Genomic DNA, 144,179 nt, shown 5'->3' with positions numbered 1-144,179 from the left:
GGAACTGCATGCGACGTCCAAAGACGTATGTGCCGAACTTGCCGCAGTGCGCCGTGTGCTCACTGAGCTCTCACAAACCCTTAGGGACATGCATGGACGTGAGCAGGCAGAGACATCATCCGTTGCAAGTTCCGTCCAGGGCAGCCCCCAACGTAGATCTGGGAGGAACCTGCGCTCCACAGGCAGGGGTGCCCCTGATACCCGGAGAGGGGGCTTGCAATAGCGACTGCCCACTGACAATGAGCATCTTTGGACACTGGTGTTCGGGGGGGAGGTAGGAGGGTGGAGGGGGTGTGTTGGGCTCACTTGGGTGGCGGGTCGATAGGGTGTTTAACATGATATCACATATGCCATAAACAATGCACGATCATCCAATGAGATGTGTGGACATTGATCTTTGTGTACGAGGCCATTATAGGCGTACAGTCCATATTGTGCATGTTCCAGACACACACAGTGCCACGAGTCCCGTGTCCATGTATCAGCCACCAGGCGTGAGTGCTAGAAGCATGCATCTATGAGATGCTGACGAATGTCACGGCCCTCCTGTTCCTCGCGGACTCCTTGAGGTGCTGCCACATCCCCACCCTCATCATGACCATCTTCAGGTGCTTGCAGTTCTGCGTCAGGGGGCATGGGCACATTTCTACGTACGCACATGTTGTGGAGCATGACACATGCCATGACCATCTTTGCAACCTTCACATGGCGGTACAGGAGTGCCCCGCCAGACCTGCTGAGGCAGCGGAAACGAGTCTTCAGTAGGCCGAATGCCTGTTCTATGACTACACGGGTACGTGAGTGGGCATGGTTGTAGTCCTCCTCATGCTGGTCCCGTGGGTTCCGGACTGGTGTGAGGAGCCATCTCTTCACCTGTATGTGGACAATAAAGGAATTTTGAGGAATGCCATTGCTACGTACGCACCTCCACCCCTTCCTGCCAGGTCATTGCCGCATCACATACCCCACATCATCATGCATGAAATGAGACTCACCGAGTAGCCAGGATCTGTTCCCTGCATGTCGCTCCATGTAGCGTGGTATTGTAGAGTTCCTCAAGACCATAGAATCATGGGTTGATCCAGGGAATCGGGCACAACAATGTGTAATGATCCTGTTGGAGTCACACACCATTTGTACATTAAGAGAATGAAATTGTTTTCGGTTGCGGTACTGGGCCTCCATGGCATGTGGGACGACCAATTCCACATGGGTGCAGTCGATGGCACCAATGCAACCCGGTATGCCGGCAAGTGCATGGAATCCCACTTTTGTGTTGGTAATTTCCTGCTCCGAGCGTGGTAGAGAGATGTAGTCGTCTGCGGGCTGCAGGAGGGCATCGAGCACTTGCAATAGTGTCCGTGAGAACAGTGGCTGTGAAATGCCATGCAACTGTCCGACTGTGTGCTGGTAGGTGCCTGTGGCCAGGAAGTGGAGTACAGACACCACCTTCAGTAGGGGTGGGATGGCGGTTGGGCTATCTATCATGCTGACAAGGTCAGCCTGTGTCATGTCCACAATGGCGGTTATGGTGTCCCGGTCCAAATGGTAGAGGGTGTGGATCTGCTCATCAGTGAGGTTGAACGGATGTGCTCGGAGGCGTGGGATTGCGGGCTGCCTGTGTGGTGGTAGTGGCTGTGCTGGCGGCCCTTGCTGGCCCTGCCTTGCCCTCCTCCTCCTCCTGCGTCTCCTCCGTGCGGCCGGTTGTAGTTGGTGTTCGTCTTCTTCTTGAAGTTGGAGTACTTGCAGTGCTATCAGGTCCCCCAGGGCCAACATAGCTAGTCCTGCCGGTAGCATTTCGGAGTGGGTGTGGTTGTGGGAGGAGACTGGGTGTGCAATTTATGTGTTTTCAGGCTGTATGGCCTCCACCTGTGGTGATTCATTCCACCTGTGCAAGCTGCTCTCCCCTTTGGGCGAGCACGTCCCGCACACAACGCTGCAATTCGACGAATGGCATCTTGCTATTACAATCATGTATTTGTACCCGATGTCAGTGTAACATTGGTTGATATGTTCATTCGGCTATGGTCCCATTGTTTCACATACTATCTTTGCAGTCGCGAACAGACTTGTGAAGGGTCAGTGGAACGTAGTACTCGAGTAACGGTGGACCCTCATGCAACACTGTACCGAGGTTCACCGACGGGCGGGGCGTCCCATTTGTGAGTGAAGGCAGTTGCCATTTTCACACACAGCCGCACTAGATGGATTAATTTGTGATTTCAAGCGGCCACAGATGCCTTTTCGACGTGATGTTGCAAATGAGGAATTCGAAGGGCGGCGCTTTCGGTTTTCAGCTAGCGGCGAGGAGATGCCCACAGGTCTGACTGCAAATATAACGTTCTATTGTTCAATGTCCTTGGGACAGGGGCCATGGCGAGGATGCAATGATTGATATGAATAGTTTGGGATGCGCAATAGCGAAGTGGGCGATAAGGCCGGACGTTCCCAAATACATGTTACTTCACAACACTGGAATTACGGGCTGGGGCACAGTGGATTTTGCAGGCTGCATAACGCACAGACTCAATGGAAATTTCACATGTTATGTGAGTATGGAAACAGGCGTTTTCATTACGGGATGAGGGAATGATGTATGGATGCATGGACAGATGATTTGATACAGAGTTTGCCATGTACAGGGCTTCTTGGAATCTATCCGCCTCCCCTGCGCTATGTGGTGCAGGGCTGCCATAGTGGGACCATCGTCTACCTGGCCTTGTTGAGCCCTCCCTGTCTCGACGCGCCTTCAGACACTTGTGTCTATGCACGTTACCAATCCCATCTGATGGATTCTGTTTTAACAGACGCATGCACAGGTACACTCGTTTGTGATAGTGTTTTCACCTCGATATAGATAGTTATGATTCGCAAGTGGTTTTTGGGTGGTGATGATCCTTTGGAGTGGGCTAGCATGCATATGGCTGTGGATTTGGTGTGATCATTGAAGTGAGTAATTCAAATGTAGTTCTGATGGCCATACTATTCTTTTTCATTTCATTTGGGTGACAGGTATCTCCTCCTCTTTTGCCACTGCCATCTGTATGCCACTCCTGCAGATGGATTTTACTCCCGACACCTGCTGCTTCGTGTTAATCAGTGGAGCAGCATTACGATCTTATGGGACGATCGCCAATGGGCCACATGCCCTTACGCAGTACTAGTGGCTAGGAGCAACATTTCGGCCTTTCAGCTGGACTAGTGCCTCCCTATTGGGACGGCCCTGCGGTTCTAGGCGCTTCCATGTTGCCTTTTCGTACGAGAATGTAGCCCCTGTGTACCAAGAAGGAACAGGGCGTCACACAAGAAGTAGCTGGTCATTTATTGCGGATGCAGCCCACAATGGTGAAATGTATTTTGGAGTTCATGGCCTAATGGCTGTATGGGCTTGGTGAATTTGTTGTGCATTAAATTTCTATTCTGATATGAACCGTGTAGCGTTCTTCTTTGCAAGTGATGTGGCATATTCCTATTTGGGGAGCGATGTATTGTGAGGAGATCTGCATTGGGTTCCAGCTTCGGAGTATAGTTGCGTGGTACTGTGCTGGGCGCGTTTGCCTACGAAGCCCAGTGAGGTCAGGGATAAGGGCTGCCAATATGACTGTTTTGATGATGTCATGCTCAGGGGCGGGGGATTAGCTTTTGTGTGACAGATGCCGGTCAGCCAGTTGGATTGGTGGAATGATGTGATTATCGGAATATGGCTGGTCACAGGTGCCTGTGTTTGCGTGCGTTTCTTGGTGGGAGACTGAGGTCATGTCCATTTGTATAGCTTCTGTATTCGTGCCATCTGTGCCCTGCAGCTCCCATTGGCCCCTCTTGAGATTCATTTGTTCGTTGGCAGGCATGGATGACTAGTACATTTCACTGGTTGCATTGTGTGACTTCATTGCACCTACGGGGAGTTGTACAATGTGGCCAGGGAGCGGTGTACAGGCACTCAGTAGGGCCGTTTACGGTTGGTTCGCGATGCCGTACTTCTCACCATGGCGGAATGGTACTTTCCGCCGTGCTTGATGGCGTTAGGTGCATGTCCGCTAGGGTCAGAATTCGCGTACCGTTGCGCCATGGTGGTAATTACGGTTTGGCATGGCGCGCGCGCGCGTACTTGGTGCAGTTAGCGTTGGCGTTCACTACGGTGTCGCTAATGGCATCGTACTTTGCGGTGACGGGTCATGATCGCACCGAGCGCTATTCGATGGCGGTATTGCATTTCCGCCATCGTTTTTCGATTTCCGCCAGGGTCGTAATGAGGCCCAATGTCCATTAAGAACACCTTCCATTCTGGTTCATTAGCAGGTGTTTCTGGTCTGAACAGATAGGTTGCTGGTATCCTCCATATTTTCCCTTCTATCCCTGGCATCCATGCAATTGCCATGTCTGTTCCATACTGGAATAGTTCGCCATCTATTGGCTCCGCCCTAATCGCTGTCTGTCCGCAGTAGGCTTGCATAATTTGTCGTGCTGTGAGCATGTTAATCCCTGGATTAGAGCAAATTATGCCGTCCTCAGTAAAGGAGATCGTCATATTCAGTCTGTTCATTATGTCTCTCCCCAATATATTTACTGGTGAGGCACTATAATATAAAAGTGGAACTGACAGATCATAATCTCCAATAGATAAGGGAATGTTATCAGTAAAGGGAACCAACCCTCTAGCCCCAGAAAATCCTTGGGTGTTCATGGCTTCGCCTGACATCTTAAATTTACCTTCCCTTATGCAAGACCGGGTTGCCCCGGTGTCAACAAGGAATGACAATTTTTTGTCACCTATCGTTACCTCTATGCGTGGCTCCTCCGCACTATTAGGTGTTACTGACAGGATGGGACACACCAAGGCCGTCTGTGGGCTGTCCTATTGAGGGTACAATGACTGGCCATTTCCTGTGTAAGGGTTGTGTCCCAAGACCGTCACCCTACCCAGTTGTGTTTGTTGTGCTTGGGGTTGCTGCATCATCGCTACCTGTTGTTGTGGCAGCGAACACGTCTGTGGCTGTTGTTGTGTCAGTTGTGGTTGTTGTTCACTTCCCTGTTGCAACGTCTGCTGTTGCTGTATGCCCTGCTGTTCCTGTGAGGGCCTTTGCTGTCCCTGTTCACTCCATGATGGTATACCAGGTCTAACTCTACACGTGCGGGACATGTGTCCTAATAGTCCACAACTCCAACACACCGGCGGTTCCCTACTTTGCCATGGAAAGCTCCCTGTGTTGTCCTGGTATACTGGTTGCCCTGTGGGGTAGGGGTTTCTAAATCCTCCCACCTGTTGTTGAGTGTTATATCCGTATCCTCTCCCTCTCATAAATCCTCCTCTCCCCCTGTTATAATTATAATAACCAGCTCCTGCCATCGTGTGTCCACCTCCCATGCTGGTCATGTATGGTTGTATTTGCGGCGCCTGTTGTGTTACAGTCTGTGAAGGTGGTATTTGTGCACAATCTTGTGCAGCCACTACTTGTGTGGGGCTTTGGGTCATTGTTGTGGGCGTAGTTATTAGTGCCCCTTCCATCGTATACTTGGTAAGTTTTTTCTGTACTAGTTTAGCCTCTTCTGTTTTCCTGTCCTCTTCCTTTTGTTTCATTTTACCTTGCCATGTTCTGCAATGATGCACTATAGTAAGTTGTATTTCTGGCCATGGTTTTGCTTCCATTCCCACTACTTTCTTTAGTTGTTTCTGAACTCCTTCCGGGAGCCCTTGTACTAGTATATGATAAAATATTGCTGGTGTTTTATCCCATTGTTCCCTCGTTTCCATACGCCACTTCTCTTGGATCTCCTGAATATAATCAACAGGATCTTCATTTTCACGCATCTTACGAGAGGTAATTGCACCTATGTCTGATGTGTCTGGGTACTGTACCCTCAGTGCCTGCCATAGTGCGTGTCTGCAGTTTGCGAATGGTGCCCCATCGTGCGATGTGTTTGTTATTGTTACCCCGTGGAATCCCGCTCTCTTCCAAATGTCATCCGCTCTATCCCCTAATATTGATATTAACAGGCCCTTTACGTCTCCTACTGCTAGTTTCTGTCCTGCGGTGTGTTTTTCCTTTTCATATATCCACTTACCCGCGCCTCCACTCAATGATGGGAGCCTGCATTTTATATTTTCTTTATCGGTATGCTTCCAGGGGACGTACTGTGGTCTAACCCCTCCTTCTCTAAAAGTGGCATCAAGTTGTGTCTTGTTTCACCCATTGTGTTCCATAATACCGAGTCCTCACACCCCTCCTCCTCCTCCCTTTCTTTCTTTTACATCTTCAATTTCGTCCGTATTTCCCCTGCTCGCAACTTTTTCTTCTACATTTTTTCCTGCGTTTAATGTGGGCATGTTTATTCTACTTTCTTGCCTGCGACTAGGGAGGTTTCTAAGCCGATATGCATAGGGTGTCAATTCTTCTGTAAATGGCGCGAGTTTTATTTTGCGTAACGAGCGTGAGGTGGTTGAGCATGTAGGGTGCAATGGGGGAGTGTGTGATGGTGGTGGGGATGGTGCTCCTTCATGTGTTTGTCTTTCCCCTATTCTTCGCTCTCCCTCCTCACTTCTTCCCAGTTCATCCATTCTCCTACTTATCCATGGTGAGTCTACGTTGGTTCGGGTGATGTATAGTTTATCTAGACTTTCCCTTCCACTGCTACTTCCTTCTTTCTCCACTCCTCCTTCTCCCCCACTGCAAAAGTCAGTCATAAACGGTAACCCCCACTCGGTCTTTTTCCCCTTGATCGTTACTGTTTCTAAATCTATTAGATCCAATTCTCTTGTTTCTCCTTTATCAACCACTCCCCTTTGTGCTGATGTTGTGGCTACTTCTGTGTTTCTATATACATTCCCCCATTCTCCACTCTCCCTACTCCTATCTACTCTTTCTCCTTCATCTCTGTCCTCCATCTCCCTACTATTTTCCTCCCTTTTCCTTTTTAACTCCTCCATTACTTCACTTCTCATCTTTTCTAATATTCTTTCATCCTCCTTTTTCCGTTCCCATTTCATCCTTTCTCTTTCTACTATACTCTCTATCACTCTCCCTTCTTCGTATTTCTTACTAGTTTCTGATAGTACTCTCCTCTTCCACATTGCCATTTTTTTTCTTTTTCTTCCTCTTCCATTTTCTTTTCTCGCAGTACTACTCTTGATACCCTTTCTGCTGCTGCTTTTACCCTTTCAGCTTCTCTCTTTTGCTCCTCCGTTCGTTCCCGTATTTTCTCCAATTCGTCCTTACCTTCTTTTCTTTTCCTCGCTCTCTCTTTCTCCTCCCTTTCAAGCTGCTTAATGAATTAATTCTGCTCATCCCTTAATTTTGCTAGTCGTTCCTCCAAAATCTCTTCCTGTTGTCGCAACAGCTCTTCTCCCCTCATTTCACTATCCCTAGCATTATCCTCATCTGTTTTCTTTACTACCTCCTTCTCTTCTCCTGTTAATGAACCCCGTAGTTTTAATAATATCTGTGCAGCCACCCACTCATCGTTTCCTATTTCCACAGTCTGGTTTTCTCCAGTTCCCCCTTCCCCCGCTGGCATCTTCCTATGAGCCACATATGGTGGCGGGCTGTATGCTGGGTTCGAGTATCCCTCAGCCGCCCTTAACTGTCCTCTTTCTATTTCTCCTAGTTCTCTTAAAGGGTACAACCCCCCTACCTCTGTTTTTTCCCCCTTTGCTATGGGTATCTCGTTGCTCTGTTCCTTTTTTATCTCATCTGTTTTATTATTCTCTTCTCCTCCCTTTCTTCGGTTCCCCGTGTTCTTTGGGTCCTCACTCCCCTTTTTCCCATCCTTTCCTTCCTCCTTAATCTCTTTTTCTTCCGGTATTTCCCCCATGGTGAACATTCCATTTGATCCTGGTCTGGACCCCTGGAACATCCTCCATAAGTTAAACACCTCCACATGGTTTGCCAACTTCTTCCCTTTATATGTATTGTGCAGATGGTTTAATAATGAATGTTGGACATATCGATCGAAGCTACCATTAGGCGGCCACGGTGTTAACATCTTGTTGTCCGTCCCCTGGGTCCATTCTATGCTATATTTAATCAGTTTCTCCCTATGGGGTAGCAGTGTTGCGCAGATGTGTTGTAGTGGGGTAATGAGTGTGTTTCCCCACCCTCCCGATCCTGCCCCGTATGACATAGTAGCGCTCCACTTGTTACCCTTCCCCTATCTGGTAGCAGTTTATCTCACTAGCAGATTACAACATACAGCCTTATATCGCTTACCTGGCCCCGTAAGTTTGGGGACTTACGATAGTCCGCTAAGAAAAATTACAGAAAATACGGTATGTTACATTTATATATTTCCTTCTGTCACCCTTACGGCCCCCTGCGGCCGAGGCGCACGTAGCCCCCTGCGGCTGCGTACCCCTTATGACGTTCTTATACAGTCGTCCTATTTCCACGTGCTCCTCCCCCTTCTACACTGGCCGTGGCCGGCGTTCTCCGTGCACGGCCACGTTCCCCCTGTTCACCTTTCCCCGATCGACTTATTGCCGTTTATCCCCGTTTCCACTTCCTTACCACAATTCTCTCCCCCACCAACCTCAAGATGGAATATGCCTTGTGCTCGGTATATCCTATGAAAACCCTACTGGTGACGTCACCGATTTCTTCGAGCTACTGATAAGTTCTTCATATATTCTTTAGATTCAAAATACACTTCCAATCTACCCCCGTTAACCCTACAGCTGTCTTCCTGTCACTCCTGGAACAAGGTAATCAAATCAATCATATAATCGGACTGCGCACGCTGCGTCGCCTCGCGTGTGATACGCCCCTCGACAGGAGGGCTTAACCAGCCAATTATCTTCCGTATTAGGCAACTACCTAGCTACCGCCTACAGGGAAACGTCATCTACCTATCGAGTTTCTTGCTCGAACAATAGGGATCCTCATCTACTCATTGATCAATAAATGCCAAATCGTAGGAAACCACACACACACACACCCTTACACGTAGTCGCGACCTAGGCCAATCAGTGTCTACGAGCGGCCGCACGTGATGTTTTCGTGCTCCGCCCCCTCACTTCGCGTAACGTAGCCGACTGCCCTCGCACTTGTTCGGCTACCATTCATTCCATTTCCAACACTAAATTCTCAAACCTTCGCCGCACACCTGTTTAACACCTCCCGCCTCCCTTATTTAACTCCTCCCCCCTCCCTCACAATTTCACATTTCTTGTTGTGCGTGGCATGCTCACCAAGTTCTCTTGATGCGGGGCCGCTCGACTGTGTGCACCCCTCCAAGCGGCTCACCACCTCCCCTCGTCTGGACCACGTCTGGACACTCGCCAACCGCGGGCGGGATACTTCTCAACCGGCTCCCGAGGGCCAATATCCGGATTGCGCTGTCCGGTCTTCTCGCAGCTCCGCGATGGTCCTGTAGTCCTCAGAAGGGGGCAACGGCAAAGGGGGCCGCGCCGCCGGGCCTCCTCGCAACCGGAGTCCCTGGAAAAATTAAAACATAAAAATGCAGATCTTAAACAGATCTCAGCAGTGCCTCCAACTTGTCGGGGGGAAATTCTGCCGGGGTCGGCCGGGCCGTCCGCAGACCTCCGGGCAGGGAGGCCCCAACCCCTCCCGTATATCCCAAACGAGATAGAGTATGCGACACACACAAGAAGCAAGGTGACTCTGCTGTTTATTAAACAAAAACGGCAGGGATGGGTCAAGGAGCGTACGCGTCCGTCCTGACACACACACAATCGTGGGCTCGCAGGCCCTTTTTACTTTAGTGTGACGCGCTACTCGCGTCATCCCAAAAGTTTAGCAAAAAACCTATCTCCACTCTGGATTGGTTGCTCGAGTGGTAGGGTTAGTATAGCATACGTATAGAGAACAATATTAGTGGGTAAGGTGAGTCAGGTGGTATATCTGGGTTGTCCCTACAATTAGATACATGAGAATTGTTACATGAAGACTACTAATGATTGGTCAATGTTAATGGCGTCAGTGATAAGAGCCCCATGTTCTGATTGGTGCGTTCGCGAGCCTCCCAGTCTGGGACCATCGCTGTTCCCAGCTCGCGGTGCACCTGTCATTGGCAACAATGTTTCACTATGAGTACGTGTAGACAATGTGAAGACTTATTCATGAGCTGGAAGGCCGACTACTCCCACTGTCGCAGATGCCCATTGAGCTTTTCAAGTGTATCTGCCTGTGTCTCGTACTGAGGGATCCAGACGCCTTCTTTCTCCTGGGCTTGGCATCCTGTCAGGTTCGGCTTGGTCACGTGAGGTGGGACCGTGTTTGAGGCAGACTTTTCACCATTAATATTGTTTTTCCACTGTGCGCTTGGTTTAATTTTGCAGGTGTGCCTTTAACGTCGGTGTGCGGCATGCGGGGTTGCAACATCGTGCCCTTGATGGTCTGCTTTCGGAATGTGGGTTTGCAACATTACGACCTTGGCTGTCTGCTTCTCGCCGGGCTCATTTTGCAGGATCAGCAACTCGACTCTTGTTCTTTTCACGTTCATGGGAGCTCTTGCTTGCGGCCTACTTAGGCCTGGTGTATAGGTAGAACCATTTGGTGCACAGGCGCTTTAGGTTATAGTAACATATTGTCTTATGACCAGTATCATGTCTTCGTTATATTTCTCATTATGGCATCTGGGTCTAGGAAAAGCATAAGCAAGCTCTTTAGGTGAGTTCATGATGCGTCTTGCGTTTCTGCATTTTAAAAGCCTATATGAAAAATAATAAAGATGCACGTCCGTGAGTATGTCTGTCGCCTACGTCATAGCACTGAGTATATTCTTCGTGTAGGTTGGTGCGGGAGTGTCCAGCGTGTATATTTGCACAGGTGCGCTGAGCGTTGACTAGGTCGTCATGGCATCTCTAACGACGTGTTGGCTTTAATCTAGTTGATCCGTGCCGCAGGTGTCAGCACGGGCAGGTCGTGCTGTCGGGCAGGCAGATGGACACATCCGTATGTTCCTGTACCAGGGTATTTGGTCGTCTGGTAGATGGGCAAACTCTTCTCGTGGCGGGTGCCTGGGCCGTGATCCTTTAGGCCAGGCGCGAGAGGGCAGGGACGGGAGTCTGTTTTTCCATTCTCCCACTTCACTTCACTAGCAGCTTCTGCTGATAATTTGCAGTAGTCTTATTTGTTTTGGTGTTCTACTGGGAGGAACAGTAGACAGTGTAAAGTTACACCTCCTATGTTGTAGTCAACTAAGTCAACTATACGTGTTAGGGGTGTTACAACAGCTGAAAGGTTGTTGGTTGTTAAGTCTTGTAGAAATGTGCTGATTATTTTAATTAAGAACATTTTGCCGGAACCAGCTTCACCTCTTACATATAGGAGCATAGGTTTATAATTTTTACAGCTACAAGTTTTTGCTTCATGCTTGAAACCATGTTCAATTTCTTCTAGATAAATGGTGAGCTATTCATCATTTAGTTGTGATTTGGGCACTGACAAGTCTTCTTCAGATTGTTTAGAATGATACATGGTATTTTCTACATACGTCATGACTATTTCTGCTTCATTCACCAAGTGGTTCTTGGCTTTATGCAAGAGAAGGTGGACTGCCTTCAGGAGTGTCTTTATCTAGTAGAGATTGAGGGGGTAATTCATGTATTATTTGCACCAAAAAAAAACAGGATTTGTGCGCCATTTTGCCCACAAATCCCCATTTGTTAAACAGGGATTTGCGGGCAGAATGGCGCACAAATCACGTTTTTGTTCCACGCAAATAATCCATAAATTTCCCCCCTGAATTTCTTCCGCTTGTTGGTGTTCATTGTCCAACATTTGTTTGTATTGTTTAACATTGACATTTGTTGTACTGCTTTTATTTGCGATAAATGTAGCTTCAAATTAGTCTATTTTTTTCTTTGTTTTCTACGGAGTTGGTTTTAAGTAGGCATTCTGTTCTGTGTATTAGGAAAAAAGAAAGTTTGTGTTTGAAAGTTGTGGAATTTATATGCATGTATTATGCATGGGTCAGTGGATAGAGCAGTGTGTGATTGTGTAGAAGGATGATAGATGTGTTTTGGAAGGTTCTAAGAGGAAGAGGCTGTGTAGGTATGATGGGTGTGGATAAATATGAGATTGAAATCAGGTGGTGGTGTATAAAATAAGAATGAGGACTTACTTTAGTGGAGGATTGTTTTAGAATTGTCATTTGGAATAAATGTGGCACCAGTTCATTTCAAGGAGGATAGGATGAAGAATGACATCTTCAAAGTTTATGATGTTATTCTTTTGCAAAAACATGGCTGACAGGATATATGCAATTAGACGGCTTTCCCTCACTTAAGAAATTGGTAATAAAATTGGCGGTAGGAAGGCCATCTAGGGGGCTCGTGTGAATGATCTTCAAATTATATTAAAACATCCATCTAACAATTGTCTTCCAAATGATTGGGGATCCTATCTGTTTGGGAGAGTTTTCCAGCCCATTTAATCTGTAGCACCTTGTGGTAATCAATTTATAATGGAGCCCAGTGCATTCCAATCTGGCAGTCTTCTTGGAGGATTTGTCAGATTTGACAAACCATCCAAGGATAATATATTGCTAGCTGGTGACCTAAATGCTGATTGCTTGAGGGTGGTACAAAGAGAGGCCCATAGGGGTATCTCAGTGAGGAATGGACGTTTGTGGTCAAACTTCTCTGTGGAATGGAACCTCTTTATTGCAAATGGAGCAATAAGAGGGGACATTCCAGCAGCAAAAACCTGGAGAAGTGATGTTATGTCTTCGACTATAGACTACACTATAATGTCACAATATCTATTTACAGAGTGTAGAGAGTTTAGAGTCGGCGACAAGGGCAACAGTGATCATATTCCCCTGTCAACATTATTTGATCATCAGAAGTTAGGCCATCAAAATCGCACCTACTGCATGCCACTCTTAGTGAATCAGGGTAGAAATTGTGTAGTGAGGTTAAAGAGAGGTGTTCATTTAAATTATACATTAGAAGCATTAACGGAAAGAATATGTGATCCGTCCCTTGAATTATTGTCTCAACCAGGATCTTTTGTTCAGCTTTTAATGGAAACAGATACACCTTTTAACTAACAAGGGCCTATTTTCAAAACATCGTCATCGATATATGATCAGGAAACTGCTGATCGTAAAAATAAGTATATTGCAAAGAGAGGGTTTCCCTGTAGATGTGCTTGCAAAAGAAATTAAATCTTTACGCAATAAACATTGAAATTGGTCGAGAACTCATAGATTTGAGACGATGAATTTGGATGGTTTTAACATGTTAAAAGCAGCTACTAATCCCAACTCCCAATATTTTTGGAGTTTAATAAATACTCCAACATATTCAATTCCAATTTTGCAAACAACTTGTCTTCGCGATTCCTTTTATTCCTTTGAGGAACTGAATCCTTGTAGTTGTGGAATTGGTCGCAATCCAAAGTGGGAGTTGGAGATAGATGAAAAGAAAATAGAAGATCTCATTGGCCTTACAAATGATACTTTACGTAATGCTCAGACTTTGTGGACTTCCATTCTCTTGTCTCTATTCAACAACATTATAAAAACTCATAAATGTCCCCCATCTTGGAGTATGGTCATAATAATTAGGGCTGTACCGAATAGCATATTTAGTATTCGGCCGGATACCGAATAGTTTGTCAACTATTCGGCCGGAGCCGAATAGTGAGCCGAATAGTTTTTTTTTTTAGGCCCCCCTATGCAATACAATCTCGGGCCACCGGCTTTGGCCCGGTGGCCCGACAAACACAACATTATTGCGGTGAGGCCGCGGGGGTTCCCTGTGGCCCCGCGGCCTCACCGTGGTGAGGGAGCATGGGGGACACATTAGAAATGGAGGCCGCCGGGGTCGGCAAAGTGCCCCGGCGGCCTCATAACTCTGGGGGGGCCGCGGCCCCCCTATGCAATACAATCTCGGGCCACCGGCTTTGGCCCGGTGGCCCGACAAACACAACATTATTGCGGTGAGGCCGCGGGGGTTCCCTGTGGCCCCGCGGCCTCACCGTGGTGAGGGAGCATGGGGGACACATTAGAAATGGAGGCCGCCGGGGTTGGCAAAGTGCCCCGGCGGCCTCATAACTCTGGGGGGGCCGCGGCCCCCCTATGCAATACAATCTCGGGCCACCGGCTTTGGCCCGGTGGCCCGACAAACACAACATTATTGCGGTGAGGCCGCGGGGGTTCCCTGTGGCCCCGCGGCCTCACCGTGGTGAGGGAGCATGGGGGACACATTAGAAATGGAGGCCGCCGGGGTCGGCAAAGTGCCCCGGCGGCCTCATAACTCTGGGGGGGCCGCGGCCCCCCTATGTAATACAATCTCGGGCCACCGGCTTTGGCCCGGTGGCCCGACAAACACAACATTATTGCGGTGAGGCCGCGGGGGTTCCCTGTGGCCCCGCGGCCTCACCGTGGTGAGGGAGCATGGGGGACACATTAGAAATGGAGGCCGCCGGGGTCGGCAAAGTGCCCCGGCGGCCTCATAACTCTGGGGGGGCCGCGGCCCCCCTAAGCAATACAATCTCGGGCCACCGGCTTTGGCCCGGTGGCCCGACAAACACAACATTATTGCGGTGAGGCCGCGGGGGTTCCCTGTGGCCCCGCGGCCTCACCGTGGTGAGGGAGCATGGGGGACACATTAGAAATGGAGGCCGCCGGGGTCGGCAAAGTGCCCCGGCGGCCTCATAACTCTGGGGGGGCCGCGGCCCCCCTATGCAATACAATCTCGGGCCACCGGCTTTGGCCCGGTGGCCCGACAAACACAACATTATTGCGGTGAGGCCGCGGGGGTTCCCTGAGGCCCCGCGGCCTCACCGTGGTGAGGGGGATGGGGGGGCACATTGGAAATCGAGGCCGCCGGGGTCGGCAAAGTGCCCCGGCGGCCTCATGAGTCTGGGGGGGCCGCTCATGTAGGAGCGGCCCCCCAATGCAAAATAAACGTCGGGCCACCGGCTTTGCACCGGTGGCCCGACCAGCATACATGCAATTACTGCGGTGAGACCGCGGGGGTGCAGGGCACCCCCGCGGCCTCACCGTGATGAGGGGGTATGGGGGAGGTCACTTACCTGGTGATTTCTCTGGGTCCGGGCATCTGCTGGAATCCGTCTGTTGGCATAGGAAGCGAGGGAAGGGAAGAACTGTTCCCTTCCCTCGCTCCCTATTTCAACACGTTAGGCTGGTTCCTCTGTGGTCAGACTGCAGAAGCCAATAGGCAAACAGCTTGTTTGGCTTCTGCAGCCTGAACACTGTCAAACATTCTATGATTGGCTGTCCTCTCCCAAACAGGGAGAGGGCAGCTAATCATAGAAAGTGGACTTCGGCTTCGAGTCCCTAAACAGAAACTATTCTGCCGAAGCCGGAGAGCTGTATTTCAGCCGAACTTCGGCAGAATAGGGACTCGAAGCCGAAGTTCGGTACAGCCCTAATAATAATCCCTATTTTTAAGAATGGAGACCAATCAAATCCCTCACATTATGGCCCCATAGCCTTAATGGATGTTGATAGTAAAATATTTACAAGGTTTGTCCTGAAAGACCTTGAAGATTGGGCAGATCAATCAGATATCATATCTAAGTTTCAAAGAGGTTTTTGCAAGGGCCTATCAACGTCCTTGAACAGTAGTGTGCTTAATATGTTTAGTACCAAACAAACAAAACAGCAAGGTCCATACATGGTTTTAACAGATCTACCTTAGGCCTTCGATACAATTAACTGGGGTAAATTGTGGTGCTAACTGAAAGATTGGGGTATACCACATGGTTTGTTGGCCATTCTCATCCACCTCCATGAGTCAACATCCATACAAGTTTGTTTGGACCTGGAGTGAAACTTAACACCATAAATCACAAACAAATAAAGGCTTAAGACAGGGTTGTAAAACCGTTAAGGATCACATTGACACCCTTGTGCCAGCCCTTGCTGATTTCTGCAACCTCTCCTTTCCCTCTGGCTCTTTCCCCACCCCTCTTAAACACTCCCTTGTGCATCCTCTCCTCAGGAAATCCACTGCTGCTCCGTCATGTCCGCCAAACTACCACCCAATTTCCATTAATGCCTTTTTGGGCAAGCTCCTGGAAAAGCTGGCCATCTCTCAGCTTAATCTCCATTCTGACTCTGTTTCTCCCTCCATGACCACCAATCTGGCTTTAGAGCTGCCAGAAGTATGGAAATTTCTCTCCTGAACATCCGTGAAAACCTGCTCTCCAACCTCGATTCTAACATTCCCTCTGTCCTCATCCTACTTGACCTCTCCTCTGCGTTTGACACGGTCAACCATATCACCCTGCTCAATCATCTTCGTGACAACCTCGGTATCACTGATCAGGCTCTGGCCTGGTTGACCTCTTTTCTCTCTGATCGACCCTCCCAGGTACAACTTGGGTCCTTCCTATCTTCTATCTCCCTCTCCACATGTGGTGTTCCCCAGGGGTCTATCCTCTCACCCTGGCTTTTTAACCAATACCTGGCAACTCTCGCTTACTGCATCTCAATGTTCTGCTCAACTTTCCAGTGCTATGCTGACGACACCCAACTCATTTTCAAGCTTTCTTCAGCCTCCTCTCCTTCCCTCATCTCCGATTGTCTAATCGCCATTCAAAATTGGTGTGCCGCCAATGATCTATGTCTAAATGCCAACAAGACTGAGATCCTCCTTATTGGTACACCATCTCCATCCTTCCTCTCACTCTCTGGCCGGCCTCCCTTGGCCCTCCTCCCACCCCCACTTGTGCGGCTAAGAACCTTGGGGTTATCTTTGACTCTACACTTTCCTTCTCCGCACACATCTCTGATGTCTCCAAAAAAATCGAACTTTTTACTCCACCTCCTTAGAGGTACTCTACCTTTCCTCTCCTTCCTTCAAAAGCTCACTGTCTCCCAAGCTCTGGTTCCTTCAAGACTGGATTACTGTAACAGCCTCTTCCTAAATCTACATGCCTCCACTCTCTGCCCTCTACAACTAATCCAGAACAGGACTGTGATACTTGTCCTTGGCCTCAAGCCCTGGGATCTCTCCAGCCTTGAAATCCCTTCATTGGCTCCCAGTGGATGCAAGGATTAAATTTAAAACCCTCTGCATTGTCCACAAGGCTTTCTGGGGCCTGTGTCCAAAATACCTTCAACTATCCCTCCGTAAATACCTCCCCTCTCGAGCCCTTCGCTCCTCTACTTCAAACACCCTCAGGGTTAGTCGTTTTTCAAAAAATCGAGCTGGGGGTAGATCCCTGTCTTCGGCTTCTGCCTCCCTTTGGAACATCCTCCCAGCCACCTTGAAACTTGAGGAAAAACATCTTCGGTTCCGGAAACTTCTCAAGACCTTCCTCTTCGCCTCTGCCTTTGCCCCCCTTCTCTCCTGTTGATCTGTTTCTTTTCATGGCATTGTGCACCTGGCCACCCTCTGTTCTTTCGGGCCCAGGTATCTACTGACCCTGCCACCCTCCTGCACTGCCACCAGGCCACCATCTGCACTAGGCTTTCTGTATCTGTACCCACACAGTACCCCTCCCATGTTTCTTCTGCACTTATCAGATATACCTTTCTGACTAACTTTCACCTGCCACTTGCTGGCCACACTACCATGGTTCAAAGCCCTTATTTATTATTTATTCGATTTAATATTTATTTATGTTTTTCTCTCCTCTGCTTCGCACTTTCCACTCCCCCCCACCCTGCACTTTTCCCCCATGTTGCTTTCCCTTGCGCTTTCTTAAATCTCACTGGGCCTACTAAGATCGCTGTTTTTTTATTTATTTTTTTATCTCCCTTGTTCACCTCCCTTTCTGCCTGGTCGCGCTCTGAAACACTTGTGTATGAGCGCGATATAAATAAAATATCATTTCATTTCATTGTATGATAGCACTGTGTCTATTCAACCTGTTTCTAGCAGATCTCTGGAATAACTTGATTGCACATTATCTAGTCGCCCTTGCAATCGACAACCTAAACATTTCTGGTTTCGCCTATGCAGATGATGTTGTTCTAATAGACTGAACTACGATAGGTTTGCAACGATTGATCACAGCTTTTGCAAATTATGCTAAGGAGAACGATCTCGTGATCAACCGCAACAAAACCGCTGTAATGACATTCAAACTGGCAGCAAAGTTTGGATTTGGATCTAGAAATTTTAAGTGGAGCCTTGATGACTCCAGTTGTAAAGGAAATATAATATCTGGAGTTTATGATTCGATCAAATCCATCCATGATAGCGTTAGAGGGGCATCTTAGTGTAAAAGACAGACAACTGACAATCCAAATGAAAAAAATCTTAGATCAATACTGCAAATATATTCTCTGTCCTCTGCTTAAATTCTATAGTGGAAAAACAGTTTCTGTGCTAATGTACGATATTGCAATTGAAACTTTGGCTTTGAAGATCAACTGCACACGTTTAGAGGGCGGAATGTGGAAACACTTTTAAACCTGCCGCTTTCTTTACCAATGTCCAGGATGAGAAACAAATTCGGACTCCAATCACTATATTCTCATGCAGCATGGAAACGGATTTCATTACTCAGATCGATCGTGGTTCCGCAAAAAAATTCTTTGTACGTAGATATAAAGAATTTGATGAGAAATAACACCAATGCTTTTCTAAATGAACTAAGGCAGGAAGTATCAGCACATTTACTCAATTGTTGTTTGTCTGAGAAGAATTTGGTTGAAAACCCATTGATGGTAAAGAAACTGGTAGCTCTGAATGACTGGATTGAAACTATGGGTTTGTGTGTAAATATGACTTTGAACAAGACCCTCATACCTTTTTATCTCAGAAGGTTTCCAAATCAATGTTGGCGGACCCACTTCCTGATATTTCGAATGAACCTTGTTGTCACTTGAAAATTACTCAGAAGAAGAATTAAGGGGTTCCAAATGGATGCTGTTTGTAATGTATGTGATCTCAAGGGGAAACAAAATGTGAAATATCTGCAGATAGAAGGTCCAGGTACTTGTAAACAGAGGATTGACCAATTGTCATGCTTTGTTCATAATCAACAAAGGATTTCTTGAATCAGCTTTGGGATGGAAAGGATACATTTCTGGCACTGGAGGTTCTGAAGTTCTAGAGGAAATTGAAATACTGAGTGGCTACAGTTTTCTTTGTTACTATCTCCTCATTCATGGTATTGGTTTCTATATATTAATGAGATGTCAATATGTATTGTAGGAACTGTTTTCAAGGTCTGATAAGAGTAAATAATTTGGTCAGATTTTATTAAGTTGAGAAGTTCTCTCATGTTATGTTTTAACTGTTTGGAAATTCTGTTTTTATGAATTTAATAAGAATGTTATGAACATTGTATTTATTTTCTTTTTTTTCTTCCTTTTCTTTTCCTTCTAATCTTGTTATTGTTTTCTTGCTTTGTTTTGTTAAAAGTCAAATTTTGACTAATGCACAAAATAATATATTTATGTGATGGGAAAGGATAATAAACTATTGATAGTAGAATTTATTGTGCACGACTATTAAGGGAGTGGTGGTGTGATTGAATACGTAAGAACATTATGATGTTTTGGGGAAAACCGAGGTTGTTAAAATGGTGTGATTTAGTGCATAGGTATGAGAGTTGTGTGGGAGTAATTGAAAAGGGGTGAGGAAGTGTGTGTATGTGTGCTAATGTGTGCTAGTGATTTGCAATGCAATGAGTTTGAAAGTTGTTGGGTTGGAATTGGGACCTCATGTTGATAGGGGTAAGTAAGAGTAAGGACATTAAATTGTGGTATGAGTTGATGAGAGATGGATGCGTAGTTAGGCAGTAAGGAATTGGTGGTGTAAATAAAGAGCAATGCTTGGATAGGAATAGAAAGAGTGTAAAGGCTGAAATAGAATGAGCAAGAGTAAATACAATATTGTTGAGCAGAAAAGAATACTCTAGGCTAACATATAGGGAAAGTGCATTGTTACAATAAGAGAGATATACATGCTATATTAATGTATTTACTTTGTAGGATGTGAAGAGTGTTCTTTCTTTGAGAGCTGCCTTTGTCAATCTTATTTTTTCCTGTAATTGTAAACAAAAGTTAGTGGATATATGTGGTAATGGTCAAGTACTTTCAGTAAGAGAGGTTGTTATTTATTAAGGTAGTAGGAATTGCTGTTGTGGCTGGTGTAGTAAAGTCTGTTAACTATGTTGTTAGAACAATTGGACTATGACTAGTGATATGTGGGACTTTATAAGGAACAGGCCAGACATGACTGTGTAAAGAAGCTGCATATCGAGTTTATTTGTGCAGCACAGGACAGTTTCTTGTAGGGCTAACATGTAATTGTCTTAGGTGTGCAGCAAAGTTTGGCTTTGTGGGCAAATGGATGAAACATGTTTTTGCAGTAGGGAAATGTTTGTGCTAGTGTTTTTAGCAAAAGACGTGCTGTGATTGTGGTAAAATGTATTTGTAATGTGTTGCAGTGTTTTTAAACAATAGGGAAACTGTGGTGTAGTGGTAATGTAATGGCAGTTTGTATTTGGAGCAGTGTTCGGTGTGTCATAGTAGTGGTTGGAAAAGAACAGTACTTTATAAGTAACGAGAACTGTTGTATATAGATATTTTGGTAGTGTACACATATGTTTGATCAGGTGGAAAATGGTGGCATTATAAGGGATCTAATTCAAAACTTTGGAAAGTATGACATTTATATTGAAGAAAAAAATAAAATGCTGTGCATTTAAAATGTTACTTTTTAAGAGCATTTTATGCAGTTCAAGGTCAATTAGCATAAAGTGCAAATGCCATATCATGTAAACATATGGGGCCTGATTACGACCCAGGCGCTAAGTGGTTAATGGCGCTGTAAAAGGCTGTGGTGCCGCTAACCACTTAGCGCCTTGCTACGAGGTCCCTTTGAGGGACCCGACCTGAACAGCTTGTCTGGACCAGCCGTTAAATTAGGGACCTGCAAAGGGACCTCGCAGGCAATTACGGTACCGCAATTTGCGGTACGTAATTGCCGCCTTCCCCATTCCCATTGAGCCCTATGGGGGCAAAAATTGGAATGGGGAAGGGCCATGGGGAAATGGTGAAATACCGCCCCGCCAACCTTGGAATGGGGCGGTATTTCCCCATTTCACCACGGCGGACTCGTTACAACACCGGCACCAACCATGGTGTTAATAGCGCCATAGTTTAGCGCCAGTGTTGTAATGAGGGCCATGGTGTTGGAGACCAGGCTCTCTTAAAGTGCAAATGCAATATGAAAAGCAGATGTAAATGAAACTACGTGGGAAATAGCAGGGAATTGAGCAAATATGTTGATAGATACCTGCTTGAAGAAGCTCGAGTTAAGAGTGGAACGCATCACAATTTTTTAAACCCTGATGGGTGAGTGTGTTTTCTCCTGGTACGCTAAGATTGGCTCTTAGCCATATCTGTTTTACCATGTTATGATGCAATTAACTTAATAAAGACACTTATTTTTTCAAGTACTGTCTTTGAGTGCTGGAGCACCTTTGTGTTTCCCTGTGAGATGTGTGAGGCTATTGCCTTCTGTGTTGGGGGAGACTGTTTTTATGCATATATATATATATATAATTATTATTATTATTATTATTACACAGCCACGGTAGTGGCTGTGCAGCTATAGTTAAGTTGCTGTTTCCATAGGGAGAGCACTTTTTGGGCGGCCTATAACTCCGCTCCCCCTGGACGAATCCTCACCAAACTTTGCAAATAAAGTATATGGGCTACTCTGAATGTTTTCTGCAAAGTTTGGTGATGTTTGGTCCAGCTGGGGAAAAGTTATAGGGGGGGTCCCAAAATGTCTTTTTTTCCCATAGACTGAATGGGGGAAAAACTTTGCACATGGCTACAGGCCAAACCGCTGGACGTATTTTCACCAAATTTGCGGCAGGGGCTTGGTCACGAAAGCGTGCTTTTATAAATTGTGTGACAATCCATCCAGTAGTTTCCTTACAAACGATCAAAAAGTATGTATCTAAAAATTAGTGATATCTATGTCCGCTCCGCGGTCACATTTCCCTGTTCGCTCCATGGAGAAGATTTCAATTGGCTATTCCATGGCGTGCTGCCCGCGACCATGTTGCGATTTCACCGATTGGTTGTTCCACTGCGTGAAGTGCGTCATAATCTTTCGATACAGCTGCCATGTTTACTTCTTTTTCTGTTGTACGCGGACATCGCCGTTAACATACATAAACGAAGAAGACACCAATGCACTTGTTACACTTATGGAACACTGTTTCGAAAGGTGAGCGTTAATGAGATGTGGCAGTAGAAAGTCAAACATTGGTGTATTCTTGTTACCAGTGTCATACAGTACAGTGGGACTTGCTACTCATTGTACGACATGAACTCACTGGGTCCATGTTACAATACATAAACAATATTACTGCGGTCAGACTGGCGGGAATCTGAGGAAGCCACCTGCACTGTTCCGTACACACAGCACTTCTGCACGTGTACGTGAGTAGCGGTTCTCATGAATAGCTGCTGATATGTTGTTACAAAATGACAATGTATTTGCATTCGGAGTGAAGGTCACTTGATTTTTTCTTTCAAAACAAGCCCAGTACAGCCACATATTTGTCGGCACCCATAAGGGTCACTTGTTTTTTGACCTTGAGCTACAACAGGGAAAAAGCAGAAAGAATGCAGGGAGTAACAGTTTGGAAAACATATCGTTTGATAAGGTTATGCTTCAAAAACGGCCACATATTTGTCGGCACCCATAAGGGTCACTTGTTTTTTGACCTTGAGCTACCGGGATAAAGCAGAAAGAGTGCAGGGAGTAACAGTTTGAAAAACATATAGTTTGATAAGGTTATGCTTCAAAAATGATTGTAAGGAACATGAAATATCAGTTCCCAAAGAGGCACTCTTCCAAATACCCTACTGTCTGACTGTTCCGAACGCTATGGAGTCGGTCCACATTATGTAAGTTTATTTTTGACGCCTGTATACCGAACTGGTATTACATTTTTAATTTCGAAAAAAAAAAATGTATTATTGCTAATGAATTACAAGGTTTCTGTGGCGTTTTTTTTTTCCATTATGGAGATTGCACATTGTCGAAGTTTGTAGGGTGCCACTACATTTCCCCAAATTAAATTAATATTTAGTAAAAATGGTATGTGTTACAACTTTAGTTTGTGCAGAGGTTGCGTATTGATACATGTTTTATTTCCCCTTTCCCGCTCTGCTACTTCCAATGAAAATTTGAATTATTAATAATGACGTACCACCTTTCTGTACCGTTGAAATTTTTTTCCCCTTCATTGGGATTGCATATTGTCTCTGTCTGTAGGGTCACACTACATTTCCTCCTATTAAATTAATTTTTACTGAAAATGTTATGTATTAAAACTTTGGTTTGTCCAAAGGTTGCCTCTTGACACATGCTTTATTTCCCCTTTCCCCTCAGCTACTTCCTTCCCTATTGTGATTGTCACAGATTGCAGCTGCTGAGTGATGACTTTTTTAACCGTCAAATGCAACTGTTCATCACCGGTTATCTGTGCATTATAATTCAGTGGGATGACTGTGTCGGACCTCTATGTCCTTACGCTGCTGTCGCCATAAGGAGTAACATTCCATCCTTTCTGGTGGTGTAGATCACAGTGATTGACGTCATCTTGCAAATCAATGTGCGAGGAAAATGACTACTGTGCCGACAACGCGTACTTTCTGTGTGGGAAAACAACAACGTGACCATCACCATTAACATTTTCATTGTCGGCCAAAGAGACAAACTTACTATTTCTATGGAAATTTGAATAGGGCGATAATTTCGCACAGTTTATTGTGTAGTAAAACGACTTTACTGATTCTTAAATGTTAGTATTTATTTTTACAAATTTACTCTCCTATTTCAAAATGTGGTGTGCTATGTTGCAGGTCGTAATGTGTTCTTTTGTAGGTGATGCATCACGGCACGTAAGTCCTTATGGATGCATTTGTTTACGCTGCCAAGGAACGTTATGAAAAAAAGGTATTGCATACCACTTGCTTTGGCTACGGGAGGGTCAGCCTCATCTCATATGCTTTAGTGCTGTCAGGCCAATTTCTGTCACCCAGATGCCCCATTAACCAGCATTAGGTCAGAATGATTAGTATATTTCTAAAAGAGGAAAAATTAGGTAAGGTGCACTGAAAGTGTTTGCTGTATAGAAATGTTTGTAAAATAATACATTTTTTACACCCTCCCAATACACATATCTTCACACCTTTCAACCTGTGCCACTTACGAAATCATGTGCCAGAGGTGAGTGGTAATGGTGTTGCTTACAGTATTTCTGACGTGATTGCGCTTGACATCACAGAGTTTGTTGGGATTTTGTGCAGACGTAAGAAGACTACTCGTTTGCGTTTTGTACGCATATTTTTACTAAAAGAAATTACTGTATGTACAACACATGTATGTACAGCTCATTGACAATGACCGAAAAGGTTTGTGTCGTGCATGTGGTAGTGTTTTGATGTTTGACAAGTGTCGTCATGTACATAACAAATCAACGGTACAGCTTCCGTCTCTGAGGGGTAGGCTCTAAGTATGGTTAGTGGCCACAATGTCGGGGATGTGGGTACTGGCCATTACTGGAAGGGACAAAACATTGCATTGAAGTCGCCATCTCCACCAGGGACTAGCTTTCTGGTAAAAGTCTTGCTCATAACAACATATTTCACGAGGAAGAAAAATGTGGTCCTGCCATTACCGTCATACGGTTTCATTTTTCCTTTCTGCAGGCTGTAATGGAAAGCAAAGAAGGGTTTCTATCCAACACCTGTCTTCCCTTTCTATGATGGCCATGGGGGTTAATGATCCAGAGATGTCGGTATGCACTCTTGATTGTATTGTGCTGCAAACTTGCTTTGTGGAGTTCTGCGCTGGAAATTTTGCAGTTACAAGTTCCTAAAAGAATATACAATGTACTTCCGCACTATCAACCAGGCACACGTTATTATGAAGTGTGTATAAGTTTTCGAACACGCCCCCATGCTGTGCACCAGCATATGATAATGTGGAATTCTTCGGAAGGTGGGCAATTAATTCAAATGTTCCTTTACAGTATGCTTATGTGTTACTATTAGAACCCTGTTAAATGCATTAGAAAAATGTTGTTAAAGTAATGTTATGATTCAATTACACTATTAAAAACCTATGGAATTGTGTGAAAAAAACTTTGTTAAAGGGACGTTATGGTTACGTTGCACTACTAAAAACCTACACTACCACCCAGAACATGAAAGATGCCATCACAAATGCCATTGATGACATCACTGACAACAACACATGTTTTGTCCCTTTGTTTTTCTTCACTGCCAATATATATATATATATATATATATATATATATATATATATATATATATATATATATATATATATGTATGTATATATATATATATATATATATGTATATTCAGTGAAAAAACTTTGTTACTGGGACTTTATAGTTCACAGTAAAACCGAAAAACACTTGACAATCCCTAAATATGGGACGCTAAACAACCATAACTCGCGCCACCTACGTGCATTGCTAAGACTAACACCCAGAACATCAAAGATGACATCAGAAATGCACAGGTTTTTGGTACGACAACTTAACCACAACGTTTTTTGTAGTGATATATATATATATGTATATATATATATATATATATATATATATATTACATGGACGCGCTAGCGTCCATGTAGTTATGGTTAAGTCGGTGTTTCCATAGGAAGAGCACTTTTTGGGTGGCTTATAACTTCGCTCCCTCTGGACGAATCCTCACCAAACTTGGCAAAAAAAAGTATATTGCCCAGTCTGAATTTTTTTGCAAAGATTGGAGAGGTTTGGTCCAGGGTGGGCAAAGTTATAAGGGGGGTCCCAAAACTTTTGTTTTTTCCTATAGACATAATGGGAAAAAACTTTGCGCACGGCTACAGCCCGAACTGCTGGACGGATTTACACCAAATTTGCGGCAGGAGCGGCAGCTTGGTCCCAAAAGCATGCTTTTGCAAATTTGGTGTAAATCCGTCCAGTAGTTTTTTAAAAAAGTGAACAAAATGTAAGGCAAAAATATTAGTGATATCTGTGTTCGCTTCGCGGACGGACTTCCCTGTTCGCTCCGCGGACAGCACCCCGATTGGCCCATGGGCTTGCGTCATGTCTGCGGACATGCAACGTGTTCCCTGATTGGATGGCGTGGGGCGTGGAGCGCGTCAGATTTTCTTTGGTGCCCGCCATCTTGTATTCGCCGTCGACCGTGGACAGCGCGGTTAAACTTGGATTCAAAATTGTATTTAGTGGAGTGTGTTGGTGTGTAAGAATGTTTGGGGAGGGTGGGGGAGTATGAAATAGGTTCAATGTTTTTTTTTGTTATGTGCTATACGCTTTTGTTGTGTTCGATTTGTCTGCGGAGAACACGGCTGTTCTGACATTTTGTAAATAAACTAAATGGTGGGGTGTTCAGAGGACAGAGTATGTGTCCTTTTTGTTCGCAAGGAAGGTAAAATTGAGCTAAAAACACTTGCGGTGTATTTAAATGTTCGTAAATACACAAACTGGGGGTGTCCTGAGGACGCTGTCCATATTGTAATCTGTCAAGTTGAATGTGTTCTAAGAACACTCACCGCGAGTGGGGTTTTTCGGTTTTACTTTGAACCATAACGTCCCTTTAACAAAGATTTTTCACTGAATTTCATAGGTTTTTAGAAGCACAACTTAACCATAATATCCCTGACTTCATATACATGTAACATAGAACATTCCGAAGCCCCATGTAGAGTTTTTGATGTCCGCGGACTACCGCCATGTCCGCGGACATATCGAGAATCTGAGCGTGGTGAATGTAAATTTAAATAGTGTGCCCCATTTCTCCTTTGAAGTTGGCTCTGAAAAGAGCCGTTTTTTTGTTTTTTTTACAGATACTTGACAGACACCTGTTATTTTGTATTTTTTTATTGTTTTTTTTTTCTTACTTTACTCCTAAAATCTTCACATAACCTTCTCCAAAGCAACCCTTACATTCCAAAATAGAAAGGCATTTCCCGTAAAAGATAAAGAGATGCCATCTTCTTTAAAATTAACAGTATTACTGGCATCAATATTCTCATTATTACAGAAGAACATACCAGCTATAAGCATGAAGGCACACATGCCTCGGTTGATGACACACCTAGCAATGTTCTACTGAGGACAAAAAACTGAACTATTGTCCCATATTGCCCTAGGCAGTAATCCAGAAAAAATTACTTTCGCATTTGGAAGGATCTTCATTACGGCTTGAACCAAGCGTTCCAAATCAGCCAACAAAGTAGGGGCACTGACGTTGCCCAAATGGAAAGCACCATAGTGCAAAACTACCACATGCGGACTGTTTATCGTGGCCATATCCTCACAAACTTGTACAATTCCCTGTACATTGCAATTAGGCACAGTGCTCCACACCACCTCCACTCCTTTCACATCAAAGTTCTTTTCAACATGCCTGCATCGAGCGTACTGTTGTAAACCATGCACAAACATATCTCCAAGCACCAAAACCCTGACTTTCTCTACTTCTGCCATCTTCACCACACACAGTCTCTTTCAACACAAATCAACAACCTCGACATCTGATTGGCTAATCCGTACAGTCTTCTTTCCATGTTGGATTTGCTGGAAAACCCTGGATGTAGCACGCCCTGTCCGCGTAACTCTTCGACACCCCTTCTACCATTTCCACTTTACTCTCTGTGCCATTCCCTCATTGCATACAGCTAAGCAGTCACACAATACGAAGAACGTCCTCAGAACACCCCTATTTTGTTTATTTTCGAACATTTCAGGACAATTATCATTTCATTATTCAACATATTAACATTACAAATATTATACTTTCATCTTGTACGCTGCACACAATGCTATGTTTCTCCATTAGTAGCTCAGTATACTAGATAGAACCCCATAATACAATGCTATTTATATCAATGCATCGTTCAAAGCACTAATTACGGTATGATATTTATTGCAATGATCCTTGACACTTTTTTCGCAATATTATAATAAAAATCCCTAGTACACAAATTTCATGAAAAGTAAATGCACATGTGATGTCATCAGTGATGTCATCAATGACATTTGTGATGTCATCTTTGATTTCCTGGGTGTTAGTGTTAGCAGTGCACGGTGGCGCGAGTTATGGTTGCTTGGCTTACCATAACTGGTGAATTTCAGGGGTTTTTCGGTTTTACTTGGAACCATAACGTCCCTTTAACAAAGTGTTTTCACTGAATATATATATATATAGAGAGAGAGAGAGAGAGAGAGAGAGAGAGAGAGAGAGAGAGAGAGAGAGAGAGAGAGAGAGAGAGGTGTTTTAAACTATTACTTTATAAAATATATGCATGCCTGTACTATGTTTTGTTAAATGTAGATATTGTTGAATCTGGAAATAGAAATATGTTTCACAGTCGTTTTTGATAAAGGTGGCTGTAAATGACAGGGGATATGCACTCTGAGAGATCAAAAGTACATCTGAAGTGTTGAACTGAGATGACAGGGTTACATGTAGAGTTTTTGGATGTGATTGGTAGATGGATGTGTGACTGTTCGAAAGTAGCCAATAAGGGAGTGTTACAAACATAAAAGTAACAGGGGTAGAAGGGCTACCCTGTGTGATGGTGTCCACGTGCCATCCAGGTCTTTTAGGGATGCGTGGCATGGAAAGCGGACTGCGAAGACCACGGAGAATTGCCAAGTTCCACGGATTATGGTCCTTATATATGCTAGAAAAACGTATTTGGGACAGAACATTTTTTGGTCCTTTTTCTCTAGTTTACAATTGTCCATTATTTCCAATTAGCATAGTACAAAATGCTGATGGAAATGTTGGAGAATCTTATTGAGTCTAACAACATTTATGAAAAATGTAAAGTATATGGAGTCTAAAAGATTATTTCTTGTAGTTCTATTATTTAGCTGTGAAAGATTGCTCCAAAAGGAACCTTTTTTTGGTATTTTTTGATTTTGTATTTTTGAGGGATGTTTTATCTTTTTTCCAGGAGAAGCAAGGAGGTAAGTTGGGGGAGGGAAGGGATGGAAGGGGCACAAGCCACAGATACGGAGGGGCAGTTGGACAGGAGAAGATGTTGAGCATGCCTTAAATCTAACGTAGGGTGCAGTGTCTCTCATGCTCCTTGACCACAGCCTTGTAAGCACTTAGAAACTGTTTCCTCCCTGCAGTGTGGTGTTTCACAGTATATAGAGAGTACTGTTGTCCTGGGAAGATAGGGAACAACAGCCTGTTGTATGGCCTGCGAGGCAACCAGTGGGATCTTCTGCCCTACAGGAGTAGCCTGTCTTGTGGCAGGAGCAGTTGAGGGAGATGGGCTAGAAGAAGACAGCTTACTATTTCCTGAGAAAGGAACAGCCTTTCTCAAAGCACCCAGTTGGTTTGAGCAAGCGTGGCGGCGCATGGATGTGATACTAGAAGAATACTGCCTGTGTTGTCCGTGACTGAGTATGATTCCAGACTCAATGCATTCAACATGGGCATCCCAAGCTTTGGTTCCTCTCGTACTGTTTTTAAGAGCTGCTGCACCAATGATTCTCTCTAAGTGCTGTAGGTAGGCACTTCCTCTATCTCATCTTCCTGGTCCTCTTGATCCTCCTTTGCATTATCTCACCTGTTCCCCTGTGCAGGCCCTCGAGGTGGTGGTGGTGGTGTTTGGTGGTGCTTTTGGCCCCTCGGGAGGAGGGATGGCTATGACTGATGCCATTTTTGAAGTTTAATACTAGGTGTGCCAATAATCTTCCAAGTAGGTTCTCTCTCCTTGACTGCCAGATTGAGAATGACTAAAAGTAATGGGTGGGTGTCGTTAAAGGAACCACCCATGGCCTTCCCTACTGTCTGCAGAGTATTGAGTCAAAAATAGGCCCTGGAAAGTTGTAAAAAGTTGAGAGATCAACTAAGAATGGATCTAGGAGATGTGGAAGGATAAACTTTCAACTTCCTAGATCGGTTGAAAATGCATTTTCAAAATGTCCGTGAAGCATGGACCCATTCACAGACATGTCATCACAACTGCATTTTTGATGTCAGCTTTGATGTCTTGGGTGTTAATCTTAGCAGTGGACAGTGGTGGTGTGAGTTATGGTTGCTTAGCTTACCATAACTGGTGAATTTCTGGGGTTTTTTGTTTTTAACTCAACCATAACGTCCATTTAACAGAAATTTTCACTGAATTTCATAGGTTTTTATTAGTGCATTTTAACCATAATGCCCCTTTAAAAAAGTTTTGTTCACTGAATATATAGTGCACAGCAGGAGTGAAAGAGTCTGAATTGATCTTCATATCATGGACTAAACAGTCCCGAAGCACGCAATCCCTAACTTCAATGAGCCACCACGGAGATATGAAGCAATAAGAAACAATAACGCACCCTTACAGCACAGACTTTTCCCCAAGTACTAATAATAGTACACTGTATCATGTAGAGTAGCTCCCATGTCATTTAGATTTCCCATTAGTCTGTTGGCCCACAGAGCACCACAAATTCCCTGAGCAGGCCAACCCCATTCCTGAGGGCTTAAATGCAAGGGATTCATAGCATCCAGCTATAGTGGGTGGGGCGGATTCACACTTCACTCCAAGTAACTGCAAGCAGACATATAGAGTACATGATGCACAGGCCAACATCCCACGTCCTTTCCTTCGTGCTCAATGGGATGGATTTTGGTAGTATGCCTGGTGAGTGGGTGGGACAGGTTCATGCCAGCACTTTGTGGAACCCCAGGAAGCCAGAGAGAATACAAGGCACAGAACTCCTCATCAGCCCATGCTCTTTGCATAGATCTCTCAGTGAGCTTCACAGGATTAATTTTTGGAGCATCCAGGGTGGATGAGCAGGACGAATTCCCACCAGCATGCCACGAAACTCTAGGCAGACAAAACAAATACAAGATTCACAGCCCCTCAATAGCCCATGCCCTTCTATTGCACTAACTTTGTAAGCTGGCTTTACAATGTTCAATATATGGTAGTTATTTTGTAGTCATTTTGTGAATGCTAGACTTGTCTTGCTAAGTAAATCTGCTTCCAAAAACTCAAAAATATTTTTAATTATTTCCTATTAAACTCTTTTGAAATGTCTCAAAGAGAAAGTGGAAAGCAGAAACCTGGATCATTTTCATAAAATCATAGAGCTGTGTGGGCTCTAAACATTTATTTTTCCTTCTGCCACCCACCTGTCATCTCTCCATCTGGCTGTTAAGAGTTATAGGAAGTTTTCTTGGCTAAGTACAAGCTGTCTGCTGTTGCTACAAACTGTACCTATTGTGTACGTTGCTTGGAAATATATCTGTGTTGCACATCAGCACTGGCAGCACTCTCAGCCCACTTTCCATGTCTCACTGTCATTGTAAGAAGTCACATGCCATTTTCTGGGGCAAAGTCCCAGCAAAGTTCTTGGCTACGCCCAAGCTGTCTTTGGCTGTTGCTTGTGACCAGAAATCTGTAGGATTTTTAAAGTTTCAAAACTAGTAATTAGCATAATGATGACATCACAGGAAATGATGTTACACCAATTTGAACCAATAAAATGGCAGGGCATCACATCACAGGAAATTATGTCATGTGCAGTTTTACCTTAAGGCATCACTGGAAATGACCTCAAGTGACAAATGGCCTTGACGAGATCACAGGAAAGTTCAACATAAAGGTTGGGTACCCTCTTGTGTAGAGCGGAAAACAGTCAGAGGCACCTGTGAGGTGCATACATTAAAAGGAGACAAATAAATACACCAGGGGGTTAATAGGCAGTGATTATCATGAGATGGGCAGCAAGTATAGAGCTGAAACAGGAAAAACCCACTGAAAATCTATACATCCTTTTATGTCAGCAAGTGCCTGTTGTGGAGGAACCAGTGTAAAAAGCTGAGGGGATAACACTTCTGCATACTGCAACGCAAGTGACGGCCGCAAGTGCTTCAGCAAAAGCAGTTTATAAGGCAAGCCCCAGTAAAAAAGTTATATAGAGAGACATATAAACTGTGTTATAACTGCTCACTGGCAACATGGGGCAGTTGCTGGGGGCCTCCCTGAGGCTCATGTCCCCTTTCAACTTAAAAGGTTGAAAGGTCCTGATGCTGTCCCTAAGCCCCTGACACATCAAATATTTACAAAATAATCTCATTTGCATGCCTCAGAGAATAGATGTTTTCAGCTGCGTGTATATAACACAGACACTGGGAAGTTCACTATTCTGTAGTGAGAGACAGAGCATCAGCTCGTAGCTCTGATCAAACACTGTAAATCCTCCCATGGCATGATGAACTCAGGCAAGCAGCTCTGAGAGGCACGGAGCATGTGTGTGGTGTCATGCTGTGATGCTCTGACAGTTGGCTGGATCTTACAGAGCCGAGGCCCTGGACAGAGTGTCTGTTTTTTGTCATCTGTGGCCAGGCAGCACACATCCATCAAAGGAATGGGCCATTTAACATGCCCACCTTCATGAATCTCGGATGCTGCTATCCTTGCTCACACTGGACAGGGCTGGCTGGTCCTCACGCAGCCGGGCCTGGAAATCGGTAGGTTTTGACAACAAAATCTGTAGGTGGTAGGACTGTGTAAAAAGCAGTAGCCTACCGTCCAAATCGGTAGGATTGCCATGCATGCAACCTTCTATTGCCATTGGCTTGTGAATTTCTGAGCTCTATCGTATTTGTCCGTTTTACTCCCTTCACACTTTCTGCCACCGAGGCTGTGCCTTCTAGCCATCATAATGGCTCTGACTCCTTAACTGCCTTATGACTCTCTACTATTATTGGACTTGTTCCTGTATGTTTGCCCTTCAGATGCTTTCCGCCTTGTTTCACTGGGCTTTGTACATTAAATAGTAATTTTTCCTGTTTGGTCTACCAGTTCTCATCCCACTTTTGTGAGCTGGAATGAGCTAGATCTAGACATAAATGCCACAAAATCAAACATACTAATTTTCAAACCAAAAATGAAATATCTTGGACATTTTAAGTGGTATTTGAACACTTCTCAGTTAGAACGGATATCCCAATGGAAATATCTTGGAATAAGTATAATCAGAATCTTACATCAGCAGGTGTGCATAAATAATTGCAAATTAAATGTCTATCCTTTGCCACTGAGATGGAGTGTTGGCAGAGTGTGGCAGACCTTGCATCGGAGAGGAAGTCTGTCTCCACGCTCCTGTGCTTTTGAGTATTTTTTCCAGCTTCATTGCTGAAGACGGACTCTTCCATAATACCAACACTCCTGATGCGGAACGTCCGTGGAGCCGCATGAAGCAATCTGGTGTCAGTACTGATGTTGGTGTCGGGGCTGGGGAGATGCAACCTCCACGTAGCCCAGAGCAGCCGGACTCGCACACCACGTTAAGCATGGATGCCTCCGTATTAAGCTTACACAATTCAGAGGTAAACAATCCAACTACCATGAAATCCCTGCCGGATGATCATGGCGTCACCCTTCAAGACAACGCACAAGGTATGTGCAGCTCCAACCCCTCTAAACCCCGCACAGCCACCCGCTTACCTTGCCGATTGCGCCGGCTCCTTGTGCTTGCAGAAGAACTTGTGCATGTGCGCTGCAACTTGAGAGTCAGGCAGAGGGATGTAAGATGCGGCCTGCTGCAGCAGAAGGAAGGGGCGAGGGGTGTTGAGGGATTGGTGGAGTGCAAAGCGGGGAGGTGCTCTGTGCTCCGTATGAGGAAGCAAACTTCAAACTCCCAAAGCCTGCCTTCATAAAATTAAACGAACATGAAAAAAGACCACGCTTATACAAACAGTGCCGACTCACCCATATATGTTGATGCTCTGGGCGACTTAATGGACAATCCACCCACACAGCAGCCGGATCAAGTCTTCATAAATACCATAAACACTTTCAATAGTTCAATAGCAGAAAACTCAACAAGGGTGCTCATCCACGAGAATCAGAAAGTGGCAGTGATACAAGCTCAGGACTCGAAATTTCTCTTCCCTATAAACATGAAAAATCAATCTTCAAATACACAGCCGCCGCTAATGGTAACGTCTAGAGCAACACTATGGTAAGCCAAAAAAGAACACATGGCTCGAGACCAAAGCACCGCCCCAAATCATTATCAGAAGCAAAATCAATAAGGTGGCACTTTAAGCCAAAAGAGACAACCATGCAACGATCCAATAATGCAAAAGTTAATCAAGTAGGCCTGATAATTGCACCAGGCGAACAGCAAGCGTGGCAGGAAATATCTGACAATGACTTACTGTTGGCCTCAGGTTGATGCGATTCAGTGGTCGCCCCAAATGGGGCTGGGACCCCGCGAGAAATCAAAGGAAACATCTTCTCCCATGACAAAGACAACCAGAGTATAAAAACACAAGCATCGACAAAAGACCCTACGGAAGTGATTGAGAAAATAAATCCAGACCAAAGACAACTGCAAGACCGAGTTCCAGATTCAAACTACAAACTTAACGAACGTGAAGCGGAATCTCCAGCCAGGATTCAATTGCCGACCAGAACTTCCACTCCTCAATCAAGAAGAATGAAACGTGCTATCGCAGAAGTGTAAACTAACAAGTCCACACTCCAAAAGGCTTTGGAGAAAAAAAAGGGAAATCTGCAACATGTGATGAAGCCCATTGGACAGAATTGGAGTTTAATAAGATTAGGCAACCTGCTAATAAAAGGCAAATCTACTTGAGACCACAATCTAGAGAAGAAAATAGGAATTATGGAGCAGAATCCTGTGACACATCCTCAACTCAAGACTCAGAAAGCATGGATGAAGAGGATTCTATAATCCAGGCACACCAAAGATACAAACTGCCAAACAAGAAACATGAGACAAGGATATTGTCAGAAGAAAATGTCAGGTCACAAACGGAGCAATGTGCAAATCTGCAAGCCGCAGTAGGCTCAATGTTAACAATAACATTAGCTCCCTTCCTCAAGCTTTACGAAGTGCTCCACGAGAATTACAAAGATCAGAACACTCTGTTGACCTTAATGCAATCAAAACTAATTAACATTGAAGTCTACATTGAAGCAACAAGAGAAAGGAGAGCCAGGGAGAAAGAATCTGAAAATATTATCTTTTAGACAATGATTGACCTGATGGAGGATGCTCGAGATAACAAAAGAGCTTTATTGAGTTGCTTCAGCAACAAGGTCAATCTTCTAAAAACTCAAACTCCATACTACAAAGGACAAATGTGTAACCACAGATTTCAGTTATCATCTCCAGAAGCTGCTTACTGAAAGCGCAAGTAGGGAAGAAGCCCCATGCTACAACCAGTAAAAACTTCAAACACAATGGACATACCAGTGCTGAGTACACCCACCCAGCAGCAATTTGGACCAAATGCTGCTCAACAAGTTGACCAATCCAACATGTTTCAAGACGTCTGTGCTGTACTATCGACAGGGTAAACAGATTGGAAGCAAAATCTAAAGCAAAACAAGGAACTTTTCTCAATATTTGAACCAGAGGGGCAAAATGAGCCCACTGGCAAGGACCTGGTGAGATGGAAAGTTCCAGACTCTCTAAGCAAAAAATCAAAAAACCTACCTAAAGCAAGGTTGATGACAAACGGTGGCACTCAGAATTTTATCCGTAATCTCAAATCAATTGGAGAACATGTTCCGATGAAATTGCAAACTAAACATACAGTAAAAAAATGCTGCAACGGACACAATGCCAAGGCAATACGAAGGTGAAAAGCAGTTAATAAAAAGAACAAATCAAGTCAAGGATGATCTAAGAGACTCGACTGATAGAGACCAAGAAACTTTGCCGTTACTATCTGTCTATGAAGATGATAGTTACATCGAAATAGAAAGTCAGAAAACAAAAGATGACATCCAAATGCATCTGGAAACAGAAGCTGACCTCGAAACGCCAGCCATAAAGGATCGCCATTTTGAAACCTTGCAAGATAAACGAGAGCTGCTACAAGCGAAAAACAAAAAAACAAACACACAGCGTGAAGTGCTTGATTCAATGATCGACCATTCCAAATAAGACTGAATAAGCCATCTGAAATGACCGGAAAAGCAGAAACCTTCTCTCGGAAGAGAAAACCAAAAGGAACGGAAAGAAGCACGCTCAGCACAAGTGGTAGATGAAGGTTTAAACACTACGCATAAGCTCTTGCTAGAGCATGTTATAAAGGCCAAAGACGGACTGATTATGAACTGGTCAAATCTCATGTGGTTACTGCATATACTGCATAGTGTCCCGCAACTATGAGTTGTAGAACCAAATAACATGAAATGAGTCGCCTTCGCAAAAGAATTGGAAGAAGATTATATCTGTTTACATCTTGCAACTAAATCAGTCGTGAACTTATTAAAATCAGCCACATATGAACTTAGAATTCTAGACTTTGACTTTAAATCTAGTCCTTGTACCTAAGTAGAGCACTCCAAAAAATTCTATATGGAGAAAAAAGATCACCTGCACACAAGATCTCCAATACAGGAAGAACTAGAGGACAATGTCAATGCCAAACCGATTAGATATTCCCCAACCATTCTGCAGGGACCAAATGCCCTACGCATCGTGATAAAAGGCAGATCTGATGATAACTTAACAACAAAAGGGCCAAATACATCCCTTGTGGAAATGAGAATTGGTAAAGAAAAATGATGGGATTTACTTGCGGCGACTCTAGTGCTCCCAGGACAAAACTAGATTTAATGCCTGATTGTGTCAAAACTTTTTCAGATTATCTCTTGGAAGTCTTGTTGTTTTTAACATCTTTTTGAAAACATAAATCAAGAACTGCTGACATCAGATGTCATCTGCATTCAGGAATGCTGGTTGCAGGAGAACCCAATCCTAGATGGCTTCACCTGCTTCCTGAATAAAGCCTACAAGGGTTCAACAGGGAGACCATCAGCAGGTCTACTTACTATCATAAAAAACAGCTCCTGTGGAAAAGTGGTGCGAGTTATGTCTCCATTGCCCCTCATTGAAATAGTGATAACACAAAACGATCAACAAACGTTTCTGGAAAAAATGACCCGAGTGATAATTAATCTTTACGGAATGGTAAAGCTAAAGATGGAGAAACTTTTGTGGACTCAGTCATAAATGATATTGATGACTTAAGGGCAGAATTTGGAAGCAAACTTCTTTTTGTGAGCACTGACTTGAACATGGATTGCTGTAAGATATCAAAACTTAGTAGGGCAATCACATTATAGTTGCCAAAAAGAAACTCGAACGAAGAAATGGCTAAGTGAGATGCGAATAAGAGACCTAAATATGGCAAACGGCAATGTAAACAGTGATCGACAAGGAGCCATAACTTGGTCATCTTACAAAGCAAGTGCAACATTTCTTTGTTGACGCTGCAACTTTCAAAAAAATAACATCATTAAGGATCTTGCCATCGACAAAGAGCAACAAAGAGCGATCACAGGCCATTCATTCTAACTTGCACTGAAACGATTTGGCAAGATCATGACAGTAAAAATAAAAAACCTGGCCACATAAGGTCAATGTAAACAATGGCCTAAACAGATTGTGACTATCTTTAAAAACTGCTCCACAATTGTCAAGAGCCAAAAATAAATTGCAGGAAGAGACGAATAAGTGTGTCGAATACGAATCTTGACTAACTGCTTTCAGAGAAACAAAGACAGAGAAACAGAAAACTGAAGTAATAAGGTTACATCAATTTAACCTTGAACTTGCAAGACGGAACAAACAACTGGCAAAAGACTAAGGTCCCTAATTAAAGAACCGGCACTCTTCAGAGCAAAGAAAAGAAATGTTTTAAAGACAACACATCGGAATTGGGTTAAGTCGCACAGAACCCAATTGTACCAAAAAGACTCGGAGCAAATGTTAATGGCAATAGGCAACAAAAATGCCAATTTCTTTTGGACCTTAATAAATAAATACAAAATACAAGTTCACAGGGAGCAGACTTGATCAACCCTATTGAAGAATCCCAATGGGTGCAGCACTTTGGAAAAATCTACAGCCAAAGTCACATTATCACAACCTTCTCAACAAAATCCTTGAGTGACAAGCCATGGTCTATAGACTTCAACAAAAACGAAGCATGACCCTAATTAATAAGTCAAGCACATCTCGTGCCCCGGGACCAGATGGCCTGACCAACTCAATCCTTAAGCAAACCCCGGAATTATGGGCCGACATGTGCTATGACTTATTTACCAAAATCAACCTGGGTAGGCAAATACCGGATTCCTGGAAAAAAGGGGTTGTGATACACATTTTTAAGAAGGGCGATAGGTCAAGATCAGAAAACTACCACCCTATATTATTACTGGACGACCTAGGAAAACTGAAGGCCGGTATCTTACTAAAAAGACTGAAAGAATGGATAACATCAAGTGGAAGCTTCAACCTTAGGCTGGCTGGTTTTGTGGAGAGAGTAGATTGTGGATTAAACTTGCTACTACACAATATACTAAAAATGAAAACTTTAAATGAAAACTAAAAGCTCTTCCTGACGTCCATTGACATGGCTCCTACCTTCGATAGAGTCGATTGACAAATCCTGTGGGAAAAATTGTGGCAAAGCGTTGCCCGCAAGATCTATTGGCAGCCATTACAGCTCCACATACAGGCACCACCTTACAAGTGCGATTAGACCAAAAGGGCACCTTAAGCCAGGACATAATCACAATAAGAGGCTTAAAATTGTTATACGCAAATGACCGTATTCTTTTGGACACAACCGCGATTGGCCTCCAGTGAAAGTTTGATGCACTTCAAAAGTACATAGAAGAAAACAAACAAAAAACAAACAATGGAAAATCAGAAATTCTAATAATCAAATAAAACCAAGTGAATGTAAAAAAAAACATTCAAATGGTGTCTTGAAAACAAACCAATTTGAATAACAAAGAGTACAAAATATCCAGGGAACATAATTAGCGCGGATTGGGGAGATAAACCTTGGATCGAACACCTGCAACTCAAAATGGACCAACTGATAGCCCAGGCCTAAATCCTTAAGAAAAGATACAGCAAATGTTTGATCCAACCGCTTGTAGATTTCCACAATCTAAAGGTAGTGCCGACAATAACTTATGCAGGTGACACCGGCTTGAGGATCCCATGGGAAACATGGGACAAATTTGACAGAAGATTCTTAAGGAGAACCCTAAGAATGCCAAATTCAGTCCCTATAGGTGTGCTTCGCCATGAATTGGTATTACATTAATTACATGCACATGTTATCTGGAAAGCATTAGCTACCTACAGGAAAGTAGAGCTGACTGTCCTCCTCAATACGAAATCATGAAGGCAGAAAACAAGAAATCCCCCTTCTGGCCGTTAACGATGTGGAGAAAGAAATGCACTGAGATCTTGGAAAATCTGAGTGTGAACGCAGATACACTACGTATCCACCCCACTCGTTTAAACCATTGCTTATGTCTATGAACTGGTCACAATCAGAAGCCGCCCACTCTACCTCCACGACACACTCCAAATTAACCAATATTCCAAGAAGCTTGCCAAAATATCTAAGGAAGAGTGCAAACCCAAAATATAGGGACTTGATCCTACGATTCAGACTTAACATCCTGAGAAACAAATAAAACCTAATGAAATATGGTCTGGCCAGGGATAATATATGCCGTCTATGCAATCAAGAAGAAGAAGCTTTACAGCATTAAACAATGTTCTGTAAGGAACTAAAAATTGGAAGAATAAACCTGTTACACAAGACTCTAACTCGATTGTGCGGCCTGAACTCCGATTTATGGTGGGAAGCGTTATATGAAGACCCAAATCAAAAGACAATTAGAGCATTGGGGATCTTTCTGGAGTTGATTAAAGAAAGTAACAGGCACAGTGGACTGATAGTAATGGGAAAAATGAACAAAAGAAGGAAGTATACCCTACCATAGCCAAGGTCTGAAATCTTTAGAGGGATATACCAAGTGGAAAACGCTCCTCTTATTTAATAAGGTACTACTACCTCCTGTGGGTTCCCTTTTATTACAAGTACAGGAGTTTATAATCAATTAGCCATGTTGTGTTTTAAACATCTGGGCTGAGGCATTGCATACTATATTGAACGGCATGGACAGCTCTCCTTGTGAACTGAGAGAGTACCCACATCAAGTAAAAACAAATTCTTCCAGCTAGATTGGATTTCATCCACAGATCATTGCCTTGGCTAAACGTTTTGTAACTTCACTCATGTTCCAGAGAAAGGCATGGGTTTTCTAAATACATATTTGAGACGTTCGCAAACAATGGAGATCTGACATTCTACCCCTTAGGATTAACCCTTTTCCTACTTGCAAGATTTCCTGCATTGGTTGAACTATAGCTGATCTCCTAATGCTTTCAGATATTGTAAATCGGAGTCTGCGATCGATACGCTGGAAAACATACTATTGTTTTGTACAGGGCTTCTTCAAAAACACACTGTCCTTTTATAGATTTTAAAAATTATTCCACCATGGAAATGCTATCGACATTTGTAATTATCTTATGAGCGGAAAAAACAGATTTCTATAAGTATAGCAACTTTGAATTTTGTGTTTGATATTTTAGAAATTAATTAATTTTTATTAAATGTAAGCTGAGTCGAATTCTATTTATTTTACTGCTATAATTGTCTTGGGAATGCATGGTGCAAAATGAATAAGTTTTATATTTTAATGTTAGCATCAAATTATTAATTTTTTGCAATTGGTATTTGATCAGTTTATGAAAGGTTTATTATAAAGCCAAATACACTAGCAATACAAAGAAATGTACACTAGTCCTGTGCCACCGCAAAGACAGATTGTATGACCAATGCCCACCAATCATGCCCAAGGTATTATAATAGAAGCATCTGGGCCTGCAGCTCCTGTATCAGGCACACAATATTTTTACAGATCTATTATACAGTAGATTTACACTCTTTGCCACTTCTATCTAATCTCACATTTAGTCTTTGTCTAACTCTGCCCCCTTTGTTTTTTTCTCTTCTCCATACAAAACAGCTATGGTAGAGGGCATATAGAAGAGGTCATCGGATCTTGATTCTCTGTCTTCACTCAATATCATTTATGACACTGTTTTATTCCTGGCTAGGCAACCATATCAAGCTGATCTTTATGTTGCCCTCTCATCTCATCCTTATTGTCTATGTCAGTTTCTTAATGAACTCATGTATCTTCCTTCTGCGTAAATTCCTCTATTTGTTCCTCTCTCTGTATGCCTCAATTTGAAATCAGTAAGGTGTCTCGTCTTTACTTTTCCTTTTCCTTTACACCATTGGAATCTAAATATGTGTTTTTCCTTCCAGTCATTGCTTCCATATCTACCTTTACTTTTGTATCTGACTCTGCCACAGCTAGTTATAGCTACTCTGTTTCTTGGTTCAGACATTGTTTCATGCGTTTCCTGCAGAATATCAGATTCTTCAAGGTTCTGTTTTTGGCTTTTTGCCCTTTTCTCTTCGCACTATTCCTCTATCCGTTGTCACCTTGCCTTATACATTCTCCTATCACTTTTATGCTGATAATTCCCCAAACCTCTTTTCATTCTCTTCTTTTTCTGAGTCTCTTCATTCTACTCTTTGGTTTGCTCCGAGACGTCAATTGGACCATGCTTAAACTGAGGTGTTTGTTTCCCCTGCACCCTTAACCTCTTCTTCTGCTACAGCATAATTCTCTCCTCTTCATTCTGGCTATAATTCCTCTGTTTTTCGTATTTTTCATTGTGACTCTATTTCTACTTCTCCTGCCTCTATTTACTGTCTTCCCTTTAATCCCTGTCTATTATACCACTTACTATGTATTTTTTTTTGAGTCTCCATGGTCTGCTCCTCCTCATCTCTTGTCTCATTTCTTTTTATAGAGCTGTTTGCTTTCTTCAGTATCACCACATTACTGCACGGGCAAAAATACTGAAGCCCAAAATACCGAATTTGAAATGCTGATTTCTCTGCAAACATATGTAGGGGGTTGTTTAGGGTGATAATACATATGGGGAGGTGTGAGGGAGGATGCAGAGGGTCTTCCCCAGCATACACATGCAGCGATGTGGTTGTAAAGAAAAACAACTGCAGATTGGGATTCAACATTTTTTGTTCAAAGTGAGCACATAGATCCCGTTCTTCTATCCCAATCTCAGTTTCTTCTTGAAGTCACCAAACCTCCTTGTGCCAAGTCTCATTCTTGTTCTTTGTCTCTTTTTGGCACAGAAACACTGAAATCAACTACCACTTTCTATAAGGTATTTTTCTTTTTTCTTCCAATATTTCACTTTTCAGTGCAAAAATAAAATCTCAAAACTTGGTCTGAGATACCAGTGTGCATTAGAGTTTGTTTATTATTTACTACTCTAGTAAATGAGACAAAGAAACGTGTAGAGTATCACTGTACGGAAAAATGGCATGCCGAAAACAACATCAGTGGTTAATTATATGGTTTTAGAAAATGAAAATCCTCAATCACTGAAATTAGACATTTGATTATTTACATTTGAACATTATACTTCCTAACATAATATCCTGTAATCTTGAGCATGCATTTGCCTTATTTCATCTTCTATTTGAACTTCTCTGCCTTTACATGACACAGTCACTTTGATTCAGGTGGTTCACAACACTATATGCTAGCATAACATGGTAACCACCAACCTGTATGATGTCACTGCCATGCCTAAAGTGAGATTTCGCCTCATGTTCATGTTTGAAGTTATTTTAGTTCTGTCACCAGGGGTAGCCTCATTCTGAGCTCGGCTTCATTTCACAGCTGCATAGCTCTATGAACAATGTCAATTCTGTGCCAACCAAACATAGGTTCTAGTGTCTCTACCTCTCTATACAGCAATAATCATGTTGGTGGTGCAGGGCATGCTGCGGTCATAGCATTAACATGTGATAAAAACAGAAAAAAGGTATCCCCAGACATTTTAAACTAAAAACATTTTCTTAGTTAAGATGCCTTTAGATTGTTATATTTATGATTGTGTACATACTTAATTTTGTTCAGTGATTTGACAAAAGGACTATACAAGTCAAATAAAATATCACATTAAAAAGAATATTATTTTATAGTACTAACTTTGTAAACTTGCTTTTTTTAAAGGCTTCTAATGTTAATTTGTAATAATCACTTCCAGTATATTTTCTAGTCATGCTAAGAATGTTACACTTGTTTTAAAAAGTAAAGTTAATTTTTAAAAGGTAGAATAACATTGTAAATGATTACCAGTAATAAGGGATCCCGAATACTTTTGATAAAATCAAGGCTCAATTTGGGAACAAAAGAAAGATTGAAAAAGGCTCTATGTTTCAATCACTAAGTACGTAATGCACACCCGGCTTAGTGGCATGGTCATTTCATTCTTTCCAAGGAAACGTCCAAAAAGACAGAATCCATTCGTACAAATGGTACAAAAGACCGAAAAAGGCATGTACCATTCATCCGAATGGGAAAATATCGAACATTAGGAGTGGGGGTTGCGGGGAGACGCCCGCTAACACATGTTCACCATTTTTGAATTTGGGGGCTGCGGGGGTGTCGCCCTTATAGGGGACACCCCCTATGTAAATTAAAAAAAAGGTTTTTTAAAAAAAGTAAAAAGGTCCCTGCAGCGCCGGTTACCATGCATGTAAGTGAAGGGAACCGGCATCGCAGAGGGATGTTGGGGACAGCGGCACACAAGGAGGGGTGCCGCTGACAGGTAAGTAGGGGGCTGGGGGCAAGGGCAAAGTCTGAAATGTTCAGGGGAGAGAAGACCGAAAGTTATTTTTGGGAAATAAATGTTGGCCTTTTCTCCCTCGAACATTTCAGCTATGGTCTTGCAACCCCAATCCCTTTCCAACACTTACCATATCATTAAAGAGTTTTTTTTTATAGCTTAAGAAGGTGTAAGTAGAGACTTGGCAGAGACCAACTTTGAGCCACTTCTTGAGGAAGTCCCTGTTACTTTATTAACAGGTATTTACAGGCTTTGAGGACTACTGAGATACATACATTAGACCACCCACTGGCCATCCTCGTCGTTTCCAGCTCAGGTACCCAACTGACACATTCAGAACACTTACACATCAAGGACTCATCAACATTCTATTACTAATCATAGATGCTCAGCAGAACAAGACAACATTCAACGAGCCACTACAAGCCTGTTACCTTGAACTACATATTTCCATTTGGATTTGTTTAGGATTTGGATGTGAGGATGAAATGGCTGCGACATCTGTCACTCCATTGAGTTCCAAAGGCTGTCCTTCTCCTTGTTTCCAGAGAAATATGATTAATTTCCTTAACTGAATTCTGCAAGAGGTAGAGCTGAGAGGGGAAGCAGAATCTGCACAGACATTCTGAGATATGTATCTATCTATATAACGTCAGTGAAAAAAATTGTTAAAGAGACATTAAGGTTAAGTAGGGCTAATAGAAAACTATGGAATTCAATAAAAAAAGAAAAGTTTTGTTAAAGGGATGTTATGGTTACAAATAAAAATGAAAACCTACAGACATTCCACAGATATGGTAAGCTAAGCAACCATAACTCCCACTACCAGCGTGCACTGCTAACACCCAGAACATCAAAGATGGCATCACAAATGTCAGTGATCACATCTCTGATGACATCACTTATTACCCTTTCAATGTTCATACTTTCACTGTCAGTAAACAAATCTGCCTAGCCTACATTTGTCAGTGAGCAAAAACAAGTGGCCCAAATATGTGATGTCATCAGTGATGTGATCAATGACATTTGGGATGTCGTCTTTGATGTTCTGGGTGTTAGTGTTAGCAGTGCACGCTGGTGGCGCGAATTGTGGTTACTTAGCTTACCATAAGTGGGAAATTTCTGAGGTTTTTTGGCTTTACTTGTAACCATAATGTCCCTTTAACAAAGATTTTTTATTGAATTTCAAAGGTTTTTATTGGTGCAACTTCACCATAAAGTCCCTTTAATAATGTATTTTTTCACTGAATTTCATAGATTTGTATTAGTGCAACTTAACCATAACACCCATTTAACAACGTGTTGTACTGAATTTCATGGGTTTTTACCAGTACACTCTAATTTGCTACAACCTCCAAATATTATGCTTACCCCCATTATAGCAGCTTTTTTCCAGCTGATGTAGAAAGTTGAAGTTAGGACTGAAGCATTTTCCATCTCCTAGCAACATTTTTAACACTATTATAAACTTTTTTCCAACTTTTTCCACTGTTTTTATGTTCGCCGAAGTTTGTGAATGTCTGATGTCATCATGGACAGTGCCATGTGACCACGCACGTGTGCGGCATAATGATGTGTTTGTGATCTTGTCGGCGCTTTGTGGGCCGGTCTGTGCTTCGCGAACAGTTCGAAACTGCATTTTTTAGCTGGTCGACGAAGTTTCGAGCTAAAAATGTCCCTTTCACAGATGTTACACCTGTTCTTACTCATTATCTATTTGCAATCTAGAACAGAGCATATACTTGCAAGAATATTAGCACAACTGCTATTTATCTTCAAAAATGGCATTGGCTATTATCATCTCTGCTCCCAAGGAGCCACCACCACCAGCAGCTGCTGGGACTAGACAATGGAAAAAGCACAATAATAAACAAAACAATAAAAAGTACCAGAAAGATGAAGTAGAGGAAATGCCTACCTCCTGCACCCAGGGAGAATCATGGGTGTGGCAGTTCATTATCACCATTGGGGGCGTACCAAAGGCTTAGGCTGCCAAGGTGAAATGCACTGAGTGCAACGTTGTACTCAGTCGCAGACAACCTGGGCAGTCCTCCTATGGGACCACCCCTGTGTTCCACCACACCAAATCCAACCACAGGAATGCTCTCAGAAAGGCTGTTCCTTTTTCAGGAAGTATTATGCTGTCTCCCTCTACCTTATCTTCCTTACCCAATACTGCCACCACAAGGGCTTCTTCTGTGGGGCACACAATTCCACTTGCTACCTTGCAAGCCATAAAAGAGGCTGTTGATCCACATCTTTCCAAGACAGCAGTAATCTGTATAGACTGCAACACACCACCCTGCAAAGGGGAGCGGTTTCAAAGTGCTTTCAAAGCTGTAATCAAGGAGAATGAGAAACACTGTCCCGTACCATAGATTTAACACAGGCCCAACATCTTCCCCTGTTCACCTGCCCCTCCAAATCTGTGGTTGATGTCCCTTCCCTTATTTTCCTATCCCACCTTACTTAATTACCTCATGAGCAAAAAAAAATGGAAAATCAAATTGAAAATCAAAAAACACAAAAAAGGTTCCTTTGAGAACCACCTTTCAACATTGAAAAATAAAAGTAAAAAAAATAAGCTTAAGGACTCCAGGTACTTTACATTTTTACGTAAGGTAGTTAGACTCAATAAGATTCTCCAACATTTCCATTAGATTTACAATGCTAATGGAAATAATGGACAATTATATACTAGAGAAAAATAAAAAGCACAGAAACTATATTCTGTCCCAAACACTTTTCTCTATGATACAACAAGGACCATAATAGCCTTGTCAATTATACAAAGGATCTTGAATTTCATCCTTGCAATAGGCAGACGTCAATGTACACATTTTAGGGCTGCCCTATTCTACATTAGCCGAAAGGAGAATAAACAACAAAGCGGTAGGTTAAGGAAGAGGCTGTTACAGTAGTCCAGCCTACACAGGACACAGGCTGTACAGACCTCTAGCTTCTGGGGGAAGGTGAGAAATAGTGCAAGGGCTTTAAGGAGGCCAAGCTAAAAGCATGGGCTTTCTTAACAAGCTCGAAAATGCAAGGAGTAAAACAGAGAGAGTATGTAAAAATGACCCCAAGGTTTTTGGCCTCACAGGATGGTGAGAGTAGAGGGTCCAAAGATTTAGGGCAGAGGATAGGAGAAAAACAGGGCACAGGCGTTGCAATAAGAAAGATCTCTGTTTTACTGGCATTGAGGCAGTATCATAGGATAAAATCCTGGGGTACAGGGCAGGAACACAGTGAAGTGGTGGAGTACAAATAGACGGGGTGCATATGGTAGGGGCCATTCGAAAAACAGATCAGACAGTTCAGTGCCCGTTCCATAATGCGAAAGGTATCATGTTAACCATTGAATGAGGATACAATGGTTGTTAGTTTGAAATAGGACACCTCGAGGAGCACTATCCTCAAGTGTACTACAATCATAAATACCATATGCACTTTAATTGCATATTTTCACCCTATTACAAATACTGTATACTCCCACTTTAGTACCTATAATTACAATACATATATTACAATACTATGTATTACAGTGGCCAGATTTTTGGGGGCCTTGCCCCATAGAACGTGGCCACTGGCCACAACCACCACAATTGAATTAAACCATATAACAAGTATGTACAGTATACCATCAAATAACTAAACTAGCCCTGAACCCCCTGCAATTGAAATGATATCCAATGACACTAAAATTGACCTTGGACTCAGCGACAACTGCAAACCCTTTGTTCACCTATAAAAACAGCCCCATATCATTCTTATTTCACCCACACCCTTCCGAGCCCCTCTTTCGACCATCAAATTACCCCAAATGTGTTTTCCAGACTTTTCCCTAACTGCGCTATCCGCGGACCCTGGCCGCTGTCCCTGATCCTGGTGACCTTTTAAAGAAATATGATGCTCCTCACACTTTTGAGTATCCAATCATGCCAGCCCCTGATTGGTCCAGGGGGTGTCTGCGGACCCACATCAGGAAGTGAAACCACAGACCGGACCGGATATCACACATTTTTCTTTTCCTACTTTTTGACTGTTTTCTAAAAACTACTGGACGGATTTACACCAAATTTACAAAAGCACGCTTTCAGGACCAAGTTGCTGCTCTTGGGGCACATTTGGTGAAAATCTGTCCAGCGGTTTGGGCTGTAGGCGTGAGCACATTTTTTTCCATTGCATCTATAAGGATTTCCACACATTTTGGGAACCTTCTTATAACTTTGACCCCCCACCCACTGACCAAACCACACCAATTGTTGCAAAATCATTCCGAGGGGTCCATATACTAAGGTTTAGTAAGGATTCATCTAGGGGGGTGAAGTTATAAGCCGCCCAAAAAGTGCTTCTTATATGAGTTGAGCAACTTAACCATAACTACAGGGCCGCTACTGCAGGCCCTGTAATTCAAGGAAAAAGATTTAGTTGCAGTGATGTTAAGTTGAGAACTTAACGGGAAAAAATTCAGCTAAAGCCACCTTAACTTCGCGCCCCTGTTGCGCAGCCTATGACCACAATGATACATTACAGATCACATCACTGATGACATCACTAATGACATGTTGTATGAAAACACTGACAAAATTGCAAATCACATCACTGATGCCATCACCGGTGACACCAATAATTAGATTGTATATAACTGATTACATCAATAACGGAATTGGAGATAACATAATTTATAAGTTAACTCATGAACACTTTGTTTACCTTAATAACAATTTAGGCCGTGATCTTGGCCATGACAAAGGCTGGGGTCACTAGCCAGCACCAATGGCCATGGCTAGTCATCTCTGAGTGCAAAACTTTAAAGGTCTGACAGAAGCAGAGGTTTTATAAAAAGACAGATGCCATGTGTTTTCTTGGTGTGTTATGAGATATTGAAAATGAAAAAAACACATGGCGCCAGACTGTGGACTGTCTCCCATACATGCAGTAACTGGGACCAACTCTGCTTGGCTTCATAGTGAGGAAGAGGCCGGCCCCCTCAGACCATGTTGCTCTAAGTGGTCTTGTAACTTTGCTTCACTTGTTAGGCACCATGGCCTGATGGGGCTGGCCTTTTCCTCACTTTGAATCAATGCAGGTTCGGTCCTAGTTACTGAATGTATGGGAGACCTGGGTCATCAGCGATCTTTTACCCTGGATGTCACTGTAGCTGTAAACATATCTCCTTTTTTTAATTATGTATGAAAGATTGGAGGCTGTGAATACTCCTAATGTTTTAGTCAATGCCCTGTGCAATTTAATTATTTGCTGAGTATCACACACTTTGGTTAAGCAGCGTGCTACAAGCCCCTTGTATTATGGCCGGTCTCTTGGTGACTTTCGTGATACATCGCACAACCCCAACTAACTGCCTTTAAATCTTCCAATATATATACTGGCAAAGTATAAAAGGTGCTCACCTTTTTAACCCAGCAATCTGTTGTGAAATAGTCCCTGGAACACTAAATCCCAACATGAAACTAGTGCTTGTGGTCTTGTGAGTAAGCGTCTGCACTGTAAACATGACAACCAGAGAAAAGTCCTGGTAGCCAAATACTTAAGCAAACTTGCCTACCTCAAAAAAACAAGGGTTTGCGTCTGCCCTCTGAATACAAGTTACACTGTCCACCCACATGTGTCTTTTACTTGTGCCCTGAAAAGCAGACTCAACTAACGGGAAATAACTGCACTACTGTCCAGGATTGCAAACTCTCTTGCTACATCATGGGCAAATACTTATGAATTACTTTCCCTTTCATCATTTCTCCTCCTCAGCCCCATTTCTGGCTTTGAACAATGCTCTTCTTTAAACAGATAACTTGAAAATTACATATACTATAGTGTCTCTCAAATATATAAATCCTGATAAAACTATGTTGGGGAAAAGTGTACAATTGTGGCGCTACCCCCTCCCCCCCAGCTTGACTGTGAAATTACAAATACCAGAAAACATTTCAGCAAAAGGCAAAACAATTGTCTCTGAGTGCAAATCTTTCAAGAACTAACAGCAGCATGGTTTAATAAAAAAATATGTGGATGCCGTGTTTTATGAGATATTTAAAACCAAGAAAACACCCAGCATATGTGACTCTGGACTGTCTCCCATTCATGCAGTAACTGGAACTGACAGTGCTTAGTTTCAAAGCAAGGAAGGATCCAGCCCCCCTAGGCCAAGCTTCTCTAAGTGGTCTTGTAAGGTGGGCTTATTTATTAGGCAACATGGTCTTAGAGGACTGACTCTTTTCTTGCTTTTAAGGTAATCAGGGTTCATCCCAGTTACTGCAGGGATGGAAAACCCAATGTTGCTGTAAAAACATCTATTTTATTTTTTTGTTATGAATGACTGGGATGATCTGTGAGTGCAAAACGTTCAAGGACTGACAGTAGCATGGTTTTAAAAAAAAACATTTGGATACCCCTTTGGTCACCCATCCATGCAGTAACCGGGACTGACCCTGCTTAGCTTCAAAGCGGGATCGACCCTTCTTAGCTTCAAAGCAAGTAAAGGACCAGCCCAGTTCTCTAAGTGGCTCACTTATCGGGCAACATTGCCTCATGAGTCTGGCCCCTTCCTCACTTTGAAGCAAAGCAAGGTCTGTCCTGGTAACTACATGGATGGGAGACTTGGATGGCAATTTTATTACTGCCCATTTTGTTACTAGCCTTGGGCAGTGACTTTTCACCCCCAACATCACTATAGCAGTCAAAATGACTTTAAAAAAGAAACTGTAACCGCAGTCACAGAACTACTCTTACTCGCAGCTATACATAGTCCTTCGTAGCCACGAATATAGCAGTGAATATTGGAAGAACGGTTGAAAAAATATATGCTTTCCTGCCCCCCAGGCCCTCACCAAGTGCCCCCCTCATCTGTGCAAACTCCCCCACTTCCCAGATGGCCTCCTCATCTCCCCTGTCCCCCACAACACACACTGGGCCTCATTACGAGTTTGGAGGTAGCCATGCCCTTAACAAGGGCATGGCTACCCCCAAATTGTGGTCCGGCTCTGGGTCCGCAAAAGGGGATTTACTGGGCCATTCTGACCTTGCAGGGCCCGGTAATTCCCTTTCGCGGGACCCAGAGCTGGTACGTCCCCATTCCGATTTGAGCCCCTATAGGGCTCAATGGGAATGGGGTGGATGGTAGCAGCGGTACCGTTCATAATGGTACCATTGCTACCATCCTGGTATGCTTGCGGGTGCCGCTCTGCACGCCTGGTCTGACCAGGCTTGCAGAGCGGCCCCCGCGAGCAAACTTGTAATGTTGTGGCATGGCTGTAACGAGGCCCACTGTTTCTGTGACGCAGTTTGCTGTCAGATGTTGGCTATTTGAGGCTATAGCCAAAGCCAGAGAAAGTTTTGTGTTGCAAACTCAGTCCTGAGATCCCTCCATCCCCCAAATTTGAGTTGGTGTCCTCTAGCCACCCCGCCCCCTCTAACCTGATGGCATTTGCATGTGTTTAGACATGCAAATGACTTTTTTCCTGTGTTTCATTTTCCCATATTCTCGTCTATAGCGGCGCTTATCTTTTGCATAGTGAGAGAAAAACAAGATGGCGACTGTTTCATTTCTAAAAACACCCAGTTTTGGGTAAATCCCCGAGATATAGCTATCTATATTTGAGAAAGGGGCATCCCTTGCTCTGACAAATATTTAAATAACTACGCACAGAATAACCTCAATGAAGGCTTGGATCTCGAGTCAATGGTTTGTGCCCAAGTTGTTTCAAGCCTGGTCCAAATCTGTCAAGCGGTTTGGGCTGTGTGCTTTGGCAAAAATGTATCCTGTTTGTCTCTCGGAAAATGAATGGGAAATAGGCCACACTTTTGGACAAAAAAATATTTTTGTCTTCTTAATAACTTTTTAAACGTTGAAGTCTGTGGGGGGGCACGAGTCCTCAATCACTTTTGAAATATCAGTCAAATATGTTACTCAAATGAAAGTTATTAACAATAGAATTTGAGTGGTTACTATGGGAGCCCGACTCACCTTAACTATAGGGCGGCAACCTCTCCCCTATAATATATATACTATACTATAATATATATAGGAGACATGTCTCTGTATTTATCAACTAATTAATGTCACTTGACAAAACAAAATTAAATGAAGGTGTCTGAAACGCTTCTCATTGCTTGTATTAGGTGTTTTTTTAGCCATCGGGATTCTACTGAGAGCTGCCGGTCACACATTGTGTTCGCTGTGATAGCAGTCACTGTGAGGCCACAACTCAACTCTAATATGAGCAGTGATGTAATTCTTATTACCCGTCTAGATCTGTTATAAAAATGTTATGTGCAGGCTTTTTATACAGATTTTGCAGCCATTCATATATTAGAAGGAACATGACATCACTGTGACATATTACATCCATTATTTGATACAGAACGATGTGCTGTGATCATTCTGTGCACTGCTGAAGTTTAGCACAGGATAGCTGTCAACTATGTGCATGCTGTTAATTATTCTAAAGCACAAACAGCTTGAAAAACATTGTATTATATGGCTTGCAATGTTTTTGTGAAATATTAAATGAGATGATAATTTGGTCATGTATTATTTAAGGTATGATATATATACCATACTCTACATGAAAAGAATAGTTCACGTCACCTTGCATTTCATTGACCTTATACTGTAGCTTGGTCTTCAGCCTCATTCCTCTTTTTTATTTATACTTTATACTTTTGCATACAGTCATTAACAGGGTAAAACTACAATATCATCCTGTTTATAAAATAGATAATCTCGTCCAAAATGATCAATCCATATATGATGTGATATGATAGTTTATTTATATAGCGCCTATACACAATGTGTTTCAAAGCGCTTCAAGGCAAGGAAGGGAACAAGGGAAACTACAACGACATTCTTACAGGCCATGAACAGTAAGGATGTGAAATTAACTATCGTACTCGGCCTGACGACATTTCAGATAGTGCAAGAGCTAAGACATAGATAACGAAGGGAGGGGGAGAGTGGGAAGGAAATGGAAACAGACAGGCGACTACCGTACTAGGCCTGACGACATTTCTGGTAGAGCTGGAGGAAAACAAAAGGTGAGGGAGAGGGGTGCAGAAAGGGAGGGGAGGAACAAAACAAGTGACTATCGTACTAGGCCTGACAACGTTTCGGATAGTGCTGGAGGGACGGGGGGCAACAGTAAGGGGATACGGGAGCGACAGATGAGGTTGCTATCATAGTAGGTCCCGGGACAATTCTGATAGAGTAAATGCATAGAAGAAAGTAAGGGGAGGAGGAGAGGAGATGGGAAAAGGGAGAGGGGAGGGGAGGAGAGAACAGAGAGTAAGCAGTCAAAAAGAGTGGAGAAGCAAGATAGGAGAGCGAATACAATTGCAGAAGTCAGTAGTAACACATAATGTTGCAAGCCAGGATACAAGATGAAGATGGAACAGCATGATTCAGGGCCAGCATGAGTACAAGATGCAAAGGAAGTCCAGCATGAGAGTTGAGAAAGGGTGACGCACCGTGAATCGATGAAGTCCATAAAAGTAAAATCCAGCATTGGCCACAAGACGTTGATGGTGAAACCAGAATGTATCAGGACAGACTCCTGTGTGCAGGAAGGGGGCGGGGGTGTACAAGGGAACAACACAGGGGGACCAGAGAGGGTGAGGATGGCCTGTTGGGACAGAGGGTGTAAACACATGTTGTTGCATGCTTGCCTGCTCTCTGATATAGAAAACCTATCCATCCTCATTCCTCTTTTTGATCACAGAACTTCTCAGTGACATGGATTATCATTATAATATACAATAGGGGGTACTTTAACCCTTGTATAAGATTACACCGGGCAACTCCAAGCAATTCTTTTTTAAAGTTTGTATTGAACAAATCACAGAATCCATTTAATTTTACAGACACGACATAATTCACATCACTCTAACTGCACAACCCTGGACAACAGCTGTATGCTGATGGAATTTGTTTATATATATTGTTAATCCTGTCTTGTGCACCACTTCTGTAGTGGCACCCAGACCTCCACGAGACCCCAGAGGGGGAATAGGGTTGGTTAGGAAACAGGACGAACAAAACTGAAAACCTTGTGGAGTACCACATACTGGTCAAACCTCCTTTAAAAAATAAAGGCGGATACAGTATTTCCAACAATTACAGGGGTAGGTTGCAAGGAACAAGAGGACATGAAAATGAGGTTTTCAGTTAAGTGAGACTGCTGCAAAGGAGTCCTGTGCAAAGTATGGAATCCATGTGTGACGAAAGATGGAGAATGGGGAAATGCGGGATCACATTCCTTCATGAGGTGGGATTTGAGTTATAAGGTAGGATGTGTGGGTCTGATTATGAGATTGGCCCTCATTACGACCCTGGCGTTGGACCATGGTGCTAATAGCACCATGGTCCATGCCGGTAACTTACCGACTCTGCCATAGCGGAATGGGGAATTACCGCCCCATTCCGAGGTTGGCGGGGCGGTAATTCCCCAATCCGCCATGGCCCTTCCCATAGGGCTCAATGGGAATGGGGAAGGCGCTAAGTACGGTGCCGCAAATTGCGGCACCGTACTTAGCACCAACGTCCCTTTGCGGGTTGGTTTTTAACGCCTGCAAAAAGCAGGCGTTAAAGTCTCCAACCCGCAAAGGGACCTCGTAATCAGGCGTTAAGGGTTTAACGGCGCCGCCACCTTTTACGTGGACGATAACCCCTTAACGCCTGGGTTGTAATGAGGGCCATTGTCAGTAAATCGGTGGTAAATGTGTCGATTTTCTGTGAAACTTAGTTACCATTGCTGCCACTTAGTCCTAGGGAATTACCGTGGGATTACGAGCGGTGGTAGGGGGGTGTAAATCCCCATTTTGATTTCCCTTTGTGGAGACCGAAGTACTCCATGGGAATTTTCAGGAGATATACTGTGAGCGGTAGAACTGCACAATAAAGCTGCCCATTTTGGAAGGTAAAGTGGAGTATTTACCTCTAGCATTTTGCTTGAAGTGAATCTTTCACATTACCTCCAAACTCAGATTTTAGCGGTGCAATAAAAGTGACAGTCATTTCTTGCTGGTCCCAATTTGTTGACCCCTGGGTAAAGTTTGAATATTTTATTATCTTTTGTTTTCATAAAGGTTTTGACATTTACAGGACCTCAAATCATTGGCAATTCAACGAGTTCATATTATACACAAACTAATGCACCCAGGCCTAGCTGGGAGTCATTTAACATTTGATATTTGAAGTGAGATGAAAATAAGCGACCACTCCGGCCTTTGTAAACTGAGACAGTTGCAATCATGCAAGCGACAGTACTAGCATCCCTAGCAGTCAGATAAACGTGCTCCATTCTGTTAGCACATATTGACAATTGGATATTTCGCTTAAGTACCCTGGACATTATAATTACATAACTGGAGTGACGGCGCTGCAGCTTGTCCTCCTAGGAAGCATTCTTTGCTTTGACATCTGCATCTGACAGGCCCAGTGGGCCTCCCATTGCCAAACATTGGCGCTCATGCTTAATAATTAATAATGAGCATTTCTCGGCTTTCCCGCGAAACCCCCTTTCGCACAAGCTGAATCACTGCCGCACCACATCAGATAGAGGGGCCCTCGAAGGTGTTCTCATCCATCATTCCCTGTTTTTAACTGGTAGGTATTGATTACCCGGCCTGGAGAGCTCTGCCGATCAATAGCTCTTTTCAAGGGAATATTGTGTGAGGCTAAAAGAAATTAGTTTATTGTGTAATGGGGAGAAACAAGGTGTCAGTCAGGCCATCAGCCTTTACTTCTGAGGGGGCGAGGGAACTGGGTGCCAAGATTGAAAAGTTGAAGACAGCAGAAACGGCTCACCCAGTGATTAACTAGAAGGCCCTTTTTTGCGAACAGTGCAGACTGGAATGGAAGGCAGCCGGGAAGCATTTTCCTGAGCTCTGCCTCGCCAATTCAGGCACAGGCGCAGATGGAATCATGTTCTGAAACGTTGGTAGGATTCGGCAACCTTGTATGATTACCCAGTACCCATCACTTTTAGGAGCATCCTCTCGAAGTGGGTATGGGGAACAGCATGCCATGGCGTAAAACAACCTGGCAGCTCATTATGACTGCTGCAGTCAGAGCTTCGTTACCCTCCGATAAATTATATTTGTCACATACATATTGTCGAAAAAGACGAGGAGGGCCGAATGAAGATATTCAAATGAGCATCTTTGCTTCCCACATTTGCACACCATTAATGCATCTAGGAGCAGCGTGTGCAGATCGGTGATTACAGGCCGTTCTGTTTATTTGTCCTCCGTTTGGCCGCAGTGCTGTGAGCCGCTGCTGATCCCTATCCATTGCAAGTCCCTCGATCTGGGCATGGGAGGCCACGGGAGAGCTTCTTGCAACATGTATACCATGCGGCACGGCTGGAATAGTTTTAGCACGCTAGCGGCCATACATTCACAATCTGGGGGACATCTCAGGATGTTGCAGCCATTACTGGTAATTACCACATGTGGTATGCCTAGAAAGTAATACAACACATCTCATAATAATCCTAGGTCTAGAGTGGTGTGTGTAGCTATGAAGAGTGATGGTAGAGACCATGGATGTATGTATTTCTCTTTTCATTAAACATTTCTAATGACCTTTGCAACTGACAATAACATTTATTTATTCACATTTGTTGAGAGCACACAGCAGCCCACAGGCATCGTGGCGCTGGTTACAGAACATATTTCTAAGTTACAGATCACTTTTCTTATTTACAGTACATTTTACTTTACATTTGACTTATTCACAGTTGCGTTGACGTATTCCCAATCCTCAGTCTGCACCACCAAATTACCCAGATCACGAGAAGCATGCAGCAACACGGTTCAGCTAGAACAATTGTGTTGAAATTAAATCTACTCACTCGTGACCAGGGATGTCAATTCACCAAAATGCAAGGGGTAGCGGAAGTGACATCACAGGAAGTGACATTACATGACCTTTGGCAATGATCATATCACATTAAGGGATGTCTTGTAATATTTAACCCTGGTGACCTCACAGAAATTGGCATCACTGATTTAAAGGGCTATTTTAGTTGCCAACAATATATGGTATCTGGGAAGCTACCTTAATAAGACAGGGGGGCATCAAGATAACCTTTGGATGAGCAAAGCAGCATCAGTATTATTTACTTTGCAAAAATACAAAAAATAGTAGCAGGCTCCCCCCTCTCTAGAAAGAACATGGCAGGGGCAGTGCAGCACCCGAAATGCCAAGCAAACCTCCTTTGGACCAGAGTACCAACAGCAATCCCCAACACGTGTTTCAACATTGTTGGGCGTCATTAGTGAGGTGGAGCTGTGCCTCTCTGAGCACAGTGAGAAAGGAGTCCTGGGTTCCCCCACGTAATTTAGGGTGACCACCCCCAAGCTCCTTGCAAAAAAACAAAAAAGGCAGCAAACACCCTTCTCTAGAAAGAGCATGGTATGATAACCTGATCTATGCTTTTTTCCCACTTTAAGAGGCTGCAGCCATTGCTTTTTTCTTACGGTACTTGAGTACCCAGTCAAGCAATAGTGCGAGAAACGAGTTTCTAAAAAGAGACCCATTTACACACTATGTAGAAAATTGGACTTTCAATATTAAGAAGCCCTGTAAGAATGCCACAATACATTTTGTGCTGGATTATAAATTAGTGTAAATTGTTGACTGTTATCACATAATACACATTTAATGTAACTGTGGATGACAACATGCGAATTACATGCACATTTGTCAGATATGTCAAAGTTCCATTCAATGCCTGTCAGGGACGTCATTTCACCAAAATGACAGGGGTAGCGGAAGTGACATCACATGACCCTTGACCTCTGATGACATCACAGGAAGTGATGTCATTTGACTGCACCCCAAAGTGACCTCATGGGAAGCAATGCAACACAGCATTTCACCCCTTGACAAAACAGGAAGTGGCATCACATAGCATTGTTCCTAAGTACACTATGAAAAATATGGTTACGATATCACTGTAATGTGGTATACATTTCATACAAGAATGTATCACCAAATGTACTGTTAATGTTAGTGTGAATAGGCCCATATTACCAAATTACTGTGAATGCAAGCGATAATGATGTGTTATTATATAGCACTTACACTTAAGCGCTTTATATAGAACAAATATACATACAATATCACTCATCCTGGGTTGGTACTCATTTATCAACTTCAGAAGGATGAAAAGCTGAATTGACCTTTCCGGGATTTGAACCTGCAACCTGCAGATCACTCTCACATTGCAGCAGTGAGCGCTCAACCCACTGAGCTATCTTACCAGCTATACTGTCTTACCATATATAGTTAAATGAGCAATTACATGTATGAACGTTCTCAAAGTCAGAAAGCAAATTACACTCTGTAGTTGACACCATTAAACTGGCAAATGAGATTAAACCGCAGGCCATTTCATCTGTAGGTCTGGTACAAAGTGTGAAACAAAGCCACATGCCACTGGCCAAAGCCCAGGAGCTTAAAAAAAAGTTGTTTTCTTTTTTTTTTCTAGGAGTAGCAAGGGAGACCACAGGGATAGCAAGGGAGAGCTCAGGGTCACAAACCCCAAATGACGTCCCTGATGCCTGTCCATTTTTTAGACGGTATTTGAGAATGACTAGACCTACATGACATTCAGAGGCCACATAACTGCCATTAGTCATATGTGCTCAGACAATGATATGTTAATTATTTAATTATGAACATTTACAATGTGCCAGATTACCATCAAAGGTATCTCAATGTGCCTAGCCTTTAGCGAACTTCAGGGCATTTTGTTTCCCAACCTTGTGATCACCAGACTTTAGCCTGCTGGAGGGAAAATTAAAACGAGGGAAGAAAGATTTGAGCAAAAGCATAGCCAGAGATAATGGAAGGATAGATAAACGGAAGGAAGTTTGAAATGTGCGGATTTGTGAATTTGAAGGAAGTAAATAATTAAATTTGGCTGTATTTTATGAATGCATAAGGGGCTCAAGCGGTGCTCGGATGTTCCTAAGAATAATGATCGGCATGATTAACCTTTTGACCACTTACATAGACTCATTTGAAGGTCTAGAGAAGTAGGCTGCCAACGACAGAACAGTCCAAAATGAATGTGTGTCTTATGTAAAATCAGTTGGAGAAAAGGTAAAATAGAATTTAGAGAAGGAGGAGAATTCCAGGAAGTGACCCCGCTTTTTAGAAGTATGGGATATGCATATGCACCAAACAACCGGCTATGTGTGAGCGTTAATGACAGTGACCATGTTGTCTAGTTCAGGAGATTAGGGGGTAATCTAGTCCAATAAGCTTCTGAATATAACAATGTAGTTGTGGTGACTGCAAACAAACTCCCTTATCCTTGTTTGGCAACTGCTCCTAGCCAGCTTCTGTGGTTCCTTGATGGAGTTGGGGTGGGAACCAGCCAAGACATTTCCAGTAATCTTTAAAATAACCTTACAAGTTGAACAATGGAAGACTACAACATTTTATTTCTGAATAGGCTTTTATTACCATGAACAATTGAGCACTAAACGTTGAAAACTATTAAGTGAGTGATTATAGAAAGCTGAGCTCTTGGGAAGACAGACGTTTTTATATCAATGTCAAGATTGTCATGGTGGCTGCCAGTGCTATGCTCGCAGCGCATCGGAATACACTGCTAGTCTGTGGCTCCAAGCCACAGGGTTCACAGACTGGAACATCAGAAACATGCCCTAGCAATATGGAGAGGCTTTCTTGCCACTACATTACTCATGGCACAGTCATCCCAGAAAAAAAAAAGTTAAGGTCCCTGTGGCGCTGGTTCCCGATCATGGAAGTGAAAGGGAACAGGTGTTTCAGGGACACTGCGAGTCACCGGCCACAAGGTAAGTGAGGGGGTGTGGTGGGGTTGTGGTGGGGGTGTGGGTGGGTGTGGTGTCCAAGTTGGAATTGTTCAGGGAAGAAAAGACCAAAGGTTATTTCGGAAAAATAATCTTCAGTCTTTTCTCCCTCGAACATTTGGATCTCGGTCTTTCAACCCCTTGGCTCTGCAGGTGTCTTTGACTACAACTCCCATCAGCTCTAGTCTAACAAGGCCAACAGTGAGGTTTCATGATAGTTGTAATTCAAAACATCTGGAAAAGAACATGGTGCAGTCCTCACTTGTATTAGTTTGATATTGTATGTGCTTTCCATACCGTGTGTACATCAGGTACAAGGCTTGCATCCCTGGTCTTGAATACATTTTAAGATTCATGAGCTGGGAATATCAAACTTCAAAGTTTTGTACACTGAATTTCTATATTGATCAAGGGAAAGGGAGTAGCAGCATATCATGTCTCACATACTGTAAACATAGCTACAATAATGTCCTGTGACCTAACTGTGTGCAACAACTGCCAACAGACTTCTCAAGTCAAGTAAAGTGTTGTCAAATCAAGTCTTGTTTTGAGTCTCCAAAAAGTTTATTCTTGATCCTATTCATAAGAAAATTGACTGAAAGTTATGGGTACATGCCAGCTGCATGTTCATACTTGGACTATGCCTGTCTTTCATTAAACAAGAAAGAAACAGTGCAATGCAAACAATTGCCTCTTCTCCATCACTTGAGACAGAACAGAATTGATTCAGTATGAAAAGACAACCACTGTCTATACTTGCCCTGCCAAAAACAAAGAAAAATAAGGGGTACTGAAGAGGCATTCTCAGCTTTGACACCCCTCATCTGCTAGCACCTCCCTTTTAGTTTTTCCTCACTATGGTGGATGTCACAGTTTTCAAACACATTCTAACTTCGGCCAGCCACAATTCCAGTTGAACAACAATGCTCACAATATTGGGACAATCCTAACCATGAAACTAAAGAACGTTTGCAAGATGTGTGACTTCCACCGTAATCACCCATAGCAAGTTGATAAGGAGCATGGACACCCAACCACCCCAGAAAACTGCCCACCAAACCTACTAAGTTAGCACAGAGAAACAATGTACTGTGTATTGAAATGGGTTTACACTAGTGAATGAATGAATCCTCTTCATTTGAATAGTTAAAAACATCTATGACAAAATATAAGATGTACTAAAAGCACATTAAGAAGAATTACCAAAGACAAATAAATATAAAACACTATGTGCAATCTTAAATATGAGACATCATACATTCTATTTAGTAGCATAAGAGCCAGAGTGAATGGGAAGGAAGCTTCCACATAGGACAGACCTTTCATTTTTTTACTATATTATTTCTCATTTGTAAAGTGACTGAATCTAAGTTGGCGTGCATAATATGCAGCGAAGACAGGTAGCATTAAAAAATATGCAATTGCCACAACCTGTAACATCTCAGAAGAAATATTGGATTATATATGGGTACTTCTCACTGTTCTACTAACGAGGGTCTTGTCTCATTAGGGGAAGAGAATGAAACAACCGCACAATAAAGTGGGAGGCAGGTTACTCCTCCCTGTATACGCTTTTGTTTATTCCAGGTCCAACCTCAAGTGTCAGTGATTCAGTGATTGAATCATCTGCACATGACCAAGATGTCTGTTAAAACAGTGTAATAGTTTACTTATTTTTTTATATAAAAATGTGTGCTGTTTCACTATCAAATTATGCACATCTGAAAGCAAGCTGTGATGTTCACACGTGGGGTTAGAGCAGTAAGAAAGTGTCAAAAAACGTATTAAATACCACAAAATATGTCAATAACATTAAATAAAAAAATCGACGCAGGTTCCAGTTTTCATCTACCAGATTCTGTGTGTCCTATTTCAGTAATCTCTCTAATGATTAATAATTCATTATATAGTACATACATCTGGCACACTGTGAAAGGAGAGAGTCATCCTTATAGAAACAGACTAGTACACAACCACTATCACGTCAGGTTACAGTTCAACACACTGTGTTACGGCCCCATATTGAAGATCCGTCTATGCTAGTACTTATAGTTCTTATAAAGTGTCAGGGGGACCTTCATCAGGACAATAGATTTCTTTAGGTGTGGGTCTAGATATGACAACCCCAATTTCCTTATGTAGAAAATTGAAAAACAAACAGGAACATATACATGAATAGAGTTTAAAACTCTGGGCTACTTGAGGTCACTTCAAATAGTCATAAGGTGGAGGTTGTAACCTATGAGTGACCTTTGTCTTGTTGAGACACATATAGGGCTATTTATTCTTTAATCTTCTTTTCTTTGAGATCAAACAAGAGAGCTGAGGTCTTCCACCCCTTAAATAAATGATAACAACCTACCAGTATGTTGCTAAATGTATTGTGACGAGACTTCTAATAGGACACTCTTATCATGGTGGTAGAATTGATTCCTTACTAACCTTTTTGTGGGTATCTAAGAAGAATCACAGATTTCTTGTTGAGGCACATGTAGGCCTGATATTTTCTTTAATCTTCTTTAATTTCAGATCAATCAAGAGGACTGAGGTCTCGCATCCCTTAAATCTAGGGTATTGTGCACATTAATAATTTAAATATCATTTTTCTCTGACACATCTGTTGCTATTAGTTGGGCTGCAAGCAGATTAGAGTCACCTGGAACAGTTATTAATTAAATACATTTCAATAAATAATCAATTACCTACACATTAATTGCCCCATCAACCCCCCCCCCCTTAGGCCGACCTTGTGGTCCTTTCATAGCTGGTTGCAGGAAAATATTTACCCCAACCATATTTCTTTTTCCAACATTTTCAAATGAATTCCAAAGAGTACATCTATCTGTCAAACCAACCTATCATTACATCACTTTCACTTTCCCCATCTTAACTTCTAGAACAACCCACACACTCATTCAATCACCAACACTATTAGCCTCATTACACGGATGGCGGTAAGGATTTACCGGTACCGGTAAAATACTGGTACCGGTAAATCCTTATCGCCTTACTACGAGGTCCCTTTGCGGGTTGGGGGATTTGACGCCTACTTTTAAAAACCAACCCGCAAAGGGACCCAGGGAGCTAATTACGGTACCGCAATTTGCGGTACCATAATTAGCGCCTTCCCCGTTCCCATTGAGCCCTATGGGCCAAAAATGGGAATGGGGAAGGGCAATGGTGGAAGGGGGAATTACCGCCCCGCCAACCTTGGAATGGGGCGGTAATTCCCCTTTCCGCTAAGGCGGTGCCGGTATTTTACCAGCATGAACCATGGCGCTAATAGTGCCATGGTTCTCCGCCATCCATGTAATGAGGCCCTATATTATCCAAATACGAAATATCAATCATAGTCACTGATTATACATTCAACTAATTTGGTTTCTATACATCACCAAAGGTTCAACCCTATTGACAGTCTGCTGCATAAACTGCGTATGCTCTTATCATTTGCAAAATACTATGGATATACCAACAAAATAAAACATGGAAAGTGGATGCGTGTACCATGCTCCAAATAATTCTCACACACCTATAGAATGTAACGCAAAACAAAATCAGGAAAATGGTATGTAATTATTTATAAACTGGTTACACAAAGATAATATGCCAAAATAATTCTCACACAATTCAAACAATGCATGTTACCAATTGGGTTCTGCTTTGCAGGAGTACAAGGATGAGTAGGGCTGAAAGGGCTCACACCACAATACAAACCCCACCACAATCATAAAGGTAAAATAGGGACAGTTAAGAGATATGCCTCATGTGCATTTTGTTGTAACGTGGGCTGAGGGAAGGCTATGCTGTTAAGAGGGGTGTGCAGGTGAACCAGTAGTGACTCTAACAGAAACACAGTTCAAAATGAAGGGAATGTCCAGTATATGTTCTCTGGAAATATTCATGCTTTAATTAAACACACCATTTGCAATAGAATACATAAAAAATGAATAGAAAATACTGTACAAAAACTCAGCCCTGTGGAAGACAGAGAGGAAGCAAAAGACTGGCAAAAGTAGCACTCAGATTGTGAGTACCCAGGTGATAGGCAAGTACCAAGCATGGAAGGTCTTAGGTGAAAGAAGGTGCTGTGGTGACCTAACCAGTCTTTAGGGTCCCAGTGGACCGAGGAGGCAGTTTGGGGTTAACAGTACCTGCTTTCAGGTCTTGGTGTGTTGACAGATGCCTAACCTGGTGTAGAACGTAGATGCAAGTAGATAAGGTTACTTTGCAATGGGGTCAGGCCGAGTCAGACTTTTACCCACGGGAAGGGGTTGCTACGTTACACTCCAGCAGTTCGAGCCTGCGGGCGACGGTCGTCAAAGGTGGTGATCTTTCTTGGGTGTGTCAATGTGCAGGTCAGTGAGGCGACTGTTTGAGGGCTCACTGGTCCGAGCTGTGATGGTAACCCCTGGTCAAAGTCGGTGTGTGACTTGTCAGTGATTCAGGTCAGGTCCTGGCATCAAGCAGTAGCGTACGGCATAGAAAGTGACTGACATGTCTAGGGCACAATGCAGCATTGAGGTGGTTGAAGTGTAGGGAATCATTCTGATGGGAGGAGGAGTGCAAGAGTCAGCACTGAAAGGTTCCCTCTCATTCCTAGTGTAGTGAACACGGAGCAACCAATTTGGTGCAGCTGAACATGGATCTTCAGCTAGTCTGGTCCTATGGCTGCTTTGAAACCTACTCAGAAGGACTCAAGGACAGGAGGGTTTCATTCAGGGTATGCTTTCCCAGCCTTAGGAGATTCTGGTGCAGAGTTTCAGGTCGTTGTCCAAAGCAAAGTTTCACCCCTCAATGTGCTTAAAAATAACCTCTCATGCAGCGGTTTCCGGACTGGCTGGGCCAAGCTGTGGTTGTAAACCCTGGTTAGAGTCGACGAGTGACCCTCCAGAGATTCGGTTCGGTCTCCGGTGTTGAGCAGTCACTTAGGGCCTAACAACTGACATGCTTTGCTAGGACACGATGTAGTGTTGAGCTGGCTTAGATACAGTGCAATAGGTCAGCTGGTTGGAGGAACGCAGACAACAGCACCTTCCCAATGGTTCAGGATGCAGGGAACACAGAGCGACTGGTTCAGTGTGTGGGAGCAGGGAGCTTTAGCTTCTCTGGTCCTCAAGTTGCTGAGAGCCATTTGCAAAGGACTCAAGGAGTGGATAATCACGTTCAGGGTCTGCTCTTCTGGCACAGAAAATCTGTTGCAGAATGGCTGGTCCTGGTCCACAGCAATGGCCACTCTCAATGTCCCCTGGGAGTGGTTAGGGGACATATTTTCTTCTCTCTTGGTCGGCTGCTTCTTCATCTCCAGCGGAGGGCTTTGAGCATTGCAACTGTCCCAAATGAAGTCCTGGTGAGAATGTTCACAACATCTCTTTGGTGTTAAAGGATCCTCAAGGAACTGAGGGAATTCTTCTGAAGGGATGTGAGACTCCTACTTTGGTGATTGGTCTGAAGCTATCCTGCTTTAGAGGAACAACCCATGCTCCTTCCTTGGAGTGGACATTGCCCAGTTGGTCTTGCACCCAAACTGCTTTTCTCTAGAGGAAGCAGGGGAGACAAGAAAGGGAAAGGGAGACAGTGAGAAACAAGATGGTGCAAGGCTTTTTCTCTTGCCTATCCTACTCCCTCACCCTTCCATCACACTGATAACAAAGACATTTGGATATGCAGCACCCTGGTGTGAGGTAACTCCTCCTGAATGGGTGTGCTCCTTTGATACCTGAGCCCAGGACACCTCACTGCTATGCAGCAATCTCTGGGGGAGCAGGCTACCAGCCCTCTCAAAGAGAATCAAAGAGACGCTAGGTCATCTGGGCTTCTCTCCTGCCGTGTAGCAGTATCAACCATTCTCACCTAAATACACATCTCCTTCCATAGCAGAGCAGATTCACAGGAGCTGACACATGTGAAATGCCAATTGGGATGTGATGGCCATGATCATAAGTATCACCATGCACTATGCCTTAGCTCAGGCAGAGCGTATTCTTAGCGATTACCCTGCAAACAGCATTGGGTATTCATGATTACCATAGTTTGGGTACAGGAGGTATATCTTAAATGTTGCTTCTGTACTGCAGTGAATCTGCTGTCGTTGCAACGGTTGAGTGGACATCTTGTAGCCTTTGAACCTGCTCTGCACCACATGCAGTGTGGGTGCTGTGGATCAGGCTGCCTATGCAGCAGGGAACAAGTGCTCTATACTTTTGGCATTGAGTTGCGACAAAGGGGATCTGATTAGCAGATTGCCCCTTTGGAAAAGGAATCAACCGCATCATTTTATGCACTAATAAAAATCAAAAAAGCCTGGACTTTGCACCCTTGCCAGTTGGCAATTCCTCTCAGGGGGCATATCTTAACTGCTGCGCCTTTGCCACAGGGACTTGGCTGTTGCTCTTGCTGTGAAGTGAGAATCTTGTAACCTTTTAACCTGCACTATGCCACGGGTAGAGCAGGCACCGTGGATCAGGCTACTGATGTAGTAGGGCACAAGAACACTATGCTTTTGGCATGGGGTTGAAGGAAAAGGGGAATCTGGTTAGAGGATTTCCATTTTGGAGATGGAATTACCCTCATCTTGTTATATATTAATACAAATAAAAAAAGTGAGGGCTTTGCATCCTTGCCAGATGGCAATGGCTCACAATAGGACACCCTTAAACAATGAGAAATCAGTAGTGTGTTGTTTTAAAAGTTAAGATTCCAATCTATAAAGAATTTGAATTCTTTACTTTTTGGAAATGCCGACTTTGACGTTTAACCTATTATTAAACATGAAACCAACATTAACTCTGCACATAACAAAAACCGAAACTAACAATAAATCCAACATTGCTGTAACCTTAACTTGCCCTCACAAATGACAAGTAAAAAAGAAACCGCAGCACATAACTACATGAAATGTATTCTAAAATCCACAAAATTAACAAGTTTAATAAATATATAAAAACTATATGTCTGCTAAGATATGACTTCAGAATGTACACTCACATTCATACCTTATATTAAATACCCTCAACAAATAATTAAAAGCACAATGTATAGTTAATTACCTCAACATAGACACCTACAAATGCTAATATCACCATCTCCCAAGAATATAGTCTTAAAGGACTAACATCTGCACACCATAATTCACACTTAAAGGAATAGTGCGCTCAAACATTTTATTGTCCCGAGCATTCGGGCATATGGTTTTAAGCAAACTGTGATTGATCGTAAAAACATTTCCAACTAGAAGGGCGTGGCCATCTTGTGCTAATCATATCCGTGGATCGATTGCACTAAGTTCAAGTGCCCCTGTGGCACTAAATCATATCACCCGCCCTGAAGCTGACATCACTAGACGTGTATGGCCCATTTCACAACGCAAATGCACGTCTCGTGTGAAAGTTATCTGTGCGCCAGCTAATGATGTGTCTCCATGGAAATGGCATGATGCCTCTTTCCTCAATAAGTATAAACAGAACGCTTCTCATCAGACAACATCAGAGTTGTTTTGTCAATCGTTTCACTGTCTATTTTTTATATAGCCTGTGACTCGTTTCTGCTGTGTTCAGATACTTATACTAGCATTACTATTGATTTCAATTTTGTTGTATAATGGCAACAATACAGCCCTACCAATATGAGCTGGAGTATTCCAAGGCAGAATTAGTTGATAGAGAAAGATGCAGAAACGATGGGGCATTGGACGACAGTTGGGAAGATGAATCACTGGATCCTGACCCAGAGCCTAGTCGCATGGAAGACGTTTCCTCCTAGTGTACCTGCAATTGTTGTGAGGTCATGCCAACCGAGGAGGAGAACTGCTGGATGCTTGGCCTAAATATCGGAAGAAGACACGCCAACACTATGCGTTACCGAGCTGCATGACTTCAGGGTAGCCTGCCTCCCAAGGTCCATGCTGAGCATTATGATGGTGCTTATGCACGAACTTCGCACAACATTTTGCCCTCGCAATCCAAGTAATGAGTAAGTGTACTAAAGATGGGATGTCATTTTGACCACTGAGGCCACTAACATTTCATGTTTGTCTCCTATATTGTCGTAACTTTGATCTGTCACTGCCAAATTAGTGTAGTCTGCCAATTGAATACTTTTCTCGTGATTTAGGGGAAATCAGAGTGTTCATCTTATGTGTCTTTCACGTTCAACTAAGAAACCATATTTCTCTGTGCCCCAAACATTATGGAATGCATGTGTGTTAACTTTTGTAATGTTTCTACACTTCAAAGCCCAAGTTGATTGATCCATGATGTAACATCTGTACAGGCAACTATGCCACAGGATACAGGGTGCATTTTCAAGTAAGGTTTGTACACTTATCAGGTGCATTTAATTACAGTGTGTGTGTTTCTCTTCCACAGGTGGTACAGGCTGGTGGTCTACCGTTCATTTACATGGTAGCTTCATGGGAGGCTTGGATTCCATGTTCGACGAGTAATACTGTCTTTGTCATTGGAGCAATTTGCGCCAAATTCCCTAGTGACAGTGGACAGTACAGGGGATTTTCCCACACTGTGCTGAAACCCGAAGTAAAAAATGTGTAGTATAGTTGTGCCATCAACATCAGCAACAAAATAAAAAACAAAGGAGCTTTTATGAATAGTTGTTTCAATTTTTCTGTGAATCAAGGACACGCTCACTTGTGTATGAGGGAAGTGAAATAATGGTTGGTGCCCTATTACGCTCACCTCCTCTGCAACAATCCATCCCCCCTCCATTATAAACGGCCAAGGTGCCGAACACTTCAAAGGTATCTTCCACACAGGGGCTATTGTTCACATGGCCTCCCCGGACCCAGTGTCTCCAGGCTCCCCTGAAGCAGACCGTGCCCCTTCAATACATATAAGTGTGTCTCCCTTCAGCAGTGTTCCGGCCCTCGTCTGCATGGCTCATGCCCATTCATCACCCCTCCAGTATCAATGGCAGTTTGCACCTGTGTCCGTGTGCTCCCATGGGGGCTTGCAGGGTGGGAATGGCCAAGATGCCAACACCATGTACACTTCAAAGGTATCTTCTGCACAGGGGCCATTGTTCACATGGCCTCCCCAGACCCAGTGTCTCCAGGCTCCCCTGAAGCAGCCCGCACCCATCTCATCCACATAGGAGTGTCTCCCTTCAGCAGTGTTCCAGCCCTTTTCTGCACACCTCTTGCTCATCCATCCCCCCTCCACTAACAATGGCAGTTTGTACCTGTGGCCATGCACCCCCAAGGGGGCTGGCAGGGTGGGAACGGACAAGGTGCCAAACACCATGTATAGTTCAAAGGTATCTTCTGCACAGGGGACATTGTTCACATGGCCTCCCCAGACCCAGTGTCTCCAGGCTCCCCTGAAGCAGACTGCACCCCTGCAATCCACATAAGTGTATCTCCCTTCAGCAGTGTTCCGGCCCTTTTCTGCCTGCCTCTTGCCCATCCATCCCCCCTCCACTATCAATGCCAGTTCGCACCTGTGGCTGTCGGGTCCCAAGGAGGATGGCAGGGTGTGAACGCCGATGGTGTCAAACACCATGTACACTTCAAAGGTATCTTCCAGACAGAGGCCATTGTTCACATGGCCTCCCCAGACACAGTGTCTCCAGGCTCCCCTCTCTCGCAGACCATGCCCGTGCAATCCACAGAAGTGTGTCTCCCTTCAGAAGAGTTCTGGCCCTCGTCTGCACGCCTCATGCCCATCGATCCCGCCTCCAATATCCATGGCAGTTCACACCTGTGGCGATGCGCTGCCAAGGGGGCTGGCAGGGTGGGAATGGCAAAGGTGCTGAACACCATGCACACTTCAAAGGTATCTTCCACACAGAGACCATTGTTCACATGGCCTCCTCAGACCCAGTGTCTCCAAGCTTCCCTGAAGCAGACCGTGCCCCATAAGTGTGTCTCCCTTCAGCAGTTTTCTGGCCCTTTCTGCATACCTCTTTCCCATCCACCCCCCCCACCATCAATGGCTGTTCGCACCTGTAACCGTGCGCTCCCAAGGTGGCTGGCAGGGTGGGAACGGACAAGGTGCCAAACACCATCTACACTTCAAAGGTATCTCCCGCACAGGGGCCATTGTTCACATGGCCTCCACAGACCCAGTGTCTCCAGGCTCCCCTGAAGCAGACCGCGCCCCTGCAATCCACATAAGTGTTTCTCCATTGAGCAGTGTTCCAGCCCTTTTGTGCACGTCTCTCGCCCATCCATCCCCCCTCCACTATCAATGGCAGTTTGCACCTGTGGCCGTGCGCTTTCAAGAGGGCTGGCAGGGTGGGAATGACCAAGATGACAAACAACATGTACACTTCAAAGTTATCTTCCACACAGGTGCCAATGTTCACAATGCCTCCCGGACCCAGTGTCTCCAGGCTCCCCTCTCTCTCACACCATGCCCCTGCAATCCACATAAGTGTGTCTCCCTTCAGCAGTTTTCTGGCCCTTTTCTGCATACCTCTTTCCCATCCATCCCCCCACCATCAATGGCGGTTCGCACCTGTGGCTGTGCACTCCCAAGCGGGCTGGCAGGGTGGGAACAGACAAGGTGCCAGACACCATGTACACTTCAAAGGTATCTTCCACACAGGGGCCATTGTTCACATGGCCTCCCCAGACCCAGTGTCTCCAGGATCCCCTGAAGCAGACCGCACCCCTGCAATGCACATAAGTGTGTCTCCCTTCAGCAGTGTTCCACCCTTTGCTGCGTGCCTCTTGCCCATCCAACCCCCTTCACAATCAATGGCAATTCACACTTGTGGCTGTGCGCTCCCAAGGGGGCTGGCAGGGTGGGAATGGACAAGTTGCCAAACAGCTTGTATACTCCAAAGGTATCTTCTGCAAAGGAGCCTTTGTTCACATGGCCTCCCCAGACCCAGTGTCTCCAGACTACCCTGAAGCAGACCCTGCCAGAAACATGTCACACATTCATATACACAGCCACTTTTCTAATCCTTTATAAACCCCTTGATAGTTAACCGGAGAACATATCTGAGCACTGGAAGTCGACTTTTGGTCGTGCTACCTGTTCTCCTGCTACTAGATCTCCTGCTTGCTCAATCTAATTGTTTGTAGGTCAAGGTAAGGGCAGGTCACCTATTAACTTCACTATATTCATCTCTTTCTGATCTCAACATTTATAACTATTTCAACCGTATATACCCAGTAGTGTAATGTTCATTCATCTCAATGACTTTACCATTGTCTAATGTTTCAAGTGTTCTGATCTCGATCTATACCACATTTCACCATTGTCCATTGTAATAGGATTGCATCTTTCTCTGACCCTGTCTATAAGCATGTTTCCTTTTGATGCATGAAATTACATTCAATGGACGTGTAACACATTATGATTTGTGCATTCCAATCAATTCTGTATGAAAGTTATCCCTGTGTATATTCATCTACGCTACACAGGTTTTGCTTCTTTGACCAAAACAAACATTGCATAGAAAACTGCGATATAATTGCATCAATCTCATGCATACCGTACAATTATTTATACTTTTTTTATACCGATCTTATAGATTTTTCAAGAATGCCTGCTTGTATGGTTTTGGGTTGCTGTTCTAGGCACTATGTCAAAAGTCAGGGCACAATCCTGCATATATTCCCGAAGGATATTGGTTTAATAATGAGATGGGTTTGATTTTGTGTTTTTGCGGTGGATGAGATTGAAAGTAGAGCCCAGGCTGTCTTGGGTGACTTGAGGGCCAATCGATTCCACATCTGTAGCCTGCACTTTACCTAGGATACGTACGAAAAATCGAAGTACACAAAAAAGCGTTGATAGAGAATGCTTCGTAAATTGCTTCCAAATGCAATTCCAACTCTGTTGATACACACGCTGCCTCAGGTGAGCCCCGGATGATGAATTAGCTGTAGGCGGTGGGGTACTGAACAGGTAACTTTATGAACAGATTGCTGCTTTCAGTGTAAATGTTTCTTACTAAAGGTTGCATATTTACCAGATTGTATTACATTTTAACTATACCACATTTTACTATATATCTGTCCCTGGTTTATGGAGCCTCAAATGAAGTAATTATGACCATGGAAAATGATGCTATAGTGCCCTTTACAAGAAGCATAATGTTTTCATAATCGGTTGCTTGACATGTCAATTGTTTTAGGAAAGCATACTGATGGGAGCTCAGACCCTCGCAATAGAAGAAACCACTGACACGTCCAGTATACCAATGGTGAGCCCGACAGACTTGCAGAAGTTTACATTCTCAATATTTGGAACTTCCCATATCTGATGCAAATCTAATTTTCCCTTTTACCACTTCATGACAATGCACTGAAAATGAAGGAGCAAGATTCTGCATCCAATTATTTTCAGGAGTCAACAACAACTTCAAGAGCCTATCAGGTAATTTTAATTCACTTTTCAATTACGATAATATATTATGCTTGGAATTTCAAATAATATGAAATTGTTTATGTATCCTGTTGGTTAATAACACTAGGTGTAATTTATGGGTTTCTCTTTATATGTCCCATTGTCTGCATCCCATTGTCTCTGTTCTGTTTAGCTGTTTTCATCCGTATTAAAACAAGTACGGTGTTACAGGGGGATGCTGGTACTTCGACTACAATAACATCATCCTTTGCAGCTGGTCCAGAGTATGAGGTATGTGTAATTATAGTTTCCTTGAATAAAGGAAAGTAAATCCTACATAGGACACTGTTAAACAGTGAGATTCATATAAATGTGCAGTGTTTCAAACTTTTCTGATTTCAGTTCTTACTGTACACTGTTGGCGAGGGTATTTGTGTAAGCGCTGTGTACGATGAAAGATTTTAATTTCCAATACGATTGACTTTGTTTTTTTTAAATGAATATTCTATTAAAGGAATATACACAAGGTGTGGGATTAGAAGCGGAGGCACATGGATCAGAGGTGGTGGATCAGCTTGCTGGTGTGGTCGTTACGGAGAAGACCACGGTTTCACAGAAAATCAAGAAAACAAGGGTAACTAACAAACAATTTTGTTTTCTAGAAGTGTTTTGGGCTGATGTTTTCTTCATAACATGTTTTTGTATTTAGAGTGCTATCTGTTGTATGTGTGCTATACATTGAACATGTTTCTAATGCACATCTCCTAGAGGCGCAGAAGGAAAAGAAGTCTAAAAGCACAGACAACAAATGAAACCAAAGATGTTGCTTGCCAAACAAATTTCACAATGGATCAACTTATTTGAGGTGCAGCATGGTCCAGTCAATAAGCAGAGTAATGATGCTTATGCACAATGGCTTGAAACTGAATTCAATGTGATCGGAGAAGCCAGCAAAGTGTTCTTGGACCATTGCTACAATGTGAGAACTTGACAAGCTGAAACTGAATATAATGAAGATGCATTGGAATTCCTTGCAGAACACTTGACGCAATCTACACCCGCAAAAAAAAGGTCCACCGAATAAACAGAATTTGACGGTTTCTCCAATTTGTGTGAAAATAACACAAGCTGAACTAACAGAGACTGAAGTTTCAATGCAATTGACCGGTGAACTTGCCAAAGATCTTGACTTCAGTTTGGCTAGTTTGGGCGATTTTTCCACCACAGTTGAGTCACAAACCACATTCATCCAGGAAGATTGGCTGATAAAGGAGCAAATATACATTGGGCCTCATTACAAGTGAGGCGGAACGGGTTAACGGGACCCGCTAAAGGAGGCGAACCCGTTAAACCCGTTCCGCCTCATTACAAGCTCTCCTCGCGGGACCCGGTAAGTAACGCCTGGTCAAACCGCTTACCGGGTCCCGCGAGGGGAAGAGAGAGCAAACAACGGGCTGCTCGTAATCGGCCCATTGTTTGCTCCCTCCCCCATTCCCATTCAGCCCTATGGGGGCTGAAATGGGAATGGGCAAGGTCCGGGCCTGGGTTCCTGGAGGGAGGAATTACCGGGCCCTCTGAACTCGGAATGGCCCGGTAATTACATATTCTGGGAACCCGTACCCGATTTTGGCAGCAGCCAAACCGCCAATAGCGGCATGTCTGCCACCAAAATCGTAATGAGGCCCATTGTATTCGACAGTTGCCTGGAAGACATTATAATGATGCTGAAATGTGTCCATATATTCAGGGGGAAAATATGCAGGCAGCCATTGGTGCATGTGTCTCGTGTATTACAAGGCACTAACCTGAAAATCCAAGCTAGCTTTGTCCACCTCCATCATACATTTTCATGGTCTGCACAACCGATGCTGGGCAAAGTGCCAGCTGGAAATCTACTATGTTCAGCAGCTTTACTTTTCAGTGGGTCGACTTTCAGTAAAATGTCCAGTTTCTGTCAATTTGTGGGAGTTCGGTTCCTTGCTTAAACCCAGCACTACAAATATCAAAGAGAATTCTTATTCCCTGCCATTAGTCAAGCCTGGAAAATTTAACAGATGTCAATTGAAAGCACATTCTCTGGAAATGGTTCAGGCTAGCTGGCGATGGACATAGTGACAGCCCTGGATTTTCAGCAAAGTACTGCACATACCACATTCAAGACATGAAAACTAAATAAATTGTGAGTTCGGAGATCATGCAGGTGTCCCAATGTGAATCCTCAGTGACCATGGAGAAACATGGTTTCATAAAATCCCTCGAACATCTTCAATTGAGGGGAATGCAAATAGACCTCATAGCCACTGACAGGCATGTTTCCATAGCCAAAGCCATGCGAGAGCATTTTCCAAACATTTGTCATCAATTTGATGTATTGTATGTTGCTAAATCAGTGAATAAAATAATCACAGCTGCTGGTTAAAAAAATCCGAAAATATTTTACAGTGGTCTCAGTCTTTCAGCAACCATCTTTGGTGGAGCTCCAAAACATGTGATGGGTCTGTGGAAATTCTACTTCAAAAATGACGCTCATTGATGCACCACTGTTCCGAAAACCAACATTTTCACAAATGTGCACACGTACCATTATCAGAGGAGCAGGAACCCAAGAAGAAGTGGTTGGTGCCATGTTCACCTCCACACAAAGCTCTTGAGAAGATCTTGTATGTAAAATCTCTTTCAAGAGACCTAAAGAGACTCACAAAATTCTGTCACACCAGAGATTTGGAGGAGTCCACAATATGTGCCTAAAGTACAGGCCGAAAAGGTTGCATTTTGGCATAGATAGGAAGCAAGCCAGAACAGTATTAGCCATCTTAGTGCACAATGAGAACCTTTCAAGAGAACAATCGAGAACATCCAGAAACTTTAGGATGCTCCGTTACAGCTTGGCCTTTGCAAAACGGAGCAAAAAGTGGGTGTCAAAGCCAATATGGCAGGAAATGGAATTCGATTTTGTGAAAGATCTCACTTTGACTCTGTTGGCCCTGCATACTCATGGAATGAATCCTGATTATGTTCCTAGGACACATACAATGCCACAAAACATTGCAAAAGAGCCCTGTTCACCTATGGTTGAACTTGTTGAACAGTTGACTTCCCGGTATAAATGATTTGCAGTGGTGTTCTTAATGTGCTCACTATAACTTTTGGGATATGTTCCCCAATGTTTAAACATTGTACACCCACAATGGAATGCAATTAAACTTGAATGTCAATGCTACAAAAAGTATTAAGACGTGTTTAATAATGCAGATTTAATCCAGTTTATGATTCATTAATTTATATCTTTTGCCTTCCCTTCATTTATATCACTGGTCCTTCAACGATAACATACATTTCTGCTGTTGCTAGGTACCTGTAAATCCCTCTACCACACTCAAACCACATCCGCATATACAGTGCCTGGCTCTGGCGTTGATGGCCTAAATGTTCTTTTCAAATGTACCCTCTTTGTCAACCTTTTGCCCAGCTCTTTTCCCCTTTCCCCCTCTAAAGGACTTGCGTGATCTGCCCTGCTTGGGTCATCAGGATATAGGTAGATGTGTGTTACTTTTTGGGAGAATATATAACTACATGAATAAGGGCTGTGATGTGGATCCTTGACTGATCAGGGCACGGGAGGCCTAGATGGATATCAGCATGAAAGGAACTGCGGGGTCTGAGTTGGTGGGCTCAGGCCAGGCAGGGTGGAGGTTGTTAGTGCACAGGGAGTTCAGTGGAGATGAATGGGCACTTGGATTTATGACTTGTCAGGGTCTCCCGTTCAGAACATTCCTCTGCGAGAACAGGGCACATGCAGACGTGACAATGGGGAGGAGATGGTGTGGGCTGGCTGAGTGAGCCACTGTTGATAGGAGAGCTGCATTTGTACAGAGAGAAGGATTTTCGGGCCTAGTAGAAAGATGTCATTCGGGCTATTTCGTTCAGGCTATTTCAAAATGGTTTCTTAATGCTGGGCTTGAAACTATAATGTATGTGCTATTTGAGATGGGGTGTGGTGTTATGTAAGTTTAACTATTCAGTTGAAAGACAAGTTTATAGATGAACGAGTAAAGGTTTCATTTTCTGACCGGTATTGCTTGCTTACATTGTTATGGGTTGTTTGTTGGAGCATAATGTGATGATTATTCATCGACGACCCGCAAACACGACATATATGCAGGCTAGATATATCTAAACCACGTCGTCCCATGGCATATCAGTGTGTGCTATCAAAGTTGTATTATTGGATGAGCTGGCTGCAGAGCATTTTCCAAGGGGACTTGGTTCGCTTGTCGAAATTTGATGTTGCCAGTTCCGTTACATTTTTAAAAAAGGTACCAGGCGCCCCTCGCTAGAAAGAGCATGGCATGATAACCTGTTATGTTTTTTTTCGCACTTTGAGTGTCCGCAGCTGTGTGTTTCCATTGTTTGTGGTTTGTGTTCGTTATTAGGTTTCACCCAGTGCAGAATTACAGGGTAAATGGATACATTTGAATAATGAACAGCTACTAAAATATGTTTTTATTATGTTTTCTAAACAGCTACATGTTGCCGTTCTGCGAATGGCATTGCTTCCAGGTCCCGACAGACGGTTTCTTCAGCCAGCAGTGGCAGATACGCCAAAACGGATGGATTTCGATTATGCTGATGTGGGACGATCGCCCAGGACCGATATGCCCTTTGGTGGTACCAACAACAAGGAGCAACATGTCATCATTTACGTTGGTCTAGCAAGAAGCTGATGCCGAAGCCTTGCGATTCAAGCCGCGTCGAATGCTCATCTTCTCCCGAAAGAAAGACAGTGTGCCTCATGATAACGTTTTGATACTATAACACAAGGACTTTCAATAATTGCTGGTAAATTGAAATCACTGGATGTTTTTCAAGCGTTTTTTGTTAAATAAAAGCACATTGTAAATTGTAGAATATTGATGTTTCCTTTAAAAATAGTGTTTTCTATTCTGATTTGGGATGCACTGTGCTGTGAGAGGATGCGTGTGTTGATATTCTGGGTTCTGCATCAACTGACATTAAGACATAGGTGATGACTGGGCACATTTGGCTATGCTGCTCACTAACGTCATGAAAATAGGTGGAGAATATCGCTAGCAATAGTGATGTCAGCTTCAGGGGCGGGTGATATGATTTAGTGCTGGAGGGGCTCGATCCACGGATAAGATTAGCACAAGATGGCCACGCCATTCTCATTGCTTTTGCATGTGTAAAAGTGCAGAAAACTAAGGTAAGGTGCATAGGAAATGTTTTTATGATCGATCACAGTTTGCTTAAAACCACATACCGGTACGCTCGGGACAATACAATTTTTGAGTGCACTATTCCTTTAACAAGAACTAACATGAACATGTCGGTAAAAAGAAGCCCACATACATCAGAATACACAATTACACAATGAAATACTACCATGAACGGTGATGACCAACCCAGTCCATACGTCAAATTCCCTCTTCTCAATGTTCAGAAATTTCTCAGGACATGTTTGTTTATCGACTTTTAAAACATTGTCATCCTTTATTTTGCTATTTTACTTTTAGAAATACATAATAGGGCCATTTAATCTGTTTGCACTTTCTATATTGTGATGAAGTTGCGCTTTCTAAAATCAAATGGAAACCACTATGTATTATGTTTCATCTGCTCTTACGGATATCTCTTGACATTGTATATTGAATGATTTTATGAATACTTTTATGGCCACTGCCGATATAAAGTTAATCTGACTAACTGACTATGAACACATGGACACAATACCAACATTTCAAAAAAAGAAGAAGAAATATGGATTCAGAAATGTTGATTATATTTGATGGTATATTTTTTGTTGATGTTGGTTTTATGTTTAACAATGTGTTAAAACTTTATTTGACATCCCCAAAGTGTATAGACATCACCCTTTTAAAGAAATAATGTCACCTCTTTTTGTTAAAAGAAATATGTCTCCAAGGTGATTGATAATATATATAATTCTCTTAGAATGTCTGTGAGTTGGGAAATGGGCATGTGAACAAACATCCTTACCATGAGACACAGTTCAAGTGAATGAAGACATTATCTCTGGACCGCCCTGAACTACAAAAGTGTTATTGATGTCACAGGTGTTAAATTCTAAGACTGCCTGAAACAGTATATATGGCTCAATGTTACAAACATTTGAATGTTAGTGTGAGTGTTGTAAAAAAATGAAAGGAGCACCAAGCCCAGTGTTCATTATGTACGTGGTGATTCAAGCATACAGGCCTTTTGTCACAGACATATTTTTTCCAAACTTAAAGATCGATTGTATTTGTTTTTGTGTTTATTTTAAGAACAGGGATGCTCGTTATGTTCAGACATGACAAAAAAATAGCATATGTACAGATGGCGAAGGCAAACCTAGGATAAAAAATAAATAAAAAAAACATTAACCTAGGAGATCAAGTGTTGCAAATTAAAGTGGAGTACTGTACAGATATACAATATTACATTATTAGGCAGCACTGGTGGGAGGTGGGGGTTCTGGTAAGGATGCAACAATTGTCATTCTTATGTTCCCAAAATGCACATTTATAAACACGTTATTGTGCAAAATAGGCTGGGATCCTCACTGTTTTCTTTTCTCCAATTCCCCTTTCTCGTAGGAGTATTTCAAAAGAGAGCATAGGAGTAAACCAGACTGTTCATCTTGGAATGCAGTGGTGGACTGGTCTATAGGGAACTCTGAAGATTTGCCGGTAGGCCACTGCACCCTGGGCCTCTTTTAAGGGGTTATCTATTTTATCTACAAATGTTCTCATAGGAAAAGGGTTGGGCTTGCTGTAAATGTGTATAGGGGACTGATTTCAATATGATTTCCTGGGCATCTTTTGGTTCCCAGTCCACCCCTGTTGGAATGATAACCTTGTATCAGTAAACAATATATATGGTTGTGCTGGGTTTTCATAATGTTCCTTGCTCAGCGAGGCAAGTGCAAAGTATACTTATTATGTTAAACATATGTACTGGAAGTGATCATTAAAAATGAACATTGTAAAATTAAAAACAAGATCTTATGCAAATGTTTTTTTTTTTTTTTTGCCATAGCTGCTCTTGCAAAATCAGACCGCATCAAGATATCTGTCTTTTTTTCCCTATGGCAGCGTAGCTGGCTTGAACAGCTATGGTGGCTCTAACAAATGTGCAAGTGACAATGTGTTCGCACCCACGCATAAACAGACATAGAGCCTGATTAAGAGCTTGTCGGCAGTGGAAAAATATCAGGTATTTTCTAATACTGGATGTTTGACCACTGCACACAATCACAACACCCACACCACAACCAGGAAAAATACATGTTCTATGGGATAACCTAATGCTTGATATGATATGTTACTCATAATGCGCCTGTACACAAGTGTTTCTAGGCACAACAAGACAAGGGAGGGAAGACAGAAGTAGGACAAAACAAACAATCTTACTAGGCTTTGCGTCATTAAGATTGTGCAAGTGTGATAGCGCCAAGTGCAGGGGGAAGGGAGAGGGGGAAAGTGTCAGGGAGAAGGAAGGGAAATGTGCAATCAGGGCAGTATTGCTCTGAGTAAGTGCAGCCAGGGCAAGGAGGCAGGGGACTGTAGACGTTAAAGCCCCAAAGTGTGCGGTAGGCCCAGAGGAAGAGTAGGGGAGACTGATCATGGAGGAGCCTCACACCCAGTGAGACTCTGAGGGCAGCCAAGCAATCAGTCAAATGGATTGGACAGTTAGGACAGCAGGGGAGTCAGGGGGCAAAATCAAAGGAGAAAAGGAAGGTCTTGAGCTGTTTCCAGAACTGCAGGTGGTCCGGCTCAAATTTAAGATGGGCAGAGAGGCCATTCCAGAGGGAGGTACCTGCAGAGGAGAAAGATCTACCCCGCCCCACACTCTCTGCTTTGAGAAACATCTGACCCTCAGAGAGGTGAAGGGAGCTGAACAAAGGGCTCGAGAAGGAAGGTATTTTGGAAGAGAGAGTTGGATGTAGTACGGGCCCCGGCCCTAGAAAGCATTGTGGACAATGCAGAGGATCTTGAACTTGATACTTGCAGCCACCGGGAGCCAGTGGAGAGATTTCAGGGCTGGAGAGATACGGTCCATGCGCTTGAGGCTAATGATATGTTTTGCAGTCATGTTCTGGATCAGTTGCAGAGGGCAAATAGAAAGTAGAGGAAAGCAGATTGAAAAAGAGGCTGTTGCAGTAATCCAGCCTAGAGAGAACCAGCTCTCTAGAGACAGTGAACCTCTGGGGGAAGTGAGAAAAGGAAGAATACGTCTGTGGAGGTGCAGCTGGTAGTGGGCCTTCTTGGCAAGGTCTGTGATGTGCGGAGAAAAGTAGGGGGTGGAGTCGAAGATGACACCAAGGTTTTTTGCCTCACAGGAAGGCAAAAGGAAGAGGACCCAAGGAGAGCGACCAGAGCGAGAGAGGGAAAGCGGGAGCAGGGGTCCCAATGAGAAGTATCTCCATCTTACTGGCATTAAGGCAAAGGTAATTGCAGGCGCACCAATCCTGAATAGGACATAGTCCAGCATGAGCGAGAGAGAGGGGAAGAGGCTGAGGGGAGCCTGAAGGAGAGCTGAGTGTCATCCACATGACACTGAAAGTTAGGTTAGAGGAGAAGGTAGAGATGAGGTGGGCAAAAGGGCCAAGTAGACATTGAAGAGCCAGGGTGAGAGGTTAGAACACTGGGGAACACCACATGTGGAGAGAGAGGTGGTGGAGAGAAAGGACCCAAGTTGAACCTGGGAGGGTCAGTACAGAAGGAAGGAGGTTAACCACTCCAGGGCTTGATCCATGATGCCCAGATTCTCACAGAGTCACTTGTTCAGGATGGGGCAGTTGGTCATGTCAAAAGCAGAGGAAAGGTGAAGGAGGATGAGGACAGAAGGAAGGCTGGAGTCAATATTAGAGAGCAGATCTTAACAGGTGTTCACAAGAGCAGTTTCTGTGCCTCTAGCTGCTCTGAAGCCAGATTGATGGTCATGGAGACAACCAACAGATTCAGTGTGGAGAGTAAGCTGGGAGATGGCCAGCTTTTCCAGGAGTTTGTCCAGGAAAGGAGTGATGGAGATTGGAGATAGTTTACGGACAGGCAGGATCGGCAGAAAGCTTTTTAAGGAGGGGGTGCACAAGGGAGTGCATGAGGAGAGAGGGGAAATATCCCTTGTTAAAAGAGGGAATGCAGAAATCGGTCAAGGTTGGAGTTAGGGTGTCAATGTGGTGCTTGATGGTTCTGGAGGAGCAGGGGAGCACCTGTTTGGATGTCACTTTCATAGTTTAGACTTCTCTAGAAACCTCGTCAGGTGTGGTAAGAGAGAACGAGGAGAAAAGAGGGAGAAATGGAGAGGCGGGCAGATGGGGGCAATGATATTTAGAGGAAGAGGAAGAGGAGAAGGAGGACAGGATGTCCTGGGTTTTAGTGGTGTAGTAAGAAGCAAGAGCCGTACAGAGGGGCTGGGAGGGAACAGAAGAGGTGGAGACTGTAGAAGAATTGGCCAACTCCTTGTAGATGTTAAAGAGTTCCACTGTGTTGTTAAAGGCCGCAGAGGCACGGGCTTGGATGCAAGATCTCTTCTTGGACAGGACAGAGAGTCTGTATTGCCTTTGGAGCAGGCGGTAGGCCAGTTTGTCAGAGGATGTGCCCGTAGCACTCCACTTCCTCTCAGCCACCCTGCACTTTGCGATGTTGGAGTCATACCAAGAGTTCCACTTGGAGGAAGCTTCAGACAGAATCTCATGACATGGGCACGGATGTCCAGAGTGTTAGAGATAGAAAGATGTGCAGTAAATACTCCCCAATCCTGAAAACCCACATCACCCAAAATAACATGTAAAACATCTGCAAACATTAGCTCTATCTCAAATGCAAATAAGTAGCTGGTGCTGTGATATGAAGCACACAAATGCACAGAATTGATCCCCTCGGATATAAAGGTCTACCTAAACCTCACTCAAGACACAGAGAATAATGCAGCCTAGCAAAGCCCTGCAACTGTATTACAAGGGGGTGGACCTTCTGCTTGAGCGCAGAAGAAACCACACACTCATACAACAGAGGGCCCTTAAAATAAGCAGGAGGACACACATGACACAAATACCCAAGGTCAGACTGTCTCCAATGGGCCTAACATGCTCTCAAATCCTGTTAAGACTCTCAAACCCTGACATTACATCGGCTGGACTGGCACTCCATCATCTACATTTCTCAGCTCATTAAGGTGGACATAGACAGCAAAACAACCATTTGTACTTCCATACTGCTTCTACTGAAGCTGATTGCTGTACGCCTATTTTTTGCAACAGGCTCCTTCCAACACACTATTGTGATGTGCATGGCCTGGTACAGCCAACATTTCCACGCACATTCACACAGTTATTAGCAGGTCCCCTAAGGCATGCAACAGCACACATCGTCCTACCCACAATAGCAGAGGCAATATGTGTTATCAAAGGATGATTTTACAACATTTCTAAATTCTTGAACACCATTGATTCCCTTGACTGCACACATGTTCCATTAAGGCCACCCCAAATAAGGGAGCAGGTGATGTTTAAACTGAAAACAACAGTACACCCTGAACGTACAGGTGATATGCAATGTGGACATGACAATCACCCACTGGTGCACCAGGTTCTCCGGTTACGTACATAACTCTACGGTACTATGCAGCAGTACTCTGCCTGTGTACATAGCCATACAAAGGGGACAGCAGATGTGGCTGCTAGGTGAATGCAATATAGAGAGTACCTCGGAGAATCCTGTGGCTTAAGAGGGGTGCCTGGGAGGGGGATTTAGAGGGAGTGCTGAGGGAGTGGCCTTAATAGAGAGTTAATGGTGGAGGGGAGTAAAGGGGGTGATCCTGTGGGAGGTGGAGTTGAGGGGGATTGACTGGGGAGAGGGTGGTTAAGACAGAGTGCCTGGGAGATTGCGGAATACGAGTGATTGCCTAGAGGAGGAGGTTTAAGAGGAAGTGCCGACAGGGGAAGTGGGCTGGAACAGCAGCAAATGACAATAAATGTTCCAATAGGTCCCCTAGAATATCAATATCCTGACAGGCACCCCACCCCTAGCAATGTGTATCTACACAAAAATAGCACTGAACACTGACTTGCCTCCTACCCACATTTTAACAGATGATGCTGTATATTCACTCTTGCCAGGGCTAATGACACATTCCGAAAGCCACATACCATAGAGGAGCAAAAGATCAATGTGGCCCATGAAAGAACACAATGAACCATTGAGAGGACATTTGGAATGCTGAAAGAACAAATGATGCCCTCATATATGCACCACAGATGGCAGTGACATTCATTTTGTTTAGCATGCTACACCATCTATTCATAAGGCACAATGTGCCTCATTACACCTTTGCTGGCATCCTGGTGGTAAATCCGCCACAATACCGGCAAATGGTATTTCTATTACCGGCACTTGGTCATGAGTGCTGGGTTAATGGTGTTAATCCCCATTCCTATTTTACCATAGGAATCCTTGGGGAATTTGCCAGTATTACAGATGCCGGTATTAGTGGCACCAGAAATACCAGTGATTATTGCCAGTAGGGTGTCGGAATTATCTTCAGCTCTGAGCTGGAGATAATTCCTCCACACGACCAGCAAACTGGCTGTTCTCCGATGTGGAAACGTGCCAGGATTTGTAATCGCTGGCACGATAATTCCACACCAGTCAACTTATAATGAGTTCACATGTCTCAAAATGAAACAATGCCTTCTGACAGTGACAATGGTGATGATAAAAACGGCTTACCTATGCATCAACAATGGGATGTTCAGGAAAGGCAAATCACGAGGCAGTATTTGGTGAATGTATACTTCCAATTGTACATTTGATGAACGCCTGAAACCACCAGGACACTATAGTTGTATCTGTACATAGGGGGCCGGATTCACCCGCACCTGGGATAGCACAGAGATGCTTAGTGTGTATTGTATTACTAGATTATTAGTCAATATGTTTAGGTCAATAGCACATATGAGTCAACAGATGGCATAATAATATTGTGGGTTTATAGGTTCTTTACTTGTACAAAAGGTCTCTACATTAATGAAACACACATTTAACTCAATGATGGAGATCCCTTGGGAATATTACAACCTAGCTTCATGTGCAAAGATTCCTGGGACATGCGTATCTTATACATCTTTTGGTCAAATGCCAAAATGATGACATGGAAAATGCAAAAGAGGACAAGAAACAGACATCTGTGACTCCTGCATGTGGATCCACATCTTCACCTATAAATATAGACAATGTCATCCTGGCAGGCCATGCCTTGAAACTACAATTGACCTTCACAAAACAGGGGGCAATCCCAGAATATTAGCCCTTATATGATCAGTCAATAATAACAGTCAATAACAACAGCAGTAAGGCCATCTACAGATATTATAAACATTAATAACAATGATTTCTTAGTCTTCATGTCGTTTGTTCAATAGTTCCAATGTACTACTCATACCATATGTATACAACCCATTGTTTGTATTCCAATTATGCAATTGCTCATCATTAAAAATCAATCATATCTTCAATAAATGTACTGAGTACAATTGACCTGCCACGTGCCATATTCTTACAGTACAGTAAAGGCGACCACTTCCACACAAAGGCACAGAAGCAAATCAGTGTTCAAAGACCTTTATTCAAACTTGTCAATTAAAACACACATGATTTTGTCCTTATCCACACCCTTCTACAAACAACCCTAACACACCCTTCCTCCCCCACCCAAACACCCCTTAACATGCCTCACTTCCTCCCGCTCCCTAAACACCCCTTATTGCAGCCCTCTACCCCCTCTGTCTCCCCAACACCCCTCAATACCTCTCCAGTGCCTCCCCTTCCTTACAAACCCTTTAACATACCATCTACCCCTTTGCCTCCCATAAAACCCCTCAAAATAACTTTCCACCCCCTCCCACTCCTTTCACCAAACACCCCTTAACACACCCCTCAACCCTATCACACTCCCTAAACACCTGCTAACACATCCCACAACCACTCAAGGGTATGGCTAAAGCAATGTCAAGATATCAGTGATGGAAATGTCTCTTGTTTTTCCCTGGTGGGCTAAGAAGTGGGGAATAGAAACTCTGCTAAAGCGTCATCTAGGGCTACCAATGACAGACACACCAGGCATGTTCAGTGAGTTGGAGGATGGAGTATTGGCAGACACCATGGATGGAATGAGGACCTGGAAGAACTCTATTCTCTCGAATATGGCAGACATGAGATTTAAGCTCTAGATAGGACTGTCTGTACCCACCCTCATTCTCAAGCTCTGAATTGTAATTGTACATACCTGTCTGTCCACTCTTCCACAGAGCCATGATGAATGCTATTCCATATTTCTCATATGTCCTGCAGCACTGGAATTTGATGGTCGGCTAGGCCCCCTCTGATGTTGGATCCTTGTCTCCAGTTCAGGTAGATGACTATATGATGGACACTTGGTGGCACTCTCTAAGTCTGGATCCTCCCCAACAGATGGGCTCTGTGACACTGTGCATCTTTATGCCTGCTGTTTCTCAGCTGTATGACAATGTATGCCATTATGGGCAGGTAATCTATGGACCACACACCAGTAGCATCTATGCCTTTGTCTTTGTTGTAAAATCCTGAACCGTTAGGGATAGCAAATGAGGTGGCTGTGGCATCTGCCATCATATCATCACTCTGATTCATTGAAATCAGTGCAGAGGTGAGAGGGAGCTGATGAACGTTCTGAATAACCTCTGCTGCCAGATGGTGTGTCTCCACTGGAAGTGGTGACATTGCTAGTTCTTATGCTAGGGCTGCCTGTGCAGGGATGGATTGATTGGCTGCCTCCTTTGGAGGGGGGGCTTGTACTAGCAGGGCAGATGGAGTGGCCTTCACTGTCCACGGACGGATCCCTGTCTTCCGCTTTTTTTTGTTGGCGAGGGTAGGTACAACGTTTGTAGTAGCCGTTAGCATGGTGGGCGCAAAGGTTGCTGTGGTGTTTGCAGTACTGGGGGCATTAAGGCTTATGGCTGGGGCAATGGTGCCACCTGTACGTGAGCATGATAGGCTATCCTCATCAATTCTGCTGTCCACTTTGGATAATATAGGCATATTGGTGCCATATTGGTGCCTAACATGTGAAGCTAGGTATGGTGTGTGCTATGGGCATATCCCTGGGAGCGACATGTAGCATCTACTAAATGCCCCAATAATGTGCTATTGACTGTGGTGCATGATGGTGCATGATGGTGCATTATGTGGAAGCAAGGGACATTGTTCATGTTTTGTCTGCATTGTTAAGGATTTCAATCAGGCACACACCCAGGTCTCGCCCAGCATGTAGTGCGCAATGAAAACCTTATTTATTTATGTCTATAAGTTCAATATTCTGAATGATATACCACTCATATCACACCCTTCTCAAAATACCCTCTAGGTCACACTGGATCAGGAATCAGGCTAGTTTGTAAAGGTAAAGATTTATTTATTTATTTAATATTCAAATCACACATACATTTTAATATATATTATATACACGGTAGTGGCTGTGTAGTTATGATTAAGTTGCTGTTTACATAGGAAGAGCCCTTTTTGAGTGGTTTATAACTTCGCTCTCCCTGGACGAATTCTCACCAAACTTTGCAAAAAAAGTATATGGGTCACTCTGAAAGTTTGGTGCGGTTTGGTCAAGGGGGGGCAAAGTTATAAGGGGGGTCCCAAAACTTCTTTTTTCCCATAGACTGAATAGGGAAAAAAATTTGCTCACGCCTACAGTCCAAACCACTGGACGGATTTTCACCAAATTTGGACCAGGAGCAGCGGCTTGTTCCCGAAAGTGGCATTTGTAAATTTGATGAAAATCCATCCAGTACTTTTTTTTTAAAAATGAACAAAAACTAGGTCACCAAAAATTAGTGATATCTATGTTCGGTCCGCGGACACACTTCCCTGTTCGCTCCGCGGACAGGGTGTTGATTGGCAGGGCGATGCGCGTCGTGTCCGTGGACATTGGACGTGTTCGCTGATTGGGTGGTTGAGAGCGTGTAGTGCGTCAGATTTTCTGGGCATGCCCGCCATCTTGTATTCGACATTGGACGTGTTCGCTGATTGGGTGGTTGAGAGCGTGTAGTGCGTCAGATTTTCTGGGCATGCCCGCCATCTTGTATTCGCGGACATCCGCGGACAGCGCAGTGAAACTTGGTGGAAAAATACTATTTAGTCAAGTGTGTTGGCATGTAAGACTGTTTGGGGAGTGTAGGGGAGTAAGAGAAGGGGGTATTTATTTAGGTAGCAGGCACCCCTGTCGTATTCGTTCTGACCGCGGACAATACGGGTGTCCTGAAATGTCCGTAAATAAATGAAATGGGGGTGTCCTGAGGACACTACGCCTGTCCGTATGGTGCGTAGGCAAGTTGAAACTGTTCTAAGAACACATCAAGTGTCCTGGGATGTTCATCAATAAACAAAATGTGGGTGTCCTGAGGACGCTATGCCTTTCCATATTGTCCGTAAACAAGTTGGAACTGTCCTAAGAAAACACGCGGTGTCCTGAAATGTTCGTAAATAAACTAATTGGGGGTGTCCTGAGGACACTGTCCGTATTGTCCGTGGGCAAGTTGAAATTGTTCTAAGAACACATCAAGTGTCCTGGGATGTTCGTAAATCAAGAAAACGGGGGTGTTCTGAGGACACTATGCCTGTCCGTATTGTTTGCAAGCAAGTTCAAACTGTCCTAAGAACACACGCGGTGTCCTGAAATGTTCGTAATTAAACGAAATGGGGGTGTCCTGAGGACGCTGATACTTGACCATGTGTGAATCCAGTCAGTTTACAGTTGTTTTTTTACCATCTGCATTGTAGCGTGGAAGCATTAGTATTACGTATTTACTATGTGTTTGTATTAGTAAGGTGGAGCGTATTCGAATTACAGGTAGTAAATAATCTACCATGGTTTTCATTTTGTACAAGTTGCTGAAATGGAACAGATTCACAATTGGGTATGGACACATACACAAAGCACTCATTGGGGATTTGCTCCTGTGTAAACATTGTTGCAGAGAGTGCATGTATGTTTTCACATGTACGAAATCTGGAAGATTTCATTTATAGGTATGTTTTTGTTTTCCAGTACTTGTAGTAGGTACATTAGAAATTCTTGTGGATCTTCCTGTGAGTTTATAGTTTATTTCACCATTCCAGCACAATAGTCCAATTGTTGTCTTATTCCATGAAAACTATACGTGTTGTCAGGATTCTTTGTTGCATTTCTATGAAGTACTAACATTTGCAAACACAATTGGTCTGTACTGTGTAAGTAAATGTTGTCAACAATTGGTTGTAATTGAAATAGAATATTCATTGCTACATTTACGTAGCAATTTATACCAGTTATATTTGAAAATTTAAATGGACCAGATAAGTCTGTGTCCAAGTCATTTTTTCGGAATGTGTGTTGTTTCTTTGACGAAGTAATTGAGTTACTTTGAGTAATAGGTTCTTCTTTGTTTGTGGTAATTGATGAAATATGAGTTTCTTTTACTCTCTTTGGAGAATTTGCAGTGACATCCTGTTGCATTTCTGTTTGATTTAGTTTTCTTTTACAACGTTTTAATTTTTGTAGAACAGAATATGTTTTTAGATGAGGGGTGCTTAGTGAACGAAGTCTATTGTATTCTAAAATGCAAGGAATATCAGCGTTTACTTTACTTGAATCAAAGTTGATTAGAAATAGACCATCAAGTGTACGTAAGCGTGATAGTGCTACGTAGCTCATGCCTTCTTTAATGACTGTGTTACCAATATCTATCAATGCTTTGTCTAGAGTAAGACCTTGTGATTTATGAATGGTGACTGCGTATATAAGAGTTAGAGAAAATTGTTCTCTGGGTACATACATGTCTTTGAAGAGAAGGAATCGAGCTGTTGAGCGTCCTATCCTTTTCACTTCTGAAAGTTTGTCAAAGAGAATATTGACAAACTGACAGGCCGATTCATGGAATAACTGTGCGCTGACATTTTCGGCGAAAGCGTGCGAAAGCGTGCAAATCACAGTGCAAGTGCAAAAATCGCAGCGAAACCCGCGCACAGCGATTCATGGAAGTCTGTGTGCGTGTAACATCCCAGGGTGTGCGCCAAAATTCGCGTGGCGCATGCTGGCGCACACATCTCCAAACAGTGTGCGCTACGTGCACAGTGAAATCGCACATAGCGCGGCGCACACAACAAAAGTAGGCGGAACAGGGGGCGTTACACGCGGAATGGGGAACAATGCGTGAAAATGTGGGCATCACGGGGGAAGTACAGGAGGCAAATGCGCAGAACGCCCACACACACGTTCAAAACACGTATTCATGGAATCTAATGGGGCTAACGCATGTGCCAAAAAGACGTGCTAATCCGGAAACACATACGCCAGCAGGAAGGAGGTGTACGTGGAACCGCGCAGCATAAAAATGTGCGCAAACAACAAACAAGCTCAGGCTCCAGGATGAATATGCCATTCCTAGCAGCAGTGGGAGGAGGAGGATAGTCAGGCCCAGAATTGTTACACCCAGAACCAGCATTTTTGGGATGCCTGATGACCAGGTGTATGGGAGGTACAGGTTTCCACCTCACATAATACTCAACCTGGTCAGTGAGTGGGAGGATGACCTCACATCACCCACCATGTGCTCCCAAGCACTCAGCCCCCTGGAGAAGGTCCTCAATGTACTGTACTTCTTGGCCACTGGATCATTTCAGCGGACAACTGCTATAGTGGGGGGGGTGTCACAGGCCACGCAGTCACGCTGCCTACACCAGGTGTTGGACAACAATACTGCACGCCTATCAGTCCGCAGGCACATATACCTGCCTAGAACACCTGCAGAAAGGCAACAACAATATCCACTAGGAATGTCTACACATTATTGACTACAGACTGCCCACACAGCTCATGGGAGCCCAACGTCACTGTGTAATTCACTGTCACTTGGTCACACCCTTTGCAAGCCCATGGTAATGGGAAGCAGGAGGGGTGTGTGTCTCATGAACCCAAGCATCTAACCCAAACGCAGGACAAGCCTGCATGTGCCCAGCCGGAATACAGTGGATGCCCACGGGAGCTACACAAGGCAACACAATGTAAAAAAAAAAGAAAAAAAAAAATCAAAAATGGCCATGTGGGGGAAATAGGAGGTGGGGGAGGCCACCCATGAGGTTTGAGGAAAGGGTGCACACCAACACCCACCTGCGTGGATGTTGCAAAAAAACAAAAATACCTCCTTGGGCTCATGGCCTGCATGGCTATGCCATTGTGGGAGAACTGCTGTTGCTCCCCTCACCCTCTGCTGCTGCATCAGGAGGAGGTGGCACTATGGGAGGCAGCCCACGCAAAGCCCGGGTATTGTCCTCCATGGCAGCAAGCATGCGGGTCTGGAAGGTCTTATTCTGGAGGATTAATGTACAGAGATCCCCATGCAGCACCTCACGGGTTGCCTGCATTTCTGCACGCATGGCCTCGCATTATGTCCAGATCTCCTCACGTGTTGCCTGCATCTCAGCATGTTGGGTAGCACAGGCATCACACATCAGGCTGTGAGTGGCATGTCCAATACACATACATGACACATGCTACCACACAGATGTCATGTAGCATATCCACGGTAAAGTACAAAACTACAGCAATATGTCAGTGATTGAGTACTGTCACACATCCATGTGACATCGACATGATGAGAAGATTAATGCTGAATAGTGTTTAAAAATATGTGTGTGCCACACACTGAAACACATCCAGTGTCCAAAAACACTGTCATTGTGGGATGATCAATGGTTGTTCACTTTGACATCACAGGAAACATCTGTCATGTTCCACATGCAAACAGCCCTTTATAATAATTTGTATGCAGGCCAATACTCCATCAGTCTGAATGGTGTAATCATTAACATAACCAGGTAATAATAGTGCCCCAGTGTGGCCTGTAAACAATGACCGAAGTATATCACATATGTCGCAATAGGGCATAAAATTGTCTAGCAAAAAGGGGAGAGTGCAAACAATCATCATGAATGAAGACTTACTAAATCAGACCAATGTAGTTGCAAGACAACAGTTCAAGGTAAAGTGCACAAATGTGGGCTTAATAGGCAACTGTGGCTAGAAGGGATACAGTGATACCCAAATCCAAGGGACGTGAATGTATGGGAGGAAGCACATGGGTGACCCATACCACTCAGGTGCACACACCCTCACCTGGCACTCAATCTGAACCCGTCACCCAAACAACATACACATGGATTACACACACATGCATGGGCACTCACTGGACAATGCATCGTAATCAGATAGTTCTCCCATGCCTTGGATCTGTTCCTCTGTGACGAAGGCCCCAGGAAACAGACTCATGTTCAGTGAGTTTGTTGTCCTCTGGTGGAGACCCACCGCCAGTCACCAGAGTAGCGGCATGATTTGAGGCCAGCTTGTTCTTTGCTCTGCATTTCAGGTCATTCCACCGCTTGTAGCAATCATCAGCTGTGCGCCTCACAAAACCAAGGGCACTTATGCGGTCAGCGATGATCTGCCAGTGTGTCTTACATTGACCAGTTGTGGTCTTGGACCCTGCAGTCACCAGCATTTCGTGGCTATGTGCCGACACATAGGACACAAGTGCATCAAGTTCCGTGCCATTAAAGCAAGGCTTCCTTGACGTACCGGAGTGTGTAGCCGTGTCTGGGGTGTCAGCCTGTCGTGCCAGAGCACCCTTCTTCCTCTTCTTTAAAGGTGGATCGGAGCCAGAGTGGCTTACGCCGCTCTGGTCAGTAGGTGCAGAAGCACCGGTGGACTGGGTAGTAGGAGTGTGGGAATGCACAATGACCATAGGTCTTGTTGCAGGCATTGGCTGCAGGTTAATGTTGGCAGGGGGAACGTCAGTTTGATGGTCCTGGACCGACACTGTCCTGGCTGGGAGAGTCAGAGCTGGGGTGGATGGAGCTGCAGCTGCCCCTACAGCCCCCCCATCCTGCCCACTCGGGGCAGCAGATGACATAGCTGCCCCAGATCCACGTGGCTTGGTGATAACAACTTGCACCGCCACACGTGGCCTAGACTTGCTGACCTGGAAGTCAGCCTGCGAGTCATTCTGTGCCAGGTCAGGTGCCACAAAGGGCTGGTCCAACAAGGGCTGAGCTGGGATGGTGTCAGCCACATTTCCCTCAACCAGGGGGGGGGGCATGGGTGTCCCTGATTGGTCCTCCACGCATGGGGGTATAGGGGCACCCTGCAAATCCCGGCCACGTCCCCTACCGCACCCACCATGGCCACCTTTTGAAGGTCGGCCACCTTTGCCTCCCTTACCGCTTGGTCGCCTCCCAACCATGGCACTGATGTTGTTGTGCATATGGGAGTTGCAGTAAACAATTGTCATGGGCAATTGGGGGTCAAAGGGGTAGGGTACTAGATGGAATTCGTACCCTAGTGCTCTAACAAGGCTGTCTGTGATCCCTGGGGGAAGATGACAGGTCACTCAACGCACAGGCAGCCCAAAATCCAAAAATAACGTGCACGCAACCCCTCGTAGACCACGTGCGTGAAAAAATGTACCCGCACTATGCTGTGGCACCCAGAAACACAAAAATAAGCATACACGTAATACACACAGCCTACAATGACCTCTGAAGGGATACGCGACACACGTGGCAAGCACAGTTGGTAAATACATGCGCGACTCACCGTCTGCCTGGAAAAAGAACGTGAAAAATACGTGCATGTGGGCGTTGGCAATACCCCCGCCAAAATAAGAATTGTACGCTGTCTGAGGAGACAGGACAAATGAAGAAGTGAATGCTGTTTGAGGAAACAGGCCCAACAAAAAATCAGAAAAAAGCTGTCAGAGGTAACAGGGAGCACGAACTTGAAACGCTGTGAAGTAATCGAGTGTGAACCGACAAGAAGTACAGAATTCACCCACTCGTTCTCCACGAAAAGCAGGTACAAGGAAATGGCGTCCGACACATAGCTTTTAAACCGGCCCACACGTACACATCATATACGCGCTAAGGCCCTTTCCTCCAATTACACGCGATGACACTCGGACGTGCAGTTTTTCCATGTGTGCTCTGTCATCACGTGCTATGAGGGAAACGCCCGCGCGCGTAATGTAACTTACGCGCTTACGCGCAAAGAGCCTTTGCTCCAATGAAATCGCGCGTACGTGTGCAGACGCACTTACGCGGTAAGGCCTTTCCTTGAATTACACGCAGACGTGCAATTTTTTCACGTGCCAAATCACTCCGTATCAAGCTGGCCACGCGAAAACACACGGAAGACCACACTCCTGCCCAGAAGGCCGAATTACTGTCCCCCAGAGCCCCGAGCACGCTCCCACCTGCAATCGCTGCTGCCTGACTGCCTGCTGCCCACGTGCCCTGCTATTTGGTGCCTGCACGTCAGCCAGGCTTCCAGCTGCTGTGTCCACCCCTGCTGGAACAGAAGACTCCCGACTGGGATACCATCGCTCCACAGCCCAGCCCCAGGACCCAGTTGCCCACCCACGCCTGCCTCGGGGGTCACCATGTCGGGGCAAACACCATCTGAGACCTCTGGCGACCCCCAGCCAGAGAGGCAGAGGGCCACCAGCTTCAGTGTGAAGGAAGTTGGTGTCCTGGTGGAGCATGTCCTGGGGCATTATGATGCCCTCTTCGGAACATCACGCGCCAACAAGGAAGGACGGGAGAGGATCTGGGACGACGTAGTGGTTGCCATCAACGTGGAGGGGGTGGCAACCCGCGACATCAAGCACGTCAAGAAGCGCTGGGAGGACTTCAGGTCCCTGACCCTCCACAAGGCCGGGTGCCTCGCAGGGGGGGGCCGGGACAGCATGAGTGACATCCAGATGAGGGTCCTGGAACACATATGCCCAGCGCTCCACACCCAGATCCTTCAGAGGAAAGCCCGTCTGCAGTTGAGCGATAAGTGGCCAAGCATTGGTGTGCGAGACAGGGCATGTTGCAGTGTGCTGGTAGTCTGATACTTGCCTGTATGTGTGACATGGGCCATGTATGGATGTGTGTGTGCAGGGACATCATGGTCATGCATGTGAGACCAGTAATGTGCAAACCACATGGTTGGTGCATGAGTTCCAATGCTACATGGGGAGCTGTATGGCAAATGCACACATGAAAGCATGCCAGTGTCTGTTCTTGCACGTAATGGGGGTGTGAGGGATGGGTTCTGCTGTCATGTACATGTATGGTGCACATGTGTGTGTGTCTGAGAAGTGTGTCTGTGACTTCGATACGCCATGGATTCATGACACATGTCCGTGATGATGTGTAGATTCACTCATGCAGTGCGGTCACCGTTGTATGCACTGTGTCTATCCACTGTGTCTGTGGTGTACAAGGCATGATGCATGACCCTCCGGTCATGTGTGTGCATGGGATCAGTGTGAGCCAGGATGCATGTGAGTTTGAAGGCAACATTTTGATTAATAGAGGCCCTTGTACATGGATGCAGATGTTGATTGCAGGCGCCATGCCTGTTCATGCATGTGTGTTGCGTGCATTCACCCATGTGTTGTGGAGGGACAGGATGGAAGTGACGTTAGACACTGCCACTCATGTGTTATTGCTTCCTGTCTAGGGGAATATTGTACTGTACCCTGATGCTTGTGTTCTATGTCTCCCTCTACGCAGCGTCAAGTGAAGAAGAGGGCGGAGACGGCGCTGTGGAGCCAAGCGGCGGGGATGCCTCCATTGGGCGGCGACGCAAGGCCCAGCCATCCTCCCAGGACTTGCCATCATCTGGGACCGAGGGGGCTGGTGCCGCGTCTGCCACTACGGTTGTGGCGGAAGGGCCGGGTGAGCCCCCACAGGGGCTTGCAATGGCGGAAGACGGTAGGGAGACATCCAGGTTGGTGGTCTCCACAGAGGAGGAGGAGCATGCTACTGAGCCGCACATGGGGCCTGGTGGGGGTAGAACCACTGGTGCAAGTGGTGCAGTCCAGGGCCAGGGTCAGGAGGCAGCACAGGTCACCGCGGAGGGGCCTGTGCATGTCCCTGTCCTTGACCCTGTGACTGCACCACCATGCACCAGCAGGGAGGCCCCGTCCCCGGCCCGTCCGCAGGTAGGGGAGAGTGCCATGTGATCTGCCTCTCCACTACCTGCGGACGAGGGGTCCCATGAACGTAAGGGCTCTGTCCTGATTGGTGCGCGCACGTGTGACATTCGTCATGATGTGCGTTCTTCCTGGGCAGAGAACGCACGCAATCACGAAGAGCAGTGTTGCAACGTGGCACTGTTGGGAGGGGCCCTGGTTGGTGGGTTCCTACATGTGCCACACACTCTGGCGGACCTCTCCTCCTCTGTGGAGACTATGCGCCAGTCGGTCTCCCAGCCGTCTTCGGCCCAGATTCCACCAGGGCCCCCTGTCGACCTGGCCTGATCAATACAGCCAGCTTGGTGGAGATCCCATTCCTGCCACAGTCGGGAGTCGGCGGTCCAGCAGGGGTGGACACCACAACTGGAGACCAGCTGATGGATGATGTGCAGGCATCATCGGACAGGGCACATGGACAGCAGCAGCAGGAGCAGGCTCTAGGTGGGAGCAATGATGGCTCGGGGCTATCAACATCAGGCATCGGCCAGAGGACAGGAGGACCCTGGAATGGATGTGTTTTCCGTGTGGCTGCAGTTGGGCCAGTGTATAGGTGCAGAGCGGTGGCGGGCAGAAGAGGCGCAGCTCACCATGGTCAGGGTGCAGTTCTCCATGCGTTGGGCGTTGAGGCGGGCAGAGTGCCTCGAGGCAACACGCAGGGAATTGGAACAGGCCATGAGTGCCTCCCTGCGAGACCTCGGGGCCTGGACAGAGGCCCGTCTCCAGCAAATAGACATGGAGTTCGATGATGCCCTGGCCGAAAACATCAATGAGTGAGCCGCAGGACTTGCCCGTCGCCATTGTAAATAGTTTATAGTGTTAGGTTTCCTTTTATTTTTTTTATTTTGGGGCTTTTGGACTATGCCCCACACTTTTGTAAATAGTTTTTTTGTTAGGTAGGTTATTAGATAGGTTTCATTTTTTTCGTTGGGCTCATGGACCCTTGAAAATTGTATTGTACATAGTTGGACGTTGGATTTATTTGGACATTTTAATTTCATTTCAACATGGATCAATGGCTTTACCTTTTTGCGTTTCATTTGGATTTGGTTTGGTGGACAGAGAGGTTTGGGCATTTTTCTTTTGGACTTGGATTTTTTTGAGGAATTTTTTTATTTTATTTGGACATGCATTTCATTTCATGTTTGCCATTATTTTATGCTTTAAGTACTTTCAATTGGTTTTCATGTTAATACATTTTGATCTTTTACTTCAATGTGTGGGATTCACTCATTGGTTTCATGCATGTTGACATGTGGGTTTACTCAATCAATGGCAACCTCTCTGTGTGTGTGCGTGTGTGATGTACATAGTTGACTTTTGGTTTGTGTCATGAGATGGGCATGTCACTGCTGGGTGGGTGAGTGGGTGAGTGGGTGGGGGGACATGAGTGGGACATGTGTGGGGGCCTGCTGGCAGGTGCCCCTCACTGCTGGGGGTTGGGGGTGCTGGGGGACATGTGTGGGACATGAGTGGGGGCCTGATGGCAGGTGCCCCTCTGTGCTGGGGGGTGGGGACACAGGGGAACATGAGTGGGGGCCTGCTGCCAGGTGCCCCTCACTGCTGGGGGGTGGGGACGCAGGGGAACATGAGTGGGGGCCTGATGGCAGGTGCCTCTCTGTGCTGTGGGGTGGGGGTGCAGGGGGACATGAGTGGGGCCTGCTGGCAGGTGCCTCTCACTGCTGGGGGGTGGGGGCGCAGGGGGACATGAGTGGGGGCCTGCTGGCAGGTGCCCCTCTGTGCTGGGGGGTGGGGGTGCAGGGGGACATGAGTGGGACATGAGTGAGCCTGTTGGCAGGTGCCCCTCACTGCTGGGGGGTGGGGGCGCAGGGGGACATGAGTGGGGGCCTGCTGGCAGGTGCCCCTCACTGCTGGGGTGTGGGGGTGTAGGGGGACATGAGTGGGGGCCTGCTGGCAGGTGCCCCTCACTGCTGGGGGGCGGGGGTGTAGGGGGTCATGAGTGGGGGCCTGCTGGCAGGTGCCCCTCACTGCTGGGGGTGGGGGTGCAGGGGGACATGAGTGGGACATGAGTGGGGCCTGCTGGCAGGTGCCCCTCACTGCTGGGGGGTGGGGGTGCAGGGGGACATGAGTGGGGGCCTGCTGGCAGGTGTCCCTCACTGCTGGGGGTCGGGGGTGCTGGGGGACATGTGTGGGACATGAGTGGGGGCCTGCCGGCAGGTGCCCCTCACTGCTGGGGGGGTGGGGGTGCAGGGGGACATGAGTGGGGCATGAGTGGGGGCCTGCTGGCAGGTGCCCCTCACTGCTGGTGGGTGGGGGTGCAGGGGGACATGAGTGGGGGCCTTCTGGCAGGTGCCCCTCACTGCTGGGGGGTGGGGGTGCTGGGGGACATGTGTGGGTCATGGGTGGGGGCCTGCTGGCAGGTGCCCCTCACTGCTGGGGGTGGGGGTGCAGGGGGACATGAGTGGGACATGAGTGGGGGCCTGCTGGCAGGTGCCCCTCACTGCTGGTGGGTGGGTGTGCAGGGGGACATGAGTGGGGGCCTTCTGGCAGGTGCCCCTCACTGCTGGGGGGTGGGGGTGCTGGGGGACATATGTGGGACATGGGTGGGGGCCTGCTGGCAGGTGCCCCTCACTGCTGGGGGGTGGGGGTGCAGGGGGACATGAGTGGGACATGAGCGGGGGCCTGCTGGCAGGTGCCCCTCACTGCTGGGGGTTGGGGGTGCTAGGGGACATGAGTGGGGGCCTGCTGGCAGGTGCCCCTCACTGCTGGGGGGTGGCGGTGCAGGGGGACATGAGTTGGTGATCACTAGTAGAAGGTGACAATTGTGCTGGCTGGGGGGCATAGCCAGGGGTGCAGGGTAGTCCCCTGTGTTGTGGGTTGCCTGCAGGGGCCGTGGATGGGGTGGAGGGCACACCTGGGAGGACCCACACTGCGAATTCACATGTGGGACTCCCTGTGCACCCCACAAGATACACGTACCCGCTCTGACAGCGGATTTGCGTGTAAAACTTCCCGCGAACCCCAGTAATACTCGTATCCCAGTCGCACAGGGCCCTTCACGTGTGAAACTTCCCACGAACCCCAGTAATACACGTACCCCACTCGCACAGGGCCATCGCGTGTGAAACTTCCCGCGAACCCCAGTAATACACGTACCCAACTCACACAGGGCCCTTTCGCGTGTAAAACTTCCCACGAACCCCAGTAATACTCGTACCCCAGTCGCACAGGGCCCTTCACGTGTGAAACTTCCCACAAACCCCAGTAATACACGTACCCCACTCGCACAGGGCCATCGCATGTGAAACTTCCCGCGAACCCCAGTAATACACGTACCCAACTCACACAGGGCCCTTTCGCGTGTAAAACTTCCCGCATACCCCAGTAATACACGTACCCCACTCACACAGGGCCCTTTCGCATGTAAAACTTCCCACGAACCCCAGTAATACACGTACCCCACTCGCACAGGGACAATCGTGTGTGAAACTTCCCGCGAAACCCAGTAATACACGTACCCCACTCGCACAGGGCCCTTCGCGTGTGAAACTTCCCGCGAACCCCAGTAATACACGTACCCCACTCGCACAGGGCCAATCACGTGTGAAACTTCCCGAGCACCCCAGTAATAGACGTACCCCACTCGCACAGGGCCCTTTCTTGTTTAAAACTTCCCGCGAACCCCAGTAATACACGTACCCCACTCTCACAAAGCCAACCGCGTGTGAAACTTCCCGCGCACCCCCAAAATACACGTACCCTGCTCAAGTCGCGTGTGAGACTTCCTGCGAACCCCAGTAATACACGTACCCCACTCGCACAGGGCCAATCGCGTGTGAAACTTCCTGCGCAACCCAGTAATACACGTACCCCACTCGAACAGGGCCAATCGCGGGTGGAAGTTCCTGCGCACCCCCGAAATACACGTACCCTGCTCAAGTTGCGTGTGAGACTTCACGCGAACCCCAGTTATACACGTACCCCACTCGTACTGGGCCAATCGCGTGTGAAACTTCACGCGAACCCCAGTAATACACATTCCCCGCTTGGCGTTTGCTGTTTGGCAGCCCTGTAAACTGGTCCAGGGTTAGTGCAGCCCTTTGTGCTGGATTGGGGATTTTGATGGCTTTTCCTTGCGCTAGGGGCGTTCTTGGGGGTGTAACTGGCGCTGCTGCAGGGTCGCTGCGCCACTGTGCACCACGGCTGGTTTTGGTAGCTAGAATCCATGAATACGCTGTGCGCGGAAATGGATTTTAGCACACGTGCACATTGTGCGCCAGCCGCATGCGCCACTTGTGCGCGATATTCTATGAATTACCCCCTGAATGTTGTTGTCACGTGGGTATGTTTGAAAGCCAACAACTGTACCCGGTGCTCCATTAACTAGTCCTTGATCCACGTCAAGGTTACGTTTAAGCATTACTGTACAGTTTAAGGATAATTTTAATATTTTTTCCAACCCAGCTGTGTTGGAGATTGAATTTTCTAAACTATTTAGTCTTGTGGCTTGCTCACACATGGGTAGTGTCATACCATGTACGTCTAGTTTGTCTGTGGCGCTAATTTCAATTAATGGTTGCATTTCTTTTTTCAACACTGTTTCATTGAATTTGGAACAGCTTGCAAGAGTTGGCATTAAGGCCATACAATTGATATTTTTGTGTGCTAATTGTTCCATAACATCTGTAGCACATGCATTATCACCATAAAGTGCATGAATGTGCTGGGTTTTCAATATTGTTTGTGCATCTTGAGATAGTATACAACTCTAATACTTTTTAAGATGTTGGCATAAGTGAGATCTGCAGATTGCCGCATGTTTTCTGTTAATTCTCTGTATTGGAAATGTTGACAAAGGTTGACATTTCCTATGCTGCCAGCAGTTTTATGGCAGAGTTTGTTTCCTAAGGTTTTAAAAATAGGCTCACCTTTCACTGGTGTAAATTGAAGAAGATCTCCGAAAACAATAATGTGTTTTCCTCCAAAGAACTCTTCGTAGTTTGTTTTGAGTACTTCTTGTAATCTGAGGTGAATCAAAGCCAACATTAGGTTGGAGACCATGCTCACTTCATCTATTAGTAGCATTTTCATTTGTTTTAATACTCTGCGTAGTTCCATTGCAGCTTCTGTAGAAAGTTTATAATAGTCTAATTTGTTTTGGTGTTCTACTGGCAGGAGTAGTAATCGGTGTAAAGTGACACCGCCTATGTTGTAGGCAGCTAAATCTGTGGAGGCAGTGACAACAGCTGACAGTTTGCTGTTTGTCAATTGTTGAAGGAATTTGCTGATGATTTTGATTAAGAATGTTTTGCCAGAACCAGCTTCACCACTGACGTACAGTAGTATAGGTTTGTAATTTTGGCAGGTGCATTCTTTATTTTCATGCTGTACACCATGTGCAATTTCTTTTGCTACTTCTTGAAAAATGCTACGCTGCTCATTGTTTAGTTTTGATTGTAGTATAGTTAAGTCTTCTTTATCTTCATACTGACACATGGTGTTTTCTACTTCTGTCATAGCTAATTCTGCCTCATTTGCTATTAGTGGCTGCCCCAGTGGTTCTTGGCCTCCTGTTACAGAAGGTTGACTACTATCAGGAGTGTCCTTATCTAGTTGGGCCTGGAGTTCTTCTTCGTGTTGCTGTTCATTGTGCAACATTGTTTTGTAGTATGTAAAGTTTACACTGGTTGTAGTGCTTTCATTTGCTTTGAAAGCATCTTCGTAGGAGTCATAGTTATCTAGTATTTCTTCTTCTTTTCTCCATGGTTTAAAGAGTTGTAGCAGGGACATGTAATGTAGTTCTTTATGTTGAGGAGTCTTTAATGACAATTTCATATGTTTAATTCAACTTAGTTTGGTGAGTTTTACTAAGCTGCCTTCACAATTTGTCACTCTGTATGTACCTTTTTTTCATCAGGTTTTATATTTTTTTGTATGTGAAGTTTTGGGCTATGTGGTATAGACACAGGTTTTCAAAAGTGGTACTTCTGTTTGGGTAGTATGGGTCCACTAAATTGTTTTTAAAAATGTCTTGGCTGTTCGGATCATTTTTAGTTATTGTTTCTATGTCGTCGTATGATTTGAGAATTTTTTTTCTCGATTTAGCAGGACCATGTCTTAGCCATACTTTATTTTCAGATCTTCCATACAATGCAGTACCGGTTAAACGATCTGCTGTTTCACAGGAGCCACATTCTCTATGGGAGAGCATTTTTATGCCCAAGCTGTACAATTTCTGAGACAGTGTTTTGTCTAATGACAGGTCATTCCAGAGGTCTTGAAGTTCTGTTTTTTCTGCTTTGGTTAAGCATGCTGCAACATATCGTGCAACTGCAGTGGAATTGTCTACAATTTACTGCACATCTATGTTTGCATTCCATAAGAGGACAATGATTATTTTTCTTGTTCTGTTCTTTTAATGTAATATGTATTTTTAGGTGATTTACCTTTAACACTATGTCTAACTGTAGACATGAAGTTGTTCACTTGACCTGTTTTTGTAACTGGTCTAGGGAAACCAAAGCGGCATTTGGTGTAGTATTTCCCTTTGTTTTTGTATTTTGTATTTTTGTATTTGCGACGCCAATATTTGCCACATTTGTGTCTTTGAAATTGTAAAATGTGTGCATGAAGATCACTATTTGTTGCTTGGAATTTGACAAGTGACATATTTTTCGATAAACTGTAACACAGTGGCATCATTGTCTTGACCAAATTTAGGTGCATCTTTAATCCCTAAAAGCATGTGGATATGTGGTGCTCCTCCGACTTGGTATTCTTTTGTCCAAAAGAAGTGTTGCACTTCTCCAAGGGGAGGAACAGTTTTATTACAAATAAAGTGTAGCATAGCAATGAAGCGATGATGAAAATATCTTGAAGCATTAACAGGATCTAGAGAACAAAGTTCTCCAGGTGTTAGTATATCTATGTTTGTTTGGTTTTGTTTGATATGCATAGGAAATCATAACAATCTTCCCATGCATATTCTGCACATCTTAATGTAACAAACCAAGTGGGTGGGCCAAGGTTTCTTATCATACAACGTACATCTCCATGACGTCAGAACTAGTACTCTTTAGTACCACGCATGTTTGCTAATAGATTTGTAATACTTGATTGTAAAACCTCATCTTTTTCTTGCACTTTTTGTAATAATTGTGTAGCTGACATATTTAGAAAGTGGGCTCCTGATTTTAATGTGTGTGCAACTCCGTAACATAGAGTTGCTAGTTCACTTTCAAAGAGTAGGCGGAATATGTATTCCACATTTTGTCTAAATCTGGGATCTTCAGAATACATCCGTAACGAGCGGTATTCTGATGCTGTTATTTGAATAGGTCTATCATCGTACCTTCTTCCTTTGCCAGTAAGAAAGAGTAGAGGAAAAGCATGTGCTTCTATACTTTTTTCCTATATGCTGATTGGTGATCCTCTTTTTTTGTCGCATTTGGTACGTTTCTAGTGCATCTTCTAAGGTGTCATTAGAGTGCAATGGATGAATTGTATAATGGTCTAAAGTATTGGATACTGTAGCAGCATCTAGAAGCTCAAATTGACCAGTTTCTGGTGGCTCTTGAATTATTTCAGTGGTTTCCTTCAAGTCTTCTTCAATATTAATTTATTTGTAGTATTCATTATTGTTTTTTAGATATTGCAAGGCTTGTCTAACTTTATGTAAGTCTACCAGTTGATGTCAACATTTTTTGTCTTTTGTAGGTACACCATTTACTAAGATAATTAAAGATTTCTCCATTGGAAGTTGCACTCCCAGAGCGTGGACATTTTGTTTTAGTTCTAATGGTAAATACACTACTTTGCCACAAATGCCTTTCACCAATTGAGAGGGAGGTAATTTTGCTGTTTTTGGTTCAAGGCGTATAATTGCTTGAAAGGGGTGCACTGTTTGAATTATGATGCTCTCATATAAATTGAGTTGTAGGGGTTTTGGTAGTGGGAATAATTCCAAATTATTTGTGATAGCACGTGAAGGAGTTTGGTTGTTGTCAAGTTTTATAGTGCAGTACCTGCAAAGTATTGAGGGGTCAGTTATTTCGTGTTTGTTTTCTGCTATAAGGTAGAGAGCGAATTCAAACCATTTTAGAGTGTTCATTGCCTTCTATTTGTATGTTAGGTCTACAGTTTTTGTGTTACTTTTATAAAAAGTTCTGCGGCAACATACACACACATGGTTTGGTACTTCAGCAGATGTACTTTTAAATTTCAATATTTCTTTTTTGTATGTGTTTAGTAGAAGGTTTCCATGCGTCGAATTGTTGCTAGTCTGTTGTAAAGCTATTGCATTTTGTAAGTGGCTTTCACTTCCAAAATATTTTTTCTGGATATAGTCGATTTCTTCAAGTAGGTCTTTGGCTGTACCATGTAGAAGAATGTTATTTAAATTGGCTAGTGCTAAAGCAGGACTTTTAGCATGGTACAGTTTATAGACTGGATTTCTTATAGTTGAATGATGTGTTGATATCATTTTGATATGATGGAAGGTGGTTTTGTAAATAAGTTCCGAAATGCAGGCTAATGAATGTCCTTGTAGTCCTGTGTACTTGCGCACTGGACAGGTATCCTTATTTTGCAGTAGTTTCATTTTGATTTTGTCTTTGCCTTTCACATACTGATTGAGGAATTGGCGTAAAGACTTGAAAGATTTTTTGGGAATGCTACACATTGACGTGCATGGCCATTTGTATACTAGACGTTCTGGTTCAGTTGAATGGAGAGGTAATTCTAACTTTTCTGGGGATATTTTTGTAAGCAGTATTTCTTGTTCCATTATGGTATTAACTTTTTCATAACCTCGTCCACTGCTATGTATGGCAATTGTATTTGTTTGCTTTTGTTTGTATGCTTCTTCATTGAAATATGGTTCTGTGCTTGTGGTGTGACTCCACAGATATTTAAGAAGTTATTTTTGTTGACATTTCGTTTATTGAGAAGTCTTTTTTTGTAATTTAGTCATTAGTTTTGTTAGTGGTTTTATTTTGTTTAACACTAAAATAAATAACTTTCTTTTGAGAAGGATTGTACTGTCTATCAAAACTTCTAAGATTAATTTTCTACGGTAGGTTTTAAGGGTTATGCATGATTTCTCTCCTGTTTTATAAGATTTTGAAGGACTCTTTGGCGTAACATTTTTGCTAAAATACTTTTTTGGGTATGCTTACATGGCACTATATCAAGATTTATAGGAACAGTTATAGCAGTAGTGGTAGCTGAATTCTTGTTAATTGTTTTCTGTTTCGTTTTACATTTTGATAGAGGAGGCAAAGTTTCTGTACTTGAAGCTTGCTTTGTTTCACTAAATGACTGTATTAACTGTTTTGTTTGAACTTCTTGTACAAATTCTGCTAGAGATGGATGCTTATTTTGGACACTTCTATTTTCATTTGCTCTACTTCTGCATTGCTTTCTACGGACTTGATTTTTGGTAGGCATTCTTTAGGGTCTGTTGAAAAAAATAAAGAAGGTATGGGTTGGGGTGTTCTGCAATGTATGTGTGCTGTGTGCATGAGTGTTTGAGTATGATGATAAAGATGTATGTGATGGTGCGTGATTATGCATTGGGCAACTACAACTAGTTGGGATGGGTATACTTGAATTTATGTGCTACTAAACTGGGGTTCAGATGACAGTAGAAAGTAAGCTAGTGGTGAGTAGAAGCACAAATAGTAAATCTAATGGTATAGAATTAAAACAGTTCCTTGTTCTATAATATTAAAATTCTAGGGGCTGAGTAATGTCATTTGTGCATCGAAAAATGGGGATTTGTGCGCCATCCTGACTGCAAATCCTTGTTTAACAAATGGGGATTTGTGGACAGAATGGTGCACAATCTCTGTTTTAAGGTGCAGAAATACCATGAATGAACCCCACAGTGTGTTTGAGTAATAGTAAAAATATTATGGTGGTATTTAACTTACTTTTTTTGTGGAATGAGCAGGTTTCTTCTGAGTTGTTGTTTGTACTTCAGATTCTGCTGCTGCTTTTCAGGAGAGTGGTCTTCACTGCAATTGTAAAGGAAAGAAATTAGTAATTTTGTGTGTTTATAGCACTGATGTTAATTTAGACGTTTTTGTACAAGTATTCTTGTTTGATATCTGAACATAGTGTGTGCATGCAATTTTGTTTGACTATGTGCATTCTTTATATTTTACTTTAAATATGTTAATTCAACATGCTCTGAAAATGTGTGTGTAAAAAGAAATTAAATAGCAGATAGGTTTGGAAGTGACAGTTGACTATAGCAGATGGGGAAAATGACAGTAAGTTCATTTTATAGGTTATACAGGTTAAAAAACAGTTCATCTGTTTATATGCATTTACAAGAATTGTACATCTACTATACAGAAAATATGCATAACTGTAGTTTGTGTTCATGCATATGGATATGCATGCAGCTGCAAGTAGAAATCTTGGAGACTTGTACAGTAGTTTTTGTAGTAGGTGTTTTCCAATGAAATGACACTTGTACTCAGAGTGATTAACAGTACATTTGAAGTGCTGATCTATGATGATGGAGTTAGATGTAGAGGTCTTGGATGTCATTGGTGGATGGTTGTGTGACTGCTTAGCTGTATCCAATGAGGGAAAAGTTAATAATACCATAATGGAACATAATGGAACAAGAAATACTGCTTACAAAAATATCGCCAGAAAACTTAGAATTACCTCTCCATTCAACTGAATCAGAACGTCTAGTATACAAATGGCCATGCACGTCAATGTGTAACATACCCAAATTATCTTTCAAGTCTTTATGCCAATTCCTCAATCAATATGTGAAAGACAAAGACAAAATTACCGCTCATTACGGATGCATTCTGAAGATCCCAGATTTAGACAAAATGTGGAATACATATACTCTTTGAAAGTGAACTAGCAACTTTAGGTTACAGAGTTGCACACACATTAAAATCAGGATCCCACTTTCAAAATATGTCAGATACACAATTATTATAAAAAAGTGCAACACAAAGATGAGGTTTTACAATCAAATATTACAAATCTATTAGCAAATATGTGTGGTACTAAAGATTACTGGTTTTGACGTCATGAAGATGTACGTTGTATGATAAGAAACTTTGGCCCACCCACTTGGTTTGTTACATTAAGTTGTGCAGAATATGCATGGGAAGATTTACATGATTTCCTACGCATATCAAACAAAAACAAAACAAACATAGATATACTAACACCTGGAGAACTTTGTTCTGTAGATCCTGCTAATGTTTCAAGGTATTTTCACCATCGCTTCATTGCTATGCTACACTTTGTTTGTAATAAAACTGCTCCTCCCCTCGGAGAAGTGCAACACTTCTTTTGGAGAAAAGAATACCAACCCAGAGTAGCACCACATATCCAAATGCTTTTATCGTTTAAAGATGCTCCTAAATTTGGTCAAGACAGTGATGCCACTGTTTTACAGTTTATTGAAAAATATGTCACTTGTGAAATTCCATCAGGAGCAACAAATAGTGATCTTCATGCACAAAGTTTACAATTTAAAAGACACAAATGTGGCAAATATTGTTGTCGCAAATACAAAAACAAAGGGAAATACTACACCAAATGCCGCTTTGGTTTCCCCAGACCGGTTACAAAAACAGGTTAAGTGAACAACTTCATGTCTTCAGTTAGACATAGTGTTAAAGGTAAATCACCTAAATATACATATTACATAAAAAGAACAGAAGAAGAAAAATATATCAATGATTACAATGCAATCATTGTCCACTTATGGAATGCAAACATAGATGTGCAGTACATTGCAGACAATTCCACTGCAGTTGCACGATATGTTACAGCATACTTAACCAAAGCAGAAAAAACAGAGCTCCAAGACCTCTGGAATGACCTGTCATCGGACAAAACACTGTCTCAGAAATTATACAGCTTGGGCATAAAAATGCTCTCCCATAGAGAATGTGGCTCCTATGAAGCAGCGGATCGTTTAACTGGTACTGCTTTGTATGGAAAATCTGAAAATATAGTATGGCTAAGTCTTGGTCATGCTAAATCTAGAAACAGAGTTCTAAAATCATACGAAGATATAGAAACAATAGCCAGACATGATCCCAACAGCCAAGACATTTTAACAAACAATTTACTGGACACATACTACCCAAACAGAAGTACCACTTTGGAAACCATGTGTCTATACCACATAGCCCAAAACTTCACTTACAAAAATAATATAAAACCCGATGAAAAAAAAGGTAAATACTGAGTGACAAATTGTGAAGGCAGCTTAGTAAAACTCACTGTAACGCTCACCTGATTCCCATAGAGGCGCCGGTCTTGACTGGGCGTATACCGTATCTTCAAAGGTGACGTGTAACACACGGCTGGCTCTTTGGGCTGGACCTCTGTGCACTGTATGTTTGACTCGAAGGGTAAAATGTCTGCAGATAGAAAATATGGGATTAATGAACTGGGTTATTGAATGTCTCTCTCTTCTTCCCTTTCTCTTCTCATGTAGAACCCCGAAGGTTAACGCTCTCACCTTAGGTAAGTGAACGCCGTGCTCTCCATCTGCCTCGGGGCAGGGTGCTGTAACCAGTTTCTTCACTGGATAAGGGGAGCAAGCCTCTTGACTTCAGAGGACTGCTGTCCGTCGTTTACTGCACAAACGGTAAGTTTCGAGTAATTCTAATGTCTTTAAAGTCTTTGGTAATGATGTCTCTTGTTTTGCAGGGTTCCGGCGATGGTGGATGACGGGCTGAAGTGAGTTGAAGATGGAGCCCGTGTGATGAATAGAAGCGCCTGGAAGCACGTAAGTAAGCGCTTGTTGCCTGCTTCACGATGCGCTCTAACTGTCTTTTTATTTTGCAGGTACAAGTTCGGAGCGGCTGCAGGGTGCCGGAATACCCACTGGGTTAGATGTGGAAAGGAGTAATGGCACGTTAGTATTAAAGTTCCCCAATGTCTTTAAACGCACCTTGTTTTGTCTTTCAGATGCGGGATGCAGCGCCGAAGGCCTCCGGAGCGTGCGAAGAGTTGGTAAGCTTTTGTCTTTCAGATGCCGGAATGCAGTGTGAAGACCTCCGGAGCGCACGAACAGTAGGTAAGCCTTTGTCTTTCAGAATGCAGCGCGAGGCGTTGGTGACAGCCGATGGCCCAGGTAAGTGAAGAGCTGTCACTGAAGACCGTAATGCTAACCTGTTCTTTCTTGTCTTTATAGGTGTTGCTGAAGACTGGATTCAGGATGGTAAGCCTTTTTCCTTAGGCCCAGGATCAGATGCAGAAGACACGATGAGCGTTCTGCTGCAGAGGATGCAGAATAACGCAAAGCAAGATTCATCCATCGGGTGTGGTTTAAATAGCCTCCTGTAGTGCTTAGGTGTCTCCTTCCACAGCCACGCCTAGGTAAGAAAAGAGTTCCTGCTTTCCAGAAGAGTTCCAGTGTTCTGAACCTAGGGAGTGGCTCCTGCCCCACCCAACAGGAAAAGTAGTTCCAAATAGAAGAGGATCAGAGGCTCAACTGGCAGGCAAGTAAGCAGCATGGTCTGCTGCAGGAAAGTCCACCCAAGCATTATGAGCCCGGCGCTTCCAGCGCTGGGACTGGGCATATTTATGAGCCTGGTGCCACTGGCGCCAGGACTGGGTCCAAAAGGTCCCAATTGGGACTGGTTGGCACTCGGAACCTGGGTTATGAATCTGCTTCCAAGGGAGTTGGGAAAACCCTGACCTTTTGGAAGCAGAGATCATGACAGTACCCCCCCTCAAGGCCCCTCCCAAACCAGGCTTCTCCAGGGGTTTTGGCTTGTCAGGAAATGTTTGGTGAAATCTTTTGATTAGGCGAGGAGCGTGGACATATTCAGCAGGTTCCCAGGATCTCTCTTGGGGGCCGTAGCCTTTCCAGTCAATTAGGTAAAATAGTTTAGATTTGGAGATCTTGGAGTCCAGAATGCTTTTGACTTCAAACTCGAGTTCCCCATCAACTAGGATAGGTTTTGGAGATTTAGTTAGTCGGGTTTGAGGTTGCACGGGTTTTAATAGAGAGACGTGGAAGACCGGATGTATCTTCATGTGCGGGGGCAAGTCCAACTTGATCGCTACTGGGTTTACTATGGTAGTGATGGAATAGGGACCAAGGTATCTTGGGTTGAATGTGCGTGGCCCTTTTAGAGGTAGATATTTGGTGGATAACCAGACTTGATCCCCTACTCGATATTGAGGGGCTTCCTTCCGATGTTGATCTGCTCCTTTCTTGTATTGTTCTTTAGCCCTTTGAAGATGAGAAACAGCTTCCTTAAAGGCTTGGGTGATTGTAGAATGCAGGTAGTCTACTGCTGGTGTTTCAAGATCTTGGAGGGGATCCAACTCCGAGGTTCGAGGGTGACTGCCGTACAAAAGAAAAAACGGGGTTTTCCCAGTTCCCGAATGGACAGAGTTATTGTAGGCATATTCGGCTATCCAAAGGATGTCTTTCCAAGTTTTTTCAGTTTGTTGCAGCATGCAGCGTAAATACTGTTCCAGAGTTTGATTGGTCCTCTCGGTTTGTCCGTCGGTCTGAGGGTGGTGACTGGTCGATAGTCTCACATCAATTTGAGCCGACCGACAGCAACTTTGCCAAAAATGAGAAATAAATTGACTACCTCGATCCGAAATTAGAACCGAAGGAAAACCATGCAGTTGGACGATGTTTTCGAGAAATACTTGGGCCAGAGTTGCTGCTGTTGGCAAGCCTTTGAGCGGAATGAAATGCGCCATCTTGGAGAATAAGTCCATGATTACTAGAATCGTATTGTATCCGGAGCATGGAGGTAGATCGGTGATGAAGTCCATAGAAAGCGTATGCCAAGGGCGAGGTGGGATGTCAATAGGGCTTAAGAGGCCTGCTGGTCTTTCCTTTTGACTCTTGTTTTGGGCGCATACTCCACAGGACATTATAAAGTCTCTGATATCTTTTTTCCAAGACGGCCACCAGAAGTAGCGCTTGATCTTTTCTGAGGTCTTGGCTATACCGGGATGTCCTTCCATTAAAGAATCGTGATAACAAGAGATTACTTCTTTCTGTAAATCTGTGCTGGGTAGGTATAATCGTTCTTGGAAATACAATAAGTTGTCCTTTGCTGCAAAGTCCTTTCCTTGCAGATGAAAAATTCTGTATGTCTACTGGAGTTACAAGTTGCCTGGCTTTATCCTTAACTACCTCTATGGATTGTGTGGCGATTACACCCCGAATTCTTTGTTCGGGAATGATTGGTACAGGTTTAGGGTTGATCAAGTGTTCTTCCACTCCCATCCGAGAAAGGGCATCAGCTTTACCGTTTTTTGTACCAGGTCGATAGGTAATTATGAAGTCAAACTCGGCAAAGAATAATGCCCAACGGAGTTATCTAGAGGATTGGGCTTTTGCGGTTTTCAAATATTGCAGGTTTCGGTGATCCGTAATCACAGTAACGGTGTGTTGGGCCCCCAGCAGATAATGCCGCCAAGCCTTAAAGGCAGACTTGATAGCCAGAAGTTCCTTGTCAGTAATCGTGTAATTGATTTCAGGAGGCGAGAATTTGCGGGACCAAAATGCCACGGGATGCAACTGATTGGTTACCGGGTCCTTTTGTGATAGAACTGCCCCCATGGCAAGGCTTGAAGCATCAGTTTCCACGATGTAGGGGAGTTCGGGGCGAGGGTGTTTTAAGATTGGTGCAGAGATAAATTTAGTCTTCAAATCCTGGAAAGCTTGTTCCGCCTCGGTAGACCATTCAAAACGTTTGTTTTTCTTTAACAAGGCAGTGATGGGCTGGACTATTCGAGAGAATTCGGGGATAAACCTGCGGTAAAAGTTAGCGAAGCCTAACATGCTTTGCACACCTTTTACGGAGGATGGTGATGGCCATTTGAGAACTGCATCGACCTTCTTTGAATCCATACGCACTCCGCCAGGTGATAATATGAATCCCAAGAATTCAACTTCAGTCACGTTGAAAACACATTTTTCCAACTTAGCGAAAAGTTTGTGTTGACGCAATCTTTCGAGGACCATTTTCACGTGTTTCCGATGTTCAGATTCCGATGAAGAATAAACGAGGATGTCGTCGATGTAAACAACAACACACACATCTATGAGCTCTCTGAGGACATCGTTCATAAAATATTGAAAGGCGGCCGGGGCATTGCAAAGTCCGAAGGGCATGACCTGATATTCAAATAGCCCATACTTGGTGCGGAAGGCCGTCTTCCATTCATCGCCCTCTTTTACTCGTACCAAGTGGTAAGCTCCTCTAAGATCCAGCTTTGTATATATGCATGCTTTTCTGACTTGGTCCAGGAGTTCAGGGATCAAAGGTAACGGATATCTATTCTTAACGGTGATCTGGTTCAGGGAGCGATAATCTATACAAGTTCTAAGGTCTCCTTCCTTTTTTGGAACGAAGAACAAAGCTGAAGAAGCAGGGGACTTGGAAGGACGAATAAACCCATTTGCCAGGTATTGATCCAGGTATTGTCGAAGGTGAAGGTTCTCAGGCTCGGTGAGGGCATAAATTCTACTACAAGGAGGAGTAGATCCAGGTATCAGGTCTATCTGGCAGTCATAAGACCTATGAGGAGGTAGAGAGTTAGCCTGATCCTTCCGGAAAACCTCTTGGTATTCTAGGTATTCGGGAGGTAACTGGGGAGTCTCTGAAGAAATTGCTGCCAGTGCAACACCAGGTGGAGGGTGACAAGTAGAGACACATTCTGGAAACTGGACCGTTCTTGCTCGCCAATCGATCAGAGGATTGTGTTTCTCTAACCAAGGTATTCCTAGAATAATCTGAAACTGAGGGGCCTTGATCACATCGAACACGATCTTCTCATGGTGTCCATCTTGACTTATTAGCGTCACTTCTTGAGTGGTATGCGTTACTGGCCCGGAGGCTATCTCCGTACCATCCACCGTAGTAATGACGTCCTTTAAAGCCTTGGGACAAAGAGTTAGATTCATCCTCAAAACCATTTCATGATCCACATAATTGCCGATGGCACCGCTGTCGACGTAAGCTTCAATTGCATGTAATCGATCCGGATTATCAGGGCTAATGAGGACCATAGGTATCACGAAATGCGAGGTCACGGAACTGGTTTTCACGCTCGGCAAGAGGACCTCTATTCTTGTCGGGCGAGGTCGTTTCCCTGCTCAGAGTTTGTAACTTTGGTAACTGCAGCTCCTACTGCCTTCTTAGCAGGTTTCACCGGACAGTCTCGAAGAAAGTGCCCTGAGTTTCCGCAATAGAGGCATAATTGCAACTGTTTTCTCCTTTCCCGCTCCTTTTGTGTTAGAGGACCTTTCAGACCCCCTATTTGCATGGGTTCCCCGGAGTCTACTCCTTTGGAAGGAGTTGGCGGTTTGGAAAATACTCGAGCATCAAACTTGGAACGATCGGCCTTCCTGTTCTGCAGTCTGTGATCTATTTGAACGACTAAGTCTATATAGCCCGAACAATCTTGTGGGGGATTCACTACTTGGGCTAACACATCTTTGAGCTCTCCACGTAGACCTCTATAAAACAGCGTAATCCTTTTGTCCTCAGGCCATTGAGTTTCCACTATCAGTCTGTTGAAAGACGCAATATAAGCCAAAAGGTCTTGATTACCTTGTCGCAATGAAAGAAGCTCATTGTCCAAGGCCTGCCCCTGTGAATGTCTTGCGAACAGTTTTTCCATACTGAGCTGAAAAGCTTGAAAATCATGGAGGAGCGGATCATCTTGATTTACTAGAGGGATCGACCAGTCTGCCGCATTGCCACTAAGGTACGAAAGCACGAAAGCTATTTTAGCTTGATCAGTTGGAAAGGCTGCTGGCCGGCATAAGAAATGCAACCGGCACTGATTGATAAATACTGCAAACCTCTTTGGGTCACCAGAAAATCGTTCGGGCGGAGCCAGAGGTACATTCCCAGGTAGGTTGATCTGCACTGGATTCATTGAGGACGTAGAAGGAAGATTTCCCCCAGATGCGGGTAACGGGGTCTGTCCGGCTTGTGACTGTAGCAATTGTCTAGCGAGATCATCTGTTCGCTCCTTGGAAATAATCAGTTCCCTTCTTAGAGCGTTCGTTTCCTGACGGGCTGCATGCACTTCTGCCCTTAGTTCCCCAAGTAACTGGGCTAGTTGGTCGGTATCCGAGGTTTCCATAGCGCCTGGATGGGAGTTTTGTGGTAGGCTTTGCGTTCTGTACCGCTCACCTGATTCCCATAGAGGCGCCGGTCTTGACTGGGCGTATACCGTATCTTCAAAGGTGACGTGTAACACACGGCTGGCTCTTTGGGCTGGACCTCTGTGCACTGTATGTTTGACTCGAAGGGTAAAATGTCTGCAGATAGAAAATATGGGATTAATGAACTGGGTTATTGAATGTCTCTCTCTTCTTCCCTTTCTCTTCTCATGTAGAACCCCAAAGGTTAACGCTCTCACCTTAGGTAAGTGAACGCCGTGCTCTCCATCTGCCTCGGGGCAGGGTGCTGTAACCAGTTTCTTCACTGGATAAGGGGAGCAGGCCTCTTGACTTCAGAGGACTGCTGTCCGTCGTTTACTGCACGAACGGTAAGTTTCGAGTAATTCTAATGTCTTTAAAGTCTTTGGTAATGATGTCTCTTGTTTTGCAGGGTTCCGGCGATGGTGGATGACGGGCTGAAGTGAGTTGAAGATGGAGCCCGTGTGATGAATAGAAGCGCCTGGAAGCACGTAAGTAAGCGCTTGTTGCCTGCTTCACGATGCGCTCTAACTGTCTTTTTATTTTGCAGGTACAAGTTCGGAGCGGCTGCAGGGTGCCGGAATACCCACTGGGTTAGATGTGGAAAGGAGTAATGGCACGTTAGTATTAAAGTTCCCCAATGTCTTTAAACGCACCTTGTTTTGTCTTTCAGATGCGGGATGCAGCGCCGAAGGCCTCCGGAGCGTGCGAAGAGTTGGTAAGCTTTTGTCTTTCAGATGCCGGAATGCAGTGTGAAGACCTCCGGAGCGCACGAACAGTAGGTAAGCCTTTGTCTTTCAGAATGCAGCGTGCGGCGTTCCTGCTTTCCAGAAGAGTTCCAGTGTTCTGAACCTAGGGAGTGGCTCCTGCCCCATCCAACAGGAAAAGTAGTTCCAAACAGAAGAGGATCAGAGGCTCAACTGGCAGGCAAGTAAGCAGCATGGTCTGCTGCAGGTAAGTCCACCCAAGCATTATGAGCCCGGCGCTTCCAGCGCTGGGACTGGGCATATTTATGAGCCTGGTGCCACTGGCGCCAGGACTGGGTCCAAAAGGTCCCAATTGGGACTGGTTGGCACTCGGAACCTGGGTTATGAATCTACTTCCAAGGGAGTTGGGAAAACCCTGACCTTTTGGAAGCAGAGATCATGACACTCACCAAACCAAATTTAATTAATCATATCAAATTGTCATTAAAGACTCCTCAACATAAAGAACTATATTACATGTCCCTGCTACAACTCTTTAAAGCATGGAGAAAAGAAGAAGAAATACTAGATAACTATGACTCCTATGAAGACGCTTTCAAAGCAAATGAAAGCACTATAACTGATGTAAACTTTACACAGTACAAAACAATGTTGCACAATGAACAGCAACACGAAGAAGAACTCCAGGCCCAACTAGATATGGACACTTCTGACAGTAGTCAACCTCTTCTGTAACAGGAAGCCAAGAGCAACTGGGAGAGCCACTAATAACAAATGAGGCAGAATTAGCTATGACAGAAGTAGAAAACACCATGGGGCCGATTCATGGAACAAACATGCGCAGAAAATCCATGCGCGAGCCGGCGCAAGGGAGCGCAAGCGTGAGAAACGCAGCACACGCGCACGTGTGCGATTCAAGGAAGACGCTGCGCGTGCTTCCCGCTGTCCGTGCGCCCAATCCAGCCATGGCGCACGCAGGCACACACGGCGTGCGCTACATGCACAGCAAAAGCGCACATAGCGCGGCGCACACAACCAAAGTGGGCGGAACAGTGGGCGTAACACGCGGAATGGGGAACAACGTGTTAAAAAGAAGGCGTAACTGGGGAAGTACTGCAGCGAACTACACGGAACGCCCACACGCACGCGAACAACCCGTATTCATGGATCCGAATACGGGAAACCCGCGCACGGCAAAAGATGCACACAGGCGTCAACACGTCCGCCACACGAAGGCAGGCGGAAGCGTCCCTGTGCACAGTACAAAAGTGCGCGCAAACAACAAACACATATATACAGCTACGATGAATGCCCCATTTGTCGCAGCACTGATCGTGGGACACCAGGAGGAGGAGAATAGCCAGGGCACGCATTTTCGCACCACGGACAAGCCTTTTTGGGATGCCTGACGACCAGGTCAATGACAGGTATAGGTTTCCATCCCACATCATCCTAGACCTGGTCAGGGAGTGGGAATATGACCTTACATCCCCCACCCTTTTCTCTCAAGCATTGAGCCCCTTGGAGAAGGTGCTCAATGTCCTGCATTTTTTGGCCACTGGGTCATTTCAGTGGACTACTGCCATAGTGGGGGGGGTCTCACAGGCCATGCAGTCACGCTGCCTACACCAGGTACTGGCAATCATGACAGCGCGCCCCTCAGTCCGCAGGCACATATACATGCCCAGAACACCCACAGAAAGGCAGGCCGTTGTCCTGGATTTTTTCAGGGTGGCACACTTCCCCAAAGTGCTCGGTGCCATAGATTGCACCCATGTGGCTCTACGCCCACCTAGGGCCACTGAGCACATCTACCGAAACGGTAAGCACTGGCATTCCATCAATGTACAGGTGGTATGCGATGCAAAGGGAATCATCACCTCTGTCTATGCAAACTACCCTGGCTCCACCCATGACAGTTTCATATACAGAATGTCCGCCCTGAGCCGGGCCCTGGAAGCTGGGCAGCATGGCGACACATGGCTCCTAGGTGAGTACAAATGCCCTTGCACATGCATGCAAGTCACACACAGACAAATACCCAAACCCTAATAATCTCAACTATTATCACCTCCCCAGGGGACAGTGCCTACCCTCTGAGCAACCACATGATGACGCCAATCCAGAACCCCACCACACCACCCCAGGTAAGATACAACGCCGCCCATATTGCAACCAGGGCCATAGTGGAGCGCACATTCTGAGTGCTCAAGTCACGTTTCCACTCCCTTGACCGCTCTGGCGGGCAACTACTCTATGCACCACCAGTAGTGTGCATGATCATTGTGGCAGCATGTGTCCTGCACAATGTTGCAACACGGCAGGGCATCCCGGTGGACATGGTGGTGCCCCCACATCCCCAACCACAGGCACAGGCGCTGCCCATGGGAGGGGACAGGGCACGTGGCGAGGAAGCCCGGACCCAGCTTGTGGCCAAATTTTTCACCTAAATTCCCACCCCTGCGGAGTGCACACAGGCCTGGCACATACCAGGTGACAATCGATGATGACAAAGAGACAGTCAACTGTCACAACCCTGCCACCCTGAGATAGTTGCCATGGAAGTGCCACATCGTCTGCATCCCTAGCTACTTAAACACAAGCTATCCTGTGTGACCAAAAGGCACACATATGACGTATGACATGATATGGCCTATACACAAGTATTTCAAGGTGTGATGAGGCAGGGAGGGGGGAACAAGGGAAGACAGACAACGGTACTACTAAGCCAGGTGTCATTTAGATTGTGCAAGTGCAGGGGTAGGGGGAAGGGAAAAGAGCAAGGGGAGGGGGGAGTGCAGTACAGGGGTAGTAGACCAAAAAACAAATACATAGGTCAGCTTGTGGCAACTGCAAAGGTAAGTGCAGACAAGTGCTGGGAAGGGGGGGCTGTAGGGATAGAGAGACAGTACCGCAGTGCAGGGGCTGCCAGGGAGGCAGTGCAAGTGGAGAGTGGCTGGACCAGGGGCCGAGGTCGGTCAGAGTGGCCGAGTTGCAGATCCAGTGCAGTTCTAGTGAAGAATTCCACAAGGGAGAGGCAGAGAGAAAGCAGAAGCAAAGAGGAAGGTCCTGAGGTGCTTCCCGAACCGGAGATGGTTCCCCTCAAGTTCAAGTGAGGCAGGAAGGCTGTTCCAGAGGGAGGGCCCTGCCGCAGAGAGAGATCTACCCCCAGCTAGTTGCTCTGAGAAGCGGATGACCCTGACATGCAAGGTATGCATCACACACACCTGCAAAACAGGCCATGGCCATCACTGTTATGTCACTCAAACCCTCCCAAACCACAACATGACATGGCAAGCAATACCCATACACCAACACAGTAACAATAAGGTACACATTGCCATGTCCAAAATGTACAGTGGCATCAGACAATGATGCCTGACCTGGAATCAGATGAAATGACTGACCAACAACCTCCCACCCAAAATAAATCATTTCCAAATGCATTACAAGAGTTGTAGACGTAACATAACAATGAATGCCTGTCTGCATGCACATTGTGCATTGCAAAATCAACACTGCAGCTACTGTGTGCTGTGTCCTACTCCTGCAGCACACTTCTCAGCGCACATCACAGTGAACAGCCATTGTGTGTGATGCACACCCTGAGCATCACATCTAAGCGACAGATCATATCAAAAAGCAAATTAGGCATGTACAGGATCCATAATTGGTCACAGAACATGTGCTGCAGGGACACAGTGGCCACCAGAAGGCAAACAGTGTACACGTGGATATGCAAGGGTGGGAGTACATGTAGTGCATCAGAGTGCAAGTGTGTGGGTCTGCAAGGACATGCACTCAACATATGGATGTGCACTCAAGTGACCATCAGTGTTCTCTACACATCACATGTGAACATTCACCATGTGTACACCCCAGCATGTCAAACCACAACTATCCCCTTGCACCTGAAAGGTAAACACAACACATGAACAGGCATTGATCAACACAACACAACATGTACATAGGATACCACCATTACAATGTTAGAGTTCCCATCACACTGCAGGGTAAGGCAACTATCAACAACAACCCCCCCTCCCTCACAAATGACCATGACCACTGAACAACTGCAACTTTACCCTTCGTCACCATCTCCCACCTTTTGTGTAAAAAGGTGCCTGCACCCTCAGAATCCACACTCATTTCCAAAATAACAAAATCCAAGGCATAAAAACGAACCCGAACACCCTCCAGTAGATGACTTGACGTAGCAGTACCTCACAAAGGCCAAGTACTACCACAATGATGCAACAACCAAGGTAGCGCAGTAAAACAATGTCACAACAGGATGTGAACCATGTGTGGTACATAACATAGGATGATGCACCATGAACGGATGTGTACTGTCACAGGTCCCGTGTACAGGCGCGGGTGTGTCACGAAACAACCACCCCCACCGTGTCCCGGGTGCCTGCAAGGTCAAACTCACACAGGCCCCTGGGACCCTGGTGGGGAAGGAGGTTCAGGGATATGCAGTCGGGACAGGTGTTGGCACACTGGATAACTGGAATGAGTGGCAGGAGAGGGGAGGAGAAATGACACATGAAAGTAGGGAATGCACGAAAATGTACTACCTGCATGAACACATACACAATCCAAACAAACTTGGACATCATTGTCATGGCCTTCTGTAGTCCAGGCTTAGGAGTGGTATGAACCAACCACCCCCTCTAGGGTTTTGGCGCCTGCAAGTTCGGGGCTTACACAGGCATCCGCAACCCCAGCGGGGAAAGAGGGTTAGGGAACGTTGCTTGGATAGGTACGGGAAGCAGGAACACCGGGTAGAGGGTACAGGGTTGAAAATTGCATAGGATTCCGGGTGATTAGGGGGACAAAAACATCCAAATTGAATCACACATACATCCATGCATTAGTGCACCCCCCAGCAAGCCTATGCAGAGCAGTTTGAAAAAAAACAACAAGACACTTAGCTCTGGTTTTGAGTGCTGGCCTCCTGCCTGTGCACTCTCAGGTCCGGTTACAGGAGCACTGCAATGCTGCAAAGAGAGCCACAGTCAACAACCTGTACGTGCCAATTACACAAAAACACACCACCAAACATGCCCCATAGCAACAAACTACTCTACAAACAGACAATCTGGTGTAGATGCTTCGTACCCATATATAACATTACCCCTGTGACGGGTCATACACAGTCAATGCAGTAAGTCAGCCGCCGGTGGGTGTGTGGCAAATGGAACACCAATGTGTCACAATTCACACAACATGCAATGTTCCCTGGGTAAGCAGACAGACCCATATAGCAAGCCATGACTTCAGAGCAAGTTGTGTACCACCATGACCGAAACAAAGTTGGCAGTGCATTTATCATAAAGTACATGGAAATGAAAAGCACTGCACCCGAGTATGTCCCTTGCTGTATGTCCCTGTGAGCTGCCCCTTTCCATGACTCGGAAGGCTACATGGTTGATACAAGTGCCTCAATGGACCTTGGTGTACTGGAGGGCATGTGCCACTGCCCCTGCAGGTGTCCCAGACAACCTTACAATCAACAGCCATCAGTCCACCAACACATCTGAGCTGCATTGTGTGCTTCAACACCAATATTCGTCCAAGCTCACCCTCAGTGCTGTGACTAAGCCTGCATGTGCAACTCGCCTGGTGCAAGCTTTGCTGTGTTGTGGCCCCCCTGTGCTGCTCACCTTGCCTGGAGTTCCTTGGAACACGTCAGCATTTCTAGGATGTAGGTCTGCAATCCCTGTGCCTCTGCTTGTGCACACATGCGCATGTGGGCACCAACAAACGTGTCCAGAATTCTGTCGTCCAATGGGCCATGTCTGCTGGCTAAGGTGCTCTGGAGGCTCATCCCCCTGCAGAAAGGGCATGAAACACATGATTAATGCTTCAAAGTCATCTGTGTGTGTCTCTTCAGGCATCTCATTACTTGACCATGTCAGAGAGTCACAGCATAAATCACACCATCAGTCCGTCTTTCACATCCAAAGAGTGTAACACTATCTACAGCATGAATTGCAACAAGCACGTGTACAGTAAGGATAAGAAACATACTACACAATGCATAGCAATGAATGTACACATTAATCATGAAACACCCCATCTAGCAAAAGCTATACAGTGGACAATATCACCAAAATCATCCCCACTAGGGGTGTAAACACAAGTCACACAGCACCAGACATGCCACAGATATGACAGTCCAAGGCCCTTGTGTAAAAGTTTGTGACACCGAACCATCCTTGCGAGCCCATGGATAAGGGAGGCAGGAGTGGCATATGTGAGTCAAGGACCCCAAGCAGCAAACACATACACAAGACAAGCCTGAAGGGCCCAGCTGGAACAGACAGTGGATGCCTTCAAAAGCCACAAAGCACCGCACCGTCACCTGAAAGCACAATAGACGGGCAATTTTAAACTATACTAACTATTAACTAATTACACTAACTATGGAAAACCTACATTACCTAATTAAACTAACTATCAAACAGAAACTTAACTAAATAAACTAAAAGAAAAATCAAAAATGGCCACATACGACCCGGGCGGGAGGGGAGGCACCCAGGAGGGGGGAGGTACAGGGTGCTGCTCAACATCCACATGTGATGATGCTGAGCCAAAAAAAAAACCTCCATGGGCTCAACGCCTGCACAGCCCGACCTATGTGGGAGATAGATGGTCGTCCGAGTCTGGCTCATCCTGTAAAGGAGGACGTGGCACAGTAGCCTGGCCACGCCTCACCGCAGCTTGCCCCTCATCAGCAGCAAGTCTGCCGGATGGGTGAGCCTGGTTCTGTGTGGCGATGTGATGTAGGTCTGCATGCAGAACCTCATGTGATACACGTGCTTCCTCTTGCAAGGTAGCACGTGTAACACAGAGTTCCTCCTGCAAGGCCTGGCTGGACAACCGCTGCACCTCCCGGCAAGCCTGTAGCATAGCCGAGATGGTACGCTCAAGCTGTGCAAACCTATCCTCTGCCTGCTGCCTCTGGGACATCATAAGGACACCCAGAGTGGATCTGAGGGAAGCATACTCCTCCCTCAGGGCATCCAGCAGGGGGGAGCACAGATCGGGCCACACGCTCCATGCTCTCAGCGATGTTCTCCATTGCTGCCCCCTGCCGTTCTGAATTGGCAGTCATGTCTTGCTCCCACTCAGTATACTGCGGTTGCACGCGGCGACCGCATTGCCGGGCTTGACCCCTGCGGGACCCAAGGACCGGGGGTCCTCGCTGTGTTGGCACCGCCCGCGGCTGCACGACTACATGCCCCCGTCGACGTGATGTCCCAGGCACATCAGTGACTGGTGTGAAGGGTGACCCTGCGTCGCGATCCACCACGGGCGGAGGAACCAAGACTGTCTGATCCCTCAGTGCAGGTGTCGCAGACAGAGGAGTGTCCACATCAGAATCGCTCACCCCTGACACATGGACTTGATGCTCATCCAACTCAACATGGACGTCAGAGTCGTCATCAAGGCTGGACTCATAGGCAGCCAGAGACAAGATGGACTGTAGCACTTGGGGGGTTTCGTGGCCTATCACCCCACGACCCCCACTAGTGCTGGGTTGATGTAGTGGTAACAACCCTGTGTCTGGCATGACAACACCATCCTCCGCCTCCATTGCATCATCACCTGAAAAATAGAGAGAAAAAAGGTCACTACACATGTCAGAAGCACACAACACACACATACACCAACAGCAAAAGCATCAGGCAGACATGTGACACACAAGATATAACCTGCCATGCATGCTGGGTCAACTTTTAATTGCTTCTGTGATCAGATCAGTTGGAAGGTGGCAGTTTCCATGGAAGTGGGTCTATGCAGTGCAGAAAATGTGTACGCCACTCACTACCTACATGTACAAGGACTCCATGGTGTGTGCCAGGAAATGTGAAGGCAGTGCAATGTCAAATTCAGTATCACGTGCATTGTGCATTCAATGTGTACCATATCTAGAAGCCAAGCACCCCTCCACCCCAGTACCAAAGCAGGGATGCCTAGCATGGTATCAAAAGGCTGACCATACACCTTTGTATTGACAGGCAGTGTTGACTGGCATCAACAGCTGAATGTGATTCAAGTGACAACACTGCAAATGATGCAGGGACAGTAAGCAGGACACATGATGAAAACTCTGGATTCCGCCCATGTGTGAAGAAGACACAACAACAGTTGGACAGAGTCATTGGCCCTTGAACAGGCTGAGGCCTGTGAGCCACACAGATTGTCAGACCCTAAACATGTGTGCAACGCAGGACTGAACCACAGTTGACATGGGAAGGCTGATGAGATGGCAGGCAATGTATGTAACCAAGGACTTGTATTACAGTGATCATCCAGTCAAGGACACATAGGGGCATGCGTGCAATGCACATGGAGCATGAATGGGCACTCATGTCCCTGCGGGAGATCTGATCTATGCACAGTACAAGTGAGATACCCTGCATCAAGTACTAAGGCGGTACCACACGGCATATGTTTGGCAGATTCTACGCTGGAAGTTAGCATCTACACAGGACGCATGAACAAGAAAGTACACATTGGCAAGATTGAAGAACACCAGTGCAAAGTTGGAACTGGGGTGCAGGGTGGCGGAGGAGGGGCAAGGGAGCATGCCTACATGGAGTCCCCATATACAGGCAGAGGAGACATGCATGACGGAAGCATTGCATTACTTACACATCAGAACCATGTACATGTCACATATAGCGGCAATCATGCACAACACATCCCACAAGTGAAACACACACGTCCTCAACAAACACGCATCAACACTCACTGGACTGGGCATCAAAGTCCAGCATCTCTCCCACTCCTTCGACCAATTCAGGTGGTATGAACTCCGCAACGAGTGCCTCATGCGGAGTGAGCTCTTCCTCCTCTGGTGCAGGCCCACCGCCAGTCACCAGAGTCAAGTTGTAATTAGAGGCACGCTTAGCCTTAGTGCTGCGTTTGATGTCATTCCAACGCTTTTTGCACTCTTGCGCCGTGCGCACCTCATGGCCGAATGAACTGACATGTTCTGCAACATGCTTCCAGTCGGTGTCACGTTGGGCAGCCGTAGTCTAACTATCGGCACCCATTAGCATATCAATGCTGTGGCCCGCACATAGTCCACGAGGAAGTCCAGTTCCTGCTTACAGAAAGGCTTCTTCCTCGACGTGCAGGAGGTCGTGGCTGTGTGTGGGGTCCCAGCCTGTGCTGCAGGTGCAACCTTCCTCCTCTTGGACTGTGGCGCAGACCCTGGCTGGCTAATGCCGCCCTGACCAGTATGGCCAGTGGGTTTGGTGGATTGAGCCAAGGGAGTGGCAGGTGGAGGGATGACCAAAGGCCTGACTTGTGTCAGTGGCAGCTGGGTGCCCACTAATGGACCGTGCGCAGCAACACCAGCTGTGGCAGGGTCATTGACCGCAACGGTCCTGGTTGGCAGACTCACAACCGGGGTGCTGTTGAATGCATCTGCCCCTGCACTTGCCAACACCCGGCTGTTCAGGGCAGCAGATGACATGACTGCCCCAGGGACACGTGTCTTGGTCTGAGCAGCCCGGCCTGCCCCTATTTTTCCCCCCCTGGCCTGTTGGAGATCTACCAAGGGCTCTTCAAGTACCAATGCAGCCTGCACTGGCAGACCCCGAGCCTGGGTGGCGGTGTCCACAGCTGCACCTGCAGCTACCGCTACCCTTCGGCCCGTGGCAGTCGATGGAACTGACTGCCGGGTTACACAGGCGCCAGTGCCAGATGCAGAAGCTGCATCCCCCGGAACCACAGGGGGTGGTGGCATGACTGCACCGACACATGGTACAACATTGTGTTCAAGTGGTGCACCCCTGCCTCTTCCCCCTCTGTGGCCGCCCTGGACACCCTGGAGTCCCCCTACTCCCTGGTCACCACGGCCACGTCCCCGACCACGCCTGCCACGAGGAGGATGCCCAGCTGAGGCGCCCCTTACCTTTGGTGGCCTCCCAACCATGGCACAGATGTAGTAGTGCCGGCACAGATGGAGAGGTGCCAATGGGAGGTGTACACCACAATTGACCTGGGCAATTGGGGTGAAGGGGGTGGGAAGCTAGATGTTAACAGCCCCCCTGTACCTGCAAGGCTGTATGTGACCCCGGTGATGTAGTGACGGGTCACGCAACGCTCAGGCACCCCATAACTTCAGTAAAACCGTGCACGCAACCCTGCAGCCTACGTGCGTGGATTCAACCTCCCGCAGTACGCGGTGGCACCCAGTAACACGAATAACGCATACGCGTGGGACACGCAGGCTACTATGACATCGAAAATGGGTGCGATACACAGGGGCACCCGCAGTGGGAAAAAGAGCGTGTGCGACTCACCGTCTGACTAGCGCGATGCAGAAAAACACGCATAGCCAATACACCCGCCAAAAGAAGAGATACGTCCTTGATAGCTGTGAAGTTGTGATGGCGCGCGAAACAACAGGAAGCAGCAACACACGTCGGTCTCCACGAAAGGCACGTACAGTGAACTGCTGGGCCCGCTCACCTTTAACCCGTGCTGAGGGAAACGCATGCGCACGTCACGTCACTTACGCGCATGGGCCCTTTCCCCATATTACACGCGGACGTGCAGTTTTTCACACGCGCTGAAATGGCCATGCACGCCTGTGCGCGTCACGTCACAGGGGCGGTTGTGCTTGAGGGGCCTTCTGTCCAATGAAATTGCATATGCGTGCAGACGCGCTTACGCGCTATGGGCCTTTCCTCGAATTACACACTGACGCGCCAAATTTTCACGTGCCAAATCACTCCGTATCAAGCTGGCCACGCGTAAGAACACGGAAGACCACGCTACTGCCCAGAAGGCCGAACTACTGCCCCCCAGAACCCCGAGCACGCTCCCACCTGCCATCTGCTGCTGCCTGACTGCCTGCTGCCCACGTGCCCTGCCATTTGCTGCCTGCACATCAGCCAGGGGTGCTGTTGCTGTGACCACCCCTGCTGGAACCTAAGACTCCCGACTGGGATTCCATCGCTCCACAGCCCAGCCCCAGGACCCAGTTGCCCACCCACTCCTGCCTCTGGGGTTTTCATGTCCGGCACTGCAACATCTGTCACCACTGACAACCCCAGGCCGAAGAGGCAGAGGGGCACCAGCTTCAGTGCCAGGGAAGTTGGTGTCCTGGTGGAGAAAATCCTGGGGCAATATGATGCCCTCTTCGGAAGTTCCCGCGCCGACAAGGAAGGATGGACTGAGATCTGGACTGACATTGTGACTGCCATCAACACGGAGGGGGTGGCAGTCCGCGACTTCCAACATGTCAAGAAGCGCTGGGAGGACTTCAGGTCCAGGACCCTGAACAAGACCCGGCACATCTTGAAGGCAGCGGATGCCAAGGGGCGCCGGGGCCACTTGTCGGAAGATCAAATGAGGTCCTGGAATGCATATCCCCAGCGCTCCACGTCCAGGTCCTTGAGAGGCAGACCCGTCTGGAGTCGAGCAGTAAGTGTACATGCATCCTGATTGTGAGCTGTGCGTGTGGTGTTGTTTCAGTAGTGTGCAGGTTGCACATCTGTTTGTATGGGGTTGAGTATGGGTGGGGGTGTACAGGGCCGTGGGGATAACACATGCAAGGGCTGTAATGTGTGAGACATGGATGGTGCTTGTGTGTGTAGGCTTGCATGCCAAATGCAGTTGTGTGGGCACACATGTTTGGATGAATGTGTATGTAAGTAGACATGTCCGTGATGTCACGCATGTATGTTGTTTTCAGATGCATGTATCAGCACTGTGTACATGTGCATTTGTGTGCATTTGACAAGGGTGCAACAGTGATGCAACATGGATGCATGTGACAGCGGGATGTGGAAGCCTGATTGGCATATGTGACATGGATGCCCATCTGAACACTGCGACACTTGGCAGAGGTGTACACATGCATGCAAGTGTGGTGGTGTGTGTACATGTGTGGTGCACTTCCTGTGTTGCATGTGATGTCTGGATCAGCTTTGCCTGCTCATGCTGTTGTATGTGTATGGATGGTGCTGGCAGTTGCAATATGGCTGTGGTATGGCTCATGTGTGCGAGTTGAAATGACATGTGTGTTGGGGATTGTGATGGCATGTCTGAGGATTGCCAATGCCACTCATGTACAACTGTCATGTGTGTATGTGTCCATTGTACAGTGCCCTGATGCCTGTGTTTTATTTTTCCCTGTCTGCAGCGTCAACTGATGAAGAGGGCGGAGAAGGTGCTGTGGAGCACAGCGGCGGGGATCCAACCGCCAGCCGGAGACGCAAGGCCCGGCTCCCCTCCCAGGTTGTCATCTCGTCGGGGAGTGAGGAGTCTGGTGCCGCGTCCCAGGCCGCAGCTGCCGGGGGGAGGTCCAAGAGGCGGAGGTTGGAGTTGGACTCCTCAGCAGCAGAAGGGGCAGCTGGGACCCCACAGGGCCCAACGGGGGAAGATGGCACGGAGTCATCCAGGTTGGTGTGGGGTTTGGTGGAGGAGGAGGCTGTGCAAGCAACAGAGACGGGGTCTGGAGGTGGGGATCCAACTGGTGCTAGTGGTGCAGTGCAGGACCATGGACAGGAGGCAGCACAGGCCGCCGCGGAGGTGCCTGTGTGCAATCCTGTCCCTGATCCTGTCCCTGCATCATCTTGCACCAGCAGGGATGCCTACGTCCAGACCTGTTTTCAGGCAGCGGATGAGCAAACGACAACTGGCTTTCCTCTGCCTGCGGACGTGGCTATCCGGGTCCGGGTTGAGCCTGTCCTGACTGGTGTGGCGTTGCGTCAACCGGCCATGCAAGGTGACCTGCAGTCTTTTCATGAGGAGACTGCATGTCATCTCGAATGGCTTGTTGACCACGTCAGCCTACTGGGACAGGTCACCCAGGCCGGATTCCTCCGTTTGATGGGGCTTGCTACGACCCCCTCCTCAACTGAACCCCCTACGCGCCAGTCGTCCTCCGTGCCATCTTCCCACCCATCAGTCACCTGGGTGCCCTGTGGAGCTGCCTCTGATGGTGCGGCCAGGCTGGTGGAGGAGGCATCCATGCCACAGTCGGGAGTCGGACGTCCAGCAGGGGTGGCCACATCAACGACTGCACCCCAGCCGGCGGAGGATGTGCAGGCATCAGGAGGCAGTGCACGGGCAGAGGCACAGCAGCAGCAGCAACGTGGTGGGAGCCATGAAGGCTCGGGGCCTTCAACATCGGAGGGGCAGGCATCGGCCGGAGGGCAGGAGGACCCAGGACAGAGAGTGTCTTTCGTGTGGCAGCGGTTGGGCCACGCCATAGATGCGGAGCGGCAGCAGGCGGAAGAGGCACGACTCACGATGGTCAGGGCGGAGAACTCCATGCGGGGGGCCCTGAGGCGGGCCGAGTGCCTCGAGGCAATCCGCAGGGGGTTGGAGGTGGACACGTCAACGGCCCTGCAGACCCTCGGGGCCATGGAGGAGGACCGCCACCGGGACATTGAGCAGGAGTTCGATGATGCCCTGGCCCGGGACATCCAAAAGTGAGCCGTCAGACTAGCCCGCTGCCCTTGTACATAGTTATGTAGTTAGTGTTAGGTTTCCTTTGTTTTTTTATTTATTTTGGACCTTTTGGACATTGGCCACATTTTTGTATATAGTTTATTTTATTAGTTAGTGTTGTTAGATAGGTTTCATTTCTTTTGTTGGGATAATGGACCCTGGCTTGTTCGTCTGTACATAGTTCACTGTTGGATTTTATTTTTCTTTCACAATTTACCCATGGAGCAATGGCTTTCAATTATTATTTCCCATTGGATTTTCTTTTGTGGACAGTGACTTTGGACACCATTACTTTGGATTATGATTTTTGGTTTTGCTTTTTTTCACGGACATGCTTCTTTTCTTTTTTGTACATTTCCATTGCTGTTTCTTTATTTTTAAATCTATTTATGTTTCCTTTAATACATATTTTTTAATCGAACTTCAATGTGTAGTATCATCTCATTGGTTTCATGCATATCATGATATGGGTTTTGAAATTCACTGACACCCATTGGGTGTATGTGAGGGACATGTGTTTCTTTTGAAACTTGCAATTGGTGTTCTGTCATGTAATTGCCATTTCTGAGTGGGTGGATGCAACATTCGGGTGGGTGTTTTGCATTTGGAGGCTGACCACAGGGACCAGGGATCTAGATTGTGATGACATGTTGGCTGGGGAACATGAGTTGGGGACTGCTGGCAGGTGCCCCACAGTGCTGGGGGGTGGGGGTGGTGGGGACATGAGTTGGACATGGGTGGGGGCCTGCTGGCAGGTGCCCCACAGTGCTGGGGGTGGGGGTGGTGGGAGACATGGGTGGGGGCCTGGTGATGGTGCCCCTGCACTGCTGGGGGGTGGGGGTGGTTTGAGAGATGGGTAGGGGCCTGGTGGAGGCTGCCCCTGCACTGCTGGGGGTGGGGGTGGTGGGAGACATGGGTGGGGGCCTGGTGGAGGGTGCCCCTGCACTGCTGGGGGGTGGGGGTGGTGGGAGACATGGGTGGGGGCCTGGTGGAGGCTGGCCCTGCACTGCGGGGGGGGTGGGGGTGGTGGGGACATGAGTTGGACATGGGTGGGGGCCTGCTGGCAGGTGCCCCACAGTGCTCGGGAGTGGGGGTGGTGGGAGACATGGGTGGGGGCCTGGTGGAGGGTGCCCCTGCACTGCTGGGGGGTGGGGGTGGTGGGGACATGAGTTGGACATGGGTGGGGGCCTGGTGGAGGGTTCCCCTGCACTGCTGGGGGGTGGGGGTGGTGGGGACATGAGTTGGACATGGGTGGGGGCCTGCTGGCAGGTTCCCCACAGTGCTGGGGGGTGGGGGTAGTGGGAGACATGGGTGGGGGCCTGGTGGAGGGTGCCCCTGCACTGCTGGGGGGTGGGGGTGGTGGGAGACATGGGTGGGGGCCTGGTGGAGGCTGCCCCTGCACTGCTGGGGGTGGGGTTGGTGGGAGACATGGGTGGGGGCCTGGTGGAGGATGCCCCTGCACTGCTGGGGGGTGGGGGTGGTGGGAGACATGGGTGGGGGCCTGGTGGAGGCTGCCCCTGCACTGCTGGGGAGTGGGGGTGGTGGGGACATGAGTTGGACATGGGTGGGGGCCTGCTGGCAGGTGCCCCACAGTGCTCGGGAGTGGGGGTGGTGGGAGACATGGGTGGGGGCCTGGTGGAGGGTGCCCCTGCACTGCTGGGGGGTGGGGGTGGTGGGGACATGAGTTGGACATGTGTGGGGGCCTGCTGGCAGGTGCCCCACAGTGCTGGGGGGTGGGGTGGAGGGAGACATGGGTGGGGGCCTGGTGGTGGGTGCCCCTGCACTGCTGGGGGGTGGGGGTGGTGGGAGACATGGGTGTGGGCCTGGTAGAGGCTGCCCCTGCGCTGCTGGGGGGGTGGTGGGAGACATGGATGGGGGCCTGGTGGAGGGTGCCCCTGTAAAGCTGGGGGGTGGGGGTGGTGGGAGACATGGGTGGGGGCCTGGTGGAGGCTGCCCCTGCACTGCTGGGGCGTGGGGGTGGTGGGGACATGAGTTGGACATGGGTGGGGGCCTGGTGGAGGGTGCCCCTGCACTGCTGGGGGGTGGGGGTGGTGGGGACATGAGTTGGAAATGGGTGGGGGCCTGGTGGAGGCTGCCCCTGCACTGCTGGGGGGTGGGGGGGGTGGGGACATGAGTTGGACATGGGTGGGGGCCTGCTGGCAGGTGCCCAACAGTGCTGGGGGTGGGGGTGGTGGGAGACATGGGTGGAGGCCTGGTGGAAGGTGCCCCTGCACTGCTGGGGGGTGGGGGTGGTGGGAGACATGGGTGGGGGCCTGGTGGAGGGTGCCCCTGCACTGCTGGGGGGTGGGGGTGGTGGGGACATGAGTTGGACATGGGTGGGGGCCTGCTGGCAGGTGCCCCACAGTGCTGGGGGGTGGGTTGGTGGGAGACATGGGTGGGGGCCTGGTGGAGGGTGCCCCTGCACTGTTGGGGGGTGGGGGTGGTGGGGACATGAGTTGGACATGGGTGGGGGAATGGTGGAGGGTGCCCCTGCACTGCTGGGGGATGGGGGTGGTGGGGACATGAGTTGGACATGGGTGGGGGCCTGCTGGCAGGTGCCCCACAGTGCTCGGGAGTGGGGGTGGTGGGAGACATGGGTGGGGGCCTGGTGGAGGGTGCCCCTGCACTGCTGGGGGGTGGGGGTGGTGGGGACATGAGTTGGAGATGGGTGGGGGCCTGGTGGAGGGTGCCCCTGCACTGCTGGGGGGTGGGGGTGGTGGGGACATGAGTTGGACATGTGTGGGGGCCTGCTGGCAGGTGCCCCACAGTGCTGGGGGGTGGGGTGGAGGGAGACATGGGTGGGGGCCTGGTGGTGGGTGCCCCTGCACTGCTGGGGGGTGGGGGTGGTGGGAGACATGGGTGCGGGCCTGGTGGAGACTGCCCCTGCGCTGCTGGGGGGGGTGGTGGGAGACATGGGTGGGGGCCTGGTGGAGGGTACCCCTGTAAAGCTGGGGGGTGGGGGTGGTGGGAGACATGGGTGGGGGCCTGGTGGAGGCTGCCCCTGCACTGCTGGGGGGTGGGGGTGGTGGGGACTTGAGTTGGACATGGGTGGGGGCCTGGTGGAGGGTGCCCCTGCACTGCTGGGGGGTGGGGGTGGTGGGGAAATGAGTTGGACATGGGTGGGGGCCTGGTGGAGGCTGCCCCTGCACTGCTGGGGGGTGGGGGTGGTGGGGACATGAGTTGGACATGGGTGGGGGCCTGCTGACAGGTGCCCAACAGTGCTGGGGGTGGGGGTGGTGGGAGACATGGGTGGAGGCCTGGTGGAGGGTGCCCCTGGACTGCTGGGGGGTGGGGGTGGTGGGAGACATGGGTGGGGGCCTGGTGGAGGGTGCCCCTGCACTGCTGGGGGGTGGGGGTGGTGGGGACATGAGTTGGACATGGGTGGGGGCCTGCTGGCAGGTGCCCCACAGTGCTGGGGGGTGGGTTGGTGGGAGACATGGGTGGGGGCCTGGTGGAGGGTGCCCCTGCACTGTTGGGGGGTGGGGGTGGTGGGGACATGAGTTGGACATGGGTGGGGGAATGGTGGAGGGTGCCCCTGCACTGCTGGGGGGTGGGGGTGGTGGGGACATGAGTTGGACATGGGTGGGGGCCTGCTGGCAGGTGCCCCACAGTGCTGGGGGGTGGGGGTGGTGGGAGACATGGGTGGGGGCCTGGTGGAGGGTGCCCCTGCACTGCTGGGGGGTGGGGGTGGTGGGAGAGATGGGTGGGGGCCTGGTGGAGGCTGCCCCTGCACTGCTGGGGTGGGGGTGGTGGGAGACATGGGTGGGGGCCTGGTGGAGGGTGCCCGTGCACTGCTGGGGGGTGGGGGTGGTGGGAGACATGGGTCGGGGCCTGGTGGAGGCTGCCCCTGCACTGCTGGGGGGTGGGGGTGGTGGGGACATGAGTTGGACATGGGTGGGGGCCTGGTGGAGGCTGCCCCTGCACTGCTGGGGGGTGGGGGTGGTGGGGACATGAGTTGGACATGGGTGGGGGCCTGCTAGCTGGTGCCCCACAGTGCTGGGGGGTGGGGGTGGTGGGAGACATAGGTGGGGGCCTGGTGGAGGGTGCCCCTGCACTGCTGGGGGGTGGGGGAGGTGGGGACATGAGTTGGACATGGGTGCGGGCCTGGTGGAGGGTGCCCCTGCACTGCTGGGGGGTGGGGGTGGTGGGGGCATGAGTTGGACATGGGTGGGAGCCTGCTGGCAGGTGCCCCACAGTGCTGGGGGTTGGGGGTGGTGGGAGACATGGGTGGGGGCCTGGTGGAGGGTGCCCCTGCACTGCTGGGGGGGGTGGTGGGAGACATGGGTGGGGGCCTGGTGGAGGCTGCCCCTGCACTGCTGGGAGTGGGGGTGGTGGGAGACATGGGTGGGGGCCTGGTGGAGGGTGCCCCTGCACTGCTGGGGGTGAGGGTGGTGGGAGACATGGGTGGGGCCTGGTGGAGGCTGCCCCTGCACTGCTGGGGGGTGGGGGTGGTGGGGACATGAGTTGGACATGGGTGGGGGCCTGCTGGCAGGTGCCCCACAGTGCTGGGGGGTGGGGGTGGGGGGAGACATGGGTGGGGGCCTGGTGGAGGGTGCCCCTGCACTGCTGGGGGGTGGGGGTGGTGGGGACATGAGTTGGACATGGCTGGGGGCCTGGTGGAGGGTGCCCCTGCACTGCTGGGGGGTGGGGGTGGTGGGGACATGAGTTGGACATGTGTGGGGGCCTGCTGGCAGGTGCCCCACAGTGCTGGGGGGTGGGGGTGGTGGGAGACATGGGTGGGGGCCTGGTGGAGGGTGCCCCTGCACTGCTGGGGGGTGGGGGTGGTAGGAGACATGGGTGTGGGCCTGGTGGAGGCTGCCCCTGCACCACTGGGGGGGGTGGTGGGAGACATGGGTGGGGGCCTGGTGGAGGGTGCCCCTGCACTGCTGGGGGTGGGATGGTGGGAGACATGGGTGGGGGCCTGGTGGAGGCTGCCCCTGCACTGCTGGGGGGTGGGGGTGGTGGGGACATGAGTTGGACATGGGTGTGGGCCTGGTGGAGGGTTCCCCTGCACTGCTGGGGGGCGGGGGTGGTGGGGACATGAGTTGCACATGGATGGGGCCCTGGTGGAGGCTGCCCCTGCACTGCTGGGGGGTGGGGGTGGTAGGGACATGAGTTGGACATGGGTGGGGGCCTGCTGGCAGGTGCCCCACAGTGCTGGGGGGTGGGGGTGGTGGGAGACATGGGTGGAGGCCTGGTGGAGGGTGCCCCTGCACTGCTGGGGGGTGGGGGTGGTGGGAGACATGGGTGGGGGCCTGGTGGAGGCTGCCCCTGCACTGCTGGGAGGTGGGGGTGGTGGGAGACATGGGTGGGGGCCTGGTGGAGGGTGCCCCTGCACTGCTGGGGGGTGGGGGTGGTGGGGACATGAGTTGGACATGGGTGGGGGCCTGGTGGAGGGTGCCCCACAGTGCTGGGGGGTGGGGGTGGTGGGAGACATGGGATGGGGCCTGGTGGAGGGTGCCCCTGCACTGCTGGGGGGTGGGGGTGGTGGGAGACATGGGTGGGGGCCTGGTGGAGGCTGCCCCTGCACTGCTGGGGGGTGGGGGTGGTGGGAGACATGGGTAGGGGCCTGGTGGAGGGTGCCCCTGCACTGCTGGGGGGTTGGGGGTGGTGGGAGACATGGGTGGGGGCCTGGTGGAGGCTGCCCCTGCACTGCTGGGGGTGGGGATGGTGGGGACATGAGTTGGACATGGGTGGGGGCCTGGTGGAGGGTGGTGCCCCTGCACTGCAGGGGGGTGGGGGCGGTGGGGACATGAGTTGGACATGGATGGGGCCTGGTGGAGGCTGCCCCTGCACTGCTGGGGGGTGGGGGTGGTGGGGACATGAGTTGGACAGGGGTGGGCCTGCTGGCAGGTGCCCCACAGTGTTGGGGGCTGGAGGTGGTGGGAGACATGGGTGGAGGCCTGGTGGAGTGTGCCCATGCACTGCTGGGGGGTGGGGGTGGTGGGAGACATGGGTGGGGGCCTGGTGGAGGCTGCCCCTGCAAAGCTGGGGGTGGGGGTGGTGGGAGACATTGGTGGGGGCCTGGTGGAGGGGGCCCCTGCACTGCCTGGGGGTGGGGGTGGTGGGAGACATGGGTGGGGGCCTGGTGGAGGCTGCCCCTGCACTGCTGGGGGGTGGGGTGGTGGGAGACATGGGTGGGGGCCTGGTGGAGGGTACCCCTGCACTGCTGGGGGGTGGGGGTGGTGGGGACATGAGTTGGACATGGCTGGGGGCCTGCTGGTAGGTGCCCCACAGTGCTGGGGGTGGGTTGGTGTGAGACATGGGTGGGGGCCTGGTGGAGGGTGCCCCTGCACTGTAGTGGGGTGGGGGTGGTGGGGACATGAGTTGGACATGGGTGGGGGAATGGTGGAGGGTGCCCCTGCACTGCTGGGGGGGTGGGGTGGTGGGGACATGAGTTGGACATGGGTGGGGGCCTGCTGGCAGGTGCCCCACAGTGCTGGGGGGTGGGGGTGGTGGGAGACATGGGTGGGGGCCTGGTGGAGGGTGCCCTTGCACTGCTGGGGGGTGGGGGTGGTGGAAGACATGGGTGGGGGCCTGGTGGAGGCTGCCCCTGCACTGCTGGGGGTGGTGGTGGTGGGAGACATGGGTGGTGGCCTGGTGGAGGGTGCCCCTGCACTGCTGGGGGGTGGGGGTGGTGGGAGACATGGGTGGGGGCCTGGTGGAGGGTGCCCCTGCACTGCTGGGGGGTGGGGGTGGTGGGAGGCATGGGTGGGGCCTGGTGGAGGCTGCCCCTGCACTGCTGGGGGGTGGGGGTGGTGGGGACATGAGTTGGACATGGGTGGGGGCCTGGTGGAGGGTGCCCCTGCACTGCTGGGGGGTGGGGGTGGTGGGTGACATGGGTGGGGTCCTGGTGGAGGCTGCCCCTGCACTGCTGGGGGTTGGGGGTGGTGGGGACATGAGTTGGACATGGGTGGGGGCCTGGTGGAGGGTGCCCCTGCACCGCTGGGGGGTGGGGGTGGTGGGGACATGAGTTGGACATGGGTGGGGGCCTGGTGGAGGGTGCCCCTGCACTGCTGGGGGGTGGGGGTGGTGGGGGCATGAGTTGGACATGAGTGGGGGCCTGCTGGCAGGTGCCCCACAGTGCTGGGGGTTGGGGGTGGTGGGAGACATGGGTAGGGGCCTGGTGGAAGGTGCCCCTGCACTGCTGGGGGGTGGGGGTGGTGGGAGACATGGGTGGGGGCCTGGTGGAGGGTGCCCCTGCACTGCTGGGGGGTGGGGGTGGTGGGAGACATGGGTGGGGGCCTAGTGGAGGGTGCCCCTGCACTGCTGGGGGATGGGGGTGGTGGGAGACATGGGTGGGGGCCTGGTGGAGGCTGCCCCTGCACTGCTGGGGGGTGGGGGTGGTGGGGACATGAGTTGGACATGGGTGGGGGCCTGGTGAAGGGTGCCCCTGCACTGTTGGGGGTGGGGGTGGTGGGAGACATGGGTGGGGGCCTGGTGGAGGCTGCCCCTACACTGCTGGGGTGTGGGGGTGGTGGGGACATGAGTTGGACATGGGGGGGGCTGGTGAAGGGTGCCCCTGCACTGCTGGGGGGTGGGGTGGTGGGAGAAATGGGTGGGGGCCTGGTGGAGGCTGCCCCTGCACTGCTGGGGGGTGGGGGTGGTGGGGACATGAGTTGGACATGGGTGGGGGCCTGCTGGCAGGTGCCCCACAGTGCTGGGGGGTGGTGGGAGACATGGGTGGGGGCCTGGTGGAGGCTGCCCCTGCACTGCTGGGGGGTGGGGGTGGTGGGGACATGAGTTGGACATGGGTGGGGGCCTGCTGGCAGGTGCCCCACAGTGCTGAGGGGTGGGGGTGGTGGGAGACATGGGTGGGGGCCTGCTGGCAGGTGCCCCACAGTGCTGGGGGTGGGGGTGGTGGGGAACATGAGTTGGACATGGGTGGGGGCCTGCTGGCAGGTGCCCAACAGTGCTGGGGGGTGGGGGTGGTGGGAGACATGGGTGGAGGCCTGGTGGAGGGTGCCCCTGCACTGCTGGGGGGTGGGGGTGGTGGGAGACATGGGTGGGGGCCTGCTGGCAGGTGCCCCACAGTTCTGGGGGGTGGGTTGGTGGGAGACATGGGTGGGGGCCTGGTGGAGGGTGCCCCTGCACTGTTGGGGGGTGGGGGTGGTGGGGACATGAGTTGGACATGGGTGGGGGAATGGTGGAGGGTGCCCCTGCACTGCTGGGGTGGTGGGGACATGAGTTGGACATGGGGGGGGGGGCTGCTGGCAGGTGCCCCACAGTGCTGGGGGTGGGGGTGGTGGGAGACATGGGTGGGGGCCTGGTGGAGGGTGCCCCTGCACTGCTGGGGGGTGGGGGTGGTGGTAGACATGGGTGGGGGCCTGGTGGAGGTTGCCCCTGCACTGCTGGGGTTGGGGGTGGTGGGAGACATGGGTGGGGGCCTGGTGCAGGCTGCCCCTGCACTGCTGGGGGGTGGGGGTGGTGGGGACATGAGTTGGACATGGGTGGGGGCCTGCTGGCAGGTGCCCCACAGTGCTGAGGGGTGGGGGTGGTGGGAGACATGGGTGGGGGCCTGCTGGCAGGTGCCCCACAGTGCTGGGGGTGGGGGTGTTGGGGAACATGAGTTGGACATGGGTGGGGGCCTGCTGGCAGGTGCCCAACAGTGCTGGGGGGTGGGGGTGGTGGGAGACATGGGTGGAGGCCTGGTGGAGGGTGCCCCTGCACTGCTGGGGAGTGGGGGTGGTGGGAGACATGGGTGGGGGCCTGCTGGCAGGTGCCCCACAGTTCTGGGGGGTGGGTTGGTGGGAGACATGGGTGGGGGCCTGGTGGAGGGTGCCCCTGCACTGTTGGGGGGTGGGGGTGGTGGGGACATGAGTTGGACATGGGTGGGGGAATGGTGGAGGGTGCCCCTGCACTGCTGGGGTGGTGGGGACATGAGTTGGACATGGGGGGGCCTGCTGGCAGGTGCCCCACAGTGCTGGGGGGTGGGGGTGGTGGGAGACATGGGTGGGGGCCTGGTGGAGGGTGCCCCTGCACTGCTGGGGGTTGGGGGTGGTGGGAGACATGGGTGGGGGCCTGGTGGAGGTTGCTCCTGCACTGCTGGGGGTGGGGGTGGTGGGAGACATGGGTGGGGGCCTGGTGGAGGCTGCCCCTGCACTGCTGGGGGGTGGGGGTGGTGGGGACATGAGTTGGACATGGGTGGGGGCCTGCTGGCAGGTGCCCCACAGTGCTGAGGGGTGGGGGTGGTGGGAGACATGGGTGGGGGCCTGCTGGCAGGTGCCCCACAGTGCTGGGGGTGGGGGTGGTGGGGAACATGAGTTGGACATGGGTGGGGGCCTGCTGGCAGGTGCCCAACAGTGCTGGGGGGTGGGGGTGGTGGGAGACATGGGTGGAGGCCTGGTGGAGGGTGCCCCTGCACTGCTGGGGAGTGGGGGTGGTGGGAGACATGGGTGGGGGCCTGCTGGCAGGTGCCCCACAGTTCTGGGGGGTGGGTTGGTGGGAGACATGGGTGGGGGCCTGGTGGAGGGTGCCCCTGCACTGTTGGGGGGTGGGGGTGGTGGGAACATGAGTTGGACATGGGTGGGGGAATGGTGGCGGGTGCCCCTGCACTGCTGGGGTGGTGGGGACATGAGTTGGACATGGGGGGGGCCTGCTGGCAGGTGCCCCACAGTGCTGGGGGGTGGGGGTGGTGGGAGACATGGGTGGGGGCCTGGTGGAGGGTGCCCCTGCACTGCTGGGGGGTGGGGGTGGTGGGAGGCATGGGTGGGGGCCTGGTGGAGGTTGCCCCTGCACTGCTGGGGGTGGGGGTGGTGGGAGACATGGGTGGGGACCTGGTGGAGGGTGCCCCTGCACTGCTGGGGGGTGGGGGTGGTGGGAGACATGGGTGGGGGCCTGGTGGACGCTGCCCCTGCACTGCTGGGGGGTGGGGGTGGTGGGGACATGAGTTGGACATGGGTGGGGGCCTGGTGGAGGCTGTCCCTGCACTGCTGGGGGGTGGGGGTGGTGGGGACATGAGTTGGACATGGGTGGGGGCCTGCTGGCAGGTGCCCCACAGTGCTGGGGGGTGGGGGTGGTGGGAGACATGGGTGGGGGCCTGGTGGAGGGTGCTCCTGCACTGCTGGGGGGTGGGGGTGGTGGGGACATGAGTTGGACATGGGTGGGGGCCTGGTGGCAGGTGCCCCACAGTGCTGGGGGATGGGGGTGGTGGGAGACATGGGTGGGGGCCTGGTGGAGGGTGCCCCTGCACTGCTGGGGGGTGGGGGTGGTGGGAGACATGGGTGGGGGCCTGGTGGAGGCTGCCCCTGCACTGCTGGGGGGTGGGGGTGGTGGGAGACATGGGTGGGGGCCTGGTGGAGGCTGCCCCTGCACTGCTGGGGGTGGGGGTGGTGGGAGACATGGGTGGGGGCCTGGTGGAAGGTGTCCCTGCACTGCTGGGGGTGAGGGTGGTGGGAGACATGGGTGGGGGCCTGGTGGAGGCTGCCCCTGCACTGCTGGGGGGTGGGGGTGGTGGGGACATGAGTTGGACATGGGTGGGGGCCTGTAGGCAGGTGCCCCACAGTGCTGGGGGGTGGGGGTGGTGGGAGACATGGGTGGGGGCCTGGTGGGGGGTGCCCCGGCACTGCTGGGGGGCGGGGGTGGTGGGGACATGAGTTGGACATGGGTGGGGGCCTGGTGGAGGGTGCCCCTGCACTGCTGGGGGGTGGGGTGGTGGGAGACATGGGTGGGGGCCTGGTGGAGGGTGCCCCTGCACTGCTGGGGGGTGGGGGTGGTGGGAGACATGGGTGTGGGCCTTGTGGAGGCTGCCCCTGCACTGCTGGGGGGGGGGTGGTGGGAGACATGGGTGGGGGCCTGGTGGAGGGTGCCCCTGCACTGCTGGGGGGTGGGGGTGGTGGGAGTCATGGGTGGGGGCATGGTGGAGGCTGCCCCTGCACTGCTGGGGGCTGGGGGTGGTGGGGACATGAGTTGGACATGGGTGTAGGACTGGTGGAGGGTGCCCCTGCACTGCTGGGGGGTGGGGGTGGTGGGGACATGAGTTGGACAAGGATGGGGGTCTGGTGGAGGCTGCCCCTGCACTGCTGGGGGGTGGGGGTGGTGGGGACATGAGTTGGACATGGGTGGGGGCCTGCTGGCAGGTTCCCCACAGTGCTGGGGGGTGGGGGTGGTGGGAGACATGGCTGGAGGCCTGGTGGAGGGTGCCCCTGCACTGCTGGGGGGTGGGGGTGGTGGGAGACATGGGTGGGGGCCTGATGGAGACTGCCCCTGCACTGCTGGGAGGTGGGGGTGGTGGGAGACATGGGTGGGGGCCTGGTGGAGGGTGCCCCTGCACTGCTGGGGGGTGGGGGTGGTGGGGACATGAGTTGGACATGGGTGGGGGCCTGGTGGAGGGTGCCCCACAGTGCTGGGGGGTGGGGTGGTGTGAGACATGGGTGGGGGCCTGGTGGAGGGTGCCCCTGCACTGCTGGGGGGTGGGGGTGGTGGGAGACATGGGTGGGGGCCTGGTGGAGGCTGCCCCTGCACTGCCGGGGGTGGGGGTGGTGGGAGACATGGGTGGGGGCCTGGTGGAGGGTGCCCCTGCACTGCTGGGGGGTGGGGGTGGTGGGAGACATGGGTGGGGGCCTGGTGGAGGCTGCCCCTGCACTGCTGGGGGGTGGGGGTGGTGGGGACATGAGTTGGACATGGGTGGGGGCCTGGTGGAGGGTGCCCCTGCACTGCTGGGGGGTGGGGGTGGTGGGGACATGAGTTGGACATGGATGGGGGCCTGGTGGAGGCTGCCCCTGCACTGCTGGGGGGTGGGGGTGGTGGGGACATGAGTTGGACATGGGTGGGCCTGCTGGCAGGTGCCCCACAGTGCTGGGGGGTGGGGGTGGTGGGAGACATGGGTGGGGGCCTGGTGGAGTGTGCCCCTGCACTGCTGGGGGGTGGGGTGGGGGAGACATGGGTGAGGCCTGGTGGAGGCTGCCCCTGCACTGCTGGGGGGTGGGGGTGGTGGGAGACATTGGTGGGGGCCTGGTGGAGGGTGCCCCTGCACTGCTGGGGGGTGGGGGTGGTGGGAGACATTGGTGGGGGCCTGGTGGAGGGTGCCCCTGCACTGCTGGGGGGTGGGGGTGGTGGGAGACATGGGTGGGGGCCTGGTGGAGGCTGCCCCTGCACTGCTGGGGGGTGGGGTGGTGGGAGACATGGGTTGGGGCCTGGTGGAGGGTGCCCCAAAGTGCTGGGGGGTGGGGGTGGTGGGAGACATGGGTGGGGGCCTGGAGGAGGGTGCCCCTGCACTGCTGGGGGAGGGGGTGTTGGGAGACATGGGTGTGGGCCTGGTGGAGGCTGCCCCTGCACTGCTGGGGGGGTGGTGGGAAATATGGGTGGGGGCCTGGTGGAGGGTGCCCCTGCACTGCTGGGGGGTGGGGGTGGTGGGAGACATGGGTGTGGGCCTGGTGGAGGCTGCCCCTGCACTGCTGGGGGGGTGGTGGGAGACATGGGTGGGGGCCTGGTGGAGGGTGCCCCTGCACTGCTGGGGGATGGTGGGAGACATGGGTGGGGGCCTGGTGGAGGCTGCCCCTGCACTGCTGGGGGGTGGGGGTGGTGGGGACATGAGTTGGACATGGGTGTGGGCCTGGTGGAGGGTGCCCCTGCACTGCTGGGGGGTGGGGGTGGTGGGGACATGAGTTGGACATGGATGGGGGCCTGGTGGAGGCTGCCTCTGCACTGCTGGGGGGTGGGGGTGGTGGGGACATGAGTTGGACATGGGTGGGGGCCTGCTGGCAGGTGCCCCACAGTGCTGGGGGGTGGGGATGGTGGGGACATGAGTTGGACATGGGTGGGCCTGCTGGCAGGTGCCCACAGTGCTGGGGGGTGGGGGTGGTGGGAGACATGGGTGGGGGCCTGGAGGAGGGTGCCCCTGCACTGCTGGGGAGGGGGTGTTGGGAGACATGGGTGTGGGCCTGGTGGAGGCTGCCCCTGCACTGCTGGGGGGGTGGTGGGAAATATGGGTGGGGGCCTGGTGGAGGGTGCCCCTGCACTGCTGGGGGGTGGGGGTGGTGGGAGACATGGGTGTGGGCCTGGTGGAGGCTGCCCCTGCACTGCTGGGGGGGTGGTGGGAGACATGGGTGGGGGCCTGGTGGAGGTGCCCCTGCACTGCTGGGGGATGGTGGGAGACATGGGTGGGGGCCTGGTGGAGGCTGCCCCTGCACTGCTGGGGGGGTGGGGTGGGGGACATGAGTTGGACATGGGTGTGGGGCCTGGTGGAGGGTGCCCTGCACTGCTGGGGGGTGGGGGTGGTGGGGACATGAGTTGGACATGGGTGGGGCCTGGTGGAGGGTGCCCCTGCACTGCTGGGGGGTGGGGGTGGTGGGGACATGAGTTGGACATGGATGGGGGCCTGGTGGAGGCTGCCCCTGCACTGCTGGGGGGTGGGGGTGGTGGGACATGAGTTGGACATGGGTGGGCCTGCTGGCAGGTGCCCCACAGTGCTGGGGGGTGGGGGTGGTGGGAGACATGGTTTGGGGGCCTGGTGGGAGTGTGCCCCTGCACTGCTGGGGGGTGGGGTGGGGGAGACATGGGTGAGGCCTGGTGGAGGCTGCCCCTGCACTGCTGGGGGGTGGGGGTGGTGGGAGACATTGGTGGGGGCCTGGTGGAGGGTGCCCCTGCACTGCTGGGGGGTGGGGGTGGTGGGGAGACATTGGTGGGGCCTGGTGGAGGGGTGCCCCTGCACTGCTGGGGGGTGGGGGTGGTGGGAGACATGGGTGGGGGCCTGGTGGAGGCTGCCCCTGCACTGCTGGGGGTGGGGTGGTGGGAGACATGGGTTGGGGCCTGGTGGAGGGTGCCCCAAAGTGCTGGGGGGTGGGGGTGGTGGGAGACATGGGTGGGGGCCTGGAGGAGGGTGCCCCTGCACTGCTGGGGGAGGGGGTGTTGGGAGACATGGGTGTGGGCCTGGTGGAGGCTGCCCCTGCACTGCTGGGGGGGTGGTGGGAAATATGGGGTGGGGGCCTGGTGGAGGGTGCCCCTGCACTGCTGGGGGGTGGGGGTGGTGGGAGACATGGGTGTGGGCCTGGTGGAGGCTGCCCCTGCACTGCTGGGGGGTGGTGGGAGACATGGGTGGGGGCCTGGTGGGAGGGTGCCCCTGCACTGCTGGGGGATGGTGGGAGACATGGGTGGGGGCCTGGTGGAGGCTGCCCCTGCACTGCTGGGGGGTGGGGGTGGTGGGGACATGAGTTGGACATGGGTGTGGGCCTGGTGGAGGGTTGCCCCTGCACTGCTGGGGGGTGGGGGTGGTGGGGACATGAGTTGGACATGGATGGGGGCCTGGTGGAGGCTGCCTCTGCACTGCTGGGGGGTGGGGGTGGTGGGGACATGAGTTGGACATGGGTGGGGGCCTGCTGGCAGGTGCCCCACAGTGCTGGGGGGTGGGGATGGTGGGAGACATGGGTGGAGGCCTGGTGGAGGGTGCCCCTGCACTGTTGGGGGGTGGGGGTGGTGGGAGACATGGGTGGGGGCCTGGTGGAGGCTGCCCTGCACTGCTGGGAGGTGGGGGTGGTGGGAGACATGGGTGGGGCCTGGTGGAGGGTGCCCCTGCACTGCCTGGGGGTGGGGGTGGTGGGGACATGAGTTGGACATGGGTGGGGGCCTGGTGGAGGGTGCCCCACAGTGTTGGGGGGTGGGGGTGGTGGGGAGACATGGGTGGGGGCCTGGTGGAGGGTGCCCCTGCACTGCTGGGGAGTGGGGGTGGTGGGAGACATGGGTGGGGGCCTGGTAGAGGCTGCCCCTGCACTGCTGGGGGGTGGGGATGGTGGGAGACATGGGTGGGGGCCTGGTGGAGGTGCCCTGCACTGCTGGGGGGTGGGGGTGGTGGGAGACATGGGTGGGGGCCTGGTGGAGGCTGCCCCTGCACTGCTGGGGGTGGGGGTGGTGGGGACATGAGTTGGACATGGGTGGGGGCCCTGGTGGAGGGTGCCCCTGCACTGCTGGGGGGTGGGGGTGGTCAGGACATGAGTTGGACATGGATGGGGGCCTGGTGGAGGCTGCCCCTGCACTGCTGGGGGGTGGGGTGGGTGGGGACATGAGTTGGACATGGGTGGGCCTGCTGGCAGGTGCCCCACAGTGCTGGGGGGTGGGGGTGGTGGGAGACATGGGTGGAGGCCTGGTGGAGTGTGCCCCTGCACTGCTGGTGGGTGGGGGTGGTGGGAGACAAGGGTGGGGGCCTGGTGGAGGCTGCCCCTGCACTGCTGGGGGGTGGGGGTGGTGGGGACATGAGTTGGACATGGGTGGGGGCCTGGTGGGAGGGTGCCCCTGCACTGCTGGGGGGTGGGGGCGGTGGGGACATGAGTTGGGCCTGGTGGAGGCTGCCCCTGCATTGCTGGGGGGGTGGGGGTGGTGGGGAAATGAGTTGGACAGGGGTGGGCCTGCTGGCAGGTGCCCCACAGTGCTGGGGGGTGGGGGTGGTGGGAGACATGGGTCGAGGCCGGTGGAGTGTGCCCCTGCACTGCTGGGGGGTGGGGGTGGTGGGAGACATGGGTGGGGGCCTGGTGGAGGCTGCCCCTGCACTGCTGGGGGTGGGGGTGGTGGGAGACATCGGTGGGGGCCTGGTGGAGGGTGCCCCTGCACTGCCTGGGGTGGGGGTGGTGGGAGACATGGGTGGGGGCCTGGTGGAGGCTGCCCCTGCACTGCTGGGGGGTGGGGTGGTGGGAGACATGGGTGGGGGCCTGGTGGAGGGTGCCCCTGCACTGCTGGGGGGTGGGGGTGGTGGGGACATGAGTTGGACATGGGTGGGGGCCTGCTGGTAGGTGCCCCACAGTGCTGGGGGGTGGGTTGGTGTGAGACATGGGTGGGGGCCTGGTGGAGGGTGCCCCTGCACTGTAGTGGGGTGGGGGGGGTGGGGACATGAGTTGGACATGGGTGGGGAATGGTGGAGGGTGCCCCTGCACTGCTGGGGGGGTGGGGGTGGTGGGGACATGAGTTGGACATGGGTGGGGGCCTGCTGGCAGGTGCCCCACAGTGCTGGGGGGTGGGGGTGGTGGGGAGACATGGGTGGGGGCCTGGTGGAGGGTGCCCTTGCACTGCTGGGGGGTGGGGGTGGTGGACGACATGGGTGGGGGCCTGGTGGAGGCTGCCCCTGCACTGCTGGGGGTGGGGGTGGTGGGAGACATGGGTGGGGGCCTGGTGGAGGGTGCACCTGCACTGCTGGGGGGTGGGGGTGGTGGGTGACATGGGTGGGGGCCTGGTGGAGGCTGCCCCTGCACTGCTGGGGGGGTGGGGGTGTGGGGACATGAGTTGGACATGGGTGAGGGCCTGGTGGAGGGTGCCCCTGCACTGCTGGGGGTGGGGGTGGTGGGGACATGAGTTGGACATGGGTGGGGGCCTGCTGGCAGGTGTCCCACAGTGCTGGGGGGTGGGGGTGGTGGGAGACATGGGTGGGGGCCTGGTGGAAGGTGCCCCTGCACTGCTGGGGGGTGGGGGTGGTGGGAGACATGGGTGGGGGCCTGGTGGAGGGTGCCCCTGCACTGCTGGGGGGTGGGGGTGGTGGGAGATATGGGTGGGGGCCTGGTGGAGGGTGCCCCTGCACTGCTGGGGGGTGGGGGTGGTGGGAGGCATGGGTGGGGCCTGGTGGAGGCTGCCCCTGCACTGCTGGGGGGTGGGGGTGGTGGGGACATGAGTTGGACATGGGTGGGGGCCTGGTGGAGGGTGCCCCTGCACTGCTGGGGGGGTGGAGGTGGTGGGAGACATGGGTGGGGGCCTGGTGGAGGCTGCCCCTGCACTGCTGGGGGTTGGGGGTGGTGGGGACATGAGTTGGACATGGGTGGGGGCCTGGTGGAGGGTGCCCCTGCACTGCTGGGGGGTGGGGGTGGTGGGGACATGAGTTGGACATGGGTGGGGGCCTGGTGGAGGGTGCCCCTGCACTGCTGGGGGGTGGGGGGTGGTTGGGGCATGAGTTGGACATGAGTGGGGGCCTGCTGGCAGGTGCCCCACAGTGCTGGGGCTTGGGGGTGGTGGGAGACATGGGTAGGGGCCTGGTGGAAGGTG

This window comes from Ambystoma mexicanum, chromosome 9 (genome assembly GCF_040938575.1).
Source record: "Ambystoma mexicanum isolate Mex_15411 chromosome 9, UKY_AmexF1_1, whole genome shotgun sequence".
In the NCBI taxonomy this organism is placed as follows: Eukaryota; Metazoa; Chordata; class Amphibia; order Caudata; family Ambystomatidae; genus Ambystoma; species Ambystoma mexicanum.
The sequence above is the reverse complement of the archived record's forward strand: the minus strand, read 5'-3'. Positions refer to the sequence as shown.